Here is a 121,091-nt window from a genome sequence, read left to right as displayed (position 1 = left end):
GAGACGGTAGTACGATGGTCAACGCGAACCGAAGTGAGGTTCGACACTACCTACACGTGTCGGATATATTAGATAAGAGACGGACCAATCAGCACTGTCGTATGTGGATAGGTTTTTGGCGAGACACTTTACCTTGGTTGCTCGGGTTGTATACGGCAGGTCTCCCGCATGTTGTTCGCCGAGGAAGCCACCAGCTGCCTGAAGTAGACTCCGTCTTAAATGACCCTGGCTATTGACGAGACAATAAACAACCTGCTACTACAAGGTTACACACATTGGATTATTTCTTTTTTACTTTTTCTGTTTGGAATTAAGAGTTTACGATTATTGCAAATTTCTGTCTGATTAAATACTTAAAATGCTGTCAATAAAACCAGCCCTAATGTTACAGCAGAAACTATATTAAAGATCGAGATCGGACGGTCAGAAGCTGAATCCATTCAGTTTCAGATCCCTAACGTTTACGGTAAAGGCGGTAAAAGCGGTATTCGACATTTCGCAATTATCAGATCGGACTCTAGAACCTCTAGAATATCAGATGATAAAAATAATAATGATAAGAAAATGTACCATTTCGAAGACTGATGTCAGAGTAGAAAACTGATTTCAAAGTTGTCAGTCACACGCACGCACTCATCTATAGATTTTTCTCTCATTAACTGGTGATTTTCATATTTAAAAAAAAATACGTTTAATTGTAACTATCAATTCATACATTTTTTAAAAATGAATTTACTTTTATATTAATCAACAATTTTAGAAAGGGCCAAGATGTACCATTAAACTCCTTTCCTCAGATTGTGACACGGATTTTTCGATCCTCTACGATCACTTGTACGCTCAATGGATACAGTGCACAACGTACCCGAGATTTACATAAAATATTTTTTTATATTTGACAATTCACTTGTATGTACTGTCGTTATTACTTCATTGATCATACATCTATTCCAGTATTACACATCTAACGAACATTTGTTTGTTAGGGCCCATTACCAATACTGGACCATACCGTCGATATTACTTACTTTAACATGGCAACTAAAATTCCAAAAACAATCACTAACGTTTTTAAGCCTTGCGGCCATCTTCCGGCGATTGGATATTTTGTTTTTATATCGATATGTACGATTCACAAATGTTTCCTTTATTTGAATTATACATATGACCACAACATGCGTTTTGGATATTTTTAAGTTTGTTCATAAAATATCGTTTATAAATAATGTAATATACACCGCCTTGTGTCTGATGTCATATCTCAGGTTACATACATTCTACTGCCAAAAAGGTAAACACACACACACACACACACACACACACACACACACACACACACACACTTGATAAAGAGTGTGAATACAAGACGTCGTACGGAAGATGTGATTTATTTATTAATATAACAAAAACAACATGATTGTCTTTGTATGTAATTAGTGCAAAATGCACCAAGTCACAAAGATAAGGAAATAAACTACAGCACGATGTAGTTAACAATCAATTCTAAAAATAATTCCAACTACAGGGTTCTAAATTCTACTAGTATGTAGAATACTTTAGACGCATGGTACATCGAGATACAACATACATGCTTTCAATACTGCACAAGGAATCCTATTCCTGACGTTGTTTAACACAAAGGCACAACCAGGAATAATTTTTTGAAGTTCCAATATCACTTCACCGTGACTTTGAATTCTGACCTATAAATACTAAATACTGGGATCTGATTTTCCTCGATCATGTTGCGGTTTATACAAAGAAATAACCTACTGACTTGATGCTTCTGCGTAAAATGCAACGGAGAATAAAAATTTAACACTTAACCAAACCAGAGCTACATGAGTAGTATGACTCACATCTTATCTTTTGGTCTATTTTCTTGGACACATCTTAGTAATAGTGTAATGAATTAACTGGTTCGTGCAGCTAAATAAAATGTATAGTATGTACAATGGTAACATTTCTACTTCCATTTCTATGTGTTGAGCACCATTACTTTATACACCTCAATTGTTGTGTAAATCTGAAATTCAAATCTAATTGTATTCCGTTTTACTATGACGAATCTAGAAGTTTACAGGCGGATAAGCTATCCTTGCGACAGTTTAGTATCGCAGTTAAGCATATATGAAATTGTTAAATGCTCCCAGCCTCAGTCTTGGTCAACAAGGAGTTGACTATGCCTCTTTTGAGTTAGCATTTGAAGTATGTCTGAATAACATTAATGTAATCTCCATCGCGGAATTTCATTTCCCTCTCCGATAGTTTTATCATAAAACAGACATAAAACTTCAGTGTGTCTCAGTCTATGTTATTGTCAAGGCTCTCCATGAGTATCTACTGCTTCTGAAAAAAAGAAAATAGTACAAATTTATCATTAAAAACGCCATTAAAAAACACGTACAAAATTGTAGAAATTTGAAAAAAAAAAATACTGGAGAATGTACCGTTACAGTACTTCTTACTTTGAATGTGGCTAGTAGTTATTACAATGTTTAACAAGGGCCGTCAGAGACGGATTACACTACCCGAATGGGGTATAATTTAAGTATGAAAAATAGCAAAGGGCAATAACTCTTATATTATGTAAAATAAAGTTATCGTTCTTGTACACTGCACTTCTCCTTATCTAGATCTATCTACCTATGAAGTTTCATGTTGATACCTCTTACAGTTTTAGTGTAATGCACCAGACAAAATTTAAGTACGAAAAATAAAAAAGGACAATAACTCCTAAATATGCAAAAGAGAATCGTGTTTCTTGTGCACTGAACTTCTCCTATTTAAGAGCTATCTAACTATGAAGTTTTATGTTGATACCTCTTACAGTTTCTGTGTTATGCTCCAGACAAAATTATAACGGACAGACAAACGGACGGACGGACAAAGCGACGACTATATGCTCTTCCTTCGGGGAGCATAAAAATAGGTTACCGATTTTCCTACCTCTTAGACACATTTCGCTTAACCATGGACGGAAACAAACCCGATCATGATCGAACTTAATTCAATATGTGTTAGAGTTGTTCTTTATATGTTTGTAATATTTTCTTATTTATTCAAGGTATAACAATTTCAAACTAATAACCGAATTCATATGCTCAATAAATCATAACCCAAACATTAACATTCTAGTGTTGATATCACATATAAAAATATTTCCTTTATCAAATCGACATTACAATGCTTGAGACACAGGGGCATTTTGTGAGTGATGAAGTGAAACATTCATGCACCGTAAAATAGAATATGAAGATTATTAAACACTATAACTTATTCATGAACAACGTAAAAATAAGAAAAACATGCAAAAAAGGGGGATTCACTACATTGAAAATAAGAAAGAGAAAGAAAATGAACGTAAATGAAATCAAACAGGTAACTATCAGGCAACCTACCTCTAAGGGATTCACAACTCTGTACAATAATTTCGTGAACATTGGTGGGGTCATCATCAGCGTTGTATCCAGAATCATTCGAAGTACTCATGTTGCTGATTTTTCTCGTTTTGGTTGCATCTGTTATAGTGTAATGGTTAATTAATGAAATTGATTAAGATCATTATCTCTTGTCTACACCAATATTTAAAGGTATATTATGTATGCAGCATGCCTCTATGTAATCAGTCCTATCTAATAATCTACTTACATTCATGCAAATGTAATACTACAAAAATCATTTTCAACTACAAAAATACAGACGAAAGAAGAACAAAACTAGGTTCTAACCTGGTAATTCAACAGGTGTAACCGCTACATTAGCCTTCACTAGACCAGCATCATTTGTTAGGTTGCTTTGCTCTTCCGAATACTTTACATCTAAATGTGACGAAGTTTGCTTTCCCGATTTTCTAATACTCTTTTGACTTTTAGAGAAGTTGCTTGTGCTTTCGTGCAGTTTCCCGTCCGATTCTTGTTTGTTGGATGGGAGGGCTCCATGTATCTTCTCATAATCATCACCCCTGGATACAAGCCACCATGTTTCCATCTCTCCCTTTCCCTGAAAAATATGTTTACGAAGTCTGATAATCAGAAAAAAAAAATCCAATTTACCATATCTGATTTGCGATTGTAGGGTTTATTGTGGACTTTTTAGTCAGTCATTATGACATATATATATATTTAAAATGACCAACTTAGATATTAGGTAACACTTTTCGATGTTCTTTCACTGTTAATTAATTGGGAAAACACATACTAATGCTCATAAAACCAATTGATTGTCTGAACATTGAAGCTGGCCTACGTACAGAACATGTATAATTACTTCCTGATGTTTTATTGAAGTCCCACATACCTTGACGGGAATTGTTCCTCGAAGTTGGAACGTGAAGCCTCCACATGCCTTCAGTGCTACGTAGGTCGTCTGACTGATATGGACCTTGTAAGCTGTAATTCACCGAATAAATTGGTTCATTAGTGATTTAATTCCTCTACCACTTGTTATTGACTGGAGTTATATGTGATTTCTATTTCAATAATTTCAAATTGATTTTCATTTATTTCAAATAAGCTAGATAATTGATTGAGTCCTTTGTTTGTTGTGTTTTAACTACGAAATACGATATGCCAATCATTTTGTCAATAAAATATGTAAACTCTCATGAAAATCGAATGCTATTCGAAAGGTAAACTAGAGGCCATTGTGTATAACTAGTTATTAAAGTAGAGGGTTAAAATAGAATTAAAAAAAACCAAATAACAAGATGTCAAGCCAATCCCTAATGCGCTTACGTGGGAGAAGTTGCACAAACATGTCATTGGATTGCCAAGTCGTTCGCTACATAAAAGTAATTTAAATCAATATTCCATCACTTCGCTGCTTCATGTATAGAGACATGTATTATCATTAAGTTTGCTGTATGGTTTATTGGTAGGAAATGAGGACAGACGATTTACCTTCACCATTCGATTCCATCCTGCTTGCCGTATTTACTGTATCGCCAAACAGGCAGTATCTAGGCATCTTTAGCCCAACTACTCCAGCACACGCAGGTCCTGTAAAACGAAAGGTTCACTGTTGAAGGAAATAGACAAACATTTCTAAAGGAAGCGATAAGGAGAAAAAAGACAAATCAATAGAAGATTACCAGATATCTGTACGTAATGTTATTGCCTCATGTCTTAGAACATTATTTTATATCATACAATTTCCACGTCAACCAACGGCAACTGTTGGCGGGAAATGTGGCACGGAAACTACAATGACAAATCTCGCGTTAAGGACTTTAATATCGGGAATTCTTTGCGGGTATCTTATTTTTGCGAATTCAGCGACCCTTTCAAAATAGCGTAAATCTCTAATCTAGTATGATTGGTCAGTCTCCAATTGATGTTAGAATCTACACTAATGTGCATTCTTAAGTACCCAAAGTCTTCAAAAGAGACCTTTCAAATTTCTGAGACCATGAAATCGACTAAACGTATTAATTGTGATTATATAATGACTAAACGTATTAATTGTGATTATATAATGACTACACGTATTAATTGTGATTATATAATGACTAAACGTATTAATTGTGATTATATAATGACTAAACGTATTAATTGTGGTTATCTAATGACTAAACGTATTAATTGTGGTTATCTAATGACTAAACGTATTAATTGTGGTTATCTAATGACTAAACGTATTAATTGTGATTATATAATGACTAAACGTATTAATTGTGGTTATATAATGACTAAACGTATTAATTGTGATTATATAATGACTAAACGTATTAATTGTGATTATATAATGACTAAACGTATTAATTGTGATTATATAATGACTACACGGATTAATTGTGATTATATAATGACTAAACGTATTAATTGTGATTATATAATGACTAAACGTATTAATTGTGGTTATATAATGACTAAACGTATTAATTGTGGTTATCTAATGACTAAACGTATTAATTGTGATTATATAATGACTAAACGTATTAATTGTGATTATATAATGACTAAACGTATTAATTGTGGTTATCTAATGACTAAACGTATTAATTGTGATTATATAATGACTAAACGTATCAATTGTGGTTATCTAATGACTAAACGTATTAATTGTGATTATATAATGACTAAACGTATTAATTGTGGTTATCTAATGACTAAACGTATTAATTGTGATTATATAATGACTAAACGTATTAATTGTGGTTATATAATGACTAAACGTATTAATTGTGGTTATCTAATGACTAAACGTATTAATTGTGATTATATAATGACTAAACGTATCAATTGTGGTTATCTAATGACTAAACGTATTAATTGTGGTTATATAATGACTAAACGTATCAATTGTGATTATATAATGACTAAACGTATTAATTGTGGTTATATAATGACTAAACGTATTAATTGTGATTATATAATGACTAAACGTATTAATTGTGGTTATCTAATGACTAAACGTATTAATTGTGATTATCTAATGACTAAACGTATTAATTGTGATTATCTAATGACTAAACGTATTAATTGTCATTATATAATGACTAAACGTATTAATTGTGGTTATCTAATGACTAAACGTATTAATTGTGGTTATATAATGACTAAACGTATTAATTGTGATTATATAATGACTAAACGTATTAATTGTGGTTATATAATGACTAAACGTACTAATTGTGGTTATCTAATGACTAAACGTATTAATTGTGATTATATAATGACTAAACGTATTAATTGTGATTATATAATGACTAAACGTATTAATTGTGATTATGACTAAACGTATATAATGACTAAACGTATTAATTGTGATTATATAATGACTAAACGTATTAATTGTGGTTATATAATGACTAAACGTATTAATTGTGGTTATCTAATGACTAAACGTATTAATTGTGATTATATAATGACTAAACGTATTAATTGTGATTATATAATGACTAAACGTATTAATTGTGGTTATCTAATGACTAAACGTATTAATTGTGATTATATAATGACTAATTGTGGTTATCTAATGACTAAACGTATTAATTGTGATTATATAATGATAAACGTATTAATTGTGGTTATCTAATGACTAAACGTATTAATTGTGATTATATAATGACTAAACGTATTAATTGTGGTTATCTAATGACTAAACGTATTAATTGTGGTTATCTAATGACTAAACGTATTAATTGTGATTATATAATGACTAAACGTATTAATTGTGGTTATTATATAAACGTATTAATTGTGATTATATAAACGTATTAATTGTGATTATATAATGACTAAACGTATTAATTGTGATTATATAATGACTAAACGTATTAATTGTGGTTATCTAATGACTAAACGTATTAATTGTGATTATATAATGACTAAACGTATTAATTGTGGTTATAATAATGACTAAACGTATTAATTGTGATTATATAATGACTAAACGTATTAATTGTGGTTATATAATGACTAAACGTATTAATTGTGATTATATAATGACTAAACGTATTAATTGTGATTATATAATGACTAAACGTATTAATTGTGATTATATAATGACTAAACGTATTAATTGTGGTTATATAATGACTAAACGTATTAATTGTGATTATATAATGACTATTAATTGTGATTATATAAAACGTATTAATTGTGACGTATTAATTGTGGTTATCTAATGACTAAACGTATTAATTGTGATTATATAATGACTAAACGTATTAATTGTGATTATATAATGACTAAACGTATTAATTGTGATTATATAATGACTAAACGTATTAATTGTGATTATATAATGACTAATTAATTGTGGTTATATAATGACGTATTAATTGTGGTTATCTAATGACTAAACGTATTAATTGTGATTATATAATGACTAAACGTATTAATTGTGATTATATAATGACTAAACGTATTAATTGTGATTATATAATGACTAAACGTATTAATTGTGGTTATCTAATGACTAAACGTATTAATTGTGATTATATAATGACTTGTGGTTATCTAATGACTAAACGTATTAATTGTGATTATATAATGACTAAACGTATTAATTGTGATTATATAATGACTAAACGTATCAATTGTGGTTATCTAATGACTAAACGTATTAATTGTGATTATATAATGACTAAACGTATTAATTGTGATTATATAATGACTAAACGTATTAATTGTGATTATATAATGACTAAACGTATTAATTGTGGTTATCTAATGACTAAACGTATTAATTGTGGTTATCTAATGACTAAACGTATTAATTGTGATTATATAATGACTAAACGTATTAATTGTGATTATATAATGACTAAACGTATTAATTGTGATTATATAATGACTAAACGTATTAATTGTGGTTATCTAATGACTAAACGTATTAATTGTGGTTATCTAATGACTAAACGTATTAATTGTGATTATCTAATGACTAAACGTATTAATTGTGATTATCTAATGACTAAACGTATTAATTGTGATTATATAATGACTAAACGTATTAATTGTGGTTATCTAATGACTAAACGTATTAATTGTGATTATCTAATGACTAAACGTATTAATTGTGATTATATAATGACTAAACGTATTAATTGTGATTATCTAATGACTAAACGTATTAATTGTGATTATATAATGACTAAACGTATTAATTGTGGTTATCTAATGACTTAACGTACTAATTGTGGTTATTTTGAAAATAATTTTTTAGTGAATCATACAAATTTAACCGTTTACCAAAGCGCATCTAAAACGTTCTAAGTTTGTTTTCATTTGTATGCAAACTTTATATCTGTATTACGATGCAATTCTATAAACATATCTTAACCGATACACAATGCGGAAATTAAGACGAAGATAAAGCGGCACAAGATACGAAAGTTCACACTACAATGATACGTCATCCTTTTTGTAAATAAACATTAACAATGATCAAGTAGAATCTAATTGTTTACGTTAAACATAGACGATTGTCTTTACTGTAAGTATACAACACCAGTCTAATATACAAATACCAAGGGAAATCATCTACGGCTGTGATATTGATTAAAAATGGATGAAATTAAAAAATACCGGGTGTACACATCATTTATTTGTTTGTACTGTAAATACAAATCTCCACCACAAACTGTAAACACAGTCGTGATTAGTGGCAGCACACGTGTACACCATTCACACTGACTAAAGCCTTCTGACAGAACACTTCAACAATGTTATTTTTATATCTTAAATCCTAATTGATCATTTGAAATAACGCGTAAATGACTGGTAGAATCAACATAAACCTATTTACCCTCAAAGGTGTTTTTTTTTATTTCTATCTCAAACAATGAGCATGCTTAGCGAATACACAACGAGTCTATTGGATTTGTATATCTGAGATATGCATACAAGTTAGCATGGCGAATTATATAAAGTAATACTGCAAGTATTATGGCAAATATAGTATTTTGAAATCTGAACACGACGGATTCGATATGCTTCATACGAAATCTGATTGTGATTATTATATTCGCATTTTGACCAAATCTACATTGATTTAAAATACTCAAGTCCGGAATAAAAAAAGTCAATGGTGAAAGTACAGGTGAATTATTAAAGCCAAAGTCAGGATCTTAATTGTTTTAACACCATAACATAGTCACCCCACAGGAACACCGAGGGAATCCTCAGAGAACAAGTGACCGACAAAAAAAATCACCAGTGGCGGGTCAAGGTCTTAAATCATATACTTAATCATTTAAAGTGTTGATTGACTAATAGCTTTTACCAGAATGTAATCCAACACGAATCTTGAGGGGTTCATTCGGACGATGAGGAATTTCGAACTCTTTGCATGCGGCAACTAAGTCTAGAGCCATATTGCTAACTTCTCGAGCATGAAATGTAGTTCGATTTGGTATTCCTGATACGACCATATCTGTAGAAGAATTATCAAAACATATCATGTCACCAATGTGAAATGTTAACATCATTTATTTTGATTCAACTAATAATTTCTTAGGTTATGTGAACGAATCCGCCAAGCTTTTCACAAATACAATCTGATATTACTTTCACACAAGTGGATAAACAATAAAAGCAGAAAATATGTATTATTAATTGAATTATTCCAACAGATGTGTCACACTTCATTAAGTCTGCATCAGAAGGCACCTACATGCATCTCCGATTGTTTCCACTTTATAGACATCGTACTTGTCGATGATTCCGTCGAAGGTGATGTAAAGGTGATTCAGCAGGGCCACCACCTGCATCGGCGTACTACCTCCTGATATACTAGTGAACCCCACGATATCGCTGAAGTAAATTGTGCATGCATCAAATTGTTCAGCGTTTATTGTCCGGCCGTACTTCAGGTCGTCCGCAACAGTCCTCGGCAACATACCTGACAGCATAAATATTACCTAAAATACGCGTTTTTCAAAATCACCGTGAAAAGAAAACGTTAGAAATAGCTCATAAGTATAACTTCAGCAAAGTACTCACCATGTCTACCTAATACGTATAATAACTTAAGGAGTAAGATGTATCATTTAAATACACTGTCACAAAGTTGTACCTACTGTATAACAGACGATCCGTTTTCTGTTTCTCTAACATCAGGTCTTGCGTGCGATCGGCCACGATGAGCTCCAAATGTTTGGAGTACTTCTCCATCTGATAAAAATTGAAACACATTATGAGATAAAACATTTTTATCATTTTCTTTTGTGTTTTTTGTAATCAATTCGAAAAGTTCATCAATAAAAACAAAAATCAACTCAGTTTAAATACATATTTCAAAAATCGTCTTTCAGTCTTTTAATCTATACTATAAATAAAGGAAAGATTTGCCTGGAGAACCAACCCAGAAAAAGTACAGATATCTTGTGTAGTTGTAACGCCGTTAGTGTTTTTTACACGGTACACGCATCTCCTACCTGTACTTTTTATCTTTTACACTGATTGTTAGTGTGTTAATATGGGAATTTTTCAATCTTGTTACTAACAGGTGAATATTTTTATTCTGAATCCATGAATATCACAACAAACCATGTACACACCATTGCCATCATTAAATCAACAGGACTCATCTTGTTAGGATTCATGAAGTGTAATGCTTTCTTGGCGTTCTCAAACGAAGGTCGTTTTAAAGGGTTGTCATCCCAGCAGTCCTTGATCAGCTACAAAATTATCAAAAATCCTTCTAACAACGACGTTCACGTAATTTCTTTCGCTATTCATACACAATTTCCATGCTAAAAATGTGATAAGTAAATTGATCGGACAGCTATCTTTAATGAATTCTGCAATCACCATTTTGATAAACATCACCATCAACACATCTTATGGTAGTATCTCTTACCTGGATATATTGAACTGGACATGGGCATGCACTATCAGCGTCTTCTGCACCTTCGCGGGAGAGATCGGGTAATGGTGGTTTCCATTGGTCACATAAGTCGAATGGATCTTCGTCCTACATAAATTCAACAATTTGCGAGGATATAATCTTGTAATGCTAAATTCTATATGTTGAAGTACAATCACCATCCATGTTCCTGGCATGTAAAATCAATACTATTTACATTCGTTTTAGAAATAAATATAAACAAACCTGATATGGATCATTTCTCGTCGCTATCTCTATAAGTATGATAGAATAGGCATAAACATCAATGGGAACGGAGGCTTCATAGTCAGTCGTGTCAAACACCTCTGGAGCTTTGTAAACACGTTCTCTCCTTGTTTTATAGTATTCATCGGCTTCCGTGTCATCATCGTCCTCCGCTAGAACCTTATCCTGTCTTCTGTACTGTTTCAATCCGTAATCTAGTGGATGTACACCAAACGTTATATTCACAATCCAACTAGGTACCAGGCCAGCTACAGTGTGTATCGAATACGATGATCAAGACTATGCTATAGTTTTCATTTTACATACGAATGTAAATGAATTTGATTATTAGAAAACAGTATCTAACAAGACATCAGTTACGTGATTTGATCTACAAGACATCAGTGTGTCTATAATATTTTTAACAAGACATCAGTGTACCGTGATTCTAACATTTTAGACATCAGTTACGTGTACTTTCTGAATGGTCAAGTACATCAGTTAGTACGTGATTCTAACAAGACATCAGTGTACGTGATTCTAACAAGACATCAGTGTATGTGTTCTAACAAGACATCAGTATACGTGATTCTAACAAGACATCAGTGTACGTGACATCAGTGTATTCTAACAAGACATCAGTATACGTGATTCTAACAAGACATCAGTGTACGTGATTCTAACAAGACATCAGTGTATGTGTTCTAACAAGACATCAGTGTACGTGATTCTAACAAGACATCAGTATACGTGATTCTAACAAGACATCAGTGTACGAGATTCTAACAAGACATCAGTGTATGTGTTCTAATAAGACATCAGTGTATGTGTTCTAACAAGACATCAGTGTACGAGATTCTAACAAGACATCAGTGTACGAGATTCTAACAAGACATCAGTGTACGTGATTCTAACAAGACATCAGTGTACGAGATTCTAACAAGACATCAGTGTAATTCTTATAAGACATCAGTGTACGTGATTCTAACAAGACATCAGTGTACGTGATTCTAACAAGACATCAGTGTACGTGATTCTAACAAGACATCAGTGTACGTGATTCTAACAAGACATCAGTGTACATCAAGACATCAGTGTACGTGATTCTAACAAGACATCAGTGTACGTGATTCTAACAAGACATCAGTGTATGTGTTCTAACAAGACATCAGTATACGTGATTCTAACAAGACATCAGTGTACGTGATTCTAACAAGACATCAGTGTACGTGATTCTAACAAGACATCAGTGTATGTTTTCTAACAAGACATCAGTGTACGTGATTCTAACAAGACATCAGTGTACGAGATTCTAACAAGACATCAGTGTACGTGATTCTAACAAGACATCAGTGTACGAGATTCTAACAAGACATCAGTGTACGAGATTCTAACAAGACATCAGTGTACGTGATTCTAACAAGACATCAGTGTACGAGATTCTAACAAGACATCAGTGTACGTGATTCTAACAAGACATCAGTGTACGTGATTCTAACAAGACATCAGTGTACGTGATTCTAACAAGACATCAGTGTACGTGATTCTAACAAGACATCAGTGTACGTGATTCTAACAAGACATCAGTGTACGTGATTCTAACAAGACATCAGTGTACGTTTCTAACAAGACATCAGTGTACGTGATTCTAACAAGACGTGATTCTAACAAGACATCAGTGTACGTGATTCTAACAAGACATCAGTATACGTGATTCTAACAAGACATCAGTGTACGTGATTCTAACAAGACATCAGTGTACGTGATTCTAACAAGACATCAGTGTACGAGATTCTAACAAGACATCAGTGTACGAGATTCTAACAAGACATCAGTGTACGTGATTCTAACAAGACATCAGTGTACGTGATTCTAACAAGACATCAGTGTACGTGATTCTAACAAGACATCAGTGTACGTGATTCTAACAAGACATCAGTGTACTGAAACAAGACATCAGTGTACGTGATTCTAACAAGACATCAGTGTACGTGATTCTAACAAGACATCAGTGTACGTGATTCTAACAAGACATCAGTGTACGTGATTCTAACAAGACATCAGTGTACGTGATTCTAACAAGACATCAGTGTACGTGATTCTAACAAGACATCAGTGTACGTGATTCTAACAAGACATCAGTGTACGTGATTCTAACAAGACATCAGTGTACGTGATTCTAACAAGACATCAGTGTATGTGTTCTAACAAGACATCAGTGTACGAGATTCTAACAAGACATCAGTGTACGTGATTCTAACAAGACATCAGTGTACGAGATTCTAACAAGACATCAGTGTACGTGACATCAGTCTGAAACAAGACATCAGTGTACGTGATTCTAACAAGACATCAGTGTACTGTAACAAGACATCAGTGTACGTGATTCTAACAAGACATCAGTATACGTGATTCTAACAAGACATCAGTGTACGTGATTCTAACAAGACATCAGTATACGAGATTCTAACAAGACATCAGTGTACGTGATTCTAACAAGACATCAGTATACGTGATTCTAACAAGACATCAGTATACGTGATTCTAACAAGACATCAGTGTACGTGATTCTAACAAGACATCAGTGTACAGTGTACGTGATTCTAACAAGACATCAGTGTACGTGATTCTAACAAGACATCAGTGTATGTGTTCTAACAAGACATCAGTGTACGTGATTCTAACAAGACATCAGTGTACGTGATTCTAACAAGACATCAGTGTACGTGATTCTAACAAGACATCAGTGTACGTGATTCTAACAAGACATCAGTGTACGTGATTCTAACAAGACATCAGTATACGTGATTCTAACAAGACATCAGTGTACGTGATTCTAACAAGACATCAGTGTATGTGATTCTAACAAGACATCAGTGTATGTGTTCTAACAAGACATCAGTATACGTGATTCTAACAAGACATCAGTGTAACAAGTCAGTGACATCAGTGTATGTTCTAACAAGACATTCTAACAAGACATCAGTATACGTGATTCTAACAAGACATCAGTGTACGTGATTCTAACGAGACATCAGTGTATGTGTTCTAACAAGACATCAGTGTACGTGATTCTAACAAGACATCAGTGTATGTGTTCTAACAAGACATCAGTATACGTGATTCTAACAAGACATCAGTGTACATTCTAACAAGACATCAGTGTACGTGATTCTAACAAGACATCAGTGTACGTGATTCTAACAAGACATCAGTGTACGTGATTCTAACAAGACATCAGTGTACGTGATTCTAACAAGACATCAGTGTACGTGATTCTAACAAGACATCAGTATACGAGATTCTAACAAGACATCAGTGTACGTGATTTTAACAAGACATCAGTGTATGTTTTCTAACAAGACGTCAGTGTACGTGATTCTAACAAGACATCAGTATACGTGATTCTAACAAGACATCAGTGTACGTGATTCTAACAAGACATCAGTGTATGTGTTCTAACAAGACATCAGTGTACGTGATTCTAACAAGACATCAGTGTTCTAACAAGACATCAGTATACGTGATTCTAACAAGACATCAGTGTACGTGATTCTAACAAGACATCAGTGTATGTGTTCTAACAAGACATCAGTGTACGAGATTCTAACAAGACATCAGTGTACGAGATTCTAACAAGACATCAGTGTACGTGATTCTAACAAGACATCAGTGTACGTGATTCTAACAAGACATCAGTGTACGTGATTCTAACAAGACATCAGTGTACGTGATTCTAACAAGACATCAGTGTACGTGATTCTAACAAGACATCAGTGTACGTGATTCTAACAAGACATCAGTGTAAACAAGACATCAGTGTACGTGATTCTAACAAGACATCAGTGTACGTGATTCTAACAAGACATCAGTGTACGTGATTCTAACAAGACATCAGTGTACGTGATTCTAACAAGACATCAGTGTACGTGATTCTAACAAGACATCAGTGTACGTGATTCTAACAAGACATCAGTGTACGTGATTCTAACAAGACATCAGTGTACGTGATTCTAACAAGACATCAGTGTACGTGATTCTAACAAGACATCAGTGTACGTGATTCTAACAAGACATCAGTGTACGTGATTCTAACAAGACATCAGTGTACGTGATTCTAACAAGACATCAGTGTACGTGATTCTAACAAGACATCAGTGTACTAACAAGACATCAGTGTGATTCTAACAAGACATCAGTGTACGTGATTCTAACAAGACATCATTATACGTGTTTCTAACAAGACATCAGTGTACGTGATTCTAACAAGACATCAGTGTACTAACAAGACATCAGTGTACGTGACATCAGTGTACGTGATTCTAACAAGACATCAGTGTACGTGATTCTAACAAGACATCAGTAACAAGACATCAGTGTACGTGACAAGACATCAGTCTAACAAGACATCAGTATACGTGATTCTAACAAGACATCAGTGTACGTGATTCTAACAAGACATCAGTGTATGTGTTCTAACAAGACATCAGTGTACGTGATTCTAACAAGACATCAGTGTATGTGTTCTAACAAGACATCAGTGTACGTGATTCTAACAAGACATCAGTGTACGTGATTCTAACAAGACATCAGTGTATGTGTTCTAACAAGACATCAGTGTACGTGATTCTAACAAGACATCAGTGTACGTGATTCTAACAAGACATCAGTGTACGTGATTCTAACAAGACATCAGTGTACGTGATTCTAACAAGACATCAGTGTATGTGTTCTAACAAGACATCAGTATACGTGATTCTAACAAGACATCAGTGTACGTGATTCTAACGAGACATCAGTGTATGTGTTCTAACAAGACATCAGTGTACGTGATTCTAACAAGACATCAGTGTACGTGATTCTAACAAGACATCAGTGTACATTCTAACAAGACATCAGTGTACGTGATTCTAACAAGACATCAGTGTACGTGATTCTAACAAGACATCAGTGTACGTGATTCTAACAAGACATCAGTGTACGAGATTCTAACAAGACATCAGTGTATGTGTTCTAACAAGACATCAGTATACGTGATTCTAACAAGACATCAGTGTACGAGATTCTAACAAGACATCAGTGTACGTGATTCTAACAAGACATCAGTGTACGTGATTCTAACAAGACATCAGTGTACGTGATTCTAACAAGACATCAGTGTACGAGATTCTAACAAGACATCAGTGTATGTGTTCTAACAAGACATCAGTGTACGTGATTCTAACAAGACATCAGTGTACGTGATTCTAACAAGACATCAGTGTACGTGATTCTAACAAGACATCAGTGTACGAGATTCTAACAAGACATCAGTGTACGTGATTCTAACAAGACATCAGTGTACGTGATTCTAACAAGACATCAGTGTACGTGATTCTAACAAGACATCAGTGTACGTGATTCTAACAAGACATCAGTGTACATGATTCTAACAAGACATCAGTGTACGAGATTCTAACAAGACATCAGTGTACGTGATTCTAACAAGACATCAGTATACGTGATTCTAACAAGACATCAGTGTACGTGATTCTAACAAGACATCAGTGTATGTGTTCTAACAAGACATCAGTATACGTGATATCTTCAGTCGACCATGCATTAGTTTTTTGGAATGCAAGTAATCCATTCCTCTTGCAATATCAGCAGCAAAAGAAAATCTTAAAATTGAACCCAGTAATTAATATCAACTGACAAATACAGAAAAAGAAGTTATAACTAAAACGGAATTCACTTTTCTTAGAACGATGGAGCATTGCTAACCGAGGATTACAACAACGAACTGTGATATCTTACCGAAAGGCCCAGTTAAGTGGTATTTCATCATTTAGAAGTACGTCGCTTATGCTCCCTTTGGGGCAATACTCAGAGACAATGGAAACGTTTGGCACATCTATACAACCACCAATAAATTTGCAAATATTTTGATGGTCTAGCTCTCTGGAAATAGAGTAAAATGAACATGCTAAAAATATCTATGTATTGTTAGACAAGATCCCATGGTGAAGCTTTTTAGACGATTACAAAAGGAACAGCAGAAGAATTGGAAAAATAAATTATCCAGAGTTGCCAAATAGTGGGAATTCATGGTCGTGTAACCAATGTGAGGAGAGTTTACCATTGAACGGCATTGTAAAGAGCAATCGACATGTTCTTATTTAATGTATTTTACCTTACACTTTTCACTTCCCATCGGATTGCTTCAGTGACAGAAAATTCCTTCTTAGTTATTTTTCGTACGGCCACTGTACGTCCATCACTACAGTAAAGAAAGGATTTCCATTAGATTGTAAATTAATGTATGTGTGCAACTGCAATAGCGTTCTTCGAATCAGTTGATGATTAAAAAAAAAAAAAAAAAAAAAAAAGCAAACAAAGAAATAGTCTTCGCTTTGGCAAATAATTTGAATACAATTATTACATCAAATACTTAACACTGACACAATTGCCGTCTTTGCAAACACTTGCTTCCTCAAAGCTGACATTGCCATATTGTTGGACTTTCCGGTGATATCCTGACCGCTTCCACAGGTCATACTGACCATACTTCCAAACGCCCCTCGCAGGCCTGCATCTGTAATTAGAATATATGTAATCAAGCATTATTACTTGTGTTTAAGTTTCAAATCAACATGACTTATTTAACATAAAAAATTATCTATAATACATTCAAACAGATATCTTTATAACAAGAGACAGTGTCGGGGTTACCTTCTTTTATTTTTTCATATGGTAATATCCAGCTCTCATCCCAAAGTAGCTTCCTTTTCTGGTACTGGAAATACTTGAATAAAAAATATTCTTTAAATTTTCAATATGAAGTAAAAACATGTATATTGGTTCGGCAATGCCAGCAGGCAAGATTTTTTTCATCAATATAGAAAGAAATATAGATATAAACATATATGTAATATTATGGCTTCAATATGCTAATGGCTCTTACCTGTTATTCATCTTTGATGTGTGACAATAACCTATATAATTACATGGTGTGAATCTCACTGTAAAGTGTGGGATTTAAATATCTCGAATTCGAAGATCCTGTTTCATTTGAAGCATTTCGTCGGTCCCTACCTAATTTTACACAAAACATTCGAGCTCACTTAAGTCCAATACTGGGTTATTTGTTTTCCAACGGTCACGCCGAGTTCGAGATAACGAGTTTCGACTGTAACTAGGTTGAATAAGTTTGATAAGCATTTACTCTTTCACGGTGCAGACATTATACGGTGATCTTGACAAATTTGTATATTTTTCCAAACATTACTAATGTAGCAACCGTGGGCTCACAATATTAGATATTTGCAGTCGTATTAAAAGTTCATCGGCATTGACCTCGGTAAATTTGAAAGTAATCCACTTTTGTGTCGCATACTCTCATTATATAACCGGCCGGTAATGACTCGCACATTCATTGTTTCAAATATCCTCTCCTAAATCCGGTGTAGTAAAAATAAATATGTACACCACATACCAGAATTGTGCCAACGCCAGCCACCAAAATGATAATTCCAAACGTAACGATTAGACCAATTTGCCAGCCTTTGAGAGGGCATGTCCCACAGTCCCTTGGACAGGTTTCACAGTCCTCGCCGTCATCAGTCTCGCACACACCATTCCCGCAATCTAAACGCACGAGAAAAAAATCATCACATTCTATATCTTATTCTATCGTAAAATAACGACGGATTATCCCACCATTGTACGATATCTACCCTTTCCTTTTTATCCTTTCTCTTTCCTCAAAACGTAGATACACACGACTAGGGACTAAAGATTACCAATATACCAAAATCTGACAACGATCCATTCGGAAGTTCTCAATGTACACGCCTTGATGGATGATGAATCCAGTAAAATAGTTCATCGCTATGATTTTATCCGTAACCTTGTCAAACAATGATCTTCCGCATGCCTACCATGATACACGATTATAGGCTTGTATACACTTTATAACGCATTTACCGTTCCTTTCAACTGAACACCTGACCTCAAAATGAGCACTAATACTGTTCACAAAGTTTCACTGGCGCAACCTTTTCCATTTTATTATATAACCTGATTCCTTATTTATTTCTTTGTAAATCATTAAAAAATATTGCACAGTCAAAATTATGTGGGGAGGTTTTAACACGTGTATACAACTGTTACTCACAAAACAGCCTTTCATGGATCCGATAATGGCACAATACTCACCCAATGAACACAGCTTACATATCGCTATTCATTATTTTGGTTGCATTTTTATTGACTACACATGGCCGTTGTTGGCAACTTAACGTCACTGGAATGTTAACCTTGCACATTATATCTTGTATGGGTACACTGATGTGGCGCGAATTTGGAAGCAGCATTGCTTCAAAGTGATTTTAACAGTTAACCATTTTAACCAGGTTAAAATCTAAATATTATCATTGACCCCATTATCTTTCCTGCAAGGATCACTGATGAATTTGCAGAAGTTGTTAAGTGTGACAATCGACCTTGACAGATGACAATCCTAACATGATAAGGTAAAGACCTTGATGATACTATGGAGTAACCTTGAGCTATATCCACTTTTGTTCTAGATGTCGACAACTGACTGCTACATACATTACAGATTTTAGAACGGTGCAATCTCATGAAGATCGGGCGTGTTTGCTGCTTGGAGTATACCTGTTGATTCAGTTTTTTTAGCTTTGTTCTCACTGTAACCGGAACATGATATAGCTTACTTGGTTCAACCAAGATTTATATGGCGGGTGTCGTTGATGAGGCAGTGGACTCTCACTTCACCCTATTTTCTCTGTGTTGTTTCAAGGGTCTATGTGTTAACTTTCTTTTGTTAATAGTTTGCACTAGGTTTATTGAAACTGAAATTAAGACGTTGGTATTTGTACCGTTTTTGTCGAGAGGTTCTTAAGATAAAACATTGAAAAACTGGACGCATAGCAACGGTACGAACGGACATGGGTAACACATGTACCGTATAACATGGCGGGGACACAAAAACGTATTACAGAGAAATTAATAACATTTTCAAAATCGGAGTATAAGAGTCAGTTACAAACTTGGCAATGACAGGTAAGGCAGGGATCCACATATCATCAATGTTTGATCGACGGTATAAGTAATTGACGTTCTTATGAAGATAACGTGATACGAATGAATATCAAAGCGTTTTGTGTCTCGCACAAATTCCCTTTAGGGTAATAAAATACACCACACCTTACATTCGTCCTTAAGCTTCTAGTCCTTGAAAATCTGCCACGCAAGTTGAAGAGCAAGTGGTAAGAATAAACAGCAATCTTTAGAAACACGCCACATCTCCTAAGAAAGCATTAAAGCCAACAGATCAAACAATAAAGGCCATGACCACAACTTTTTAATAGCAGTTGAATGATTCACATCGACACCCTACCGCACGGAATCACAATTAATGGTTCTGTAACGCTAACCTTTGGAATCATATTAAGATAACTGGCCAACTAGATTCAACACGTGTTGGACTACAGTGTAAATCCAAATATCTTTCTATGTTGGACTTTCGATATCCCCTCGTATAAGCATATCGGTAAAGCAACTAAATAAGGCTGCAAATTCTAACAAAGTGGCTAAACATATTCATATAAATTGGATCTCATTAAGTGCTTCACGACAGGAAGTCCTACAAGGTTCTTAGAGCGTATTATCATAAGATTGCCCAAGTTCTAGCGATATTTAGACTTTTCCTATCTTTTAATTCATTAAGTTTAGTAATGTGTGGTAGCTTTTTATAAGCACTTCATACCGTTTGTATCAGCATTTTTATTTAGCCGTTTGGTATTTAAATTAGAATAGTAATGTATGAGAAGAAATAGCGACAGAAAAAAGTATATTCTGTGAGAAAAGTGAAATTGAATACTTTAATATTTATAATACCAGAATTCACAAATTCAGTAAACAGAACACCTCACTTCATATTGAATGGTTCAATTGATTAATTTGGTCTACATCGCTGGTCTCGTTTGAAAAAATTTTAGTAACGAGAACATATATAAATAACGATGAATAGTAAGAAGCACATTGATAAACATCTCAAGTGCCTCATTGTAAGATGATGTTTACAGAGTTTTACATATGGAGCTTTAAGCTACAATCCCATTGCTACTCTAATATTTCTCCACTAAATTTATAAATTGCATTCTATACAAATAGTGACAAAAGTAAAAAATATTCTTTCTTATTTTATGTTTACATTTGTCGTGAAATACATGTAGGTTTTTTGACGCGTAACTTAATTAAGAAACCTTTTAATGTATTATATTGTGACGAAGTGAAAGGTCATCGCAGTTGTATACACTCGAAATTGCAACAACGTATCACTATAAATGGTTGGCTTTAGGTTTTTAAAAATGTAATTCGTGTCTTAAGAATAATATTTTCCATTAACCGTCTAAAAAACTTTTGTGGATTGCAAAGTAGAAAGGGGGTTTTAGTATCTGATATACGATTCCTAATTTCCTTTGCATTATATAAAGTTATAAGAGCTACTATCCTTTCTTTTTACTTAAACACTGTAACAACTGATATCGATTGCCTACAGAAGTAAACTTATCACAAAGTCTTGAGAGATACAGGTTAATGCAAGTTATGAGAAATCAGATGGTCGTGTTCATGAATTTATCTGAAACTATTTCATTTTCTTTTACCATGAACAATTTGTAACTCAAAGACGTTAATGATACTTTTACCATGAACACTTTTTAACTCAAAGACGTTAATGATACTTGAATGTGACGCAGTTTATATACCTTACCCTAACGCTTCTGGATTACCTGGTCTTATCATCCTGGCATTTTAAGTGTTTCCGATGAAATGCTGCGTTTGATAATATTTCTATTCATTTCCCCAATTTTGAGTTTAGGCTTTATTTTAATTTCACGTTGACGTTTCCTTTCCATAGAACAGGAAATTTTCACTGTGATGTAAGCTGTTATTGTAATAGCTTAAAACTTAAAATTCACGAGGAAAGAAATTGGGTAAAGTAAATTTCCAAATTGAGAAATTAGCATGTCACTTGCTTTCATTGAAATCTCCGAATGATGGTACAAATGGTAAACAAGCCAGAGTTTGGTAGCTATATTAATATCTTTGTATTTATTACTGGATCTTGTAAATACAGAATCATTTGTGAATTGATAATTTGTTTTGTCGATGACAGATTCAGTAATATCTGTACTTAAGAAGTATTAGATATATGAATGCCGCCTTCAGCTATTGTATCGATATACAATGTATCGTAAACATCAATCACAGTGCGTATAGGTATATTTACCTTCACATTTAATGACTTAATCATGTGAAAGCATAATGTATTGCAAATTTTTTTCTGTGAATGGTTTTATCTTTAATTGGCAGACCTTCTTAGCAGAATCATGCCTACATTAGTTCTGATTAGCATGACTGTATTTTTGACTGGACTGAGTATGTAAATATTAGTTTATAAAATTACCTGACACATACTAATCACAACTAATATACCTTTAAGATTGTTGATTCAAACTATTCAAGTTGTACACAATACAACAACCTTGTTTTGTGAAAGTGATTTTCCTTTTCCGCGAACCCAGGTTCGATAAACGAACGTCTCTGTTCGACTAACCAAAAACATTTGTGCAGGAGTAAGTAAGTGATAACCTTTTTATTTTCTCAATAGTTTTTTTCGATAAATTATGCTCAAAAGTTATATTGGTTAATTAAGATCCTGATCCAATACTCGGAGGTCAAAACAGCTTTGGAATGCATGTTTACACTTTATTTTTCATATAATATATTTTGTCCAGATATATCTATTACAAAAGAAATTTCAAAACACATGATATAAATTAACAGAGTGTGCTTAAACATTTTGTTTATATTTTTGTGCAAAACTAAAGAGAGTACAAATGAATTTAACCGTCAGTAAGGCCCTATTGTCAGTTGAGTAGTATTGAAAGTAACAAAAGTAACTGAAATGCACCTGATTTTGGAGTTACAGTTGTTTTAGCTTCGAGGACGATGTGAAGATCTGCGACCTTAAAGTGGGCTATCATTGAGTTGATACCGGTTTGGTAGAGACCTGGAATGTAGCTTGTCCAGTTTTGGACTAGGACTGACCCTACCAGGACCTGGGAATGAGTGAAAACCGCACCGTCGTCTGGAATCCACGGTCCACACAGTGAGGTTTGATCTAGTGGACAAGAGTGTACGTTGACATGGTGAACACAGCAGTTGATTTCAGTTGCGGTTGTATAGTCCGGACAAACAGTATTTTCACACCATGTCTGAGCATCTGTTGAGTTACTAGTTTTAAAAGAAATGTTAATTTTGGTTTGGAGATAGATATAGTGAAGAAATATGTTAGAAACCAATTATTTGCAAATTGACATATAACAAAATTATAAGAAAACAAGAATCGCAGAGGCACATCAAAAAATTTCCCTGACCTTACAAAATGTCAATGTTTTTATGATTATTTACACAAAATGTGATTTGAAGTTTAATAAGATACTTACGTAAAACCTGTTCCGCCCGCAGTACCAAAATATCCGTTGTTAATGGCCCACGTATAGAACGTGGAATCGAGGGAAAGGGCATACGTCACGTTGAAGGCGACATTGGCAGTCACTTCGGCAGGAGGAGAAACAAGCCATTCTATATGTACTCCTGGCAAAAAAAAATGATTATACTAGTAAATTTGTTCCAGACCATTCCATGCAATCCAAAGCTACCAAGGTTATGTATTACTCATTAAATCGTTACAGCATAGGCTACCCTTTTTTCACAGCTTCCCGAGAAGCACAAGCTCCCACGGGTAGAATTCCTAAACAGAACTGCAGTAGTGTTCGTCTCCTCGGGCAAGACATTTTAGTTTGCATTTAATGTGTATATAAGAAAGAATCGCGTTTCCTATTTCTTGATTTGATTAAGTATTTTTTTCATAAAACACATCATACAACCTGAGCAAGTGATAGTCGAAGGATTGGCAGCAGACGCTGATAATGGCCAGCAATGATAGGGTGTGTTCCCGAAACTGTGCCAACCAAGTGATAGATGGAAGGAGAGCTGGAAGAGTAGCAAACATTGTCATATAGACATTACACTAGCAAGACGTATATAACATGAAATAAAAACACGTGAACCAGTGGAAACAGATCATAAAGTTAACATTACCAAGACAGGGGCATAGAAACATAAAACAATATAACATGAACCGGGACACAAAGAGAATAATTAAAATATATCGGTCAATATTATATTAAGATAAGATATCAGGGTGAGAATGATGTTAGTAGATTAGGAAGCTGATGATCGTCGATCTAATTCATTTTTCAAGGATTTCAACCACAATGAAGATATTCTGAGCCACATTAATTTCAAAAATGCGCAGAGGAATCCTGGAGGTTCAAAAAGGACGAATTAATCAGCGATTATTAATTATTCGTATTCGAACCTAGGATCGTGTTACTTTCTTGTTTGATGTTCGTTAGTTTGCCTGTTGGTTCCGTTGTTGTATACCTTGTTCTCATTTGAGAACGTAACATTACTTACTTAGATTGACAAAGGTTTACATGGCGAGTGACGTCTCTGAAGCAGAATACGTTTACTCTTCCGGAACGCCTGGTTCTCTTGTACCTTTTCAGGCGTCTACGTGTAAATTTTTCTTTTGTTCATAATTTCCCTAGTTGTATGAAATTTGAGTTTGGATTATAATTATGTTGCCATTAAGGTATTTTCTTTGTTTCTTGATCTTGACCCGATTTTGTGATCTGTTACACAGTTTAAAAATCAATAATTTCAGGAAAAGACTTCTGTCAACTATTGAGATTCTATGAAACATGAAAAATACATCACTTTCAATTATTCTTTGTAATTATATTATTTCCGCCAAGGTTCTATTCTATAAGATTTACATTTGCTAAAGTCTTTAACTGAACAATTATATTTACTATGGTAAAAGGTTCATTGTACTAGTAAATGTTACTATAATTACCACAATTTACCTGTAACAAAACAAGGCGACTGCATGTACCGACTGTTCTTTTACGAACAATATTATTTACGTTACAAACAAATAATATAGAATAAGGCCAAGCCCAAGTGAAAAAGGGAAGCATGATAAATCCATAGCTAGCAATTTGTTTGAACCATCCATCAGGGGTAAACACTCTGGTCAAACATTACCGAGGAACAATTAAACTAAAGCAATCAGTAAACAGAGTATGTACTACATAAATGACATTTATATAGAATTGTTCGCCTATCTATAACACTGCTTACTTTTATAACAATGAGGTTGGATTACACAATAACATTTGTAGCAAACGGTTCAAATTTCAAACAAGACATGCAAGTCTGACGCGATTGTCCCCTCCATCATCTGAGGAGACGTGTGGAGCTGTTAGTGTTATTGACTTCTGAATGCTTCAGGTATCAATTGACCAAGACAGACGACAACGTTAATTAATAGCTGACTTGGTGTAAACAATACAACTTCATGTCACATTTCAGTCCAATTTCACGATGAGAAACTGGGAAAATGAACGCAAACTAAGGACTTTTTATAATTGGGTTTAAGGGCCATATCTGTTGAGCGCAACCGAATGTCATCCTGACTTTCCTGACGTACCAATTTCACTTTAATATCTCGATCCATTACAGAATGAATGGACAGAAACTGAATTTTAATGGAATGACAAAATGACGGTCGCGGACATTATATATCCCTGCTCACGCTTAAAACGTACTTGTCGAATAATCGACTCACAACAGTAAGCAAATTCCATGATGAAATGTCTTTGTTCACAGCCATTGAAAATTCATATCAATAAAGTGTTCCGTACAACGCAAAGCGAAGACATTTATGTAATTGTGAATGAATGTAGGATAAAATTATACTGTTTATCCGCTTTCTAGAGATTAAGTATATTGAGTATCGGTGTACATGTGACCTATTTGATATTGTAATTTTTAAATAAAGCTACGATCATTCGCTATCGCAGGTATGATCAAATATTGAATGAATAAATCTAAATAAAATCAAGTCCCTACTAATACTAACTTAAAAAGACGCAGTTTACGTGTGATATTAAAAAGACAGCATAACAATAATAGGCATTATAATAATAACATGTTTTCCTGAATGACATTTATTTAATTTTATTTTTTTAAAGCACCTTTGCCTTTTATTTTTACATCATGTCAGGAGAGATTTTGCGGTTTTTAATCGGTATCTTTTAAATTTGGTAGGTTTTGTATTAATGATTTTCGTGCAAGAAAGGGGGAAATTTAAGTTCGTCATAGTGATGTAATTGAGAAATATTCTATCATCCCCAGCATCAGTAGTAAAATTATTATTTGTGTCTTTACAACTGTCTTTTATTTATCCACATATTATCTGAATCTCTTCACTTTGTTACATTTCTATCTTGATAAGTAAAGAGTATATATCTCTCTCCCCTAATGCATGAACACTGCTTTTCGTGTTGCTTAAGGATGAGTAAGATAAAACCTGCCGTGTTAATGCTATCTATCAGAGATATCCATCGCTATAAACTGTTGTTTGAACGATCTCTCATCCATGGTTATAGACTTAAATAACTTCAGATTCTTACGAAGACTAAAAAACTAATAACAATCGAAATTCCATAAAGTATTTGACGTAAGAGTTCAGCTATAATGTTTCCTCAATTATTGTTAGTGAAGTCATATCATACATAAACTCTCCTTTCGTTAACACACCGGAAACATTGTATATCCACAGAACTATGTACAATGAATCACGATGATGAAGGCGGCATTGATTTTCCTAACGATGTCCATAGACCACAAATATAGTCATATTGTCACATCGGTTATGACCTGAACCAGGCCATGGGGAACTAGTCTGTTTCAACTTACCTTAATCATAAACGAACCATTTTACACTGTTGATATACATATTCAGAATAATTATCATTGTTATAATCTTTGATCAATTCTTCCGTGTTCAGAATTTGTTTAGACTATGATCAATAATATGTCCAAAATGAATACAGCAATGTCCTGAATACGAGGTCTTTATGCTATGAGAACCATTTTCGTTAAAGTAGAAAACCATGTTGTATTAAGTGATACTTGAAGTGAGCACCATAAAAAGGATTTATTCATACATTTTAACGGAGAATTTTCCAAATTTCTCAATAAAGATGCTCAGGATATACTCTTAGAATATACAACTTAAAACAGGACAGCGATTAAAAAAGAGTAACATTAAGTAATACCAACTCCTAATGAACGAATTTATGTCAGCAACGAAAATCCCATTAAAATCATTATATGTTATCAGCATAAAAAGCGTTCTTGGATGATCTAGAGATCTATATAATTTCGTTAAACATTTAACAGTGAGCGGTCCATCGCAATCCGTTCAATACAGGAAATTTTAGTTTTTTGAAAGGGATTAACTTAAGTAACGAACAATCAATACAAAAAGAAAAAAAAAAGATATTTCAACAGATTCTAAATTCAGGTTCAAATATAGTAGCACTAGGACAAAACCTGAACAGATAAAAGATTTACATGAAGAATCTTAAACGACATCAGCCATATGCCTGGAGTAATATCAAGTTCCTTAATGAAAACAAGGTAAACAACAGCTGAACACCGGGTATACCTAAGGTCATGAAACTTGCCAGACATCATACATATGCATATCTTGAAACCATGTATTATGAATTCGGCTATCAGTTGTCGACATCTTGTACGAAAATCGTGATCCTAGGAACAAGCCCTTAATATGAGATGAGAACACCAAAGGTTGGTGATAATAAGTTTGTTTGTTCAGAAATGGAAACTGCATACTAGGGAAAGTGTAATCTTAAAACGTAGCTTGGTGAAAAATTGTTCCTGCTGTTTTCGTTGTATTAAAATATCGAGGTGAGCGGCTCATGTAGAAGAGTCTAGTCATGGTAAAAAAATTCTTTTCATTTAAAGGCAAGACATCGTCAATATATCTAGAAGACTTCCCAAGGTTTCTGTGAACTGTTTTGATAAACCCTTCGATAAATTAAGTCTCATGTGAAAGCAAAAAACAAGTCAACCAAGGGGCACGGTCAGTTCCTATGTCAATGGTCTGTCTGTGATCTTACCATTAAACTCGATGACGATGTTACAGATTAGATGTCTTAGAAATGTGGTTTGTAAGTATTTGCAAACTGTATAATCTGATAATGAATTTAGATAATGTTTAAGCATTGTTTCTTTCTGTAGGCAAAGTGTAGTAATTATGTCTGAAAAGTCAGGTAATAACCTTTCTTCTACGGAGAGCAGAAATGCAATGATAAATAAAAATACCGTGACTACTGATCATCGTTTGATATAACGAAATTTCTACTCGTGGTGTTACGTGAGCACGATTCGTTTCAAGAATGTATAATGTTGTAATTGTCGTTTAGTGCATATCCGTCCTATAACAACAGTACCTAGATTCAATTCTCGCCTTAAAACGTGATGTTAATAACATAATTTTATGTTTGATGACAAAGTACTTTTTTGTGCGGATGTTTAATAAAGGGAAACGGATGTCTCTTATCAAAATCCTGTTTGCTTATGTTACTTGAATTATGATGTCGATGTTTATAGATTATGCTACTGTTTTTAGCAAATGTCCTCCAGTTTTTATTAGCATCAACAACAGCTTTAATGTTTTTATCATTTATGGGCACTGTGTTTTTGTGAATGAGCATAATCCTACGCTACAACTCTGTAATAATGAGATAAAAGTTAACAGTGTTTTTATCTATTGACGTTTCGACAGTTGCCAGTCTTTGGAAACAGACCAAGTAAGTGCATTAGAATCAGCTCCTTTGATTTCACTGTTGTGAAATTTGCAATAGTTCTCACATAATCCATTATATACATTAGTGTTGTAAATAATTGTAAGCTGGATTGAAATATGACATGGAGCGTGTATTGATCCTTTTGCACTCCGAAAAACAGCATCAATATTCCAAACGAAGACTTAAGGTTATATGAAGAAAACGATAAAACTGCCAACCTATCATCCAAAATCTTGTTTATAAACCTGTTTGATTATCAAATGTTAGTAGATTTACACGTATGTACTTAAAGACATCAATTATTAAGGATGGTCGTATGGTGCGCGTGTTCTTTGCAACGGGTATAGAATTGTTTTTTAATTTATTTAGACGTCATCAATTTTATGTGGCTACTTTATTTTTAGTGCAACAAATGTACTATTCAACGAAAAACTGCTTTCTCATTCCCCTTATGTTATTGTTTAAGAATAATTGTTCACGAATCAGTTCACAGAATTTATAAACATTTTGTCATCTTACCGTAACCTTTCAAAAATATTAAAATAAAAAAGTTCAACAAATCAATAAATGTTGCTGTAAATGTACATTTCTTTATTTTAATAACTTGATACACAAATATTGGTATATTATATTTATTTAAGCATATGAATAGAAGTATATAATTTTAGTGTAAACTTTTTAACTACACTACATTTTTATTTATACTTCAGTCGTTATAGGGATTATATTTACTGATACCCTGTGATGTATAGCAAGTTTGATGGAAACGTTATATATGAATTCAACTGATGCCCCGTGATGTATAGCAGGTTTGATGGAAACGTTATATATGAATTCAACTGATGCCCCGTGATGTATAGCAGGTTTGATGGAAACATCTTATATATGACGCATTAGGTCATTATTGAATTAATGCATTCACTGGTACTAAAACCCTGTTAATTCACGTAAAACATAACCACATCTTCAAACGACCACAGGTATAATGAAATGAAATCTATGACAAACTTACTGTTAGAAGAAAGACTATCCGCTTCCTCTCTGCTTCCATTTATTACTGCCTGGTGTTTCTCATTTGGAAATGTAAGCAATTTGTGTCCTGCTTCAACTCTTCTCCTGTGGGATAGTTCACTGTCGATCAGGTATTCCGCCAGTGCCGTAGGATACGTGATGAATGGTCTTTAATGAAGGTTTGTCAACGTGAATAACAAATCACACTCTCTGTCAGATTTGTTGATTTGTTATATGGTCTAAATATTGATCCTTAAAAACCAGTTTATCGCTTATGTATAGCATTCTATAAGCAATATTTGTTTCATAGTACCTTGTCGAAATTAACAAATAGTTATCCAATAATGGTGTACAATAAAACATTCTTCCACTCAGTGTATCGGCTCCTTTAACTAAGCGTCCACCTTTGTCCAGAAGTTCATTTGCTTTATTTACTTTACACTGGTGAATTTTCTTTACTTTGCTAAACATTGAGAATACATTGACTGGTCTGGAGTCCCAAAGTAAAGTATATTGTTAAATATTTCAATTTGAACAAAACATATTTCCTATTAAATACACACTCAAAAATTATCACGTCACAATACCGACAGTTTAGGTGTAACAATACACCACGTCTTCAACATGCAAGGATTTAAGTAGTTTCCACCTTCGATTTCATTAGACTTTATCCTTCAATAAACAAACCGGTTTGTTTGTTAACATAAATTGAATATCAGTCAAGATTTAACGCTTGTTGATCATTGGAGTGCGTGTGCTAAAAACTTAACCCTAGCTCAGATTATCGTTAATGGTTTTTATTTCCGTTTTGTAAAGTCAAATTGAAATTCTTGTTGCATAATTTTGATAAGTCTCGATAACTAGATGCAATGTATAATAGCACGTGATCTCGTGAGGTACTTGCTTGCACATGACCGATCCAACAGGTAGCATGGTACACAGTCCATAGTTACGGTACATCATTGTCCTCGTTTTGTGTTCCCATAAACGACGTTACGTTTCCCGACAAGATTATAAACCGTCCTGTCCGTGACGAGGAACATGTTTACCATGGAAATAAAGTATAATCTTTTTTTATTGTATTTTATGACATGACGTACAAAGAGCGTAAAGATCACAAGCATGATACGATGAAAAGCAAAGTAACGTTATTTTCGTTGTTTTAACTTTGATTTACATAGAAATAGCACAATTAATTTACTACGCAAGTCTTATTTGGGCCACTTTACAATTGTTAGCAGTTTGCGCAAACACATTCGTTCATATATATCAACACAATAAACAGACATCCGAAAATGTTTGACGATTTTGGTAATGGATAATTATATTCAAATTACACATGGGAAAAACTTTTCTTTGATTAGTGTTCGGCGGAGAAACTTTAAGTGAACCAAAAACGTAATTCACAATAACATCACAGCAATGATCCAGGAGGATTTTTATCTTTATTTCTCGTATTAGCCTTTGTTTTTTGGTGTCCCAAATTAAAATCGGGCACAACTCTGGACCAATGGGAAAATACATATAAAACTTAAGAATCATCTATATAGTCGTTTAAAAATAACGATAACAAAATGGCATTGTCTAAGACGACAGCCTGTCAATCGTCTCGTCTTCCAAAACAATCCAAAAGTTGGCCATGGACATTTAGGTGAAAAGGTAAACCTACATATGAAATTTGCAGACAGTACTTTCCAGAAATTGCGAAACAACTATAGGGATTAAGGAGAATCTAGATATGAAGTTTGCGAATAGCCATTTTTCCCCGATCAATACTTAACATGGACAAGATAAACTTAACATAAGGAGAAACGCACAATTAAATTATGCAATCAATAGCCGATGACATTTTGGGAAATTTGTACAAAAATTTGTACCAAACCTATTCGGGCCATGTTTGCGCATCCAGTCAAGACGCACTTGCCAACTCCGTGGTGTCAGAGGTGGACCGCAATGACTCGTTACACTCTCACGACCGCTCCTGGGACGATCGCAAACTAACCCAGTACCATGAAAACGTGAATGGAGACGGTTACTTATTCAAAGGGCAACGCCAAACTGCCGTGCGACAGATTAAAACATGTAACTGGACATCTTGGTCAATGGAGAAATCATAATGCCAATGTGGACAATTAATGTGGCTGAACTTATCCGTTGAAATTATTCGTTTGAAAGAATCGGGCTTGGTTTGATCACGCCGGTGATGTAGATGAAATAAGCGCACAGAGTAAGACACAGACAATGACATCGTCATGCTTGGCTGATTTTAGGTTAGATTGTCGACAAGGCATATAATTCTTGATGTAATGTCTGACAAAATATTCCATTATTTCCTGCAGGGAGTGGGGTGGGGTTCTTTGTTGTTGAATATATATATGTATGCCAACTAGGCGGCCATGACGAATTTACATATGAAATTTGGGAACGATCAAATAAACTCTTTACCAGATGTAGCAATAACAAGGACGGGCGGGCGAAGACGTGGCATTACTTACATAAACGCTTACTCTACCGGAACACCTGGTCTTATTCTCTTTGTACTTTTTCAGGAGTCTCGATGGATTTGTTTGTTTCGTTTATAGTTTCATTCAATTTGAGTTCAGACAATAACTATGTTGACATTTTGGTATTTTCTTTTTTTTTACTCCTTATCAGTTAACACAGGAATTCTGAAATATTGTAATATTGAATAGCAAATTATGAGAAATTATGGCCCAGAAAGAATTTGTGTAGGATGTTCCACACATTAAAAAAGGATCATTGTGACTAAATATTGTGATTGGAACATCTTTAAAGCCTCCGTAACAACATTTGATTCACATGAATGCTTATAAACTGTGACAAACATATAACATTGTACATTAGGAAATATGAAAACTATGCGCGAAATTCAACCTGCTGGATTCCATACTTGGTTCTAATACTTGGATATACAAAATAACTTCAAACAAAATGCTTTATTAGCTTCAAAATATGATTCAACAAACTATACAAACAAACGTTTTGTCTATCACAATGACATTGAACGTACATGAAATTTGATCATGTGACCTAAAATTGTTACATGCAAAACATGATATATTCATTAAAGGCATATATCATATACAAACCTCTCACAAAAAGAAAGTAATCTTGATGTTATGCAAACATAACAAAGTGGATGGGAAGAATGCATATATTAATTCCTTTGTTACAAGAAACAAGCATTTACCTGTTGTTGCATATCATAACAAGAGTGCGTGGACACAATATACGCTGCCACAAAATATAAAGATCAAGATAAAATGGCATAAATCTTTCAAAAATCAACGAACTGAAAAATCGACCCTTTATGCAAATCAAATCCTTGTATTAGTGACATTGAGCAAATTTTATGAAAATCTGATCATTAGTTTAGGAGGAGTTGCGTTCACAAAGCTCCACTAAGAGCAAGCTACAGATACAAAGTTGAAAATGGCATAAATCTTACAAAAAAAAAAAAAAAAAAACCAAAACCACCCCTTCATGCACATCAAACCTTTGTAGTAGTGACATTGAGCAAGTTTCGTGAAAATCTGATGATTAATTTAAGGAGGAGTTGCGTTCACAAGGCTCAACTATGAGCAAGCTACAGATACAAAGTTGAAAATGGCATAAATCTTACAAAAATCAACGAACTGAAAAATCGGCCCTTCATGCACATCTATCCATCGTAGTAGTGACATTGAGCTTCGTGAAAATCTGATGATTAGTTTTGGAGGAGTTGCGTTTACAAGAAATGGACGTACAGACAGACAGATGGAGAAGATGACGCCAATATACGACTGCCTCCGGCGGCGTACAAAAATCTGGTTTCATACACAAACTATTGTTTGCTATATTTCAAATTATTTTTATATCACTTTCGGTAACATTAATTTTCATTTATTTACATTATATATATTTAATATATCATATCATAGCAGCCAATCAGAAATATTTATTTTCTACATCGATTAACCGAAATGTCATCACCTATACTCAACAAAATCACAAAACTTGTTTACATATATGGATTACCACAGTAAAACAAATCAAGAATAAACATCTATTAGTGATGACAAAACTAACAGTATGTACTTGTTTAAATCATCTTGATAATGAACATACACATCAAAGAATAAAAACATGAACTCTGTACATCTTGGATAATCATTGATAAAATGATAGCCAACAGTATGTTGAGAATCTAATGCTATTCACCATACAAATTATGAACTTTTACGTGTATACCGAACATCTACTGACTACATGGATGTCCATTCACCAAACACTCTGCCTTTGCGTAACCTGTCAAATACTTTGTTACAACTCAAACCTATTTTTAACAACCTTCTACAGCATATTATTAATATATATCAACAAGTAATGCTCACTACAAATGCAAAGAAAAATGTCCCTCTATGTCCCATTTTATCTGATCATTGTATGAAGGCTTCTCCTTACAGCTGTCAATTCATGTTTTTGCTGAAATAAAAATGTATGCCTGAGATTATTGTTATCAGTCTTTTTAAAATTATTTGTGCCTCAAAGTGACATATGGTATATCTTATGTGATAAGAGAAACATACAAGTTTACAAGAACTGCCATGTTCACTCAAAATATTTCTTGCTTTTTTTTGCTTATATTTTTAGTCAGTTCTTCAAAGTGCATACATGACAATATCATTACATTATTCACAGCACACTCATCCATAGATCTAAATAAAGACATTTGTATATAAGACATCTGTATACAACCACTCGTATCATTCCTAATTCAAGTTTTCAAATACACTGTGTGTTCATACACACTACAGATGTATGATATAACATTCCTAATTAAAGATTTTCTATACACTAGATGTCCATATAGAAACATTAATGATTTAACATTTCATACACATCAGTTCTGTTCAATATTTTCATCTCTATACAAGATGAACATTAAAAGAAGTGCTTATACATGCATATAAATAGTTCTCACATTTAATTTTTTATACACAAGCAAACACCATGTTATGAGATTTTAATTGATCCAAGATGTCAGTTTAGAATATTGAAATAAAACTAGTCATAATAGTCATGTTTTTTTTTTCTTTTGAAAGAAAGAAAAAGACAGACAGGTCATACAAAAAAAAAAAAAAAAAAAAATGGTAGACATGTGTACATAGGCATAAAATGTCAGATTGACATTCAGATAGATGAATAAAAAGAAATATAAGCACAAAGACATTTGACACAAGGGCAAGTGTTGACAGACTAGAGAGAGACAGGCCTTCAAAACTCAAAAGTATCAAATTAAATAGACAATTGCTTTATAGAAAACATTTGCTCTAAACAAACTAACAGAGTTCAAAAGACCATTAACAGATAAGAATGGATATAGACAGAAATGACAAGACAGAAATGACAGTGAAAGGAAACAGAAGTGCTTCTGAGAGGATTTCAAAGCTCTGTGATAAATTTTGAACTTTTTGACATTCCCAAAATAATTGAGTTATGGTTTCTGACTCTGATTTACAAAAAGTACAAAGTGGACTTACAAGTGCGGTTACATTAAATAGTAGTGAATTTGTAGTCAAAATATTATGTAAAATTCTATCCTGAAACCATTGAATTTCAGAATCATTTTAAATGGTAAAGAAAAAACTGATGCTCATTCGGAGCTAACAAAGTCAAATCTGTCCATCAAAATACTTGACAGGTGTACAAACATCAGAGCGATTGGTAACAAAATTCAATAACATCCATTTAAAACTTTTTCCCTACTTACCGCATCTAAAAGCAATTTCCTTTGCATTGATGTCAAATCTTTCTTCATGGCATTTTTAAATGTTTCCTGAAAACAAATAGTCAATTGATAGTCACACAATGAAGTAACTTAAATCAACAGAAAAATAAGAAAAGAGGCCCACAGGCTTTATGGGTCATCTGACTATAAAGACCTATATATAAAAAAGGCCAATTAGGCCTAAAATAAATTACTCAACTACACTTCAGATTACATAATAGACACTGTTTGTTTCAGGAAGACATTTTCGGCACACTTGAAAACATATTCTTTATACATGCACTACACCATTACCTGAACATATTGCTTATTGAAAAAGCATGCTACAGGCCCAATGTCAAGACCCTTGGCCTTTTGCTTATTGAGAGGTAGCTGCTTTCGCATTTCAAAACATTTTGGTTATAAAGAATTTGTTTTAACAATTAAACATATTTAATCCCTGTAACGTTGAAAGTGGATCAAGGTAATTTATATTTACAAACTTGATTGTGCTTCATTTCATCATGTTACAGGCCTAATATCAGCACCCTGAGCCTTTTGGTTATCGAGAAGAAGTGGTTTAAACATTTACACATATTTGACCCCTGTGACCTTGAAAGAAGGTCAAGGTCATTCATATTTATAAACTCTGTTGGGCTTTATCCCATCACGCTACAGGCCTAATATCAGTACCCTGAGCCTCTTGGCTGAGTAGAAGTTGTTTAAACATTTAAATATAATTGATCCTGGGACCTTGAAAGTGGACCAAGATCATTTATATTAACAAACATAATAGCCTTTCATCCCACCAAGCTATAGGCCCAATATCATTACCATGGATATTTTGGTTATTGAGAAGATATTTGAATGGAAAGTGTACGCACAGCAGATAGCGGATGGCGTTCCATGACATATGAAACACAATGGCTATATGTCATCCCGACCCTTCGGGTCAGATGACCTAACAACATAGTAGCTTGTCATCCTAGCATGCTACAGGCCTGATATCAGCAGCCTTTTGGTTATTGAGAAGTAGTCATTTTGAATTGAAAGTTTATGCACGGTGGACAGCGCACGGTGCGCAATGATGGACGAAACATAATGGCTATAGATAAAACTAACAATCAAGCATCATTCCTGTTCAGTATTGTAATCATTTTCACTAGGATATAATGATATTCAATGGAAACTTTTTGTGCCTTGACCAATTATCACCAAAGTTTTGTGTGATTATAACTAAATGGGTATAAGGGCACACTAGATCTCTTATCATAAGGAAGTAATTTCACAGTAATCAATTAAAGTGTGGTCTGATAACACTCCAAATGAATGACTGAACTTAAGCAAATCAACTTATCTCAGAAAATGAAAAACAGCGAAACACACATTAAATTTTGTAAACTCAACCTAATTACAGAAAGTAGTAATGACTAAGATATAAAAGTAAATGAAATCAACAGAAAATGTGTGTCAGGTTTACATAGCATACTAAAGGTTTATGTGTTGTGTAAAATGTGTGTCAGGTTTACATAGCATTCCAAAGGTTACAAATCATTTAAGTGCATAAAATGTGTGTCAGGTTTTTAATTCATATTGGTCCATGCAACACATGCTTGCCACAAAATCAGCCTGCAAAGGTGGATGTAAAGTGTGAAATGTGTGTCAGGTTTACATAGCATACTAAAGGTTTATGTGTAGTGTAAAATGTGTGTCAGGTTTACATAGCATTCCAAAGGTTTGTGTCAGGTTTACATAGTATTCCAAAGGTGGATGTGAAGTGTGAAATGTGCATCAGGTTTACATAGCATACCAAAGGTTAAGTGTAAGATGTGTGTTAGGTTTACATAGCATACCAAAGGTGGATGTGAAGTGTGAAATGTGTGTCAGGTTAACATAGCATACCAAAGGTGGATGTGAAGTGCAAGATGTGTGTAAGGTTTACATAGCATTCCAAAAGTGGATGTGAAGTGTAAGATGTGTGTCAGGTTTATATAGCATTCCAAAGGTGGATATGAAGTGGAAGATGTGTCAGGTTTATATAGCATACCAAAGATGGATGTGAAGTGTAAGATGTGTGTCAGGTTTACATAGCTTTCCAAAAGTGGATGTGAAGTGTAAGATGTGTGTCAGGTTTACATAGCATACCAAAAGTTTATGTGAAGTGTAAGATGTGTGTCAGGTTTACATAGTATACTAAAGGTTTATGTGAAGTGTAAAATGTGCGTCAGGTTTACATAGCATACTAAAGGTTTATGTGAGTTTACATAGCATACCAAAGGTTTATGTGAAGTGTAAAATGTGTGTCAGGTTTATATAGCATTCCAAAGGTTTGTGTAAAGTGTAAAATGTGTGTCAGGTTTACATAGCATACTAAAGGTTTATGTGAAGTGCAAGATGTGTGTCAGGTTTACATAGTATTCCAAAGGTGGATGTAAAGTGTGAAATGTGTGTCAGGTTTACATAGCATACCAAAGGTTTATGTGAAGTGCAAGATGTGTGTAAGGTTTACATAGCATTCCAAAAGTGGATGTGAAGTGTAAGATGTGTGTCAGGTTAACATATCATACCAAAGGTGGATCTGAAGTGTAAGATGTGTGTCAGGTTTACATAGCAAACTAAAGGCTGATGTGAAGTACAAGATGTGTGTTAGGTTTACATAGCATGAGAAAGGTTTATGTGAAGTGTAAAATGTGTGTCAGGTTTACATAGCATACCAAAGGTTTATGTGAAGTGTAAGATGTGTGTCAGGTTTACATAGCATACGAAAGGTTTATGTGAAGTGTAAGATGTGCATCAGGTTTACATAGCATTCCAAAGGTTTGTGTGAAGTGTAAGATGTGTGTTAGGTTTACATAGCATACCAAAGGTGGATGTGAAGTGTAAAATGTGTGTCAGGTTTACATAGCATACCAAAGGTTTATGTGAAGTGTAAGATGTGTGTCAGGTTTACATAGCATACTAAAGGTTTATGTGAAGTGCAAGATGTGTGTCAGGTTTATATAGCATACCAAAGGTTTATGTGTAGTCTACAATGTGTGTCAGGTTTATATAGCATTCCAAAGGTTTGTGTAAAGTGTAAAATGTGTGTCAGGTTTACATAGTATTCCAAAGGTGGATGTGAAGTGTGAAATGTGCATCAGGTTTACATAGCATACCAAAGGTTCATGTGAAGTGTAAAATGTGCGTCAGGTTTATATAGCATACCAAAGGTTTATGTGAAGTGCAAGATGTGTGTCAGGTTTACATAGCATTCCAAAAGTGGATGTGAAGTGTAAGATGTGTGTCAGGTTTACATAGCATACCAAAGGTGGATGTGAAGTGTAAAATGTGCGTCAGGTTTACATAGCATACTAAAGGTTTATGTGAAGTGCAAGATGTGTGTCAGGTTTACATAGTATTCCAAAGGTGGATGTAAAGTGTGAAATGTGTGTCAGGTTTACATAGCATACTAAAGGTTTATGTGTTGTGTAAAATGTGTGTCAGGTTTACACAGCATTCCAAAGGTTTGTGTAAAGTGTAAAATGTGTGTCAGGTTTACATAGCATTCCAAAGGTTTATGTGAAGTGTAAGATGTGTGTTAGGTTTACATAGCATACGAAAGGTTTATGTGAAGTGTAAGATGTGCATCAGGTTTACATAGCATGTGTGTAGTGTTTTTATATAGCATACCAAAGGTTTATGTCAAGTGTAAAATGTGTGTCAGGTTAACATAGCATACCAAAGGTGGATGTGAAGTGTAAGATGTGTGTCAGGTTTACATAGCATACCAAAGGTTAAGTGTAAGATGTGTGTCAGGTTTACATAGCATACCAAAGGTGGATATGAAGTGCAAGATGTGTGTCAGGTTTATATAGCATACCAAAGGTTGATGTGAAGTGTAAGATGTGTGTCAGGTTTACATAGCATACCAAAGGTTCATGTGAAGTGTAAAATGTGCGTCAGGTTGATATAGCATTCCAAAGGTTTGTGTAAAGTGTTAAATGTGTGTCAGGTTTACATAGTATTCCAAAGGTGGATGTAAAGTGTGAAATATGTGTCAGGTTTACATAGCATACTAAAGGTTCATGTGAAGTGTAAAATGTGTGTCAGGTTTACATAGCATACTAAAGGTTTATGTGAAGTGTAAGATGTGTGTCAGGTTTACATAGCATACCAAAGGTTTATGTGAAGTGTAAGATGTGTGTCAGGTTTATATAGCATACCAAAGGTTTATGTGAAGTGCAAGATGTGTGTCAGGTTTACATAGCATTCCAAAAGTGGATGTGAAGTGTAAGATATGTGTCAGGTTTACATAGCATACCAAAGGTGGATGTGAAGTGTAAGATGTGTGTCAGGTTTACATAGCATACCAAAGGTTTATGTGAAGTGCAAGATGTGTGTCAGGTTTACATAGCATACTAAAGGTTTATGTGTAGTGTAAAATGTGTGTCAGGTTTACATAGCATTCCAAAGGTTCATGTGTAGTGTAAAATGTGTGTCAGGTTTACATAGCATTCCAAAGGTTTGTGTGAAGTGTAAAATGTGTGTCAGGTTTACATAGCATTCCAAAGGTGGATGTGAAGTGTAAAATGTGTGTCAGGTTAACATAGCATACCAAAGGTTTATGTGAAGTGTAAGATGTGTGTCAGGTTTACATAGCATACCAAAGGTTTATGTGAAGTGTAAGATGTGTGTCAGGTTTACATAGCATTCCAAAAGTGGATGTGAAGTGTAAGATGTGTGTCAGGTTTACATAGCATACCAAAGGTGGATATGAAGTGGAAGATGTGTGTCAGGTTTATATAGCATACCAAAGGTGGATGTGAAGTGTAAGATGTGTGTCAGGTTTACATAGCATACCAAAGGTGGATGTGAAGTGTAAGATGTGTGTCAGGTTTACATAGCATACTAAAGGTTTATGTGAAGTGCAAGATGTGTGTCAGGTTTACATAGCATACCAAAGGTTCATGTGTAATGTAAAATGTGTGTCAGGTTTACATAGCATTCTAAAGGTTTGTGTGAAGTGTGAAATGTGTGTCAGGTTTACATAGCATACTAAAGGTTTATGTGTAGTCTACAATGTGTGTCAGGTTTATATAGCATTCCAAAGGTTGATATGAAGTGTGAAATGTGAGTCAGGTTTACATAGCATACAAAAGGTTTATGTGATGTGTAAGATGTGATGTGAAAGTGTAAGTGTGTGTGTCAGGTTTACATAGCGTTCCAAAGGTTTGTGTGAAGTGTAAAATGTGTGTGAGGTTAACATAGCATACCAAAGGTTTATGTGAAATGTAAGATGTGTGTCAGGTTTATATAGCATACCAAAGATTTATGTTAAGTGTAAGATGTGTGTCAGGTATACATAGCATACCAAAGGTTCATATGAAGTGTAAAATGTGTGTCAGGTTTACATAGCATTCCAAAGGTTTGTGTGAAGTGTAAGATGTGTGTTAGGTTTACATAGCATACCAAAGGTTTATGTGAAGTGTAAGATGTGTGTTAGGTTGACATAGCATACCAAAGGTTTATGTGAAGTGTAAGATGTGCATCAGGTTTACATAGCATAAGGTTTATGTATGTGTGTCAGGTTTATATAGCATACCAAAGGTGGATGTGAAGTGTAAGATGTGTGTCAGGTTTACATAGTATTCCAAAGGTGGATGTAAAGTGTGAAATGTGTGTTAGGTTTACATAGCATACCAAAGGTGGATGTGAAGTGTAAAATGTGCGTCAGGTTTATATAGCATACCAAAGGTTTATGTGAAGTGCAAGATGTGTGTCAGGTTTACATAGCATTCCAAAAGTGGATGTGAAGTGTAAGATGTGTGTCAGGTTTACATAGCATACCAAAGGTTTATGTGAAGTGCAAGATGTGTGTCAGGTTTACATAGCATGTGTGTAAATGTGTGTCAGGTTTACATAGTATTCCAAAGGTGGATGTAAAGTGTGAAATATGTGTCAGGTTAACATAGCATACCAAAGGTGGATGTGAAATGTAAGATGTGTGTCAGGTTTACATAGCATACTAAAGGTTGATGTGAAGTGTAAGATTTGCGTCAGGTTTACATAGCATACCAAAGGTTTATGTGAAGTGTAAGATGTGTGTTAGGTTTACATAACATACCAAAGGTTTATGTGAAGTGCAAGATGTGTGTCAGGTTTACATAGTATTCCAAAGGTGGATGTGAAGTGTAAGATGTGTTTCAGGTTTATATAGCATTCCAAAGGTGGATATGAAGTGGTAGATGTGTGTCAGGTTTAAGGTATGCATGTGTCAGGTTTACATAGCAAAGGTTTATGTGAAGTGGAAGATGTGTGTCAGGTTTATATAGCATACCAAAGGTGGATGTGAAGTGTAAGATGTGTGTCAGGTTTACATAGCATACTAAAGGTTTATGTGAAGTGTAAGATGTGTGTCAGGTTTACATAGCATACCAAAGGTTTATGTGTAGTGTAAAATGTGTGTCGGGTTTACAAAGCATTCCAAAGGTTTGTGTGAAGTGCAAGATGTGTGTCAGGTTTACATAGCATTCCAAAAGTGGATGTGAAGTGTAAGATGTGTGTCAGGTTTACATAGCATTCCAAAGGTTTATGTGAAGTGTGAAATGTGTGTCAGGTTTACATAGCATCCCAAAGGTTCATGTGTGTAAAATGTGCGTCAGGTTTATATAGCATACCAAAGGTTTGAGTGAAGTGTAAGATGTGTGTTAGGTTAACATAGCATACCAAAGGTTTATGTGAAGTGTAAGATGTGTGTTAGGTTTACATAACATACCAAAGGTTTATGTGAAGTGCAAGATGTGTGTCAGGTTTATATAGCATACCAAAGGTTTATGTGAAGTGCAAGATGTGTGTCAGGTTTACATAGTATTCCAAAGGTGGATGTGAAGTGTGAAATGTGTGTCAGGTTAACATAGCATACCAAAGGTGGATGTGAAGTGTAAGATGTGTGTCAGGTTTACATAGCATACTAAAAGTTTATGTGAAGTGTAAGATGTGTGTCAGGTTTACATAGTATACCAAAGGTTTATGTGAAGTGTAAGATGTGTGTCAGGTTTACATAGCAAACTAAAGGCTTATGTGTAGTGTAAAATGTGTGTCAGGTTTACATAGCATTCCAAAGGTTTGTGTAAAGTGTAAAATGTGTGTCAGGTTTACATAGTATTCCAAAGGTGGATGTGAAGTGTGAAATGTGTGTCAGGTTAACATAGCATACCAAAGGTGGATGTGAAGTGTAAGATGTGTGTCAGGTTTACATAGCAAACTAAAGGCTTATGTGTAGTGTAAAATATGTGTCAGGTTTACATAGCATTCCAAAGGTGGATGTGAAGTGTAAAATGTGTGTCAGGTTTACATAGCATTCCAAAGGTTTATGTGAAGTGTAAGATGTGTGTCAGGTTTACATAGCATACCAAAAGGTTCAAATAAAGTGTAAGATGTGTGTCAGGTTTACATAGCATACCAAAGGTTAAGTGTAAGATGTGTGTCAGGTTTACATAGCATACCAAAGGTGGATGTGAAGTGTGAAATGTGTGTCAGGTTTACATAGCATACTAAAGGTTTATGTGAAATGTGTGTCAGGTTTACATAGCATACTAAAGGTTTATGTGTAGTGTAAAATGTGTGTCAGGTTTACATAGCGTTCCAAAGGTTTGTGTGAAGTGTAAAATGTGTGTGAGGTTAACATAGCATACCAAAGGTTTATGTGAAATGTAAGATGTGTGTCAGGTTTATATAGCATACCAAAGATTTATTTACATAGCATTCCAAAAGTGGATGTGAAGTGTAAGATGTGTGTCAGGTTAACATATCATACCAAAGGTGGATCTGAAGTGTAAGATGTGTGTCAGGTTTACATAGCAAACTAAAGGCTTATGTGTAGTGTAAAATGTGTGTCAGGTTTACATAGTATTCCAAAGGTGGATGTGAAGTGTGAAATGTGCATCAGGTTTACATAGCATACCAAAGGTTCATGTGAAGTGTAAAATGTGCGTCAGGTCGATATAGCATACCAAAGGTTTATGTGAAGTGCAAGATGTGTGTCAGGTTTACATAGCATACCAAAGGTTTATGTGAAGTGTAAAATGTGTGTCAGGTTTACATAGTATTCCAAAGGTGGATGTAAAGTGTGAAATGTGTGTCAGGTTTACATAGCATACTAAAGGTTTATGTGAAGTGCAAGATGTGTATCAGGTTTACATAGCATACCAAAGGTGGATGTGAAGTGCAAGATGTGTGTCAGGTTTACATAGCATACCAAAGGTTTATGTGAAGTGTAAGATGTGTGTTAGGTTTACATAACATACCAAAGGTTTATGTGAAGTGCAAGATGTGTGTCAGGTTTATATAGCATACCAAAGGTTTATGTGAAGTGCAAGATGTGTGTCAGGTTTACATAGCATACCAAAGGTGGATGTGAAGTGTAAGATGTGTGTCAGGTTTACATAGCATACCAAAGGTTTATGTGAAGTGTAAGATGTGTGTCAGGTTTATATAGCATACCAAAGGTTTATGTGAAGTGCAAGATGTGTGTCAGGTTTACATAGCATTCCAAAAGTGGATGTGAAGTGTGAAATCTGTGTCAGGTTAATATAGCATACCAAAGGTGGATGTGAAGTGTAAGATGTGTGTCAGGTTTACATAGCATACCAAAGGTTTATGTGAAGTGTAAGATGTGTGTTAGGTTTACATAGCATACCAAAGGTTTATGTGAAGTGTAAGATGTGCATCAGGTTTACATAGCATTCCAAAGGTTTGTGTGAAGTGTAAGATGTGTGTTAGGTTTACATAGCATACCAAAGGTGGATGTGAAGTGTAAAATGTGTGTCAGATTTATATAGCATACCAAAGGTTTATGTGAAGTGTAAAATGTGTGTCAGGTTAACATAGCATACCAAAGGTTTATGTGAAGTGTAAGATGTGTGTCAGGTTTACATAGCATACTAAAGGTTTATGTGAAGTGTAAAATGTGTGTCAGGTTTACATAGCATACTAAAGGTTTATGTGTTGTGTAAAATGTGTGTCAGGTTTACATAGCATTCCAAAGGTTTGTGTAAAGTGTAAAATGTGTGTCAGGTTTACATAGTATTCCAAAGGTGGATGTGAAGTGTGAAATGTGCATCAGGTTTACATAGCATACCAAAGGTTCATGTGAAGTGTAAAATGTGTGTCAGGTTTATATAGCATACCAAAGGTTTATGTGAAGTGTAAAATGTGTGTCAGGTTAACATAGCATACCAAAGGTGGATGTGAAGTGTAAGATGTGTGTCAGGTTTACATAGCATACCAAAGGTTTATGTGAAGTGTAAGATGTGTGTCAGGTTTACATAGCATACCAAAGGTGGATGTGAAGTGTAAAATGTGTGTCAGGTTTACATAGCATTCCAAAGGTTTGTGTGAAGTGTAAGATGTGTGTTAGGTTTACATAGCATACCAAAGGTTTATGTGAAGTGTAAGATGTGTGTCAGGTTTACATAGCATACCAAAGGTTTATGTGAAGTGTAAGATGTGTGTCAGGTTTATATAGCATACCAAAGGTTTATGTGAAGTGCAAGATGTGTGTCAGGTTTACATAGCATTCCAAAAGTGGATGTGAAGTGTAAGATGTGTGTCAGGTTTACATAGCATACCAAAGGTGGATATGAAGTGCAAGATGTGTGTCAGGTTTATATAGCATACCAAAGGTTTATGTGAAGTGCAAGATGTGTGTCAGGTTTACATAGCTTTCCAAAAGTGGATGTGAAGTGTAAGATGTGTGTCAGGTTTACATAGCATACCAAAGGTGGATATGAAGTGCAAGATGTGTGTCAGGTTTATATAGCATACCAAAGGTGGATATGAAGTGGAAGATGTGTGTCAGGTTTACATAGCATTCCAAAGGTTTGTGTGAAGTGTAAGATGTGTGTTAGGTTAACATAGCATACCAAAGGTTTATGTGAAGTGTAAGATGTGTGTTAGGTTTACATAGCATACCAAAGGTTTATGTGAAGTGTAAGATGTGTATCAGGTTTACATAGCATACCAAAGGTGGATGTGAAGTGCAAGATGTGTGTCAGGTTTACATAGCATTCCAAAAGTGGATGTAAAGTGTAAAATGTGCATCAGGTTTACATAGCATACTAAAGGTTTATGTGAAGTGTAAAATGTGCGTCAGGTTTACATAGCATACCAAAGGTTTATGTGAAGTGCAAGATGTGTGTCAGGTTTACATAGCATACCAAAGGTTTATGTGAAGTGTAAGATGTGTGTTAAGTTTACATAACATACCAAAGGTTTATGTGAAGTGTAAGATGTGTGTCAGGTTTATATAGCATACTAAAGCTTTATGTGAAGTGTAAGATGTGTGTCAGGTTTACATAGCATACCAAAGGTTTATGTGAAGTGTAAGATGTGTGTCAGGTTTACATAGCATACTAAAGGTTTATGTGAAGTGCAAGATGTGTATCAGGTTTACATAGCATACCAAAGGTGGATGTGAAGTGCAAGATGTGTGTCAGGTTTACATAGCATTCCAAAAGTGGATGTAAAGTGTAAGATGTGTGTCAGGTTTACATAGCATACCAAAGGTGGGTGTGTGAAGTGGTAAAGTGTAATGTGTGTCAGGTTTACATAGCATACCAAAGGTTTATGTGAAGTGTAAGATGTGTGTCAGGTTTACATATCAGGTTTACATAGCATACCAAAGGTTCATGTGAAGTGTAAAATGTGCGTCAGGTTTATATAGCATACCAAAGGTTTATGTGAAGTGCAAGATGTGTGTAAGGTTTACATAGCATTCCAAAAGTGGATGTGAAGTGTAAGATGTGTGTCAGGTTTATATAGCATACCAAAGGTTTATGTGAAGTGCAAGATGTGTGTCAGGTTTACATAGCATACCAAAGGTGGATATGAAGTGCAAGATGTGTGTCAGGTTTATATAGCATACCAAAGGTGGATGTGAAGTGTAAGATGTGTGTCAGGTTTACATAGCATACTAAAGGTTTATGTGAAGTGCAAGATGTGTGTCACGTTGATAAAGCATTCCAAAAGTGGATGTGAAGTGTAAGATGTGTGTCAGGTTTACATAGCATTCCAAAGGTTTGTGTAAAGTGTAAAATGTGTGTCAGGTTTACATAGCATACTAAAGGTTCATGTGTGTCAGTTTACATAGCATGTTAAATGTGTGTCAGGTTTACATAGTATTCCAAAGGTGGATGTAAAGTGTGAAATATGTGTCAGGTTTACATAGCATACTAAAGGTTCATGTGAAGTGTAAAATGTGCGCCAGGTTTATATAGCATACCAAAGGTTTATGTGAAGTGCAAGATGTGTGTCAGGTTTACATAGCATTCCAAAAGTGGATGTGAAGTGTAAGATGTGTGTCAGGTTTACATAGCATACCAAAGGTGAATATGAAATGGAAGATGTGTGTCATGTTTATATAGCATACCAAAGGTGGATGTGAAGTGTAAGATATGTGTCAGGTTTACATAGCATTCCAAAGGTTCATGTGTAGTGTAAAATGTGTGTCAGGTTAACATAGCATTCCAAAGGTGGATGTGAAGTGTAAGATGTGTGTCAGGTTTACATAGCATACCAAAGGTTTATGTGAAGTGTAAAATGTGTGTCAGGTTTACATAGTATTCCAAAGGTGGATGTGAAGTGTGAAATGTGCATCAGGTTTACATAGCATACCAAAGGTTTATGTGAAGTGTAAGATGTGTGTCAGGTTTACATAGCATACCAAAGGTGGATGTGAAGTGTAAGATGTGTGTCAGGTTTACATAGCATACCAAAGGTTTATGTGAAGTGCAAGATGTGTGTCAGGTTGATATAGCATACCAAAGGTTTATGTGTAGTCTACAATGTGTGTCAGGTTTATATAGTGTGTGTCACATTGTGTTTATGTGAAGTGTAAAATGTGTGTATAGGTTTACATAGCATTCCAAAGGTTTACATAGATGTGAAGTGTAAAATGTGTGTCAGGTTTACATAGCATACCAAAGGTGGATGTGAAGTGTTTAAATGTGTGTCATTATACCCAAGACTATATTTATACACTAAATGTTCACAGATAACATGACGATTGAATCAATAATTTGGCAAAAAAAATTCAATTAAAGTTGTAAAATATAGGAAAACCAACTGCGATCAGCAAGAAAAATGACAATTCAGATATGTAGTCAATTTAGTTATATAGTATTCTCAAATGAAGTCAGGGAGTACATGCATCTCAATGGATTACAAATGTTTGGATATGAAAGTCAAAGCATTTTTAATTAACTAAAAAAAAAAATCATATTTATCAAAAACCAATACTGAAACATCTGTCCAATACCTTTGAAAATATCACAACCCTAACTAAGCTCAAAACCTTGTTTTTGCTTTTTAGTTACCAATGTCTTTGCTTCATTATCTTCAAGGGTTTTAATATCATTTTGAAGTGCAATCAGCTCTGCCAGCAATTTTTTCCCAAACTTCTCAATTATGTTATTCCTGTCAAAATGTCAAAAGCAAATAGTATTTCTTAGTTGTTAGTAAATATAATCAATTATTTTGATATTTCACATTCAATGAATTCATTGATCATTCCAATTTTTTTGTTAGATTCTTAACAAAATATTGGTGCACATTTGATTGTTCTTATAGTTTTTTGAAAAATAAGAGGCCTTTGTGCTTAAACTGTCCCCTGACATGAATCCTATCACTCTTTAATACTGGTAGTTAGAACAGTTATTACATTATTCAAACACTTTTCAATTTTAGCAATTAAGTCAACAAAATGAACACTTTCATTTCAGTTTCTTAACATCTCAATTTTATTTCCTTTGACATCAGAGAAACTGCCCCGCCCTGCCCTGCCTTGCCCTACCCTGCCCTGACCTTGAACTCCAGCTGTACGGCTCATGAGATCATGCGTTTGATGTCCGAGTAGGGCATGAGTAAAAAACTGTTGTCCTTTGATAACTGTGTTACAATGTCCAAAATATTGACAAATTAATAATGCATCATATACAGTAATGTTGATCCAAAGGTTCCAGATTTGAATTGCCTGTCATAATTGTACCCGAGTTTCATGTGTGTTGTATGTACAATATGTATCCTTGTATGTATATACATTGCGATTGAGATATTAATATTATGCAATTAGACAATTTACCACTATGATCATGCTGAGAAATTCCAGCTGTCTATCAGTACAACTTCCAAACATTCTTTTTTGGGGATGTTGTGGTGGTGCAATGGTAAGGCAGTCTGGAATTTCTTGGCTAGGTGATTTGGTGCTGTAAAACTTGAGTTTGAGGTCTGGGCAAGGCACAAGTCTTCCTTTATTAAAAAATTAAAAAATTGTCAGAAATGTTGTTGATAGGAACCTTCCAGTATTGCTATACCTTCTTTCTGTCCTGTCTGTTAACATGTTTCTCAAATGCCTCTGACTAGACTTCAGAGTTGTTTTTGTCAACACATCTACACAATGCTGCTTTGTCTGAAATATTTAAAAATAAGATTATATAGAAAATGACCAATCAAAAGTGAAAGTAAAACTTTTGAAAGATGTTCAATTAAATGTTTTCAAAATAAAATCCATATAACTATAAGGAAGTAAAATAAAACAAAATGCTTCAACTTTAAGACCAAAGAGCTTATATGTCAATTTTAGCTACAGTCCAGCGACATCAACATTTAATGTATAAACTTGCTTTTCCCTAGATATGCATCATTCCCCTGTCATACCCCATCTCCTTAAAATATATTATAAAAGCCATGGGCCATTACACAAACAAATAAATTTTGCAGAAAATTCTTGAGAAGATTCCTATAATCATGGGGTCTTATTTGGTTACCATGGCAGCCATAACTATCATTCTTAGAAACCGTTATATATCAATTTCTGGCATAATCATACAATCTAGATTTCAACAAAATGCAAGCCTTCTTATGTTTCCATAGTAACTGATCTCGAAACAGCTGATGTGTCAAATGATTGGCTTTGAAAAGTTAACCATTTGACAGAGTTTCATTACAACTGATCAAAGGCCTGATATCCTGAGAACCATTACACAATAACCTGGGTACAGTGTTCTAGTTACTGTACCACGGCAACCAAAATTTCTGCAGAGAACAACCTGCATGCATGATTCCTAAAATTCCTGTGTAGTTCCGTTAAAATTGCTTCACAAATGAAAGTGGAGTTGTTCAGACAAATTTTTTTGATGGACAGACCCATTGATTTCCCTCCCACTCTCCAACTTTGTTGAGAGGATACAAAAAGCTAACAGTAAGTGGCAATTAAAAGTAGTTTCACAATTTTTTTCCTATGAAAAGACATCAGCTAAAAGACCATGGGTAAAGGCAATTTTTGATAGACTTATACTTTACAAAAGCCTGAGACAAATGGAAACATGTCGGTGGAGGAAGAAGACTACTATGCAATTTTTTGATAGAGCTTTGGACATATACAGTAAAAAGAGTCAATTATTGATTTAGTTTTGTCTCAGAGCTGCTACAAAATGTACCTGTATTTGCTTCTGGAAATCCATCCCAAAAGCTTTGACAATCGTGGAAACACCAGCATCTATACCAACACCTTCGAGGTGATTCACTGAATTACCCAACATCTCATCTGAGTTTGTGTTATGTTCTGAGGTAGTACACAAGTCTTCTTCATCTTCATTGTCACTACTGTCAGTGATTTCTACAACAGCTGAATGTTGATTTTGTATTTTATGACATGGAATGATATCACACTTTGTACATTTTCTTCTAACATCCATGAATGTTTAGAATACAATACAAATCTCCATGATCAGTGTAAAATCTGAGTTAGACTTTTGGCAGAATTATTTGTCAAGTAACCTGATACTCCATTTATATCGAGTAACCTTGATATTTGACTTCTGAGTCCAAAATGATGTCTATATATATAAGTTAAGGAAGCAGTGTATATAAACAACAGTAAACAAGTCTAACATGAATGCCCCTGTTAGATTAATTGGCAGAAGTTGTCAAAATCTAATATACAATGATGAAATTGTAGAACCCAATCTGTTCAGAACTTCGCAAGATATAACATGATTTTGGAATGGGGAGGGACAGGATAGGATACAATATGTTGGGATTGACATAGGTATTACTATATGCCCCCTCCCCATAAAATTATGAGGGCATAAAACAATTAAAAATGTTTTTTTATTTTTAGAACCAATGACCTATTTTAACATGCTCATTTTATAACTTTGTTCCAGGATGCACGAAAAATAATATTAATATATCTGATAAACAGTATTTGATATTTGCTTACATCACATGTTCCCCACAAATGACAACTTAATTCATTACCTTTAAAATCAGAACTGAATAGTCTTCTAGGTCTGAGATGAGACATTTCCACAGTATAACTAGCATTTAGATGGTTTCTGCACAGATCACTTTCATCACCACACTGAAGTATGCTGTGTTGAATGTCAAAGATGTCTAAGTGTTATTACTTTTATTCAGTTACAATCTGAGACTTCCACCAACTCTGTAGCAATAGGAACAAAAACTTCACTTGAGATGATACATGTAGAAACAATTATTACAGTGCATGAATCAATGAAAAGAAACACAAAGATATTCAAAAGGATATATCATATTTCCTCTTCATTGATGATCTGGAAGGTCTTAATTCTGTGGAGTATCCTGAAATCAAACAATTGGTATTGTCAAAATTCTACTATCAAGCCAAAAACTTGTTTATTCAGTAATTTAATGCATTTAAAGACTAACTAATGTAAGCAGGATAAATCGCCAAGAAGTACATTTTATTGAAGAATATAATTTGGTTAATCAACAAATAGTTATTACAGTGCATGAGTAAGTTAATTTGTTTTGACAGCCAACTAAATTATTTAACAGTCACCTTCCCCATCAAACATCCAAACGATCCTGAAAATTGTCATTTACATTAACATTACAATCCTTACTGTTTTTTTCAACAACAATCTTCAGTAATCAGTAACAGCAGTGAATTAAATGTAAGCAATAAATCAATTTTATTGGGATCTCTGGACAATCTATCTGATAATTAAAAGCAACATGTATAACACTACATGTACCTGATACGAGTCCTGAGAGGTCAGTATCCCTTGTTTGTTGTAACAACTTGTTACTTCGGCTCTTGTTACATTCTGTCTTTGCTTCCTGTAATATTACAAAACTGCAAGTATTCAATATCTGGTAACACCAATACAGACAAAATGAAGTTGAATATGAAAGTACTACATACCGTTTTAGTTTGAATTCAGGACACAAGTTATTGAAGGTTTTTGTTATTTTTTTATTGTCCATTAACAGTTATGGAAGCCAATCATTGAAGATTGGAAATTAGATTCAATACAGAAAGATAAAAACAAACATAAGCAAGAGTCATCCGACTATAGGGCCAGTATATGAAAGAGGCTATGTAGGCTTGATAAGCTTAACTACTCTACAGCTTACAAAGAAGACTTTGTCGCTTCATAAAAACATTTCCTGCAAATATGAAATCCTGTTCCGTATACATGCTACTAAACAAATACCATGACTTCAGACCTATTGCTTGTGGTAAAAAGAAATCTTAAGATCTCATCACATTTGACCCTCGAACCCTTGAATAAATCTAATAGTCCTTCATCCAGTAAAGGACTAATATAAACAGCCTGAACATTTTGGTTATTGAGAAAAAGTAATTTAAAGATTCTAACACATTTGAACAATGTGATCTTTGAAAAGGGTCAAGGTCAATCGAATGAACAAACTTGGTATCTGTTCATCCTAGCATTTAGGTAGAATATCAGCCCCTGGGGACTTTTGAGAATATTGAGTCATGTAAGATTTTAACAAATTTGATCTCTGTGACCTTGAGAGTGGGTCAAGGTCAGTCATATGAACAAACTTGGTAGCCTCTCAACCCTGCATGCTACTACTCCAATATCAGCACCCTGGGACTTTTGCTTACTGAGAAGAAGCCATTAAAACATTCTAACACATTTGACCATGTGACCTTGAAAGTATGTCAAGGTCATTCATTTAAACAAATCTGTTAGCCCTACATCCATATATGCTACTAGCACAATATCAGAATCCTGGGACTTTTTGGTTACTAAGAAGAGGTCAGTTTAAGATTTTAGCACATTTGACTTTTGTGACTTTAAAAGTAGAGACTGAAAGAAACCTCTGGACAAGATTAAAATGCTGAAAAGAAATTTGGCCACATCAAAATGTTGTTATGAGAACAAAAACTCATGTGGTGGTTTTAAAAAATCCTTCTGCTTTAAGTTTTGGTTAAAGGGGGAAATACCTAGATATGATAAAAATGTTAAAAAGAAAATAATTGGCTATAACTTGTGAAATCAAAATGACATTAGGGAAAACAAAAATAAAAAAATAAATCCTTTGTTATTAGCTTGCTATATACTGAAACCAACTATATGTAAGCAGTAAATCATTGCAGCCCATAAAAAATGACCAGCAGATATCAGAAATAACAAGCATAGTAGTATTACTTATGTAATACATGTCCCAAGTAGGCTCCAAGATGCAATGATAGGGAAGTTGTCCATTTCTTTGGATACATTGTAGGAAATGTTCATCTTGGACACCATATTATCACTTTAAAGACTGCGTATCTTATTGGTTTAAGACAATTAGTTAGACCATCATGCAAATAACATGCTACATACAAATATCGGCCAGCTTCATTTTCCAGATTGTCTGTAAATGACTGCATAAGAGTGCCAATTTTCTAAAACAAACATGATATGTCACCATAACTTAAAATAAAAGATGCCTGTTCTTTCGGAACACCTGGTCTATTCTCCTTGTACTTTTTCAGGGAATCTTCGAGTAGATATTGTCTTTGTTTCAATTTTACACTTGTTTTGCTGGTTCTACAATTCTGTTGACATGTTTATATATTCTTTGTTCTCTAAAACTTGTCGCAAGATATTTTATTCCTCTTGTATTATCATTTTTTAACATCCTAACAGTGACCTTGAACCTTGAAATTTGCAAGATGTGAATATCTTCTAGGTTGTGAAATTTGATAGAAAAATGAGGGTAATGCAAAGAACACCCCTATGCATCTATCCGTTTTTTGACTGTGACCTTGATCTTTGACATCTGACCCTGAATTTCTAAAGAAACTGACTTCTCATAAGGGATACATGTTCCAAATTTGATTAAGGTATACTGTCTTAGTCTCAATGCGTTTACAAGGTAATCATATAGTACTTATGCAAGTACTGTGACCTCTACATTCAATCCTCAAAATCATTACTATATCCTCTCCACATTGCCCAGGGATAACTGAAACTGTAATCCAAATGATAACTAATACCCCCAACACCCACAGCCTTAGCTATCTCCCCATGGTGACCTTTTGCACAGAAACATCCTCTGAAACACAGCGGCATGTGCACGTTCCCCAACATTCCTGCAAAGTTTTGTTGAAATTGGTCCACAGGTTTAGAAGTTGACCGACGAGCAAAACCCGTCTATATTGACCAGTTGCCATGGCAATCGATATTTCGAGGGAAAATGGTGCATGCACATCTACACAGTGTCCCGAATATTACTGATAAGTTTCATTGGAGTTGTCCAGACAAGATGTGTCTACAGACAGACAAACAGATGGATGGACTGATAGACAACCTGATTCCAGTTTACCCACCCTTTTGGTGGTATAAGAATGCACAAGAGTGCTTACAAATTCCATGTGGACAGACATTATGGAAAAATAATAATAATAATAATAAAACATGATACAGATGCTTATATCTTGTTTTATTCAGTTTTTAGATACAGAATTCTTTCCATGCTTTGATCAGCAATGTAATCTTGTCATGTCAATATCCTAGTACAAGATTGCATACACAAAATTGTTGTAGGTAGACTTTTAAGATACATAAAAAAATATATGCCTAAGTTTAAATGAAGGTTTTAAACAGAAGTCGTATTATGTTCAATATACAGTGATTTTTCTAGACAATTGTAAACTATAAACTTTGTATACAGCGATCTTTTCTACACATTTGTAAACAACAAACTCAGTATGCGGTGATCTTTTCTACAAAAAGTTTTTTTTTATATATCATATACACTAAACTCAGAAAAAAAATAAATAAGTAAACCTTTCTATGTGCACTACAAACTCAGTATACAGTGATCCTTTCTACACAAACTTGGTATAACTAGTGAATCTTTCTACTCAAGTAAATTGAAGATTGTATACAAATTTACTACAAATACAGTATACAATGATCTTTTCCACATTTTTTTAGTTTCCGCAATTTGTTGATTCTTCTTTTGTGATGGTAAATATACTGCCGCCTTTAGAGAGTACTGTGACATTAAAAGGCAACATGGTTGTTAGCATCTCCTCTAGTGATTAATCATCTTCAACATCTAATTGGAGGCCAGAAAGAAGGACGTTTTTCTCCACCATAAGGTCCTCAAATCCATTGTTGGTCACCATGGCCAATTCCAACTTAGAAGAATCAATAGAGATACCTTCTACCATTCCAGATTTCATTTCTTCAGGGACATCCACTTGCTGAAAGAGAGTAAGGGAAATAAATAACTATATTTCATTATTGCTATGATTATGTGCAAGAAATATACACTTCTGTATAAGCCTATAGTCTTCCCAATAGGAGTCTATATTAAATATACTGTAATTAATTACTTTGACGTTCAGGACTGTCAAATTATTAAGCGCTGGACAGCTAGCAAAATGATAATATCTTGACCATGGTCATACAGAGATTGAATCATAAAAGTAAATTTGAGTGATAAATCTGTGCAGTATGATAATTTATTTTGACGTTTGTATTTCAAAAATCATTTTGACTTGAAAAGTAATGTGTAATTTAATTAATTACATTGGACCGCCATGTAATGGTTATTTAATTATTTTGAAAATACCTGTAATGGCAATGCCATTTTCATAATGTAATTGTAATTTAATTAATTACATCATCATGTAATTGAACCCATGCCTGTTACAAACAGTAGCTGTCCTAACTGATCCTAAAGTTAACTTTGGCTACGTCTATCACAAAATTAACTTTGGCTATGTCTATTACAAATGCCACATTTAGCTACAGTAGAGGTATTTCAAAAATGTACGTCATTGTAGCTGAAAGGACATAATTAATGGTTACTAAACCAGAACTACAGTTCTGAACAAACCACTACAAAGCCTGGTTAACTGTACTAGGAAAATGTCCTCTCAATTAATCAATTTCATTGATTATCAACATCTTATTGTTGTACTTCCGGTCACTTGAGTTTCTTAAAGTTTCAATTTGACTTTTAATAAGGCCCAAAGTGATAATACTGCAATGTCTTAATAAGCTCTCGAGGGGTATTGGTTAGACTATTTATCCCATTTCATTCCATTCACCATGGAAACAAAACTCTAAAACGCTTAAAAACAGTCAACAATTAATGACAAATATTGAGCCTAGGGCTGTGTAAAATTGATGAATCAAGTGTTGAACTGAAAGTGGACGCAGTTGACATAATATTGAAATTTCTGAGATGAACAAATACAGTACATATATTAAAAGTTCAGGCATAATAAGAATTGTACCAATTACACTTTACACATTCACACTGGGACCTTACACTTTACACATTCACACTGGGACCTAACACTTTGCTAGGTTTATCCTAATCTTCATTAAAACACTTTCCGGGATTCAGATGTTAATTGACATCTTCATTATTCCAAATCTTCATATTGTAATTGTTCACATGCATCACTCTTCAACAGAATCAACGAGACATCATGTCAGAAAGACAAAAACTAAATTTAAGCTAAAACTATACACATTAACTTCATATGTAAACCTTACAATTGGCATAGCTGTAGAGTTCCCGTACGATTTCATACCCTGGACTTGGGGTACTTATAAATTATCTCCGATCAGAAATTTGAAAGAGCTAGATCTACAATAGCACGGACAGTGATCGATATTTTAAAGTAAAATCGATATATTACACAGATAGATTCCTAGATCTATTCACAGTAGCGTAAGCAGTACAGTACAATATTACGGATAAGTTTTTTTCTGTTTAATTTCCGATCTGTTGGGCCACTGACAGAAGTGACTGCGATGAGACCATTTTGAAACGATCATTCAAAAATAAATTCATTTCAAAACACTGAAATACTTTACAGAAGCAACAAAAATGTGCTAGATGCTTACATAACATTTTTCAAACGCATACTGCTTCAAAGGAAAAGTCTTGAAAATATTTTGAAAAAAGTGCCATGGCGGCAGTGCCCAGCTTGCGCGTCGCCGTCCAGCCTAAATTCAATACATGCGATAGCTCATTTCAAATGAGTATTTTGCAAAAAATGCAATTGCTAGTTCAGTATAAGTATTGACTTTAAATTCAGCTTATATATATATAGTGATACTTACCTACATCAAATACCCACCATCTTCTTTCTGCCGCCGTCTTCTTTCAGGGTCCAGCAGCAAAGAGCACCCCGGCTGTTTCCGTCAAAATTTTATGCTACTCTAAATCATTCTTATTTTAGTTTCATTCTTATTTTCAACTATATCTTTCAGTATTTTCAAAAGTTTTCAACAGTATTAAACGGGATGAAAATTTTCGAAAAAGAAAGATATATGACACCCACAATGCATCGCGCGGAAAAGAAAGTTAAGCTGCCATATTGGCATCGCCTCGCAAAATTTACCACCATAAAACGTGAGTCTTCGTCACTGTATTTGCAAATTTCGATGTCTGATTATCATTAATACACAACACAAAACGTTTTCTTGATGTACAAATAATGAAGAAAATGTTGATAAGGTTGTTTCATTTAATGACTAGCATCAGCAACTTGTAGGGGCGATAATCCAATGATTATGGTAATGTCCGGCAGATGGAGTAGGAGTAAACTTTCGATTTATGAACCAATGAAAACAAAGTACTGATACTCAGGGCCAGGGGCGACAGCAACATGCTGAAGAGCATTGAAAATGCTCTTAGCATAAAAAACAACATGAAATTAAGCCTAACAAGTTTCAAAGAAAATGGTTTAAAACTGTGACAGATCTCCACACAAGATTAACATTATAAAAACAACAAGGGGCATTAACTCTTCTAAATACAACCACAATTTCATGTCATAGTGATTAATCCTACCAATTTTTGAAGAAATAATTAAAAAAAAATAAAAAACATGGGACAAGCTCTCCAGAAAGACGGAGAAATCAAGGGACAGTACAAGGTAACTCTTGGCAATTAAGCCTACCAATTTTGAAATAAAGTGCTGAGGGACAAATTAAACATTTATCAGGAAAAAGCATAACTTTGAAAATACAGGGTCACAAGAAAAACCCATATGATATATCTAACTCAGTTTTTGCTTTTGGTATCACCATCTCACATTTGAAAGGAATTCAACAGAGCATTAAAAAGTTCCTGTCTTTTCTACACAGAGCACATATAATCCAATAAAAGGGGCATACATCTGCTAAAACTTGTTTGAGCCAATTAGGTATGATGAGTTGTTAAAGTTTCATTAAAACCAGTTGTTGACAGTCGTATGAAAATGAATGCTCATGCTTTAAACACATCCAGAGATCTGAAAAGTGTCTTTAAGCACTGTCCATTATCCAGAAATCCAATATGATTAATCTGCTAATTAAATTTGATGAAAACATTCCAACAGCAGTATTTAAAGTGGATGAACAAAATCAGTATACAAGTGCTTATTTGTCTCGAGTGATCTGCATCTCCATATCAAAGCAAACATATTTATTGTGTTGTTCTGTATTATTTACATATGAATAATTCAGACCGTGCAAGTAACTATTAACTGTAAGTGGAAATCGAAATGTATATCAAGTGTACTTATTCAGAAATCAGACTCAACAAGTTAAATGAAAAACTTAATCAATTATAAATTCTGAAATATGTGATGGGATACAATGTATTAGCATAGATGTATACTTAGAGAAACTGAGTTCAACATTAAGCTAAAGGGAAGACTTTAACATAGTTAATTACAAACCCCAATTAATGACAAACAATAGGAAATTCAGAATCTGTTATTATGGTCATGTACAGTAAATTGTTATAAGTATATTCCAGGTTTGCTTATGAAAGCAAGAAAATAAGTTCAACACAAAGCTTAATGCAAAACTTTTAACGTTCACTTGCTAATTAACAAAGTTCAATAGTTTAGACTATAATTGTAACTGAAATGATATGCTTGGTGCTCTTATTAGCTTCTTTCAATATTCTACAACACTTTATACAATAAGAGAGATCTAAGTCATTGGAATGTACCTGCTGAGGCTGAACCTGTAAATCCTCTGAATGTATAGTCTCCTCCTGGCTACTTTCAGCATCTGACAATCAATATATATAACACAAAAAAGAGTTACATACTGAATGAAGTGTAATTGCACAGTACTAGAAGAGGTACATCTATTCTTTCAATACATTTGTAAAATTGTTTAAATTAACAGATTTCCGTAGTAATCCAAAACCTCTAGAATATATGATACATTAGTTACACCTACTGCATAATTACAGATCTACATCCATCACATCACAGACACTTGTATTTTTTTTTATGAAACCAATGGTTGCTCTTAATGCTAATTCCATAAAAGCAAGTCTTTTCACTGTTATGGATTGCCTTCCTTCACATGTATTCCAAATGATATCAAAATGCCTTCAGATGTAAAATCATGTTAAAGGTGAAATACTATTATGGGCAAATTCTTCTGTATTACTCACTTTATGAATCATGATTTTTTGCAGAAGCATGCCCAATTAATCTAGGGATCAGAATATATAGAATAAATATCATTCTGATTATACTCAAGCTCAACAAAGTTGATCAATGCTCCATATAAAGCCAATCTTGTTCATCAAAGTCAAAACTATTTGCACTTCATTTCAATAACTTATCACCTTCCAATTTTTTTCATTATGTAATTATCAGTAAGACATTGTAACTAACTACTAAGTAAATATATAACTCACCACTGCAAGGTAGTGTCATTGGCATTTTGATGTTACATATCTCCACTTGATCTTCAGGATCAAATTTTGGCATCCATAGATTGTTACTCCTCCTCTGTGAAAATGCAATGTTACCAGTATTATCCTAGTTGTGGCCTATTGAAAAATGATGTCAGAGAATGTCAGTTCTGATTTAAATTTTTTGGAATTGTACAAAAATGAACATAGATGTTTGTCGTCTAGAGTCTAACACACCATGTCTTCACAAAAGTATCCTGCACACATCTTTGAAAATTATTGTCTAACTCTCCATTTTAAGCGAGCCTTGAAGAATCTTGACAGTACAGTGATCAAATGCATATCGAAGAAGATATTTTTACTGGTGTTGTTAAGTAAGACCATATCAAGTTGTATATCTTACAAGTCCAGGGTCACTTTTTCTGCATGCTTTATTCTGTTTTCTCCTGCTTGCATGATCAAAAGCTCTGCTTGTTACTTTTCTACAAATGAGATCAAAATAGTGAAATAAAATAAAGGTGCATAACATTGATATTCATAGGTAAATTTATATGCAAGTCAACGTAACTCACCTGATAAGTACATTTTACAAGTGCTTGAGCTATAATATCTGATGTATCTATCAATATCAAATAATAAAATCAAATTTAGCCTTCATTTATCTTTATAAATACATGTATTTCAACAAATATTTATCCAACCACAGACTTCAGACATTTATTGTTGCTGTACCTTGACTTCTCTAGTTGCACAACATCTTCTGGCCCTCCTACTATGTTCTTCAAAACAAAATGGAAGTCTTTGTTTGTGATTTCACTACATATAACTAAATAAAAGTATGGCAATTTTAGAACAAACTATAAATACACTTCATAAGATAACAAAATTGATATTGAAATAACTAAGTTATAGAACATAAGGTCAATAAGGACCCTGCTATCTGCCTAACCATATACACAGAGGCATATAATCATCTAGCAGAATACACAAGGCACCAAAACACAGAAAAAAGATTCTTTTAACTTTGTGATCCACTGGTCCATTATCTTTAAACCAGTAAATTGTAGGATGAATCATACAATCTTTAAACAAGCGAGAAATAATAAAGTACAATTATTCAACACAACTTAAAATCCAACTTTGGGCTCTAGAATTATATAGTATGATGCATTTTTCTGAAAACTTAGGCACAGTTACCATAGTAACCAACTTTGTATTTTTCAGACAAGAATAGTGTTGTGCACATCTAAACATAGTCACCAATATTTTGTGTCATGAAACACTGCCAGGCAATCTTTTAGAAACCTTTAGCAACTGAAGTTTTGAAGAATAGATTGTGAGTTAGACAGACATATATATGTACAGACATCTGCTCTGATTTGTTAACTGTCTAGGGACCATTTTCTAATTTTTGAAATTGATCAATCCTGTGAAGCTCCCTTCATTGAGTGAAACTCAAATTACTGTGTTGAAATAAAATTTCTATTCATAGTAAACATGACTGTGACCTAACTTGACAATTTAACTTTAAGCAATCCAAAAATACCTGAAGTAATACGACACATCAGAAAGTGCCCTGCAATTTGTCAGACTTAAGCCTAAGCTCAACAAGAAATTTACACTGATAGAGAATTAGTGCTTTCATGTATGATAGCATTAAACCTGGAATCGCAAATGATACAATTTGAACATGTGTGATATATGACAGACGTTTATAAGTTTGAGAACTGTGACTATAATTCCTAAAGAAATAAAGCTGCTAGAGCATTGACAAGAATTTTCTAAAATTAGCAATGGTGACCTTGATTTTACCCTAGAACTCTGAAATTTGAACCAAACTGAAATATAGAAGTCCTTCACTATTGTGTGAAGTTTGGAAAGTTTGATGAAAATCCCTCCATAAATGAAGCCATTAGAGCACTGATAAGAATTTTCTTAAAACAGTAACAGCAACCTTCTTCCTGAGATATAATCTTTTATAAGCATAAGAATTTTGATCAAAATCCCTCAAAGACTGAAGCCAATAGAGGATAAGGGTAAGGTAGATTCTTCATGATGGGATAATAAGCTTTGATTCATTAGGAAGACTTTATTGAAGAAACAGAATGCTGACAATGACATCCGACTATCACACATTTTCTTGTTTCATTTTGATCTTCCTAGTTCATAATGTCACAACAGATTTTTTGAGTAAAAATATCTCATTTGACCTCGATTTTCAACCCAGTGACCTTTACTTTGATGAACTTCTTATTGATCAACTTTCTTTCATAATACTATGAAAAATATTAACCAGTTCCTTTTTCTATTTTTGTTCAACTAATCAAGGATGCCATTTGGGAGAACTCTGACAAACAATAACCACCAAGTTGATCAATCAAAGAGAACTCATCACATCATCCAGAATTGGTTCTTCGGAATGACCGAGTAATGGAATGATATTGTATTACAATATGTCTTTCTGATTCATTGGGGATAACAAGTCTCTCACAGATCCTCTTATAGCAAACAGAAAAAGTTAACCTGCAGGCAGTCATACTCAGGTGATCTACTATCAGATAAAAGAACATAAACCAACCTTGCAAAACTGGTTAAACCTTGTAATAATGTTGTTTACAGGTGGCAGCTCCTCATTCAAATTATCATCACCTGAACTACAATGGTAATGATATAATATTTAGTGGAAATTCATTGATGAAGAGGTTTATGTGTGTGCTCATTCTAGGAAGTCACATTTCCAAACAAAACATGAAAATCAATATCACAACATTTGTTAGGAAATAATCCCTGAAATATTACTATGACATTTGTAAGGAAATAATCCCTGAAATATTACTATGACATTTGTAAGGAAATAATCCCTGAAATATTACTATGACATTTGTAAGGAAATAATCAGTGAAATATTACTATGACATTTGTAAGGAAATAATCCCTGAAATATTACTATGACATTTGTAAGGAAATAATCCCTGAAATATTACTATGACATTTGTAAGGAAATAATCAGTGAAATATTACTATGACATTTGTAAGGAAATAATCCCTGAAATATTACTATGACATTTGTAAGGAAATAATCCCTGAAATATTACTATGACATTTGTAAGGAAATAATCAGTGAAATATTACTATGACATTTGTAAGGAAATAATCAGTGAAATATTACTATGACATTTGTAAGGAAATAATCACTGAAATATTACTATGACATTTGTAAGGAAATAATCAGTGAAATATTACTATGACATTTGTAAGGAAATAATCAGTGAAATATTACTATGACATTTGTAAGGAAATAATCAGTGAAATATTACTATGACATTTGTAAGGAAATAATCCCTGAAATATTACTATGACATTTGTAAGGAAATAATCACTGAAATATTACATTTTCTCTTGTAGCAAAAAATTTATCAAAAAATTACCTGCATAACTGATCATCAGAGATTTCTGAGTCAAGAATTTCAATTTCTTCAGAAAAGGAAGCCTTTCTCATTTTCCTAGGCACCTGATCAGAATACCTCTTTGTTACTTTGAATTTTGGTTTTGTCATAGATTTGGATGTTGCTGACCTACATTTATAATTGCTATCAGTATTTTCCTTTTCACTTTCACACTGCAAAACACAATCTTTAACTTCATGCCTTTCCAATTTTGCTGGTTTTGGTTGATTGCCTCGATGTGCATGATGTTTGAAGCATGGGAGTTTATCAGTATTTCCGTTAAGTCTTGAAATACCAATGACTTCATCCAAGGTGATTTCACAATGTGGTATTTTTACTGGACTAGAAGAATCACCTTTAGAAAGACAAAGCCCATCATGATGATCATACTCTTCATTTTCATTTAAATCTTGACAAGTGCTTTTATTTCTTTTCCTTCCTAAAAATCTGGCCATTATTCGATTAACATTTTTTGTAGGCATTTCTTTTTTTTGATGTTCCTTTTGCTGTTTATGTGTTTTAGATGTAGATCTATTTTTTAAAAGACATCCTGAAGATGGACTCTTTGAATAGACAGAGACATCATCATTGTTCACCACATTCACAATTTTTCGTGAATATTTTGGAAGGGTTTCTTTTGTATTTTGGACTAAACTTTCCTTTGGGCTTAAAGCGAAATTGTTATCATCAACCAATTCAGAAACAGAATCAAGATTCTCTTTCGATGACTGAACAATGACTTCCTTACAAGCTGAGTTTCTCTTTTTTAATGAGACATCAAAGTTTTGGGGTGTTTGAATTTTTCCTTGTTTAGCATTTGAATTGCCTTCATGTCTGCAGAATTTTTCAGATTTTGTGGAAGATCTTGCACATTCTTCATCAAAATCATATGGATCTCCATAAACATCTTCTCTTCTCTCTGTTGAAGAATATGACATGGCTAAATATACCAGATTTTTACCCTTTCCATATTCTACTTCACAAGACTTTTTCGTTTGAACACCAGCAGCAGACATACAAGTACTCTGCAAGTCATGCTTCTGATATGTTGAAGGTCTCAATCTATCTTTGAAAAATTTCTTCTGGCTTAGAGATTTTATTGCATTTTCTTGTGATAGATTGGTATTGAACAATGGAAGTGAATTCTCATCTGACTGTGAACAGTCCTCTTTCCCATCCCATTCCATTAGCTGGTTTTGTCTATTCTTGAGACTGCCATGTCCTTCTGCTGCATCAAATCCTTGATCCTGGTTCTTTTGAGTAAAAAGTTCCTTGTCCTTTGTGCTGTTATGTTCCATGTTGCACCTCAGAGGGGAAAGATTTTCTTTATTTTTTCCTCTAACAAAACCCTCCTCACCGCTACTTATATCTTCCACAGGGTTGGATGTTAGTTCTTGCATATAGTTTCTTTTTCTTTTCACTAGCTCTACAAGTAAGGGCTCTTTCAAATCATCTTTGTTTTCATTTCTAGTCAATTTTTGACTCTTCAAAACTTCATCCCCCTCAGGATAAAGGGAGCTATGTATTACCCCACTGTCACTGACATCCTCAGACTCTGGGTCAGATTCTCTTAAGTCACATTTCTCAACATTTTTCCTCTGTCTATTTGACTTTCTTTTCCCAGTATGTTTCTCAAATGAGCCAACTTTGATTTCCTCAGATATGCTTCTCCCTTTGTTTTGCCTTGTTTTCCATTTCTGCATGTTTGCATTGCCATTTTTATCTTTTGTATCAAAATCCATCATCTTTGATTTCATTGATTTGATCTTCTTCATTTCTCTTGATTTAAAACCCTTTTTGAGAACTAAACCATTTTCACTTTGCATTTTATCTTCAGACTCACTATGAACATCACTATCATATTCATTAAATTTCCTTTTCTTATCATTTACAGTGTTTTTGAGTATTCGGTGTTCCAGTTTTGATAATTTACAAGATTCTTTTTTCTGTGTAACTTTTTGCTTTGGTCTGCCAGATTTTGATTTCCTGTTGTTTGGAAAGTGTTTTCCGGTTTGTTCTGTTAAAGGTTTAATCTGTCTGTCATTGTCAGAATTGTCCTTTTTCTCTGCATGATTCACTGTATACATGTTTTTTTCACTAAAAGGATTCAGGTCTTCTGTTAAGTGATTTTTTTCCAAATGTTCCATGCAACCTTTATCTCCATCTCTATCACTACAACCTATGAAAGAAAGAATTTCATTTTCTTCATCAAAATTCTCCACATCTTCCTCAACATTATCTAATGGTGTCGACACCAGTATTTGTTTCTTCTCATTTTGTTTTCCCCTTGTTAGTGGTTTCATTGAAGGTAATTTGTCTTCATTTCTGGATTTTATTCGATCCACAACTCCATCTTTTTCAGGGCCAAATGAGCTTTGTATTACATCTATTTCCTCAACAACATTTGGATCAGTATTAGGTTTCTTGGTACAGCTTTTTGACACAGTTTTTCTTCGTTGTCTTTTTGACCTTGTTTGTCTACTACTCTGAACTGACGAAGTGATGTCAGCTTCTTCTTTACTCTGCTTTTGCAATCTTTTATTTCTTGATTGTAACATTGTTTTATTTATGACAACCTCATCATCACTATCAAATTTGGATTTTGATTCTTCACTCTTAGATGCACTTGACTTTCTGTTTTTTTCTTTCTCTGATTCTAATTCCAATGGTTTCATTTGCAGAACACTGACTCCATCACTTATACATGGAAGTGTTATGCCCTTTTCAATTTCACTTTGAACATCAATCCTACATTTGACAAATTTATCAGTCTTACAATTACTTGATTGTGTTTTTGGAGCAAAAGAACTTCTCATCTGATCCACTTCATTGAAATCATAAACATCTAAATCAGCATTTTTTGAATAATTTTTCTTGGTTTGCAATTCCATTTGGTTTTTTCGTTTTGATCGTTCATTCTGCTCAGCATCCTTATCCCCTTCAGAATTTGCAACTATACCATCCGCAGTAAAAGCCATCAAGTTTTCATTGGGATCAGGAATATCAGAAGAGGTTGATATGGGCATTGTTTGCTCAATGTTTTTGTTGATGTCAGGTGTTTTTTTAAGATTGCCGGATTTACATTTCCTACTTTTCTTTCCAAATATTACACTGGCATTCATATTTTCAATCACTTCATCACCATTTACATTATCTAAGTTAGACTCATTTGATGTCATTTCATTTGTTGCATTATTTCTTATTTCATTTTTGGATCTTTTTTTCATGTCTTTTTTACATCCAGTTGTAATTTTGTTCATTGTACAGCTCAACTCCTTGCTAACAGATCCAGTAACACTTGCAATTGGGCTGCTTTTTTGTTCATTTTCAAACTTTTCAAAGTCACATGAACTCTGAATCACATCCACTTCATTTTTGTTAATGATCTCCTGGTCAGGAAAAATTTTCCTCTTTTCAAAATCTTTTCCTCTTTTGGATTTCAAATTTTTTTTCATGCAGATTTGTTGAATTTCCTTTGTAGCTTCCGAATTTTCCATTTTCTTTGTTTTAGTGTTGTGTATATCGGATGTAGAAGATTGATGATAATTCTCTTTACCTTGTGGCTCTTCTGAAGTTTTGCTATCAGAGTCCTTTGGCGAGCATTCATTCTTTGTGTATTTTTTTGAGGAAGATATCCTATCCAGTTCCATCGAATAAATTTCTTTGCAAGTATCCTCATTAACAAGACTGTCTTGTGAATTGATTACACAATCTTCTTTGGTTGCTTTGAATTCTGCTGACTTCTCAGGTATACCATTACTTTGCTGGTTTCCATGAGCATTACCCTGATTTTTATTTTTAAAAGTTTTAACCTTCCTCTTTCTTGAAGCAACTTCATGCAAGAAGTTTTTAGTTGTGAAATCAACATCTCTATCATTTTTGGAGACGCTGCAAACTGAAGAAGTGTTTTTGGCTTTTTCTTGTGTCTTATTATCAAAGGTGTTTTTTTTCTGAAAGACGATTGCTCTTGTTCTAGAATAAAAACATACATATTTGATACATACATGATTGTGTTATAACAACTACTATTCTATATATATATTTAAGACCAAGGAAACAAGCATTATCTGTTTAAGTGTTATCCATTTATTCGTTAATGGTAACCTTGCTTTTGACCATTAAGACTTAATAAACAAACTTAGAAAACCTTTGTCATCACTACCTTACAACACTCCAAAAATGATTTTTTTTAATGCAGAAGATTTAAAACTGTACTTGATATTAAACAGACAACAGAATGTGGACAGATACTGACAGTATTAAATTTTACAGCAAACACACTTCTCTGTTGTAGTTGTCAACATCACATTTTATAGATAATCATATAATAGTTTACCTGTATCCTGCATGACAACTCATGTTGTTGTCTTTTCCTGGACATGAATCAGGGATGACAACTGATTTCTTTTTTTTTTGTGCTATTGCTTTTTTTCCAAGTTTTTCTTTAAAAAGAAACAAAAATAATAACTCTTTGAATTCTAACATACAAATTCAACACAGACTGGAGTTATTTCATCCTTCTGTAATCTAACAAACTTCCATCCTTGACTAAACAATTTAAACAAGTATCCTACACTCCATGCAGAAAGCACTTACACGTCAGATATGTAATTCTACATGATATATACAACAAAACATTTACCTGTAATGCCTTCAAATTGAATTACATCACTCAAAGTCATAATGATCTAATAAAAAGTCATGCAAAGAGATGAAACATGATTTTTAGAACTAACCTTGATGTTTAGAAGATTTCACCAAAGGTTTAACTGTAGTCAGTTTCTTTTTCACAGTCCTTCTTCTCATTTTCCTGTCATTTGGAGTCAAAACAGCTACAGGCGTTTTTACTTTCACTTTGCCTGGACCTCTCATAGTTGGAGTTTCTGGGGTAGGAATTCCTACAAAATATTCATTCCACTTCATTTGATATCCACTTATTTTGTGCACACAATTAAGATCACAAGTTTACTTCTGAAGAGACAGAAATTATTTTGGCAATTTTCAATTTTTGATCAGTTGCCACAACACTTTTATACAATTATAAATATCTTATGAGAAATTAATTTCTAGCCCTTGTAGTGATAAGCACTGCTACAGAATTTGCAGTAGGGTGTGTAATACTATGTCTTATTTAATGCAGTACTGTTTTCAAACATTTCAATTTGAAGTGCTAATATCAGTGATATTGAATGCATTATATACATATGAACTATAAACAACCTTTACCCATAGAAGTAACAGGGCATATACCACAATTTTTATTTGGGTTTTGATGAAGGACTTTTAAAGAATTGATCAAATATAAATCTAATTTCTCCTATCGGATGTTATCCTATTGGCCAAAATGGAGATCAGCCTCATGGTCTATATAAAGTTGACACACCTTGCACAGAGATGCTTCTGGCCAAATTTGGACAATATCTTTTCATTCTTTCAGAAGACAGATTTTAAACAACAGACTATATTTCCCTTATTGTGTCCTGCTTCTCTGGTCCTATAGGCTTCATACCCACTGTTTATACAAAATTGAATCCCTTCATCAAAGGATGCTTCTTATAAAGTTTAGTTGGGGCAATACCCTTTAATTTCTTTAAAAAGAAAACAATGATTTTAAAAGGATTTTGAAGAATTTTACTAAGTTTCTTATAGGGCCTTTGACCCTATGGACCCAGAAGGGTCATACCCGATCTTTATACAAAATTGAGTCCTGTTAAGCCAAGAATGCTGCCAACTAGATTTTGACAACATCCTGTCATTCCTCCTGATAAAAAGGGACATAAAAAGAATTCACGAAATTTTCCCTTTTTGGCTCTGCTCCCTAGGCAACTGAAAGATAATCCCTGCATTTTGTACTTGTTTCCATCCAAATATGAATGATAGCTTGAATTCTAGAGAAGTTGTTTATAACAATATAACTAAATATCCTTGTTTAAGATCAACCCCTCAGCACAATGGAGGTCACCCAACCAATCTACATCATCACAACTCCGTTTTGTTCAACAATGTGTGTTCATAACACATTTCTTTATTATAACAGTTTCAAAATATACAAAATCAACTGATTTCTTTCCTTCAAAATTCACCTATAAATCTTTTACAAGTTATTAAGCATAGAAATGCCATAATGTTGAAAGAATGTTAACAACAGACTGTTTTTCACACCATAAAAGCATCTAAGTGATAGTCAAGCTAAAACCATCTAATATTTCATTTCTCTTCGTTTTTCAAATTTTACCTGTAGACTTTGAATGGGTTGTTTTCAATGAATTTGAAAATCCCAAACTAACACATGATACTGTCTCCGACACCTTCGACATCAAAGGATAAGCTTGTTCATCACAGAGTGGTATCCCTTCCTGTTTATCATCAGCACATATCTCCACCTCTGGTTCAGCAGTCTCCTCCATTTCTTGGGGCTGTAAAGACTTCATATATTTCATAGCAATAGCCTGAACTGGATCTATGACAGAATTCTGGGAACTGTCTAGGAGTACAACTGGAGCAAATGGCACTGATACTTTCACCCTGGTAGGATAGTTAGGTAGCATGGACTTTGATGGACAAGTCTGTACTGTGGAGGTGTTTGGAATAGTCCTAATTTCTTCATCCAGTTCATCATAGTTATTGTCCTTTTAAAAATATCCATTCAATGTGTTTATTTATGCAAAACATACACGATACTTTTAATTTTTAACTATTGATACGCTGAAGTGGTTTTAATTCATGATGAAATATCATTAACAATTACTAGCAAATTTTGAGTTGCAAATGAAAATTGATTCTCCTTCAGAAAACTTCTCTCCAATTTTGTGCTATAGAAATATATAACTATTTAAATCTTACCAAAATCAATGTAAAAGGTAAATTCAATATTCCAGGAATCAGCATACTTTTCATTAAATACCAGATTTTCAGAGCTATTAACAGAAATTATATCATTGAACAATTAACAATGAAGCGATTAACTTTTGATACAAACCTTTTCAAAGTCAGGACTGTCTCTTGCTCTAACACATAATGAATTGGTAGGTAAAGAAACCTTTCCTTTCAATTTCTGTAAACAAACAAATTTATTGGAAAATCAAAGTACTGAAAGTACTGGTATGCTAAGACCATTAAAAAAATAATTTTTTTGTTATTAGCTTGCTATATACTGAAACCAACTATATGCAAGCAGTAAATCATTGCAGCCCATAAAAAATGACCAGCAGATATCAGAAATAACAAGCATAGTAGTATTACTTATGTAATACATGTCCCAAGTAGGCTCCAAGATGCAATGATAGGGAAGTTGTCCATTTCTTTGGATACATTGTAGGAAATGTTCATCTTGGACACCATATTATCACTTTAAAGACTGCGTATCTTATTGGTTTAAGACCATTAGTTAGACCATCATGCAAATAACATGCTACATACAAATATTAGGCAGCTTCATTTTCCAGATTGTCTGTAAATGACTGCACAAGAGTGCCAATTTTCTAAAACAAACATGATATGTCACCATAAAAGATGCCTGTTCTTTCGGAACACTTGGTCTTATTCTCCTTGTACTTTTTCAGGGAATCTTCGAGTAGATATTGTCTGTTTCAATTTTACACTTGTTTTGCTGGTTCTACAATTCTGTTGACATGTTTATATATTCTTTGTTCTCTAAAACTTGTCGCAAGATATTTTATTCCTCTTGTATTATCATTTTCACATACTAACAGTGACCTTGAACCTTGAAATTTGCAAGATGTGAATATCTTTTAGGTTGTGAAATTTGATAGAAAAATGAGGGTAATGCAAAGAACACCCCTATGCATCTATCCGTTTTTTGACTGTGACCTTGATCTTTGACATCTGACCCTGAATTTCTAAAGAAACTGACTTCTCATAAGGGATACATGTTCCAAATTTGATTAAGGTATACTGTCTTAGTCTCAATGCGTTTACAAGGTAATCATATAGTACTTATGCAAGTACTGTGACCTCTACATTCAATCCTCAAAATCATTACTATATCCTCTCCACATTGCCCAGGGATAACTGAAACTGTAATCCAAATGATAACTAATACCCCCAACACCCACAGCCTTAGCTATCTCCCCATGGTGACCTTTTGCACAGAAACATCCTCTGAAACACAGCGGCATGTGCACGTTCCCCAACATTCCTGCAAAGTTTTGTTGAAATTGGTCCACAGGTTTAGAAGTTGACCGACGAGCAAAACCCGTCTATATTGACCAGTTGCCATGGCAATCGATATTTCGAGGGAAAATGGTGCATGCACATCTACACAGTGTCCCGAATATTACTGATAAGTTTCATTGGAGTTGTCCAGACAAGATGTGTCTACAGACAGACAAACAGATGGATGGACTGATAGACAACCTGATTCCAGTTTACCCACCCTTTTGGTGGTATAAGAATGCACAAGAGTGCTTACAAATTCCATGTGGACAGACATTATGGAAAAATAATAATAATAATAATAAAACATGATACAGATGCTTATATCTTGTTTTATTCAGTTTTTAGATACAGAATTCTTTCCATGCTTTGATCAGCAATGTAATCTTGTCATGTCAATATCCTAGTACAAGATTGCATACACAAAATTGTTGTAGGTAGACTTTTAAGATACATAAAAAAATACATGCCTAAGTTTAAATGAAGGTTTTAAACAGAAGTCGTATTATGTTCAATATACAGTGATTTTTCTAGACAATTGTAAACTATAAACTTTGTATACAGCGATCTTTTCTACACATTTGTAAACAACAAACTCAGTATGCGGTGATCTTTTCTACAAAAAGTTTTTTTTTATATATTGTATACACTAAACTCAGAAAAAAAACAAATAAGTAAACCTTTCTATGTACACTACAAACTCAGTATACAGTGATCCTTTCTACACAAACTTGGTATAACTAGTGAATCTTTCTACTCAAGTAAATTGAAGATTGTATACAAATTTACTACAAATACAGTATACAATGATCTTTTCCACATTTTTTTAGTTTCCGCAATTTGTTGATTCTTCTTTTGTGATGGTAAATATACTGCCGCCTTTAGAGAGTACTGTGACATTAAAAGGCAACATGGTTGTTAGCATCTCCTCAAGTGATTAATCATCTTCAACATCTAATTGGAGGCCGGAAAGAAGGACATTTTCTCCACCATAAGGTCCTCAAATCCATTGTTGGTCACCATGGCCAATTCCAATTAGAAGAATCAATAGAGATACCTTCTACCATTCCAGATTTCATTTCTTCAGGGACATCCACCTGCTGAAAGAGAGTAAGGGAAATAAATAACTATATTTCATTATTGCTATGATTATGTGCAAGAAATATACACTTCTGTATAAGCTTATAGTTTTCCCAATAGGAGTCTATATCAAATATACGGTAATTAATTACTTTGACGTTCAGGACTGTCAAATTATTAAGCGATGGACAGCTAGCAAAATGATAATATCTTGACCATGGTCATACAGAGATTGAATCATAAAATTAAATTTGTGTGATAAATCTGTGCAGTATGATAATTTATTTTGACGTTTGTATTTCAAAAAAAAATCATTTTGACTTGAAAAGTAATGTGTAATTTAATTAATTACATTGGACCGTCATGTAATGGTTATTTAATTATTTTGAAAATACTTGTAATGGCAATGCCATTTTCATAATGTAATTGTAATTTAATTAATTACATCATCATGTAATTGAACCCATGCCTGTTACAAACAGTAGCTGTCCTAACTGATCCTAAAATTAACTTCGGCTACATCTATCACAAAATTAACTTTGGCTATGTCTATTACAAATGCCATATTTAGCTACAGTAGAGGTATTTCAAAAATGTACGTCATTGTAGCTGAAAGGACATAATTAATGGTTACTTAACCAGAACTACAGTTCTGAACAAACCACTACAAAGCCTGGTTATCTGTACTAAGACAATGTCCTCTCAATTAATCAATTTCATTGATTACCAACATCTTATTGTTGTACTTCCGGTCACTTGAGTTTCTTAAAGTTTCAATTTGACTTTTAATAAGGCCCAATGTGATAATACTGCAATGTTTTAATAAGCTCTCGAGGGGTATTGGTTAGACTATTTATCCCATTTCATTCCATTCACCATGAAAACAAAACTCTAAAATGCTTAAAAACAGTCGACAATTAATGACAAATATTGAGCCTAGGGCTGTGTAAAATTGATGAATCAAGTGTTGAACTGAAAGTTGACGCAGTTGACATAATGCTGAAATTTCTGAGATGAACAAATACAGTACATATATTAAAAGTTCAGGTGTAATAACAATGGGATCTAACACTTTGCTAGGTTTATCCTAATCTTCATTAAAACACTTTCTGGGATTCAGATGTTAACTGACATCTTCATTATTCCCAATCTTCATATTGTAATCGTGCACATGCATTACTCTTCAACAGAATCAACGAGACATCATGTCAGAAAGACAAAAACTAAATTTAAGCTAAAACTATATATATAAACTTCAATTGGCATAGCTGTAGAGTTCCCGTATGATTTCATACCCTGGACTTGGGGTACTTATAAATTATCTCCGATCAGAAATTTGAAAGAGCTAGATCTACAATAGCACGGACAGTGACCGATATTTTAAAGTAAAATCGATATATTACACAGATAGATATGGCAAGCCGTTTTAACATTTAATCCTATTTCCTCTTAAGATGAAGTGTGGAATAAATTTATTTCACTTAAGTGAAATTATTTTTGTCTTAAGGTAATTAAACATCTTTTCGCATTATGATTTATTTCACTTAAGTGTAAAACTATTTCACTTAAGTGAAATAATTTTTATAAGTCTAAAGAGGTTTATTATTTCACTTAAGTGAATTTAAACAAGCAGTGGGATGTATGAACACCTACCTTCTTCAACAGTTTTGGACTAATCCATTTTATTAACCAATCATTTTTATGTCTCCCGCCATCATTTAAAATAGCTTTCATTTCCGGTATGAAAACGAGGTACAAGGAAGTGGCTCTTCCCATTTTGAAATGGGGGTGGATAGCATACTGACTGTTTTATTTACCTTAAATGGAAAAAATATCCCTTAAGTGAATGTAATTTAGCATTATGTCAGCACATATCACTTTTTCACTTAAGTGAAATTCTTTTAAACTTATGGGAAATAAACATTATTATGCATTATGATTTATTTCACTTAAGTGAAAAAAAGAATCCCTTAAGTGATTTTCTCTCCCTTAAATTGTATTAATAATTTGCATTATGTTTCATTTCCCTTTAAGTGCAATTGTTTTTCACTTAAGTGAAAAAGAATTTCACTTAAGTGAAAAAACTATCCCCTTAAGAGGAAATAGGATTAAATGTTAAAATGGCTTGCCATAGATTCCTAGATCTATTCACAGTAGCGTAAGTAGTACAGTACAATATTACGGATAAGTTTTTTTCTGTTTAATTTCCGATCTGTTGGGCCACTCACGATCATTCAAAAATAAATTTATTTCAAAACACTGAAATACTTTACGGAAGCAACAAAAATGTGCTAGATGCTTACATAACATTTTTCAAATGCATACTGCTTCAAAAGAAAAGTCTTGAAAAATATTTTGAAAAAAGTGCCATGGCGGCAGTGCCCAGCTTGCGCGTCGCCGTCGAGCCTAAATTCAATACATGCGATAGCTCATTTCAAATGAGTATTTTGCAAAAAATGCAATTGCTAGTTCAGTATAAGTATTGACTTTAAATTCAGCTTATATATATATAGTGATACTTACTTACATCAAATACCTGCTATCTTCTTTCTGCCGCCGTCTTCTTTCAGGGTCCAGCAGCAAAGAGCACCCCGGCTGTTTCCGTCAAAATTTTATGCTACTCTAAATCATTCTTATTTTAATTTCATTCTTATTTTCAACTACATGTTTCAGTATTTTCAAAAGTTTTCAACAGTATTAAACGGGATGAAAATTTTCGAAAAAGAAAGATATATGACACCCACAATGCATCGCGCGGAAAAGAAAGTTAAGCCGCCATATTGGCATCGCCTCGCAAAATTTACCACCATAAAACGTGAGTCTTCGTCACTGTATTTGCAAATTTCGATGTCTGATTATCATAAATACACAACACAAAACGTTTTCTTGATGTACAAGTAATGAAGAAAATGTCAATAAGGTTGTTTCATTTAATGACTAGGATCAGCAACTTGTAGGGGCGATAATCCAATGATTACGGTAATGTCCGGCAGATGGAGTAGGAGTAAACTTTCGATTTATGAACCAATGAAAACGAAGTACTGATACTCAGGGCCAGGGGCGACAGCAACATGCTGAAGAGCATTGAAAATGCTCTTAGCATAAAAAGCAGACTTCCTCCAGATCAGGAAATAATGACTGCAATTATCAGAATTTACTAATTGAAACAGAAGCACTTCATCAAATCTTCTAAACTAGACCATTAATCATCAAATTACCAGACCAAATGACCAGAGGTATACAATGTACAAAACATGCAGTAATAAATTCACATGACTTTTTCATTGTTATAAATAAATTCTATGTACACTAAGGTGGAAAGTGTGACATGATGGCGATAAGATTATAGTGAAAATAGGTCAAGTAAGTATAATCTCTCATATATCAAAAAAAACAAATATGGAGATTTATAAATTAGAAAAAAGTTTACCACCGATTATGCTAAACCACACTGCATCATCTCAAAATCCTCATACAAAATGAAGTTGAAGTAATTTCATAATGTGTCTGTTTTCAGGTTCATCTTCTATAATAATTACCTGTGTAAACCTTTTGTCATCACCAAATGTTTGTAAAGCAGCCTCCTCAATTTTCAGTGTGCTGTCAAAGGTAAATGTTACTATCTTACCAGAGACACCTGTTTGACTAGGATACAACATTGGAATTGGATTTAAAAGTTCGACATCAAGAAAGCAGGTGTCTTCTTCTACTGCAAAAAAAAAAAAAAAAAAACATAAAACCACAATAAGAATATTATGGCTCCAAACCCTCCTTTCGTAGTGCTGCTGGGGGTCGAAATAGAAGTAATTAAAGTTACAAAACTGTAAGCAAAATTTTATTACAAATTAGGAAACATTTCAATATGAGGAGTGAATGGTATCCTTTACAAAGAATTGTAGTCGTTTTAACTGAGATGGATATTTTTTATCATTCAGGCATATATAGGTAAAATTTGATTCACATAGGGTTCTTAAGACTTGTCTTGTGCAGTCATGACCTTACAGCAAAATGAACATTTGATAAAAATCCACAAGAAGATATGGAGGGTATCATTTATAATCATTACATTAATTATTGCTAATTATTACTATAGCACATCAGAAATGTACCCATGCTGTTGAAACAATTGGGTGAATCTGAGTGTATCATATAAATTGTTTAAAGTATCATAAACACATATAAAGATGAATATATGATCTTAAGCAAAACAGCAATGGACTTTAATTCAAAATAAATCAGAATGTTGTACAGACTGACAGAAAAAAGGTACACCTGAGGCAAAATCAAATGGCTGTGAAGTCTTATTTGTGGTAATGACCTAAAATAAAGCTTTCAAATGATTGTACAATTTTTTATTGCGTGTAATCATAATTACTTGTGATTTTGTATCGCTGTACATCCGACTTCCATACAGACAAAGTTTCCCAAGAACCATCCTCAGAAAAATCCTGTGTATTTCAAATGTCAGAACATAAGAGCGTCATTATACATTATGACATATGAACAATTTTTTTTTATGAGAAATGAAAAGGCAAATACTGTAATCAATGAAAGATGATATGAATAAAACAGATCTAACCCTGTAATGAAAATATACATTTTCTGATTATTGAAAATAGTGTTTTGTTAATCCAACACTTGAAGCATTTGTACAAAAATAATGAGGGCTACTGATAAATGGTTCTTTTTACATAGTGAAACTGCCTTTGTTAGGCCATTTGTGGTATCTAGTTGAAAAATATACACTGTATTCAACTATTCCAATACTCATTCGAGATTATCATATACCAATCTGTAAATTTATATAGGGCAAAAGAGAAAGGACATGAAGAAGTCAAGCATTCAATGTCAACAAGACAATGGAATAAGTTTGTAGTTTCTTTAGCAGTTGTCCTATTAACAATATAAATGGAATTGATAAATTTTATCAATATACAAAGACCAATGTCTACCAACATGCTTGCAATCAATGCCTTTTTGAAGGCTTGTTGGGGCAGATAATGAACCCAATGGAAACCATTTTATATTTGAACTGAATTCCAAAAATTTGCAATATACCCCTGAAAATTTTCTTCCCAATTCACCAATTTAATTTCTTTCCAAAACAAGGCAAAAATGCCACATCCCAAACAGGTGAAAAAAAACACCCTGGCAACATTATGAATTGAATATATTACCCTAAGTTACCTACATATATGATCACACCACCTACTTAAGCATTCATGACATAATGGTCCAGTTTTTCCTTTACCTGACAGTCGATACTGCAATCTTCACAGAAAATAGTAAGCCTGTTGCTTCCAAAATTAAAATCCACCCAAAACTCATCATAACCTGTATCATTTGGTTTTCTTAGCTGAAATTAATAAATTTGAATTAAGCTTTTAACCTGAATACAAATCTCTAAAAAAAAACTTCCTGTGTTTTATGATTCAGTGGCATTGAATTTTTTTTATACTGTACAGCTTGGGATACATTGATGGAAAGACTTTACCTCATTATTTATGGTCAATAATTTAATCCAAGCAGTTACATAATAATTTTTATTATCAATAGTCAGTAATTGATCACAAAAGGGAAATTGAACAGCAGATATATGAAACACTATATGATTTTTTTTATTCATACCTAAGAAGACCACAAAGCCTATCAGTGATGAAATAAGCACCGAAAAATGTACTGAAAATACATGTATCCACACTATCTCAATGCACTGGTAATTTTTGTGTTACAGGTGGAATATATGTTTTCCAACTTACTAACATTAGGTTATTTCGAGGCTTTGACTGCAGTATTGATGCAAAGTTGTCTACATTTACAACTTCAGAAAATACACAATTTCATTGGAGTTTGATTTTCATCAACTAAAATAGTATCAGTGAAGGAATGGCCCTTTAAATACTCCATATACTGTATTATAATTTTTTTTCAAAGAAAAGAAATGGAACTTAATATTTATGTGTACACCAACAAAACAAAGATACCTCTCGATCCCCTAGAAAGGCAGAATTACAGGGAACAGACTTCACTCTAAAAAAACAAGTGGAGATGAATCACTATTGATATAATGATATTGATATAAAAAGAACACACATTCAATGTCTAAAGAGACAAGCTGCATTTTGGCAAGGGTGAAGAAAGACGAAAGTAGTGAGCCTCTGATTGGCCACTTTTGTCTTTCTGTTTTGTCCTCAGCCAAAATGCAGCTTACATTTTAAGACACTGACCATGTATTCTTTTATCCTGCAATATTAATTGGAAATGTGTGATGACATACGCCAAAATAACTTCTCCACTCAGAAATGCAGTTTCAAACTTCAACAGCAATCTCATGAATTATATAAAACAACTTGTTACATATAAAATCATTTACTTCCACAGTCATTTATATCATTACTGAGCATAATGTTGTCAGTTAATTCTGAAAAGAAATCATGAATTAACACATATGCTAATATACAGTTGTTTTCTGTCTCTGCCATATAATGCAAAAATATATGTGGGAGGTGTATTCCAACAATGACAGCACCAGTTGCAGGATGAATATATATATATATGGCACCTAACATCAATACCGCCATTGATCCCCAAATTTCAGTTAGGACCATCCAAAGAATATACATGTTAAACTACAATTTTCATTCTCAAGATGAAGTGGTAACATTATCTTAAACTAGCTGCTAGTACCAACCTTTAATGTTCATTGGACAGACATCAAATAGTGTAGTTAGCACCATCCTTAAATCTTCAGTGGACAAACATTAAATAGTGCATTTAGCACAATCCTTTAATGTTCATTGGACAGACATTAAATAGTGCAGTTAGCATCAACCTTTAATGTTCATTGGACAGAAATTAAATAGTGTAGTTAGCACCATCCTCTAATGTTCATTGGACAGACATTAAATAGTGTAGTTAGCACCATCCTTTAATGTTCATTGGACAGAAATTAAATAGTGCAGTTAGCACAATCCTTTAATGTTCATTGGACAGACATTAAATATTGTAGTAAGCACCATCCTCTAATGTTCATTGGACAGACATTAAATAGTGCAGTTAGCACCATCATTTAATCTCCATTGGACAGACATTAAATAGTGCAGTTAGCATCAACCTTTAATCTTCATTGGACAGACATTAAATAGTGCAGTTAGCACCATCCTTCAATGTTCATTGGACAGACATTAAATAGTGCAGTTAGCACCATCCTTTAATGTTCATTGGACAGACATTAAATAGTGCAGTTAGCACCATCCTTTAATGTTCATTGGACAGAAATTAAATAGTGCAGTTAGCATCAACCTTTAATGTTCATTGGACAAACATTAAATAGTGTAGTTAGCACCATCCTCTAATGTTCATTGGACAGAGATTAAATAGTGCAGTTAGCACCATCATTTAATCTCCATTGGACAGACATTAAATAGTGTAGTTAGTGCCATGCTGTAAATCTCCATCAATATTCATCAGATAGTCTAGCCAGCACAATCCTTCGATTTTCATCAGACAAAAGAATAGTCTCTAGCAAGGAGCTGCCTTTAATCTTCATTACATTGTCTCTTTATCTCCCACGATTGATTAATCAATTGAAATAAAACATTTCTGTTATTTCATCATGTCATTATTTTTTTAGGACATTATATTCCATTGCATGTTTAGCTTAATCATCTTTGACTATATGAGTATCAAGTCTTATGAATTGTACACACCCCATAGCAACATTGAGAACACCTGTTAAAGCAGTTTAAAATTTAATACCAAATGATGTGTCATAATTCAATATCTCAACAATGGTATAAACACTCATTATTCATCTTTGCATGTTTCAAAGTTTAATGACAAATTAGTCAATACTTATCAATGAAGAGTTCTTCCACTTACTTTTCTTTTCCACTTGCATCACTGTTGTAATCATTCAGAAAGGTTCTGCAATCCTAGAATATAAAGATACATCTATTCCATCCAATATCTTTACAAAAGTTCAACCTAGTCAAGGCATGACCATCCTATACTATGTAGTGTCCACTTTGACTTGTATTACAAAGTAAATTATGTACTTACAAATCTATAATGCTTCCTATTAATTTGATAAAATTAGAATGCTTCGGCAATAAATTTACCCTTTGATCTAGATGTGAACTTGACCTTAGGTATAGCAAATATAATCAACTTGTGACTTTGACCAATTCATAAGCATACAGACCTAAAAAGTAGAATGTGACAAAACACTTATCATCGAGCCAGAATAGCCCAGACAAGCTCCTCTTGAATGGTCAAATAGATGGAAGGACCATATAGTCACCATCATCAATTATTTTGCAGTTAGTGAAAAAAAGGCCTTGATGTTTCTGAATTTTCAATATGGTATTATATAGATGATTTTTATTCGAAATGATCTAGATAGTATATTCGTTTGTGATTATCAATTTGAGGCCACCTGTGATATCAAAAAGAAATCAGCCTTGTTACTTTCTACAACATTATATCATTCATATACAACCGATCATGCAGGAAGTCTACAGCTAAACAAAAAACTTACAGTTTCAAAATCTTGATCTCTTATATCAAGGAACTGTTTCAATATCACCGCACTATTGAAGAACTGTGTACCAAACTTTGGACGGAATTTCCTTGGAATAATCCTGAATAAGCATTCAATCAACCCAACTTGGTACTCATAGTCTGTAAATAGAACCAAAGTATTTCAATTCCACACACAACAATTAATCTTTGTTATTGATATGTTCATATCAAAAAAACATTAGGTATTAAATTGATTGATAAGAAAATACCCAAAAGGTATTAAATTGCTATAATCATTAATTTGCAAAGCAAGAAATTAAAATATGGAAAAAATATGTCTCAAAGTCACATACCACCAACAGTATCTAACTGTCTCCCAAACTTTATTCTACAACATGAAAAAAAAAAATCAAGTTACGTTAGTCTGACATCACAATCAGATTACACATATGAATCACAAGTATTAATCACAATACATAAAAAAATTAGGAAATATCTATAAGATATGAATGACCCATTCCTATGCAAACCAGAATCTGATCAGGTGTAGAACTTGATATTATGATACAATGGGATAAAATATAAACAAAATTTGTTAAGAGGTTTCCAAGACTGAGTATGTAAGCCAAAAGCTTTTATACAAGTGCATATGTAACTATATTCATATATATTCATATAACAACCTAATTATTTCCTTGATTGTGTGAAGTATGTACTGGAGTATACTGTCCTTTCATTAACAAAATTTGATTACTTTTAAAACATGAACAAAGGGGCATAACTCTTGACTGAAAACATCAAAGTGACAACTATTGTGATATGCAGATAACATCTAGAATATCGCACCAGCCTTAGAAAATAATAAGAAATAGTAATTATAATCTTAATCATAACGAGTCCAAATCTTGAGTAATTCATTCGGTAAATCTCAAGAAATGTGAAAATCCACAAGAGCTGGCTATATAAAGCTATTAGCCATTTTGCCATTCTGATCAATTCTAAAATAAAAAGGGCACAGCTAGTGACCAAGATGAACATACCTATGAAATCTGAAAAAAAATCATCTAGTACTTAGTAATAACAAACCTTCATTGTCAAAATAGAAGATGGCCATCTGTCAGGCATTCAGCTTTTCTAATCTGGCCCAAAACTGACAATGTACATTTAGGTACTAGGGGAACCTATATGTAAAACTTGTTTCATCCTGTAACTTATTTCTTTAGAAATAGCAATAACCATCTACAACTGTCCAAATAACAAAGACAGCCAATGTCAGACAGCCTGTTTTTTCAACCAGGCCTAAAATTGGAAATATATATCTTACTCTTGGTGTATTCTACATCTAAAATTTGAAATTGACCCATCAAGCATTTCTTCAGAAATATTGATAACAAATTATGACTTAACTATCAAGATGGCTGTCTGTCAGTATTTTTTGTTTAGATTTTATATGATATAAATATATTTAGTTACAGAGTATAGAACCCATTCACACTGGAGGTCGTCGTCGTCGTCATCATCATCATCATCATCAATGTATAACAAGAAATACAAAGATGTCAAATCAACATGGTTGCTTACGTGTCACTTTTTCCCCCAATAAGACTCAAAATCGACTCTATATATACAACACTCGGGACTGAGGAGCATAAAAAATACAAGAATGATCCACTCAGTACCTATTCAGAACGAAGCATAACAAAGTATGTCAAAAAACAAGATGACTGCTTTTCAGCCTTGTTCTCCGCCAAATCAGTCCTGAAAAAATGCTACATATCAATACGGTGGCATGCATATCTCGGCATGCAATATTTGTTTTTGTGTGATTATTATAAAGATACATTGTCCATTTCATATGAACTATTTAAACAGACATTACTAAAATATTGAAGACATGATATTTGTACAGCTTATGTATGTTTTAAAATTTTGGAATTATAATTCCCCTGCAAAATATCATGTATTATTATCAAAAGCGAACACATCTGACTAAAATAGTTGCTATTATCAATATATTAATTAATACATGTTACTCCATCACAAAACAATAATATTTCATATTACAATTCCATGAGCTCTGAGTATATAAATTGTGACTTACATTAGATTCTCAAAGACTGCTTGTGACAGTAAATTTTCTTTGGTTATATTAGGACAGTTTTCCAGTAACACATTAGTTAATTTGAGTGCCTGAAAACAAAAATAACAAGAGGCCCAAGGGGCCTTAATGGTCACCTAAGGAATATATGTCAATAATCTGGGGATTTTAAAATGTTGCAAAAATGTAACAACACTTGTGCAGGACCATGTGTAAAACATCTGTACCGAGTTTGAACATAATCCACCCAGTGGTTCTTGAGAGGAAGTCCAAAATGTCTTAGCCAAACAGAGGCCAGGGTTGCACATTTATATAAAGCAAAGTTGAAATATAGCTTAGTAGATACATGTATAGCTAAAGTATACAAAAACTCAGATCAATTTCAAGTCTATCCACAATCTTTTTCTTGCCTAATACAATAAGGCATCCAACTAAAAAACCTCATATAAAACAATGAGAAAAAATCTTGTGGTACTTCGGAGACAGGAATATATATGCATCAAGGCTGAGAAATGTAGTGTTACCACAGGTATTGAACCATATTATACATGTAGCTCAGAACATAGAAGGTTCAGCTAGTAATAAGATCTGGGTTTGATGAAAGATCTGGCTACACATTTTTTCTCGCCTATATAGTTGTCACAAACACACAACATGTCTTTATTAAAGATTAATATGTAACAAATATCAGAAGGGTTAATTTTGGACCAGTTGTTTTTATTCTTACAAACTTTGCAGTCCTTTCCCTAAAGATCATCTAAATGAAGTTACACTTTTGGATCAGGACAACAAGATTTGCAAAGACTTATCAAATTCTATCTCTTTCTGCCCCTTAAATATGCCCCCATTGAGACCACACCTTTTTCTATTGTAAACTTAAATAAGTTTACTTTACCTAATTTTACTCCTTTTTTACCCCCATCTGGGGCCCCTATTGCAGCCATAACTTTTTTCCCAAAAACTAAATGTGTCTTATTACACAGATACTTTGTGCTTAGTGTGGTTGTAACCCAAAAACATGGTCAATGCCATTAGAACCAATTTTCAAAAAAAAAAAATCTAATTAACCCCTTTTTGCCCCCCATGAGGCCCCAAAACCCCTCAGACACATTTTTTCAACCCAAAGTCACATGTTCTTCACTAGGGGACCCTATATACTAAATTTGGTTGAAATCTGTCAACTTTGAATTTTGACCCCTTTTTAGTGCCCCCTGGAGGGCCTGTTTATGACCCAAACTTAGTAGACCTTGCTCTAAGAATCATTAATTTTGAATTTTAGGAAAATCTGATACTTGGTTCATGCAAAGAAGACTTTTAAATATTGACCTAATTTTACCCTCTTTTGCTCCCTCCTGTAGCTCCTATTGGAGCCACACCTTTTTCTTTTGCAAACTTGATGCATCTTACTATAGGGACACTTTGTGCCAAGTTTGGTCAAAATCCATTTAGTGGTTCTTGAGAAGAAGTCGAATATGTGAAAAGTTAACGACCCACGACGACAGACAAATCATGATGGCAATAGGTCACCATGAGCCTTTGGCTCAGGTGACCTAAAAAGCTTATGCCAGGCATTTTTAATGACTCTTAAATGAAATAAAAGAAAAACAGTTACCATAATTTCATTATAGATCTGTGTACATTTCCTGTTTCAATTTAAGCAAAGTTTCAATACCGTTTCAGCAGTTCTACTGCAGCATTTCTGCCTTACTGCCATAACATACCAATTCCAAAGCATTTTTATGCAATTTCTGTAGTACAGAGAGTACTATCAGAGCATTTGCATCTGTGGCTTACCACTCAACAATTTCATGGACTGTACATTTTATTTTGTGTCACATCTTTTAAGACTTGTTTCTGATGTAACATGGTTGGTAATATAAAATAGCTGTTACATACATAATTATTGGTCAGATATGGACAGGTTAGATATTTCAATGCAGTCATCCGAGATAATCAGTTTCCAGGGTCTTTTACATCAGGCTATAGCACAGGCTATCAGATCAATGTACCGAGATTTCTTCAAACATTTTCAATACTTGAATCATATACCATCTTTCATACAACACTTGAAGATGGTTTTCTGCACCATATAAAGGGCCTTCCACATCCATTGGCCAAAGAGATTATTGAGACAACTAAATTTTACACTACCATTCTCAGTTATGGTTCATAAAATTGTCTTTGCAGGGCACACTGCCTAAAAAATTGGACAATTAACTTGTCTGTACTGTCCTTAATACTTTATTGATTATCATATATATGTATATATAGAGATAAATGAAAATTGGATAATTGACTTGTCTGTAATGTCCTTAATACTTTATTGATTAGCATATATATGTGTATATATAGATAAATGAAAATTGGATAATTGACTTGTCTGTAATGTCCTTAATACTTTATTGATTATCATATATATATATATATATATAAATATATATAGATAGAAAATGGGGCAAGGCACAATTGGCCGGGTCGCGGAATGAGTGCAATGTTATATGGTATTTATAAGACAGTTAAGAGTGTTTCATTTGTTGAGTATGTAGAATATTTGTTATAAGAGAGAAAGTTTGGTTGTATTTTATGAATTGGTGCAATTTGAAGTAGTTTCTAAAAAAACTGTGATAACAAGAAAAGTTTCAGAAAATGACTAAGTTCCAAAGCCCAAAAAATCCAGAAAAATGTCCGGAATGAATCCATAATAAATGGTATACATCTTCAACATATATATAAACATTCTACAAAGTTTCAAGCTTCTACATCAAAAACTCTAGAAGTAGTTGATTCTAAAAAACTGGTACCCCTTTTCTCCACCCGCCATTCACCATACCATAACCCGGATTTGCACTACGTGCAACCTGGCCAATAAAAATTGGACAATTGACTTGTCCGTACTGTCCTTAAAACTTTATTGATTATCCTGGTAGTTACTTCTGTGATGCAAAATGCTGTAATAGATTTCAGGTACCTCAGCAACAGAACCAGGTACAAGATTTTAGGGGTACCATTTTACAGCCCAGAAAAATTCTCAAACATCCAATATGCCAGGCCAAATTCTATTCTAGTTTAAGTTTAGTTAGTTTAAACATATTTTATGGCCAAAAAAACAAGACAAATGGAAAGGGCATAAGTTATATCAACATTATCGACGCCCTCTCCAATCAATATACATATAAATGTTAAGGCAATGGCATACAAGAACAAAATAATGAGGTATGATATACATGTAACAATTAATGTATCATTATAATTTTATACAAAGCTGGTTTCTTATCTTAAAATGTAAATCTATTGCTGGACTTTATGTAGATTTGCACTAGATTAAAGACATTTCAATTAAGTTTTAACAGTATCTGAGAAAGATAAAAATGTTGAAAAAAACATTGAGCAATTACTCTTCCCAAAACTGTAAAATGAAAATCTATTGAGGAATACACAATTTTGTGTAATGCTTAAAAAGCCTATCAAGTTTCAGGGGAATTTGTGAAAAACTGAGTGAGATCATCAAAGTACAATAAATCCTTTAAAAAATGCTGAATCAAATGGCTGTGTAGGAAAGCACAACTTCATGTCATGGTGATAGGTTGAAAAGTGAATCAGGCGATTTCTGGACAAGATTATAATAATAAAATGAAAACAAGGGACAGTTACTTTTCAAAGTGAAGTCAAATCAAACTGCCATTTAGCTTCATGTCATTGTGATTAATCCTGACAAGGTTGAAAAAGATCTGGGTCCGTATTCATGAAACCATTTTTATGCTCAAGCATAGATTTTGTGCTCAAGCAAACATTTTTATAACTCGCCTAAATCATATAAAATAATACGAATGTCAAATATAAACATTGAATATAGCATTTGACTTAAAAGTCCTTTTAATTATTTTTGAAATCTTTGCGAAATCTGCCTTATTTATTAATTTTCAACTTAAACAAGATATAAGACTTGAGCACAAAATTCATGCTTGAGTATGAGAATGGTTTCATGAATATGGGCCCTATGAAATTCATGGGAGGAGATCTAAAGACAAATTTAAGTTTAACAAAACACCATTAACGTATTACATTTCACCAAAACTTTTGGTGAGCAAATAAAAAGCAGTTGTTTTCAACTTGAAGCAAAGACTTTGTCTTGTCAAGCTCAACATGTTAGAAATTTTAATAGAATGAGTGCTTGATATATGCAAACAATAAATTTCATCAGAAAAGGACTTTCCACATCATGGATCTTTCAGCTTTATGGTGTGATCCAATGATCCAACCATGGAAATAGTCAATATTTTGGCATACCTATCATCAACAGATTTTTCTCAAAACAAAATAAAATGTTATGTAAAACCATATATAAAACATAACAAAATAGTTAGAATGCAACTTGTCTTTAGTAAGTGTCAATATTGCTGATACTTCAGTGGTTAATCAGCACACAACAGACATTTTGTAAGTGCATAAGTGTGGTGGTTTATAGCCACCATTTTGACTGACTGATCACATAATATCTACATGTAAATATAGCAAAATGTGACAAAATACAGCCTCTGACAAAGATGGTGAAGAAGAAATATGGGAGGGAATTACCAAATACTGGAGATGAGGTTATCATGACTGGTGACAAAATCTGGGTAAAAATTCCCGCTGGTAGGCATGACATGTATTAAAAATATTACTTCAGTACTTCTAGACAACAAACATAAGAAAACAATTCTATCAGTGCAGCTGCTACCTGATTCAACCAATCCATATGTAAAATTTTCAAACTATTTTTATCCTCACCTCAACTTTAAAGCTGAATGAAACATCCCGTCTGGTGATAAGCTCCAAGATTGATATGACGCTGTTGGATATTACTTCTGATTTAACTGTAAAAAATGACAGAATACTACAGCAAATATCAATCCTACCACTTCTAGTCAAACTTTGGCATTATTTACACCACTGTCAGAACAGTTCAATAGAAACCCCAGCTTCTACTTTATTCTATTGGACTGCAGTTGCTCAGCTAAAGCACAAGCCTCATAACCTCAACTGAAAATCTGAAGTACATTGTTTGATATTCACTACCCTTTACAGTTCTTGTCTCTTAGGAAAACTAACATGCTTGTGTCCTTGAGCAAGACACTTATCTCTAATCACTACATGTGTTGTTCAGTGAGGTAGCCACCAGCTACTACAAGGATACTCTCTCAAAACGACCTGGGCTATTCACAAGGCAAGAAACCCAACAAAGAAATAAACAAAAAATTATGTAACCCTGCTGAAATACAAGTAGCAATATACCTCTCTTTAGCCACCAATATAAGTGACTTATATAAGTAGAGGTGCAACATGTTTCACAATGGGTTTAACATTAACTAGGACACTAATTTATGTAATGTAAATTAGTTACTACAAACCTGAGAGTGATAACTGAGCAACATTCTGAAAAAAAAAAACTAATATTAAGAAGAGAAACCAACCATAAATTAGTAGGAGCAAGACATTTCAAAAACAAAATTACTTTCTAAATGCATTGAAAATGAACATGACTTTCCATTTCTCCAGTACACTGCTAATACCTGGTATTATATTTGTTTATATTTTGTTTATAATATCTTATATTACCATAAAAATGCTGTCATAACTTTAACATGCTTACATTTATTGTATTTATAAATTCCAAGGTATCACTGATAAGACTGTCACAGAATCTACATTCTCTGAGCTGGATGAAAATCTGAAATCATAGAAAAACAATCATGTCCTGGTAAAATAAAATGTCATATTTTGATATTCAGAAAGAGATGTATTTGAAAACTTGATAAGCAAAAATTTATTGACATATATTGCTATGTAAACAACATGTTATCCTGGTCAATGCAAGTCCAATATTTAGACTATTTAAGGTCAAAGGGGAGGTAACTCCATTTGAGATTTGTACACAAAATTACACCATCCATGTTGAAGCAATAAAATGATAACTCCTAAAACTTGAAGCTGCTGTTTTATTTTTGGTGGAAAAAATGAAATCATACAGTTACACCCTGAGCACACTACTCATTTTTAAAAAAAAATTTTTTTTGACCAATAGTTGTTGGGTTGTACAAGACATGCAAGTACCAAATTGTTGAGATTAGACGTTGAAATAGCTATACATTTGAAAATTAAACTTATTCATTACGTAGATTTACATATGACATGTAACACTCACGACTGCTTTTTTATTCAGTGAATATGCATGGAAGTTTTGTGTATTATAAAATAAAGCCAATTGTAATGTCACGATTAGATGATAATGTCACATATTGGTAAATTATGTACATATAATGTGACATCACAATGAAGACCATGGATGTAGAACAGAAAGAACTTTATGTGTGACATAGAAAAGTAAGCATTAATTGGTATTATTATATTAAATCATGTGAAAAGAAGGATTTGAAATCTGTTTCCATTTCATATATAATTTATCACACTTGTCAAAACCAGACTTGTTTCATAGATCTTACATGAAATGAACTTACATTGCATTTCACCTCCTGAGATTAAATGTTCTGATATGCTTTTTACAGACTGACACCTACTGTTCTAATATACTGAACTTTAGCTGCAAAAATTATCTCACCTGATTTATCTGATGCAGAATGTCTAGGAGTTGGTCATTACTTATTTCCTCCTGTCTATTTAAGACAACACAGTTGATAATCTCCTTCAGCTGGCCAATCTTTAGGTCAAGACTTTCCATGTTAGCAACATCAGACCTGATAAATATATAAATATAAAAATAGTAATACACAAATTATAAATTTTTATTAACGTTATGTTTCCATGTCAACAACATAGAAGATATTGTTTCAGTGAACAGTGATCAAGCATCATTTCAAAAGTATGCATTTACCTCGTATAATACTTTTAGTTGAATTTAAACATATATCCTTTTGAAAATCAACACTTTTCCCTTATTCATTTCCAACTCCATCTAAACACAGTGCAAATTTTGAGTTGGTTATAGCAGTCTAGTGCTTTTCTGTAAAAAAAAATCTAACCTATACATGAACAAAACACATACTTGTGTAAGCCTCCACATACATCACTGAGACACATTACTTTTTAAAATATTTTTTTTTTGTTATCTATGATAACCTCAACTCCCAAATTTAATCTATCCAGACAACACAACCCTTGATGACACACCAACTCCATAGCAGAGAACCTGTTGATGTGGATAACCAAATGTCTGCTTGCTCTCAGCTGAGTTGGGTATTCAGTTTCTGTGTTGCCGTTTCAAGTGGTATTGGCAATATAAACAACTACAGATAAACAGTACATCCTCCTCATATATAAATTGTTCACACTGTGGAAGTACACTAGAACTTATCTCGGCAGAATTGTGTGTTTGAACATGTAGGTCAGCTTGAGTCATCATTATAACTGTTCGATTTCATTGTGGTTATATCATAGAAACTGAATGTAAAAGAATATGAAAGGTGTTTAAATAGTAAGGTCTTCCATTTCACTATTGATCTTGGTGTCATGAGGAAAATATTTCAGAAACAAGTATAGGGAGTTATATCATAAAATTGATATGATACATGGAATACTGGCAAATATCATAAAGTACAGTCATTTCCAGAAATCATTTTATAACCTCCCAAAACAACTGTATTTCAGTTCAAGATTTTGGATTAATGTTAAGATTTCAAAGTCCTTTGTATTTTCCAAGAGTAGGATCCAAACTTCAACAATACTGATCTATTATGCTTCATAATTTCACAACACTAAAAGGACATATACATTTTCCTGTATAGTGACAGATGTAAATCAGATCTCCCTTTTTAAAATACCTTACTGAATATTGTAAGTAAATGGACATGTATCATACTGTATCCGTCACCAGTTTTTTTTTCGAAAGTTATTAAGCACAGTCAACTGAAGTTTGGTCGGACCTAACCCAGCCCAAGATATATAACTGGTTTTTTTCACGAGAATGAATTATTTCTGGAGACCAAAGTTCTAATTAAATGGCATCTAATAAATTTTTCAAGCATCTGTGATTTATGTATCATTCAATGTACGTTCGTATGATCAAAGGCTTGGATCTGCATACGACATCATACACTCAAGTCTCCGAAATCCAAATAAGCGAGGAGTAATAACGGATATAATTTGTTTTAGAAAGCGATAGCCAATATTTGGGCAGTGAACTATAAACCGTACACAATGTCATTAAAATTCAATGGCCCATCAGATTTCAGATGTCATTGTGTCGACCTCACTTCAATGCAGCGGGTTATGTCTGTTCAACCGTTCAATGGCAACTGGGCAACACCGAGTCTGTCTTTAGTAATCTCTACAGCTACCAGTACACGTTGACCGCAGCAAATATTGCGAAAACCAAAAATAATAGGCATACTTTGAATACACAACATATAATCTTACCATTACACCACATTTCAAGATATCATCTACGGACAATCTCTCTCCGAGCAGACGATTGCGGGCTTTCCTCCAGGTGGTGACCTCTGACCCGTTACCTGACGTCACATGGCGCGAAGCTGTCACCCACACCGAGCACATGTCTCTCCTAAAATGTAAACACAGATGTAAACAAATAGACCAGGTTGGGTTTCTCGTTTTACCCTGACTTCGTGATATATATACGCGATAGTTTTAATTTTTGAAAATAAAAGAACCTAAAAGCCTTCTAAATATGTCGATTACTGCGACATAAATGCCAATCATGCTAATAAAAGAATCGTATAGGCTATATAAGACTAAGACAGCTGATTTCATACCACACGAAATTTAGTTGCTTCGTGCTCCCTCGATACATAAAGGATTTATGAGTTTATGTGAAAATTGAATTTTAAAATCCTTAAATTATCTTAAATAAATTAAAATAAAGTTAATTTAATGCTTAAAAGGTGAAATTCTATCTCAAATGTGTAATTCCAGCATGTTTTCATTACATTTCAACAGTCAAAATGCTAAAATTTCCCGCTAAAACTCTTCCTACCAACAAGACGCTATTCTATTGTTACAGGCAGTCAACAGCGCCATCCGGCGACAACAATGGGAACAATTGAAAAGGAAGGTGGGTTACTCTAATCGTCATTTCTGCCTGTGCAGGGTAAGGAGTGATGCTTCTCTCTCAGAAATCGCACATACGTTTTGAAATTGAGTAATAATTTCAAAATAAACTTAATCCTACATGAAAATAATTTATTTTTATGACATGAATAAGGTATCATAAAGAGACAGGCGGCATGGGCGCTGTTGATGTCATATTAAGTTTAAAACTCTCCGTTTCTGTCATCACCTGGCCTCACCATCGCTACTTTTTCATTGCAGCAACGGTGGTTTCATTGATTTATATTTATCGTTTTACTTTAATTTCAAGCTGGCTTGATTATCCAAAAGTTAAATAAGGTGCATATTGTCGTTTTTCCTTGGAACGCAGATGCAGCTGTTTTCCCGTTATGTAAAAGAAAGCTTTGCATCACGGAAAGCTAGCGCCCTACTCCCTTCCCCTTTTGTTCAAACTTTTTGAAATTTTGTTGCGTGTAATGTCCGATTATTTGGGATAATTATAAGGGAATAATAGACAAAAACGATACAGGGTATTTGTTAGATGACTGGGTATTGTTTGTACGAGGCGCCAGGCACATGATGGAGAGTTTGAGACCGTTTGGCAGGTGAGAGAACTACACAAAGAGGTAACGGTGGAAAAATTGAAGACAAGTACACAAAATAAATGCTATATGCAAACTCCACAGATGATTTATTGCTACTTGAGGGACATTTCAAAACAAAGAATCACAAAGCAAGAAAAAAAAATGGTTCTAGGATGTTTGACAGAGAAGGAGTGTCTAAAGGGTTAAGGGGCTTTCCTGTAAGTGGCGGTTGCAAATAGGGATGCTACATTTCGTAAGAGGCGATCGGTAGCATGAATTACGAAACGGATGATATCATTAACCAATAACAAAATCCAAACTACCCATATCATGCAGCCGGCAAGCCCGCACCTGGGCTCTTCAGGCTAACTAAAAAACGTCTCTTGGTTGCGAAAAAACCAACCCGCATATTTCCTAGTACCCTAGACACTCCATACTCCAAAGTGCCAAGCGTGTCTTAACAGGTACCACGTGCTTCCCCACCCGCAGACAAACCAACATGGACCCAGATTCAACAAAACCCGACAAAAGTACATCTTGACTGGATGCAACCCCTGTAATGCATTAACATAAGATTACAGCCAAATCGAAGGCAGCTAATCAGCAGAGGAGCTGTCAGACGTAGGCTGTCAAACGTCCATTATCTCAGACACAGAAAAGAACAACCTTGTTCAAAGCTGGCGTTAAATGCAATAAAATTTATTGAACCAAACATCAAAAAGAACTTATCAGCATATAATAAATAAAAAGTCAATGTCTTAAATACGTATGGCATTTTAATTTTTTTATTAGCTTCTGAGAAACAGGACAAATCTTTCTGTGAAAGGATATTTTGTTTCATGAATGAAGCAGCTTGTTAAATTCTAAGTTGACCATATGTTAACATAATGTTACTTTGAAACAGGAACATTTCATTTTAGAGACAGATGATGCAATTCTGCATGGTTAAATTAACTCTTATCATTTCAATTGGGAATCATCACTTAACAAAATTGGAAATGAGTTCTATTGGTGGAGCTTAGACAACAGGCACCATCTCCTGCAGTGACCAGACAAGTCGATGACATAAGTCGAGAAGCCCCAGCTTCCATGTTAAATTGTGTGTAAAATTCAGATGAAAATGATAGAAATGTGTTGACGGACAGCATGGCTTCGAGATTAAGGAGCAGGTGGTTGCTTCCAATATTACGAAACCTAAAATATTTCATATTTGTTGCTAACCCCTCAGGGTGTATAACTTAAACGTTGTCCATTTTGGTAGAAATAATGTAATCTCTTCTGTTAATGGACGCATTAAATAGAATCATTGTTCGATGTGAATTTTTATTTCAGTTTACAGATCTCATAAATGCATCCACCTGATCATACGTAGAAAAAAAGGCGACTATCTCCAACTTCCTAATCTACTCCAGACCGCGGCTCATCTATTATATTGTCGAAAAAATGAATTATTTGAATATAGCTTTTTAACAAGAATACATCACGTATGGTAGGTGATGATGACAATGCATACAGACCCCTACCTGGTAATGAGGAATGCTGATTAAATGGCCCGTTTGTACCCAAGGGCGTCGAAATCATTTCCCCGCTGTTGACATTTTACAGGAATCACGCCTTTTGTTTATGGATAAGTTTCTACGAACCGTGCAAGATCAGTGACTGTTAAAAACGTTCTTGCGAATGTAAGACCTTACGCTTTGATAAACAATGAAATACACAAACAGACCAATAAAGGTTTTAACTAAGACCAGAACTGTTTGGCAATTAGAACAGTACTTCTGCAATTTATCAAAAATACAAATACAACCAAATCATTTGCTTTAACGTAAGGTATGTAAACTGTTGAGTATGAACTTGAATTCCGAAAGGTTAAAGTATGTGGTAGTAAACATGGAATTGTAAACATTGTTCATGTTCTAAATTTACATATAGAACCTTTCACAGCGCACAATATACACTTCATAGAGCCGATAGTAAATAAAAACTAGAACAATAGTGACACCGCAACAGTTGTCGAAGTGATGTACTGCAACAGACACTGAAGTGATGTACTGCAACAGTTACTGAAGAGAGATATTGTAACAGTTACTGAAGAGATCAACTTAAAAAGTTACTGAAGAGAGGTACTGCAACAGTTACTGAAGAAAGGTACTGCAACAGTTACTGAAGAGAGATACTGCAACAGTTACTGAAGATAGGTACTGTAACAGTTACTGAAGAGAGGTATTGCTACATTTACCGAAGAGAGACACTGGAAGAGTTATTGAAGAGAGATACTACAATAGTTACTGAAGAGAGGTACCGGCACAGTTACTGAAGTGATGTACTGAAACAGTTACTGAAGAAAGATACTGCAACAGTTACTGAAGAGAGGTACTGGCACAGTTACTGAAGTGATGTACTGAAACAGTTACTGAAGAGAGGTACTGAAACAATAACTGATGATTGTTACTGCTACAGTTACTGAAGAGAGGTACTGAAACAATAACTGATGATTGTTACTGCTACAGTTACTGAAGAGAAAAACTGCAACAGTTACAGATGAGAGTTACTGCAACAGTTACTGAAGAGAGGTACTGTAACAGTTACTGAAGAGAGGTACTGTAACAGTTACTGAAGAGAGGTACTGTAACAGTTACTGAAGAGAGGTACTGTAACAGTTTCTGAAGAGAGGTACTGCAACAGTTACTGAAAAGAGGTACTACAACAATTACTGAACAGGGTTACTGATACAGTTATTGAAGAGAGGTACTGTAACAGATACTGAAGACACATTTTAAGTTTTAAAGGGCGGTACTACAAAAGTTATTTTAGAAAGGTACTCTTACAGTTACTGAAGAGATAAACTTTAACAGTTAATGCAGAGAGGTACAGTAACAGTTACTGAAGAGAGGTACTGCAACAGTTACTGAAGAGAGACACTGTAACAGTTTCTTAATGGAGGTACTATAGCATTCACAGAATAGAGGTACTGTAACAGATACTGTGGATTCATTTATTTTCGTTGGGTTCAATTTTCGTTGTTTCTACAAATTAGACAGTTTCGTGGACTCATAAATTCGTGGATTTTTTATTCTGTGGGAAAAAAATAAAAACGTTAGAATTTTCTCTTTTTGCTTCCAGTCGAATTTTTTTCTGTTTGTATTAAGGCTAAGACAAAATAAAAGAACGTTTTTTTTTCAAGATTCCTGTGTTTTTATAACGCTGTTTACAACAGTCTCGCATTAATATCAAACCACAAATCAGTATATATCCTGGCGTGTAATCAATCGGTAATTATCAGAAACAATTGTTTTCAGTGGATAAACATTGTGTGCTGATCAGTCGGTGTACCGCAGTCATATGAAAACACCACGCGTATCGATTGGACCATGTGTGTAAACAGGTGTGTAAACAAGATCTGCATTATTAATAATTATTGTGAACCTGTAGTCGGATAGAAATACGGATCCAATCTTCAATCGACAGGATGGTCCGATCAAGCCTAGTGTCCACAGTGTCGCTAACGACTGCGATCCCATCATACTTAGCATCACAAGGGGTACTTACCCTTTGTTATGTTTAATAATATATAATTATATATCGTTGACACCAATTTAGCGTATCCATGTCGAGCCTCAGACTACCCGACTCCCGACTAATTACGGGGCTTCTGTCATTACCGGTGGACGTTTCCGGTGTTGGCAAAGATTACTTGGTCAAATTTCAAAATTACTTTAGTAAGTAGTTCATATTTCGTTGTGTTTTTAAATTCGTGGATTTGCTCATCCACGAAAACAACGAAAATTGGACCCCCACGAAATAAAATGAATCCACAGTACTGAAGAGAGATACTGGTACAGTTACTGAAAAGAGGCACTGTAACAGTTACTGAAGAGAGACACTGCAAACGTTATTGAAGAGAAGTAATGAAACAGTTATTGAAGAGAGGTACTGTAATAGTTACTGAAGCGAAATACTGCAACAGGTACTGAAGATGGGTACTGTAACAGTTACTGAAGAGAGGTATTGCTACATTTACTGAAGAGAGACACTGTAAGAGTTATTGAAGAGAGATACTACAACAGTTACTGAAGAGAGGTAATGGCACAGTTACTGAAGTGATGTAATGAAACAGTTACTGAAGAGAGGTACTGAAACAATAACTGATGATTGTTACTGCTATAGTTACTGCAGAGAAAAACTGCAACAGTTATTGAAGGGAGGTACTGCAACAGTTACTGAAGAGAAAAACTGCAATAGTTACAGATGAGAGTTACTGCAACAGTTACTGGAGAGAGGTACTGCAGCAGTTACTGAAGGGAGATACTACAACAGTTACTGAAGAGAGACACTGCAAGAGTTATTGAAGAGAGATACTGGAACAGTTACTGAAGAGAGATACTGCTATGTTGCTGAAGAGAGATACTGTAACAGTTATTAAAGAGAGGTACTGCAACAGTTACTGGAAAGAGGTACTACAACAATTACTGAACAGGGTTACTGATACAGTTATTGAAGAGAGGTACTGTAACAGATACTGAATACACATTGTATCAGCTTTTAAGGGCGGTACTACAAAACTACAAAAGTTATTTTAGAAAGGTACTCTTACAGTTACTGGAGAGATAAAGTTAAACAGTTAATGCTGAGAGGTACAGTAACAGTTACTGAAGAGAGACACTGTATAAGTTTCTTAAGGGAGGTACTATAGCAGTCACATAATAGAGGTACTGTAACAGATACTGAAGAGAGATACTGGTACAGTTACTGAAGAGAGGCACTGTAACAGTTACTGAAGAGAGACACTGCAAGAGTTATTGAAGAGAGGTACTGCAAAAGTTATTGAAGAGAGGCACTGTATTAGTTACTAAAGAGAGGTACTGTAACAGTAACTGAAGAGAGACATTCTAACGGTTATTGAAGAGAGGTACTGTAACAGTTACTGAAAAGAGACACTGCAACAGTTATTGAGGAGAGAAATTATAACGGTTATTGAATAGGGGTACTATAACAGTCACTAAAGAGAAGTACTGGAACAGTTAATGAAGAGAGAAACTGCAACAGTTACTAAAGAGAGATACTGAAACAATTACTAAAGAGAGACACTGTTACAGTTACTAAAGAGAGATACTCCAACATTTACTGAAGAGAGGTACTATAACAGTTATTGAAGGGAGATACTATAACAGTTATTGAAGGGAGATACTATAACAGTTATTGAAGGGAGATACTATAACATTTACTGAAGAGTGTAAATGTAACATTTACTGAAGAGTGTTAATGTAACATTTACTGAAGAGAGACACTGCAACAGTTACCGTAGAGATGTAGTGCAAACAGTTACTGAAGAGAGGTACTGTAACATTTGCGGAAGAGGGTTACTGCTACGGTTACTGAAGAGAGACACTGCAATATTTATTGAAGAGAAGTACTGGAACAGTTATTGAAGAGAAGTACTGAAACAGGTACATAATAGACACACTGCAACAGTTACGGAAGAGAGGTACTGTAACAGTTATTGAAGGGAGATACTATAACAGTTACTGAAGAGGGGTATTGCTACAGTTGCGGAAGAGGGTTACTACTAGGGTTACTTAAAAGAGACACTGCAATATTTATTGAAGAGAGGTACTGTAACATTAACTGGAAATAGACACTCCAACAGTTACTGAAGAGAAAAAGTGTAAGAGTTACTTAAAGAGGAACTGTAACAGTTGATGAAGAGAGATACTATAATAGTTATTTGAAAGAGATACTGCAAAAATTTACTGAATACAGATACCACAACAGTTACTGAAAATAGACACGGCAACAGTTACTGAAAATAGACACGGGAACAGTTACTGAAGAGAGGTACTGGAAGAGCTACTGAAGAGAGGTACTATAACAGTTATTGAAGAGGGACACTGCAACAGTTACTGCAGAAAGGTATTGCTAGAGTTACTGAAAGGGGAACTGTAACAGGTACTGAAGAGAGGTACTGTATGTCTTACTGAAAAGAAACACTGTATCAGTGTCTGAAGAGAGATACTTTAATAGTTATTGGAAAGAGATACTGCAAAAATTTACTGAATACAGATACCACAACAGTTACTAAAGTGACGTACTGCAACAGTTACTGAAAATAGACACGGCAACAGTTACTGAAAATAAACACGGCAACAGTTACTGAAAATAGACACGGCAACAGTTACTGAAGAGAGGTACTGGAACAGTTACTAAAGAGAGGTACTATAACAGTTATTGAAGAGGGACACTGCAACAGTTACTGAAGAGAGATACTTTGACAGTTACTGATGATAGGTACTGTAACAGTTACTGATGAGAAACACTAACAATTACTGAAGAGAGGTACTGTAACAGTTACTGATGAGAGGTACTGTAAGAGTTACAACAGTGACGGAAGAGCGTTACTGCTACGGTTACTGAAGAGAGACACCGCAACATTTATTGAAGAGAGATACTGAAACAGTTACTGAAGAGAGGTACTATAACAGTTATTGAAGAGAGATACTGTAACAGTTATTAAAGTGAGGTACTACAACAGGTACATGATTGACACACTGCAACAGTTACGGAAGAGAGGTACTGTAACAGGTTATTTAGAGAGGTACTGTAACAGTTAATGAAGAGAGACACTATAACAGTTATTGGAGGGGGATACTATAAGAGTTACTGAAGTGATGTACTATAACAGTTCCTGAAGAGTGTTAATGTAACATTTACTGAAGAGATGTAGTGCAACAGTTGCTGTAGAGATGTAGTGCAACAGTTACTGTAGAGATGTAGTGCAACAGTTACTGAAGAGAGGTACTGCAACAGTTGCGGAAGAGGGTTACTGCTACGGTTACTGAAGAGAGACACTGCAATATTTATTGAATAGAGGTACTGGAACAGTTACTTTTGAGAGGTACTCTAATAGTTACTGAAGAAAGGTACTATAAAAGTTATTGAAGGGAGGTATTGTTACAGTATTGAAGGGAAACACTGCAACAGTTACGGAAGATGGTTACTGCTACGGTTTACTGAAGGGAGACACTGCAGCATTTATTGAAGAGAGGACTGCAACAGTTAATGAAGAGTGGTACTGTAACAGTTACTGAAGAAAGACACTGCAACAGTTACTGAAGAAAGGTATTGCTAGAGTTACTGAAAAAAGGTAATATAGCAGTTAGTGAAGAGCGACACTGCAACAGTTACTGAAAAGAGATACTGTAACAGGTACTTTAGAGTGGTATTGTAACAGTTACTAAAGAGAGATACTATAACAGTTACTGAAGGGAGATACTATAACAGTTACTGAAGAGAGATACTATAACTATTACTGAAGAGTGACATTGTAACAGTTACCGAAGAGAGATACTGTAACAGTTACTGAAGACAGGTACTATAACAGGTACATAATAGATACACTGCATCAGTTACGAAAGAGAAGTACTGTAACAGGTACTTTAGAGAGGTACTGTTACAGTTAATGAAGAGAGACACTATAACAGGTATTGGAGGGGGATACTATCAGAGTTACTGAAGAGTGTTAATGTAACATTTACTGAAGAGAGACACTGCAACAGTTACTGTAGAGATGTAGTGCAACAGTTACTGAAGAGAGGTACTGCAACAGTTGCGGAAGAGGGTTACTGCTACGGTTACTGAAGAGAGACACTGCAATATTTATTGCAAAGAGGTACTGGAACAGTTATTTTAGAGAGGTACAGTTACTGAAGAAAGGTACTAAAAGTTATTGAAGGGAGGTATTGTTACAGTTACTGAAGGGAAACACTGCAACAGTTACTGAAAAGAGATATTGTAACAGTTACTGAAAAGAGATATTGTAACAATTACTGAAGAGAGATACTGCAACAGTTACTGAAGAGAGACACTGCGACAGTTACAAGAGAGGTAATGCAAGAGTTACTGAAGAGAGGTACTGCAACAGTTAATGAAGAGAAACACTGCAACATTTATTGAAGAGAGGTACTGCAACAGTTACTGAAGAGAAACACTGCAACATGTATTGAAGAGAGGTACTGCAACAGTTACTGAAGAGAGGTACTGTAACAGTTACTGATGAGAGGTACTGTAAGAGTTACAACAGTGACGGAAGAGCGTTACTGCTACGGTTACTGAAGAGAGACACCGCAACATTTATTGAAGAGAGATACTGAAACAGTTACTGAAGAGAGGTACTATAACAGTTATTGAAGAGAGATACTGTAACAGTTATTAAAGTGAGGTACTACAACAGGTACATGATTGACACACTGCAACAGTTACGGAAGAGAGGTACTGTAACAGGTTATTTAGAGAGGTACTGTAACAGTTAATGAAGAGAGACACTATAACAGTTATTGGAGGGGGATACTATAAGAGTTACTGAAGTGATGTACTATAACAGTTCCTGAAGAGTGTTAATGTAACATTTACTGAAGAGATGTAGTGCAACAGTTGCTGTAGAGATGTAGTGCAACAGTTACTGTAGAGATGTAGTGCAACAGTTACTGAAGAGAGGTACTGCAACAGTTGCGGAAGAGGGTTACTGCTACGGTTACTGAAGAGAGACACTGCAATATTTATTGAATAGAGGTACTGGAACAGTTACTTTTGAGAGGTACTCTAATAGTTACTGAAGAAAGGTACTATAAAAGTTATTGAAGGGAGGTATTGTTACAGTATTGAAGGGAAACACTGCAACAGTTACGGAAGATGGTTACTGCTACGGTTTACTGAAGGGAGACACTGCAGCATTTATTGAAGAGAGGACTGCAACAGTTAATGAAGAGTGGTACTGTAACAGTTACTGAAGAAAGACACTGCAACAGTTACTGAAGAAAGGTATTGCTAGAGTTACTGAAAAAAGGTAATATAGCAGTTAGTGAAGAGCGACACTGCAACAGTTACTGAAAAGAGATACTGTAACAGGTACTTTAGAGTGGTATTGTAACAGTTACTACAGAGAGATTAGAACAGTTACTGAAGGGAGATACTATAACATTCGTGAGAGATTTTATTACTGTGGGAAAAAAATAAAAACGTTAGAATTTTCTCTTTTTGCTTCCAGTCGAATTTTTTTCTGTTTGTATTAAGAGCTAAGACAAGAATAAAAGAACGTTTTTTTTTCAAGAGGACGTCCTGTGTTTTTATAACGCTGTTTACAACAGTCTCGCATTAATATCAAACCACAAATCAGTATATATCCTGGCGTGTAATCAATCGGTAATTATCAGAAACAATTGTTTTCAGTGGATAAACATTGTGTGCTGATCAGTCGAGTGTACCGTAACAGTTATATGAAAACACCACGCGTATCGATTGGACCATGTGTGTAAACAGAGTGTAAACAAGATCTGCATTATTAATAATTATTGTGAAGACCTGTAACAGTTACTGATAGAAATACGGATCCAACAGTTCAAGAGAGGTACTGACAGGAGGTAACTGATCAAGAGAGACCTAGTGTCCACAGTGTCGCTAACGACTGCGATCCCATCATACTTAGCATCACAAGAAGGACTTACCCTTTGTTATGTTTAATAATATATAATTATATATCGTTGACACCAATTTAGCGTATCCATGAGAGGTCAGTTACTGAAGACTAATTACGGTACTTCTCATTACCGGTGGACGTTTCCGGTGTTACAAAGATTACTTGGTCAAATTTCAAAATTACTTTAGTAACAGTTATATTTCGAAGAGAGATACTGTTAAATTCGTGGATTTGCTCATCCACGAAAACAACGAAAATTGGACCCCCACGAAATAAAATGAATCCACAGTATAACAGTTGCTGAAGAGAGTTAATGAAACTGTTACCGAAGAGAGACATTGTCACAGTTTCCGAAGAGAGGTACCGTAACAGTTACTGAAGATAGGTACTATAACATTTACTGAAGAGATGTACTGCAACAGGTACTGAAGAGAGGTACTGTAAGAGTTACAACAGTTACTTCAGACAGGTACTGCAACAGTTACTGAAGAGAGACAATGTCATATTTACTAAAGAGACACTGCAACAGTTATTGAAGAATGATTCTATAACAGTTATTGAATAGGAGTACTATAACAGTCACTGAAGAGAAGTATAGCCAACATTTAATGAAGAGAGGTGCTGTAACAATTGTTTAAGAGAGGTACTGTAACAGTTATTGAAGAGAGAAACTGTATCAGTTATTGAAGAGAGGTACTACAACAGGTACATAATAGACACACTGCAACAGTTACGGAAGAGAGGAACTGTTACAGTTATTGATGAGAGAAACTGCAACAGTTACTTTAGAGAGATACTGTAACAGTTACTGAAAAGAGACACTCCAAAAGTTACTGAAGAGATAAATTGTAACAGTTACTGAAGAGAGATACTGTAACAGCTATTAATGCGAGGTGCTGTGTGAGGTTCTGAAGAGATGTACCTTAACAGTTAAAGAACAGAGATACTTCAAAAGTTGTTGAACACAGATACCACAACAGTCACTGAAGAGAGGTACTGAAACCGTTACTGAAGAAAGGTACTATAACAGTTACTGAAAAGAGAGGTATTGTTACAGTTACTGAAGAGAGACACTGCAACGGTTACTTACGAGACACTGAAACAGTTAATGAAGAGAGATATTATAATAGTTACTAAAGAGAAGTACTGTAACAGTAACTGAATAGAAACACCGTAACAGTTACTGAAGAGCGGTACTATTACAGTTACGGAAGAGAGGTGCTGCAACAGTTATTGAATAAAGACACTGCAATATTATTGAAGAGAGATACTGCAACAGTTACTGAAGAGAGATACTGGAACAGTTACTGTAGAGATGTAGTGCAACAGTTACTGAAAAGATGTACTGAATGACACGAATTACCGCCCATGGAATGGCGGTGTTTTTAAATCACCTCACCATTTCAGTGGAGTTTTTCTCGGATATCTAGTCTTCAAGTAAGAACTCAGGTTTTCTGTGACTTCTCGTTGACAATGCAAGTTTTTAGTTCTCATTGATGTTCTCATTATCTCCATTTCGGAACAGTAATGTGACTTTTGCTTGTGGAACATTCGTTGCTCTATATTGCTTATTTATATACCGGTCTTTTCCTGTACACAGTGTATACATTACGTAAGCCCCGACGGTCATCGCCAAACTTTCGTCACGCTCTGTTGGACACACCCTCTTACAATGGAAATCGTACGGTGGACAATCTACACCGCTTACATCTAGCTGTTAACTGTATTATTCGTTGTACACGTACGTTTTACTATGGCTTCGGAAAGTGAACTTTCTAATGTATCGTCGTTTGACGATGTTCTGTTTCATCTCCCGAAAACAGATTATGTTTCTAAGTTAATTGAGATCACCGCTAACTCGGAAACCAAAATTTCCTGGTATCGGGCTATTCTCTATGATCGAGCGAAGGACATTGACGGCTGCCCGTCCTCAAAACTTATTACTCGCAAATCTACCATAAAGGGACAAGCACAGGAGAAATATGCAAAAGATTGTTTCATTTTACAACAGTTTCTGGATGGGGAATCGGCTTCTGATTTGACCGATATTTTTTCCTCTTCTCAACGGAGAGGTTGTTCTTCAACTCCATCTGAGACTTCATTTATGAATATTACTTCCAGCAACTCAGAATCTTGCCAGCCCGTTAATCGCGCCGATATTGATTTCCTGAAATCTGAAATGGCAAGTCTTCGAGCTTTACTGCACGAGGCAAGATATACTGCAATGTAAGTATTTACTCGGTCGTCGAGCTTCAAAAAGCCTTATCACAAGACATATCCAGTATCAAGTCCCAGCTTTTTCGGGCATGTGACTCCATTAAAAAGGTCTTTGACACAGATGGTTCGTCAAAGTCCTCCCCTGTAGATTTCTTTGGAAGACTTGTCATTGCTTCTAAGGTTTCAGCCCTAGAGAAATCTAAGAATTTGGTTCATACAGAAATTTCTAATATATCGAAGCCGATAGAAGACAACAGTCTTGGAATATCTCGTCTTAATGATGACCGTTTTGGCAGTGCTTCGGCAATCCATAATGACATCAGATCCATTAATGGAAAGTTGTCTGTACTCGAGGACGACGTCAGCGTAGTCAAGTCACGCGCCTCCTCGGCAATTGACAGCATTTCGTCACTGAAACCACGAATCCAACAGGTTGAAACTGACGTCAGAGAAGTCACTGGAAAGGCAAAGCAAGCTACAGATGTTGCTGTCCGAGCGTTTGCAGAAGAACTCAGCACTCTATGGAAGATTTTATTTTAAAGTCTGTTCAAGTTTCTCCCATGAGAACAGTTGTACCTTGTCCTGTTCTGCCTGCTATTTCGGATGCCCAACCGATATCGCTGCCTGTTCAAACAGATATAGCCATAGATGATAAGTCTTCGCGTCCTCCGGAAAGCCCGGCTAAAATCTCTCAACACTCTCCAAGTGCTACCGATTCTCTTCTGGCCGCCGTGATTCGAAATCCTGATCCTCGCAATAAAGTAAGGGTCGTGGTTCATGATATGAAAGCTCCACCCACCGTTTCTCCTTTAAATCAAGGTCAAAATGTTATGCGTACATCACATGTACCTATTGAAAATCAACATGAAGTCGCCGCTCGTACAGCTACTTCTAGTGGATTTGTGGCTGTCACGCGGAGGAAAACCACCCGTCACTTCCTTAGTGGTATGTCTTCCGATAAGTGTTCTGCTGATGATATCAGATCTTATCTGGAATCTCGGGATGTTAGTGTTACATTTGTTCGTCTGCTTAAGAGCAAACGGAAATATTCTGTGTCGGCACGCGTCAACATAATCACTTCAGATTTCGCGAAGACAAAGTCCGAAAGCTTTTGGCCAAATGCATCCGCTGTCGCAAATGGCTGTCTAATAATCAGTTCCACGATTAACTGGAAAATGCACAAACTGTCTCTGATGAATATAAATAGTCCTGTGTTCGTGCTCTTTGTTCTTTGTCTGTGCCTTTCTGTTCCGACCTCGATGAACATTCGCCTAATGTCATGGAATGCTACTGGCATTATGTCGGCGGCTTCCCATCTATACGATACCTTAAATAATGAACACATAGACATCTGCGGTATTTCTGAGCACTGGCTCTTCGAAGAATATAGACATCTATTTCAAAATATTCATAAAGATTATGAAGCATTAGCTATATCTGATTTTTCACTACACCCAATTGCGGAACAACGTTCTCGTAAAGGCGGCGTTGCCTTAATGTGGCATAGGAGACTTATCGATCGCGTGACTGTGATAGAGTCCAATGACGACAGGATCGCTATAGTTAAACTCGTCATGGACGATGCTATCTTCTTTATAATCCAGGTTTATCTTCCTACCTCTCGGTATGGTATGGACATGTTTACGAATTACATTGCAAGACTTGATGACCTTTGCACGTCATTTTGGCTGGAGGGCTCCGTGGTTTTAATGGGTGACTTTAATGCCCGTATCAGTGGCCCTCGTATTCCTAACTATCAAAACCCACGTGGTCGAGTGCTCCAAGGGTGCTTGGACAGATATCAGCTGGTTGCGTTGACAACGACTGATCTATGCGTTGGTCCGCTTCACTCGTATGTGCATTCTGAGAATGGTTCGTTATCCCTGATAGACCATGTCATTATCAATTCCTCGAAACTTGACCTTGTAAAGACCTGTGCAATTTTGGACCATGACTTCCTTGATGTCTCTAATCACAGGCCCTTGTTATGCGAGCTCTTTATTCCTCTTTCTGTTCGCGAGGATGCACCATGTGCCTCTCTGCAATGGCTCTCATATAAATGGATTCCGGCAGGAAATTCTAAGAATATTGATGTTTATCGGGATAGCCTAGATCGATGTATAGCAAGCTTTTCCTTGTTGAAAGTGCAAGGACTGTGTACTAAGGATGCTGTTGATGACTACTCTAACAAGACCCAAACGACATATCCTTTTGTCAGTACAAAAATGCTAAACGATTATTTAGGAAAAAACACCGCAAAATTTCTGAGGACCATATTGTAGATCTTAATGAGGAAATCGAAAAGTGCTCGGACGTTAATCAAAAGTCCTTTTGGTCTTTGGTCAAAAGACGCCACAAGACATCTTCTGGCGCTGATGGTATGGATATGAATTTTAGTGGAACCGCCGTCAGAGATCCACCTACTGTATGCTCCTGATACTATGTACGATTGTGTACATGTTCTTTTTAATGCTTTTGTAAGGCTAGAATATGTCCCTTCTGTCCTCACTAAAGGTCTTATCTCTACACTGCATAAAGGTCATAACAAACCAAAAAACGATCCAAATAGTTACCGTGCTATCTCTTAACTGCCAGTTATTCTGAAAGTTTTTGAAAAACTGTTACTTATTAGGCTTGAAGCTCAGGATTTATTTGTACCTAATCCGTTACAAAACGGGTTTCAAAGAAATGTTAGTAGCACAATGACGTCATTTTTAGTTCATGAATCAGTCTCTTATGCTTGCGACAGTAACAACAAACTTTTTACCTGTTTTCTTGACACTACCAAGGAAGGCATTTGACTGCGTTTGGCATAACGGCCTATTTTACAAACTTCACAATTTCGGTCCCAAGTCAAAGTACCTTCACGTGATTATTTCTATATATTCCAATATGTATAGTGCAGTTTTATACCAAGGTTTCATCTCTAACTGGTTCAAGATATGCCAAGGTACGCGTTAAGGGAGCATTATTTCACCCTGGCTCTATACAGTTTTCATTAATGATTTACTTGATGAATTATGTTTTTCAAAATATGCTCTAGCTTTGTATGGTGTAAATGTTACATGTCCAACTCAAGCAGACGATATAACGCTGCTGTCTCTATGTAAACGTGGCTTAGACAATCTTATGGACATCTGTTATAACTATAGTTGTAAGTGGAGATTTTTCTATAATGCTTCGAAATCAACATTTATTGTATTTAATGAAAGTAAAAGTGTGTTTTCAAAGGCTAATCGTAATTGGAATCTCGGTTGCGAAGCCGTGGTTGAATCTACAAATTATAAACATGTTGGTATTTTTATTGACAAGTTCAAACTAGGCAGTCCAGATGTCGATGAGATTGTGCATAAGCTACGTGGACAGTGCTTTGACCTGCTTCATTGTAATTTGTTTGGCACCGGCATTAATCCCTTGACAGGTGCCAAGTTGTATAAATCTGTTGTGATGCCAAGCAGTCTTTTTGGCTGTGAACTTTGGCATTCTCTATCTGAAACTGAATGGAATCGCATTAAATCAGTTCATCACCTATGTGCAAAGCTGATTTAAGGTTTTCCTCGCCGGACTAGATCCGATATTGCCCTTAGTATGCTTGGGTTTACATCTATTCGCCTTTGTATTGAACTATCAAAGCTCCGTTTTTTCTCTGCTTTATGCAATAAAGATACTCGTTTAGCAGTTAAAAAGTTGTTCTTACACAGACATTTTCGTGTATATTTCGGCTTCTGTGGCAAGGAAGTTGACGTTATTCTAGATATTTGGAATTTATTTCACCGGTATGATTTACAAGATTTTTTGTACCAATTTTTGCAAACTGGTGTCTTTCCGCCTAAAAGCCACTGGAAACACCTAACAAAGAACATTCTGATCAGCACGTACTCCTTTGGTTGGAGTGAACGTCTAAATAACAGTGGTGATTTTTGCAGATTTAAACATTTGCAGCGGGATGTTAGTCCCTCTCCTCTATGGTACCTTGCGAAATGTTCTCCATATCTCTACCAGACTTATAAAGATGTAGCAAAGCTTTGGTGCGTTCCTCCAAATTGCGAACTGTCTTGTGCTCAGTGCAAGTTACTAGTCGACGACGCGGTTGCCCACTGTATTTTAGACTGCGGTAGTTCCACAGTATTAAATCTACGTGACATATTTTTCACCAAAATAGTCAACGACTACCCGGTGAATGTCTATGTTACACTAGTTAATTCGTGTAGAGAGGTTCAAATTGCCACTATTCTTGGAAGTCTACCAGCTGTCATAGCAGACTTATTTCTGGACATTGACTCTCTTCTTGCATCATTCGCAAAAGACTTGTATTTTTGCCGAAAAGGCCTCTTTACTTACATTTAACTAGCCTTTAGTCAGCATTAAGTTTATGTCCTTGTAATTAGCATTTCATTATCGTTTATCTGTATCTATCTCTTTCTTCATTATATTTCTAAATACTTTGTGTCATAATTTATAATTACATATATCTTCATCTGTAACTCTTCAATTTTGGAGGAATAAAGAAATTAATGAATGAACAGTTATTGAAGAGAGACACTGAAACATTTATTGAAGAGAGTTACTGAAACAGTTACTGAAGAGAGATACTATTACAGTTACTAAAGAGAAGTACTGTAACAGTTACTGAAGAGAGGTACTGGAATAGTAACTTTAGAGAGGTACTGTAAAAGTAACTGAAAAGACACACTCTTACTGTTACTGAAGAGAGATATTATAACAGTTACCGAAGAGAGATACTTTAACAGTTACTGAAGAGATATACTGTAACAGTTACTGAAGAGAGATACTGTAACAGTTACTAAAGAGAGGTAATGGAACAGTAACTGATGAGATGTAATGCAAAAGTTACTGAAGAAGAACACTGTAACAGTTACTGAAGAGAGGTACTGTAACAGTTGCTGATGAGAGGTACTGTTAGAGTTACAACAGTTACGGAAAAGAGGTACTGCAACAGTTATTGAAGAAAGACACTGCAATATTATTGAAGAGAGATACTGCAACAGTTACTGAAGAGAGATACTACAACAGTTACTTAAGACAGGTACTGCAACAGTTACTGAAGAGAGACACTGTAATAGTTACTAAAGAGAGGTACTGTAAAAGTTACTGATGAGAGGTGCTACAACCGGGAAATAATAGACACACTGCAATTGTTACGGAAGAGAGATACTGTAACGGGTATTTTAGAAAGATAATGTAAAAGTTATTGAAGAGAGATACTACAACCGTTACTAAAGAGAGGTAGTGTCACAGTTATTGAAAAGAAGTATTTTATCACTTACTGAAGAGAGAAACTGCAACAGTTACTGAAGAGAAGTAATGCCAAAGTTACTGAACAGAGAGAGAGAGATACAGCAACATTTACTGAGAGAGATACTACAACAGTTATTGCTGACAGGTACTGTTACATTTATTGAAGAGAGACACTGCAACAGTAACTGAAGAGAGATATGCAACATCTACTGAAGAGAGACTTTTCAACAGCTACTGAAAAGATGTACTGCTACAGTTACTGAAGAGAGGAACTGCAACAGTCACTGAATAGAGACACTTCAACAGTTACTGTAGAGAGGTACTGTTACAGTTGCTGAAGTGATACACTGCAAAAGTAACTGAAGAGAGATAATACAACAGTCACAGTAGAACGGTACTATTACAGTTACTGAAGAGAAGTATTTCATCACTTACTGAAGAGAGATAATGCAATAGTTACTGAAGAGAGGTACTGGAACAGTTACTGTAGAGATGTAGTGCAACAGTTACTAAAGAGATATACTGAAAGAGTTGCGGAAGAGGGTTACTGCTACGGTTACCGAAGAGAGATAATGCAACAATTACTGAAGAGAGATTCTACTACAATTAATGAAATGAGATACTGCAACAGTGACTGAAGTGACGTACGGTAAGAGTTACTGAAGAGAGGTACTGTAACAGTTACTGAAGAGAGATACTACATCAGTTATTGCAGACAGGTACTGTTACAGTAACTGAAGAGAGATACAGCAACAGTTACTGAGAGAGATACTACAACGGTTACCGAACAGAGATACTACAACAGTTATTGCTGAGAGGTACTGTCACAGTTACTGCAGAGAGGAACTGCAACATTTACTGAATAGAGACACTTCAACAGTTACTGAAGAGAGGTACTGTTACAGTTGCTGAAGTGATACATTGCAAAAGTAACTGAAGAGAGATAATACAACAGTTACAGTAGAGCGGTACTATTACAGTTACTGAAGGAGACACTGCAACTTTTACTGAAGAGAGATCCTACAACAGTTACTGAAGAGAGGTAAGTTGTAGTTACTGAAGAGAGAAACTACAAGAGTAACTGAAGAGAGATAATACAACAGTTACAGTAGAGCGGTACTATTACAGTTACTGAAGGAGACACTGCAACTTTTACTGAAAAGAGATCCTACAACAGTTACTGAAGAGAGGTAAGTTGTAGTTACTGAAGAGAGGTAAGTTGTAGTTACTGAAGAGAGAAACTACAAGAGTAACTGTAATACAACCGTTACTGAAGAGAGATACTGTTACAGTTGCTGAAGAGATGTACTTCATCACTTACAGTATAGAGACGCTACAACAGTTACTGAAGAGAGGTACTGTAACAGTTACTGAAGAGAGGTACAGCAACAGATACTGAAGAGAGATCCTACAACAGTTACTGAAGAGAGGTACTGTAACAGTTACTGAAGAGAGGTACAGCAACAGATACTGAAGAGAGATCCTACAACAGTTACTGAAGAGAGGTACTGTAACAGTTACTGAAGAGAGGTACAGCAACAGATACTGAAGAGAGATACTACAACAGTTACTGAAGAGCGGTACTATTACAGTTACTGAAGAGAAGTATTTCATCACTTACTGAAGAGAGATAATGAAACATTTACTGAAGAGAGATAATACAACAGTTTCTTGAGAGAGATTCTGTAATAGTTACTAAATAGAGGTAATGTCACAGTTACTGAACAGAGGTACTGCAACTGGTACTGAAGAGAGGTACTATTACAGTTATTGAAGAGAGGAACTGCAATATTTATTGCAGAGAGATACTGTAGAGAGTAGTGCAACAGTTACTGAAGAGATTTTCTGTAACAGTTTATGAGGATAGTTATTGTAACAGTTACTGCAGAGAGACATTGCAACAGTAACTGAGGAGAGATACTTTAACAGTTATTTAAGAGGATACTACATCAGTTACTGAAGAGAGATACTGTTACAGTTACGGAAGAGAGATAGTGCAACAGTTACTGTACTGCTACTGTTACTGAACAGTAGTTGGAGAGAGACTGCATCATTAAATGAAAAGAGATACTACAACCGTTATTGAAGAGAGATACTGTAATAGTTACTGAAGAGATGTATAGTAACAGTAGCTGAGGAGAGGTACAGGAATAGTTACTGAAGAGAGGTTCGGTAACAGTTACTGAAGAGAGATACTACAACTGTTACTGAAATGAGATACTACAACATTTATTGCAGAAAGGTACTGTTACGGTTACTGATGAGAGATAATGCAACAGTTACTGAAGAGATGAATAGCGACAGTAGCTGAAGAGAGGTACTTCAACAGTTACAGAATAGAGATACTATAACAGTTGCTGAAGAGAGGTACTGTAACAGTTACTGAAGAGAGGTACTATAACAGTTACTGAAAAGAGATAATGCAACAATTACTGAAGATAGATAATTCAACAGTTACTGAACAGAGATTCTACAACAGTAACTGAAAAGAGATTCTGTTACAGTGAGTGAAGTGAGGTACTTTAACAGTTACTGAAGAGAGGTACTGTAAAAGTTACTGAAGAGAGGTAATGTAATAGTTATTCAGGAGAGGTACTGTAACAGTTACTGAAGAGAGATACTGCAACAGTTACTGAAGAGAGATACTACAGCAGTTATTACAGAGAGGTACTGTTACAGTGACTGAAGAGAGATACTCTAACAGTTGCTGAAGAGAGGTACTGTTACAGTTACTAAAGAGAGGTACTGTAACAGTGACTGAAGAGAGATACTCTAACAGTTGCTGAAGAGAGGTACTGTAACAGTTACTTTAGAGAGGTACTGTAACAGTTACTGAAGAGAGCTATTTCAACAGTTACCGAAGAGATATACTGCATTATCTACTGAAGAGACACTCTTCAACAGTTAATGAAAAGAAATACTGTTTTAGTGAGTGAAGTGAGGTACTGTAACAGTTACTGAAGAGAGTCACTGTTACAGCTACTGAAGAGAGGTACTGTAACAGTTAGTGAGGAAAGGTACTGTAAATGTCACCTAAGGAAGGTACTACAAAAGTTACTGAAGAGAGATAATTTTACAGTTACTGAAGAGAAACGCCGTAATAGTTATTGAAGAGAGGTATTGTTACAATTACTGCAGAGAGATACTGCAACAGTTACTGAAAAGAGATACTAAAACATTTTCTGAAGAGAGGTAATGTTACAATTACTTTAGAGAGGTACTGTAACAGTTACTGAAGAGAGCTACTTCAACAGTTACTGAAGAGATATACTGCATTATCTACTGAAGAGACACTCTTCAACAGTTAATGAAAAGAGATACTGTTTCAGTGTGTGAAATGAGGTACTGTAACAGTTACTGAAGAGAGTCACTGTTACAGTTACTGAAGAGAGGTACTATAACAGTTACTGAGGAGAGGTACTGTAAATGTCACCTAAGGAAGGTACTACAAAAGTTACTGAAGAGAGATAATGTTACAGTTACTGAAGAGAAACGCCGTAATAGTTACTGAAGAGAGGTACTGTTAAAATTACTGAAGAGAGATACTGCAACAGTTACGGAAAAGGTTTACTGCTACGGTTACTGAAGAGAGACACGGTAACAGTTACTGAAAAGAGATACTAAAACATTTTCTGAAGAGAGGTAATGTTACAGTTACTGAAGAGAAATACTGCAACCGTTAATGAAATAGAGGATTCTATTTATCACTTAACCAATTAAAATGGAAATATCGCCAGAAAACTACGATTTACTTCCTCTATGCAATCAGCTGTTTCTATATAGGTCAAAACCAACGCACAGCAATCAGAGTTTTATCCATCCGTGTTGCAAAGAGTACCTTTTTTCTAATTATTAAATAAGAGATTGCTATGTTCCAAAATAATATCGACAAAGTAAAGCATTTAAATTCTATTAAATGTAAAAATAACTTTTAAAAACTGCTCCAGTTACTGCGAGTCACTGTTACTTTCAATGATAGCTTTTCGGATTCGCTTAGGTGGTTTTTGAGAATGTATTCTTGTTTAATTGATCCTGTATAAAATTCCCAACCTCATCTTCTCTGACTGAAACGAAACGACTTGGTTCAGGGGCAACAGGATCACCATCCGGAGCGGTCTTCTGCTGTTGGGAGGGATCTACCACCTTTTCAATACGATTGCGGTCAAGCTCAATTTGAAAGCCAATTCCACTCCATTCAACATTATAAAATACAACAACCCCTCGTGGGATTATCTCCTTCACCACACCAGTCCCCTTCTTATCAATAAAAACTGTGTCGCCAATGTTGATCTGGTCAGCCATATTTTACTACAGTTTGTTGTCGTAGTAAATATTACACATGTGTATTACCATTATGATGACATGGGCGTATGACATGGGAAAAACGGGTCGGTCTGTGATAAAAGAGATTCTACAACAGTTACTGAAAAAAGATACTGTTACAGTTACTGAAGAAAGGTAATGCAACAGTTACTGCAGTGAGATACTGCAACAGTTACTGCAGTGAGATACTGCAACAGTTACTGAAGAGAGATACTGCAACAGTTACTGAAGAGAGATACTGCAACAGTTACTGAAGAGATATATTATAACGGTTATTAAAGAGAGGTACTACAAAATTTACTGAAGAGAGGTACTGTTACAGTTACGGAAGAGAGACACTGCAACAGTTACTGTAGAGAGATAATGCAAAAGTTACTAAAGAGAGGTACTGTAACAGTTACTGAAGAGAGGTACAGCAACAGTTACTGAAGAGAGATACTACAACAGTTACTGAAGAGACGTTTTGTAACAGTTACTGAAGAGAGGTACTGCAACAGATACTGAAGAGAGCAATTGCAACAGTTACAGAAGAGATGTACTGCAACAGTTAGTGAAGAGAAATAATGCAATCGGTTACTTAAGAGAGGTACTGTTAAATTTACTGAAGAGAGACATTGCAACAGTAACTGAAGAGAGATACTACAACAGTAACTGAGGAAAGGTATTGTAACAGTTACTGAAGAGAGATACTGCAATATTTACTGAAAAGAGACACTGCAACAGTTAATGAAGAGAGACACTGCAACAGTAACTGAAGAGAGATACTGCAACAGTTACTGTTATATGTACGGCAACAGTCAATGTTGAGAGGTACTTACGGAAGAGGGTTACTGAAGAGAAACACTGCAGCAGTTACTGAAAATAGACGGTTATGGAAGTGAGGTTCTATTGCCGTTACTGAAGAGAGATAATGCAACAGTTACTGAAGAGAGGTACTATAACAGTTACTGAAAAGAGATAATGCAACAATTACTCAAGAGAGATACTTCAACAGTTACTGAAGAGAGATACTAATACCGTTACTGAAGAGAGATAATGTAAGAGTTAATGAAGAGGGGTACTGGAATAGTTACGGAAGAGAGATATTGTAACAGTTACTGAAGAGAGGTACTGCAATAGTTACGGAAGAGTATTCCTGCTACGGTAACTGAAGAGAGACACTAAAGCAGTTAGTGAAGAGAGGTACTGCAACAGTTACGGAAGAGGGTTATTGCTACGGTTACTGGAGAGAGACACTGCAGCAGTTACTCAAAATAGATACTACAACGGTTATGGAAGTGAGGTTCTGTTGCCGTTACTGAAGAGAGATAATGCAACAGTTACTGAAGAGTGGTACTGTAACAGTTAATGAAGAGAGATACTGCAACAGTTACTGAAGAGAGGTACTGCCACAATGACGGAAGAGCGTTATTGATACGGTTACTGAAAAGAGACACTGCTACATTTCTTGAAGAGAGGTATTGCTACAGTTACTGAAGAGAGATAAAGCAACAATTACTAAAGAGAGACACTTGAACACTTACTAAAGAGAGACGCTGAAACAGTAACTGAAGAGAGATACTGTAACTGTTACTGTAGAGATGTACAGCAACTGTTACTGTAGAGATGTACTGCAAAAGTTACGGAAGAGTATTCCTGCTACGGTAACTGAAGAGAGACACTGAAGCAGTTACTGAAGAGAGGTACTGTAACTGTTACTGTAGAGATGTACAGCAACTGTTACTGTAGAGATGTACTGCATTAGTTACGGAAGAGGGTTATTGCTACTGTTACTGAAGAGAGACACTACAGCAGTTACTGAAGTAAAATACTACAACGGTTACTGACGTGAGGTACTGTTATCGTTACTGAAGCGAGATAATGCAACATTTACTGAAGAGGGGTAATGTAACAGTTACTGAAGAGAGATACTACAACAGTTACTGAGGAAAGGTACTATAACAGTTACTGATGAGAGATACTGCAATATCTACCGAAGAGAGACACTTCAACAGTTACTGAAGTGAGATACTGCAAAAGTTACTGAAGAGATGTACTGTAACCGTTACTGAAAAGACACACTGCAAGAGTTACTGAAGAAAGTTACTGTAACTGTTACAGATGAAAGGTACTGCAACAATTACCTAAGAGAGGTACTACATCAGTTACTGATGAAAGATACTGTGACTGTTACTGAAGAGAGATAGTGCAACAGTAACTAAAGAGGTTGTACTGTAAGAATTACTGAAGGGAGACACTGCAACAGGTACTGAAGAGAGGTATTGCTACAGTTACTGAAGAGAGATAATGTAACAGTTACTGAAGAGAAGTACTGTAAGAGTTAATGAAGAGAGACACTGCAAAAGCTACTAAAGAGAGATACTGCAACAGTTACTGAGGAGAGGTACTATAACAGTTACTGAAAACATATAATGCAAAAATTACTCAAGAGAGATACTTCTAACTGAAGAGAGACACTGAAGCAGTTACTGAATAGAGGTACTGAAACAGTTACTGAAGAGAGATATTACAACAATTAATGAAGAGAGTTACTGTAACGATTAGTGAAGAGAGGTACTGTAAGAGTTTCTGATGAGAGATACTGCAACAGTAACTGAAGAGAGATACTGCAACAGTTACTGTAGATATGTACGGCAACAGTTAATGAAGAGAGGTACTGCAACAGTTACTGAAGAGAGATACAGTTACAAGAGAGATTCAGTTACTGAAGTGAAGTACTGATACCGTTACTAAAGAAAAATACTGCAACAGTTACTGAAGAGAGATACTACAACAGTTGCTGAAGAGAGATACTACAACAGTTATTAAAGAGAGATACTGCAACATTTACTGAAGGGAGACACCGTTATAGTTTTTTAAGATGATACTATAACAGTCATTGAAAAGAAGTACTGTAAGAGTTAATGAAGTGAGACACTGCAACAGTTACTGAAGAGAGAGAATGCAACAGTTATTGAAAAGAGTTACTGTTACAGTTACTGAAGAGAAGTAATTCATCACTTACTGTAGAGAGACACTGCAACAGTTACTGAAGAGAGAGAATGCAATATTTACTGAAAAGAGGTACTGCTACGGTTACTGAAGTGAGATAAAGCAACAATTACTGAAGAGACACTTCAACACTTACTAAAGAGAGACGCTGAAACAGTAACTGAAGAGAGATACTGTAACTGTTACTATAGAGATGTACTGCAAGTGTTACTGAAGAGAGGTACTGCAACAGTTACAGAAGAGTATTCTTGCTACGGTACATGATGAGAGACACTGAAGTAGTTACTGAAGAGAGGTACTGAAACAGGTACTGAAGAGAGATATTACAACAATTAATGAAGAGAGTTACTGTAACAGTTTCTGATGAGAGATACTACAACAGTTACTGAAGTGAGATACTGTTACAGTAACTGAAGAGAGAGACTGCAACAGTTACTGTAGATATGTACGGCAACAGTTAATGAAGAGAGGTACTGCAACACTTACGGAAGAGGGTTACAGCTACGGTTACTGAATAGAGACACTGCAGCAGTTACTGAAAATAGATACTACAACGGTTATGGAAGTGAGGTACTGTTACCGTTACTGAAGAGAGATAATGCAACAGTTACTGAAGAGTGGTACTGTAAAAGTTACTGAAGAGAGATATTGCAACAGTTACTGAAGATGGGTACTGTTAAAGTTACTTAAGAGAAGTATTTCATCACTTACTGAAGAGATACACTGCAATAGTTACTGAAGAAAGAGAATACAAAAGTTACTGAAGAGAGATACTACAACAGTTACTTAAGAGAGGTACTGTTAACGTTACTGAAGAGAGACACTGCAACAGTAACTGAAGAGAGATACTACAACAGTTACTGAGGAAAGGTACTATAACAGTTACTGAAGAGAGATACTGCAATATTTACCGAAGAGAGACACTGCAAAAGTTACTGAAGAGATGTACTGTAACCGTTACTGAAAAGACACACTGCAAGAGTTACTGAAGAAAGGTACTGTAACAGTTACTGATGAAAGGTACTGCAACAATTACCTAAGAGAGGTACTACATCAGTTACTGAAGAAAGATACTGTGACTGTTACTGAAGAGAGATAATGCAACAGTTACTGAGGAGAGATACTACAACAGTTATTAAAGAGTGATACTGCAACATTTACTGAAGAGAGACAGTGTTATAGTTTTTTAAGAGGATACTATAACAGTCATTGAAGAGAAGTACTGTAAGAGTTAATAAGGTGAGATACTGCAACAGTTACTGAAGAGAAAGAATGCAACAGTTACTGAAGAGAGTCACTGTAACAGTTACTGAAGAGAGATACTGTTACAGTTACTGAAGAGAGTCACTGTAACAGTTACTGAAGATAGTCACTGTAACAGTTACTGAAGAGAGATACTGTAACAGTTATTGAAAAGAGATACTGTTACAGTTACTGAAGAGAAGTACTTCATCACTTACTGAAGAGAGACACTGCAACAGTTACTGAAGAGAGAGAATGCAAAAGTTACTGAAGAGAGTTACTCTAACAGTTACTGAAGAGAGATACTGTAACAGTTATTGAAAAGAGATACTGTTACAGTTACTGAAGAGAGACAGTGCAGCAGTTATTGACGAGAAACTCTGCAACTGTTACTGAATTGAGGTATTGCTACAGTTACTGAAGTGAGACCGTTGCAACAGTTACTGAATAGAACTACTACAACGGGAACAAAATAGAGACACTGCAACAGTTTTTGAAAAGAGGTATTGTATGTGTTACTGAAGAGAGGTACTGCAACAGTTACCTAAAGGAGGTACTGCAACAGTTACTGAAGAGAGATACTGTACGTTACTGAAGATAGTTACTGTAAAAGTTACTGAAGAGAGGTACTGAAAACAGTGACAAAAGAGAGGTACTACATCAGTTACTGAAGAGAGATACTGTAACAGTTACTGAAGAGAGATACTGCAGTTGGTACTTTAGAGATGTACTGCAACAATTACCTAAGAAAGGTACTACATCAGTTACTGAAGAGAGATAGTATAACAGTTACTGAAGAGAGACACTGTAACAGTTACTGAAGAGAGATATTGTAACAATTATTGAAGAGAGACGCTGCAACAGTTACTGAAGAGGGTTATTGGAACAGAAACGAAAAAGCGTTACTGTTACGGTCACTGAAGAGAGATACTGCAACAGTTACTGAAGAGAGGTACTGCGACAGTTACTGAAGGGAGACACTGCAACAGGTACTGAAGAGAGGTATTGCTACAGTTACTGCGGAGAGGTACTGCTACTGTTGCGGAAGAGAGATACTGCAAATGTTAATGAAGAGAGGTACTGCAACAGTTACTAAAGAGAGATAATGTAACAGTTACTGAAGAGAGATATTGTAACATTTATTGAAGAACGATACTTCAACTGTTATTGAAGAGAGACGCTGCATCAGTTACTGAAGTGAGGTACAATAACAGTTATTGAAGAGAGACGCCGATAAATTTGCTGAAGAGAGACACTGCAACTGTTACTGAAGAGAGGTATTGCTACAGTTACTGAAGTGAGACCATTGCAACAGTTACTAAAGAGCGATAATGCAACAGTTACTGAAGAGAGATACTGCAACCGTTTTTGAAGAGAGACACTGTTATAGTTTTTGAAGAGGGTAAGATAACAGTCACTGAAGAGGAGTACTATAACAATTACTGAAGTGAAGTACTGATACCGTTACTGAAGAGAAATACTGCAACAGTTACTAAAGAGAGACACTGCAACAGTAATTGAAGAGAGATACTGTAACTGTTACTGAAGAGAGACATTGCAACAGTTACAGAAGAGAGACACTGAAACAGTAACTGAAGAGAGATACTGTAACTGTTACTGTAGAGATGTACTGCAACTGTTACTGTGGAGATGCACTGCAACAGTTACTGAAGAGATGTACTGCAACAGTTACGGAAGAGTATTTCTGCTGTGGTAACTGAAGAGAGACACTGAAACAGTTACGGAAGAGAGGTATTGCAACAGTTACGGAAGACGGTTATTGCTACGGTTACTAAAGAGAGACACTACAGCAGTTACTGAAGTGAGATACTACAACGGTTACTGACGTGAGGTACTGGTATCGTTACTGAAGAGAGATAATGCAACATTTACCGAAGAGGGGTACTGTAACAGTTACTGAAGAGAGGTACTGTAACAGTGACGGAAGAGCGTTACTGCTACGGTTACTGAAGAGAGACACTGCAACATTTATTGAAGAGAGGTATTGCTACATATATTGAAGAGAGGTACTGCTACGGTTACTGAAGAGAGACACTGCAGCAGTTACTGAAGTGAGATACTACAACGGTTACTGAAGTGAGATAAAGCAACAGTTACTGAAGAGAGACGCTGAAACAGTAACTGAAGAGAGATACTGTAACTGTTACTGTAGAGATGTACTGCAACTGTTACTGTAGAGATGTACTGCAACAGTTACTGAAGAGTATTCCTGCTACGGTAACTGAAGAGAGATACTGTAACTGTTATTGTAGAGATGTACTGCACTGTTACTGTAGAGATGTACTGCAGCAGTTACTGAAGAGAGGTACTGCAACAGTTACTGAAGAGAGGTTCTGTAACATTTACTGAAGGTAGGTACTGTAACAGTTACTGAAGAGAGACACTGTAACAGTTAATGAAGAGAGGTACTATTACAGTTACTAAAGAGAGAGAACACCAAA

General features: G+C 34.7%; 2 protein-coding genes across 2 annotated transcripts; both read right to left on the bottom strand.

Moving 5' to 3' along the window:
- Nucleotides 1-2,320: 2,320 nt before the first annotated feature.
- On the bottom strand, nucleotides 2,321-30,435 carry LOC132554114 (atrial natriuretic peptide receptor 1-like). The gene is made up of 21 exons (XM_060218415.1): nucleotides 30,397-30,435; nucleotides 24,525-24,630; nucleotides 24,081-24,231; nucleotides 23,546-23,868; nucleotides 19,037-19,188; nucleotides 18,274-18,346; nucleotides 18,004-18,136; nucleotides 17,735-17,821; nucleotides 17,359-17,502; nucleotides 17,130-17,222; nucleotides 11,563-11,815; nucleotides 11,311-11,424; nucleotides 11,009-11,128; nucleotides 10,529-10,622; nucleotides 10,123-10,350; nucleotides 9,733-9,882; nucleotides 4,902-5,000; nucleotides 4,300-4,391; nucleotides 3,732-4,002; nucleotides 3,402-3,521; nucleotides 2,321-2,349 (listed from the first exon to the last, which is right to left on the bottom strand). Exons 1-21 carry the CDS (start codon nucleotides 30,433-30,435, stop codon nucleotides 2,321-2,323), a joined length of 2,871 nt encoding a protein of 956 aa, XP_060074398.1.
- Nucleotides 30,436-34,826: 4,391 nt separating this feature from the next.
- LOC132554113 (uncharacterized) lies at nucleotides 34,827-68,287 on the bottom strand. The gene is made up of 18 exons (XM_060218414.1): nucleotides 68,248-68,287; nucleotides 67,942-68,047; nucleotides 63,778-67,577; nucleotides 63,588-63,729; nucleotides 62,738-62,813; nucleotides 60,892-60,938; nucleotides 60,563-60,641; nucleotides 60,163-60,256; nucleotides 59,458-59,519; nucleotides 52,221-52,305; nucleotides 51,754-51,804; nucleotides 51,463-51,579; nucleotides 50,640-50,827; nucleotides 49,515-49,609; nucleotides 48,519-48,618; nucleotides 37,748-37,794; nucleotides 36,169-36,241; nucleotides 34,827-34,880 (listed from the first exon to the last, which is right to left on the bottom strand). Exons 1-18 carry the CDS (start codon nucleotides 68,285-68,287, stop codon nucleotides 34,827-34,829), a joined length of 5,256 nt encoding a protein of 1,751 aa, XP_060074397.1.
- Nucleotides 68,288-121,091: the final 52,804 nt, after the last annotated feature.

Source organism: Ylistrum balloti, unplaced genomic scaffold, assembly GCF_031769215.1.
Source record: "Ylistrum balloti isolate Yb309-2 unplaced genomic scaffold, AGI_CSIRO_Ybal_v1 Utg370380, whole genome shotgun sequence".
Lineage (NCBI taxonomy): Eukaryota > Metazoa > Mollusca > Bivalvia > Pectinida > Pectinidae > Ylistrum > Ylistrum balloti.
This window is presented reverse-complemented; position numbering and strand designations above follow the sequence as displayed.

Bases quoted from the DNA above. Each gene is read 5' to 3' on its own strand.
- LOC132554114 (XM_060218415.1), bottom strand. From the start codon at position 30,435: ATGGAAGCAGAGAGGAAGCGGATAGTCTTTCTTCTAACA. The intron at 19,189-23,545 runs GTGCATTTCAGT...TCGTGCGTTTAG, and splicing joins AACTGTAACTCCAAAATCAG to ATTGCGGGAATGGTGTGTGC. The intron at 17,822-18,003 runs GTCAGTGTTAAG...TCTTTACTGTAG, and splicing joins TTTGCAAAGACGGCAATTGT to TGATGGACGTACAGTGGCCG.
- LOC132554113 (XM_060218414.1), bottom strand. From the start codon at position 68,287: ATGACTTTGAGTGATGTAATTCAATTTGAAGGCATTACAG. The intron at 52,306-59,457 runs GTACATTCCAAT...GTAATATTACAG, and splicing joins TACAGGTTCAGCCTCAGCAG to GAAGCAAAGACAGAATGTAA. The intron at 36,242-37,747 runs AACCTGACACAC...ATTGACTATTTG, and splicing joins ATGGACCAATATGAATTAAA to TTTTCAGGAAACATTTAAAA.